The sequence below is a fragment of the Phalacrocorax carbo genome, chromosome 6 (assembly GCF_963921805.1).
Source record: "Phalacrocorax carbo chromosome 6, bPhaCar2.1, whole genome shotgun sequence".
NCBI classification, from domain to species: Eukaryota; Metazoa; Chordata; class Aves; order Suliformes; family Phalacrocoracidae; genus Phalacrocorax; species Phalacrocorax carbo.
Genome location: NC_087518.1, coordinates 25432349 through 25576527, shown reverse-complemented (window position 1 = coordinate 25576527; position 144179 = coordinate 25432349).

Genomic DNA, 144179 nt, shown 5'->3' with positions numbered 1-144179 from the left:
TTATAAGTTTCTGGTAAGAAATTATTTCAACTAGCTTCTAAAGAAAACCTACTCTGAAGAGCAAGGTATTTGTTTACTACAAGCCAACTATGAAGTACAGAGAACATTTCAAAAGTAAGGTCAAAATATCCACGTATTTTTCAGAGACTGATTTGTTTTACACCCTTTTTTTTTAAAATACTGCCACAGAAAAACCTGCTGAAATGTTTACCTAAATGCCACAAAACGTCCCCACAGAGTCTATATTTCACTACAGAGCACGCTACCCTTTCCCTTTAAAATTATTACATTTTTAAAAAAGGATACAGAAAACTTTAATACTTAGCTCATTATCATAACACATTTAAGGATATGTAAGGAATAATAATACTTCTGAGAATATATCCTCCCAGACCAAAGCTACTTACTGAATATATAAACAGAAATAGCTTAAGAAAGATATTTAACTTCCAGCATTGATACTTAAACACTAGGACTGCTACAGAAATATTCCTAAAAGGCTTTTCTGCCTTTTATAGCCTACAAAAACGTTTTTATACATATATTTTTACTCTGTCACTTACCCTTTAAAGGTCAGATTTGTGTTGCTTCCTTTTACTTTCAGTGTTAGGTTGCTATTTATGTACTTGTTTCTCAGACAGCTGAAAGCCACCATTATTTTCTTTGCCTCAACTATTTGTGCTTTATTGTATGATCTGTAAGACTCAAACATGTAAACTTGCCGAATTCTACCTAGAAAAGTATGATTATCTTTCTTCTTTATACAGGCAGATAGATGGGCAAATTCACACATGCTGTATTCCTGTATCAGCATAAGGAAAACATGGCCTTTAGTATTTTAAAGAAAATTCTGCTTTTTTGTTTCAGAAGTATAATGAAAATTGAAACATCTGTAAATTAATTAAATGGTTTAATTAATACGCATTTAAATCACTGTATGCTGAGATATTACAAGCTTTCCACTTAAGGGAGGTTACCTAGGCAGGACTCATTAAATTGGAAATTGAACTTTCATCTCCAAACTGCCACCAGGGAAACATCCCCTCTCTGATTTAGCTATATATTGGATAAAAACCTTCCTCTCAGAACACCAGGCAAGGCATTTTATTTGAAAATGTTTGCAGCTTCTGGTAAACTGAAGAGAAATCAGTCCCTGCTAAGCCTTTTCTGAGAACTAACAGTATTTCTTGCCATGAGAGAGATGGAGATGACCAGGATTACCAAAGACGTGGATGATGTAACAAAAATCAATCACTTGTTTTGTAAACAAAAACAAATAAGTTTGTCTCTATCAAAGAAGATCTGATCCTTCTGAACAGGGACAAGAGCTTTATTTGAAGTAGACTGTTTCAGACAAAATTTATCCAGCAATGCTCAAATTCTCCTTCATTCCCATCTTAACTTTTGCAAGTCAAAAATTGGAGAATAAGATGCTGGGCCGCAGTTTCAAAAGTCTAAATTGAGGTAACCATTTCAATTTACACTGCTTTTAAGATAAAACTGCAATGTATAGTATTAACTGTAGTATGTAGTATAACTCACACTCCTAATCATTACCTGAAGGAGGATACTTTCTGTCAATCTGGCATAGTTCTTGGAAAAAAACAAAAAAACTGCTATGATTTTGATATTAAACATGGTTTTAGAAAAGAAAACTAGTCAAGACGACTCATGGAGCAAGGAAGTTTACAGAAGAACACACCAAGCACATTTTTCCTAGATTGTAACTCAGGCTTCCTCAACAGACATCAATCTCTGCTTCGCTATATGCCATGCAAAGATCACGAAGGCAGTCCCCAAGAGATTTCTCTATCAAGATGGGGGCAAACTCACTCAGTTGATACCGGTAGCGTTTATAATGCCATGTACAATGCATATAAAGAGCTCCCGCTATTATCAAAGAACTTGACAGCAGAGTCATCATGACAGGCATGCCTGTATTATCTTAAAGAAAAGACTTTTATAAATATTCACTGTTCTCTGGATGGAAATTCTCAGACAACTTCAAGTCCAGTGGATCTGGGTCTTCACTGAACCTTCTCTAAGGCTTGGTTTATGCAGTAGAGCATGTGGCTAAGGAATATCTTATTCTAGTGTGCTAAAATCTGTCCTAGCCTTGAAAACAGCTGCAGCGTGTTCGATTGTGGAGTTCCCCTGGAGCAGCGTATTGCACCAGCAGCAGAACCACACAGCAGGCAGGAGGAAGCTACGATGAGGATCCCAGCTCCACAAGCTACTTGACCACACGCAGAAATTATGTGTTTGCATGAAATCTTCATGCACCTCATTTTGAAGAAAATATTAGTATTTTTTGCCAGCATTGCTGAAAAGTAAATACTGTGACCATATTGTAAGCAATACTAGAGGCTTTAGAGAATTCTTATTACAACTGTGAGTTGACCCATTTTTAGACCTTTAAAGCTAAAACTGCTTGGCAAAGAGGCAAAAATGTGTGCAGACACATCCTGCAGCAAAGAAAGAGTGACCCTATTAAAAAAACATCCAGAAGATAGGAGAGGGTGTAGGATCAAAGATACCACTGATGGCAGAGTAACGAGTGGCCATTAGTGCAATAGCAGAGTTAAAGCAGGTATTAGGAAGATGGACTTCAAAGGGCTCATCAAGCCCAATACTCCCATCACTGGCCACTGCAGAGGCCAGAATAACCCACAACATGGTTAACCTCTCAGCATACAGCTTTAAATTACTCAGTGTAACAGCAGAAAAGCTTCACGAGAAACCTTGGCAGTCACCACCAAACTGAACCCTGAGAAAAGCAAGCAATTTGTTAGATAAAAGCACACCATTATCTTAAGTTTACTCCCCCACCTTATTGTTTAGCTATTGTTTGGTTTTCATTTTTGAACTCTGACAAAGTGCCCACTGTTGCATAGTCACATAACCCAAGATAATCCCATGCCACGATATAGCATCGATACACTTCTCTTCCCATGTTGAGCAATGCTAGAAACTGAAAATCCAGGAGTTCAAAAATAATCATTTGTGCTTGATCACATCAAGGTTATTTGACCTGCAGAAATAGGAGGTTCCTAAGCCAAGGAGCTTAAACTGCAATGTGAAAAACACACTAAAGACAGACCCACAAAGGAATTCAGTTCAACTCCTTTGAAATAAAGAGAAAATTTGCAATTATTTGTATCAACTGTAGCTCTAGCCCTGTAGGCTGTAAATAACTTTCACTACAAATACATATAATACAAATAATGCCACACCTTTCCACACCTCACCCTCCCCCCCTTCCCCCCCCCATCTTTCTGTAGCCTCTTCTGTCTTACATGGATCACCTAGCTCACCTCAAAGAATGATTCTTTTACATTCAGTACTGTGTAAGTAGGAATGTGTTTTTAGGGGTACATACAAAATATAATACCTGGCTTCTACAATATCTATTAAAAATAAAGTGACAAATCAGACTCCTCCCAGGGTAATCAGAGACCATTAGTATTTGCTTACAAGAAGCTCTCCCAAAAACTGCAAGGGGAAGAACAGTTATAGATTAAAAAAAGAATATAGAGCTAAATAAGCTGCTAAGTAATGATCAGGATATGCATGACAGGGCTGAAATTAAATACATCTTCCAACATAAAATCTTCCACTTCAGCCCCCAGATTTTTAAATTTATTTATTTAAAACTGAATTCAGATAAACCATTACTATGCCATGCCTGATTAGCAGCAGGTACTGACACAGACACTGATACCACCAACAAAACAGAGGTAGAAATGGTTTGGGGCTATTTCTGAGCTATCAGTGTCTAGGTAGACTTCTATCATGTTAGCGAAGGAACATATTACGTATATGATGTCCAGTGAAGAATTTGAGCAAGTCTCATTAAAACATCCACTGTAGTTTGACATCAAGATTATACTAGGACTCAGCACTTTGGAAAGGCACAATCACTAGTAATAAGCTGCTACTCACTTAGACTGCCAACCAGCCCAGGATCCCAGTGCTGCTGACCCCTGGGACCAGGCAGAGGAATGAGCTGAACAGAGAAGTGAGAGACACTGCCAGGTCCCAAGCCCCACAGCGCTAGTTCTCATTTCCTTTTGGTATTCAGTTTGCTGAGCTCTCCTCTTTGTGTACACTTAATCCATTAAGGATCCCATGAATACGTGCTTAGAGTCTAATGACTTTTCTTGATCTTGTCTCTTTCATTAATAAAGCTGGAAATTAATGAACAGAAACCTCTGCCACCATTACAGCATACTTTGCATTAAGGAGCACAGCCCAAGCACACAAACCACCAGCAGCTTATTCAGAAAGCTGACAAACAGAAGACTTCCGTAACACACTTCAGTGCCTTCTGCAGCTGTGCTTTCCTGGCAGGTAGGAAGGAAGTAATAGTGCAATAGGAATGGTCCTCCCATGGGTGAGGAAAACCAGCCAGCACCAGCATGAAGAGCAGCAGTAATTTCTTAGGGACTAAAAAGCGCTCATTAACAGTTGAAAAAAGGCTAATTTCTTGACACCAAGTCTGGTGATGAATTTTAGTTGGCTTTCTCTCTTTGTACCTTTTCATTTAGGTCTTGGCAAAGAAATAAAGTCTATTTTATAAACTTGTATTTTACAGTTTTAATACTTTTATAAAAGGTATGTTAAAGCAAAGAATTTGGGGGCGGCCATTCTGGATTTTTCGGAGTATCTTATAACACTGTATGGAAGCATAAACATTCTGTAAGTTTGACTGACAGTCCGTAGGATACACACAAGATGGTCTTAATCATTCCTCCCTACATAAAGCACACATTTGTCAGTGCTTCAGTTAGACAAATAACACCTAGTACTTAGTATTACTTTTCAAAACACGTTAAAACATTAGTTAATTAAGTTTTGGTGCCAGTATTATTACCCTGGTTTATGGGTTGGGAAACAGATTAAAGGGTTTGTGAATCAGCTTCACCTCTTGGGTGCATGCTTCAGTATCTGACACAGGCACTCGCACAACATGTCAAAAGGTTGGGTTTTTTTACACTATGAAAGGAAACACTGATACAAAGTGGTAAATGCACACTATAAATTAAACGAGTTCACAAAAATCCCAGATCTAGGTTTTAGTCCAATCTGAAAAAAATAAAATGTTCATGAATTCAGGAAAGCTGTAAAATTGTACATGGCATTTTCTTCAGGTGTTTAAGACTTGAGTAAAACATACACTACAGGCGTTTGATCATGCTACATACCAGAGTTTGCATTTGTTTGTTTTTTTTTTTTTTTATAAAGGAAAATTATCATTTCAGTGACAATCTGAAGTATGTGCCAACACAGAATAAGGTGGCAAATAGTTAACATTATAAAAAAACTCCAATTTTTACTGAAATGCAAGATGAATGCCTGAAACGCCTCCTTCCTCTTCCCTTCCACATTAGAGTCCTCCTTTCTTCAGCAGGTCCAAGAATTCAACAAAGTAATCAAAACTTGGCCCATACTCTCATGAGGAAATGGCTATTTCACACCCCCATAAAAAGTCTAAGAGTAAATGTTATTTCCTGCAAAGCTGACTTTAATTTTGTTGTTTGAGAACAGACCAACTGCATTTTCTGGCTAGCGACTTTACTTCTATCAACGCAGACTTGATTCAAGAGCAGCTTGTGTAAAAGTTGTAGCTTGACAAGAGTTAACATAAACCACCTGAACAACCCTTGCTGAGTAATTTATTTTTAAAAAATGAAATTACTTGTACAGAAGCTACGGAGAAAGACGGTTAGAAGCATATCTGCACAGAAGCCTAACAAGCAACACAGTAACATTACACAGCAGGTTTTTCCTGCGTGGCTTCTCCCACAGCTTCCAGAAGTCCTCCACCTCCTCTGAACCTGCAGGGATTTAGTCAACATTCCACCATCACTCTCTGCAGTGACAGGCTTGGTTTGGTGGGGCATTGCTTTTTCCACCTTCTCCACTTATGAATTTAGCATGCTATTTTATCTTCAGTCATTTTAAAAGCCACTCCAAAAAGATGACAACAATTTTCAGAGAAGATGCAATGCATAACCAGGAAAAAATGACATTGCAGGGACCTCCTACTACAAATATCATGGAATAACATTCCCCTGAAACACCTGTCCATTATTTTAGGAACTCCTGTGGCCTGGAAGCTTTAAGCCCAGGTGATTTAATTGACCCTTTGCATAGAGTGCAACAAACATTTCCATAATCAGGAATTACACAAGGAGTTAGTACCACTATTTAATTTTCTTCAACTGTCTTTTTTTTTTTCCCTTAAACCAAACAAGGAGGGCAGGAGGAGGAAATCAATACACAGTAGTCTTGCTGTTGCAACTGGGTCACTCATTTTTAAGGAGCAGCAGTAGAAATAGTTGTAAAGCAGAAGGCCGTATTAAACTCCTACCAACTACATTCACAGCAGAAAGGGAGTGACTGTCTCCCTTTTCCATTCGGCAAGGACAAACTGATTACAAAGCCTGATCCTTGATCTCATCTCTAGTCTTTAAAAGCATGTACTTGTTTATAGTACTTAAAGTAGAGAAGACAAAGGCATTTGGCTTCAGTGAAGGAAACCCAATGCCTATTTGGGGGCTGTGCATCAGTAGAAGAAATGCTGCTCAGCTCGCTGCCCATTTAGCCTACTAGCTACATTTTCAAGTGGCCTCTTCGGATTTAAACACTCAGGAGTAAGAAAACAGTTTAAAATGCTCTGGTGTTTTTGAAGACTGAAATAAAGTTTTGCAGTTTGTACTCACCCTTCATTTTTAAACTAAGGCTTTAAAACCTCATATAGCAGGAATCTCTACACCAGTACTAATTCAGCCTGTAAGTACTGGAAGCTGTTCCATTAAGCGAATTCCAGGCACTAAATCAGACTTTTTCATTCATAAGACACCATGAACTCCTCTTTTAAAAGTAGCGAATATAGGTTACAGCAACTGTTGTGTCCCTTCTCCCCAAACCTTTCTCATCCTAGTAAGAGCATGCTTGCTTCTGTTGGCTGTTCCCGGAATGAATACCTACTAACACACAAAAACCTAACTCACTCGTTCTACTATTCCATGCAGTAAGCAGAATAGTGCAATCTACTACATTATTTCAAATTTTGTTTGCACATAGTGTTCAGTAAGAAAGTAACACAAACCCATTCCTGAAGTGTCACAGAGCAAGCCCACAGACAGATTCAAGAGGTTTAACATATCATGCTGCCTGGTTCTGCACATAAATCAATGCCAGGAATTGGCCAAATTTTTAACCGTTGAAATTTTTCACACTATGAAAAAAGTTTTGTAACACAAGCTTTTCCAAGATTTTAAACCCATAAAATAAAAGTGTGGTAAAACATTAAACCAAGTCATAATCCAGTTTCAAAAGCTCAACTTTGGGATAAAAATAGTAACATAATTTACCAAAGCCTCAGTGTTTGGTTATTTAAGATTAACTAACTTTACAACCATCTGATAAATTTACAAATGTGTACCTAAATTTAGTATTTCCCCTTCCTACCCCTAAAATGACTCTTGAGGAATTCTACGTACATATTTAAGGTACACATTAAGCTTCTAATCAAGTCTTGGCTGAATAACAGAAATGGTGCATGATGCACACCTAGCTTTTGACCAAAGAACAGGTAGAACTCAAGAAACGTCTTTTAGAAAAATGGAAAAAGTCTTATGTAGCATAGTACTTTGTTAGAAAAAATTATATCCAGCAACAGTAATAACAGAGAAAATCCACCCTGGATTTTTCAAAGCAAGAAGTGTTTAGTAGTGTATTAGCTGAAATCAAACTGTATCACAAAATAGGTTCTTTTCATTCCTTCTCTTCCTGCTCTTCACACCTTTGTCTCTGCCTCTGGTAGAAAGAGGGAAGAAAAAACTTCCTCCAGAGATTTCAATGAGCATTTCCTGTATATTCAAGTGGTTCCTTTTTGTAAAATCCTTTGAAAACAGCTTTACAAAAAATACTGATTTTTGACCCCTCAAAATATTTTGTCTGAAATATGAAAAATCTGATTCTGAAACTGTTTAATGAAGACTGCAATTTAGTGAACATTTGAAGATATTACCGCACAAGTCTGTGCTTTGAGAAAAAACATCCTTAATACTTAAATAAAGTGTAATAATACTAGAAAGAAAAACAGCTATATACATGATTTTTAATACTGAACTATTTTTCTAAACACTGAATCGGCTGTAATCACAGAATTTTGAATATTCTAAACTGGAGAATTTGGCAAGTGTTGCCAGCAGGATTCCCTTCCCTAAATTCCCATTCCTTAACTGGTTTAAGAGTGGTGCTTGGGAAAAAAATCTAATAGCCAGCTCAGCCAAACTGGACTAACCTTTTCAGACTCCGGGAGACTAAACATTCCTAATAGGTTTTATTTTAACAAGAAAGCAGCTGTCCTTCCTTCCACCAGAAGGCAAGTCATCCTGATTTTGATGAAACACTGGGAACAGAAAGCCAAGCTCCAAGGAAGACAACTCATTTAAAGGCTTGCAGCTTGTATTAGAAAGCATCAGCACCGAAGAGGTCTCAGAAAAAAGTTTTTAACAGGAAGTGGAAGAATACAGGCTTTAAAGATGTTCAGATAGTTCTCTGTCAATAAAGCAAAGGCAACTAAAACTCCAATGCATTTCTACTAGCTGTTTATTTCCAAACAGGAAGTGCTAATAAGACACACACACACAAAAAAAGGAGTTTGTGAAAGAGTGCAGTGTCTTCTATTTTTAATCCAGTCAAAATGTGAAAGAGGTGCATCTCTTCTTAAGGAAAAATGGACACGGAAAAGTATAAAGTCTCTTTGAACTGAGAAGGCAGCAGTTTTTGAGCTTCAGTCAGCTAGTTACAGCAACACTCACCCGAGTGGCCATGTCTAGCCTCATCTGATCTTGATACAGGAAATAAAACAGCTGCAAAACCCCTAAAAGCACCAGTTACATAGCAGTCTGCCAGTGCCATAGTATTTCTACCCTATCCCTGGCGACATTCAGTTCAACAGAGCACTACTGATTGAATTCCCTTTTCATCCTATAGCAACATTACATCTTTCATCACAATTTCACAGAGCGACACTCCCCTGTTAGGGAGTAGAACACTGGACTTTCTCTTCTGCACATCCCCTCGGCTTGGTAGAGGCAGGCTAGCAGCGTGGAAGCATTAATTTGAAATAGGATTGCCGTTATTCATTCTGTTTCCCACAACTGGCTCATTATATACCAGAGTTACACATTTTTTGTTCCAGAAACTTCATTAACGTTTTTCACAGTAGCCTTTCATAAACAGTTTAGACACATGCAGGGCTCACTTGTCCTTGAGCATAAGCCTTTATCATCATTTACAAAATAATTTTAAGTTGATACAAGGAGTCAAGGCTCACCACTGATTTTGTAATATCACGTTTTTTCCTTTCTGAGCATACTAGGAAAAGCATAATTTACTCAGAATTGCAGCTGTACTTCTGCTTCACACACAGGCAAGCTGACAAGTTCTGAGGCTCAGGCTTTATCTGGACCATGCCTAATGCTAGCTATTAATACTACGTAGGGCCAAAATATATCCAGGTGGATCCTCTAGATTCCAACAGTATCAAAACACTTGAACAAATCTCACTCAGTTGGCAACAATCTCAAATCATTTGGGCAAATGAGTATAAAACTGCTGTAATAAAACTGCACGGTTACTTTAGCAGAGTTGGCCATATTCTGTTCCTAGCTGCTCAGGAATTGTTTCAATTAGAGCAGAACTATAATTCAGCAATGTCATTCAAGCCCAACACATCCTTATTTAGATATATATGGCAGTGTGCATGTAAGTTCACAGAATCCATCCCCACCTAACGGAGCAGCAAAATTGCAAATTAACATAATCTAATTTAATGTAGTCACTCTGGGGTACCATGACTGAAGAAACAATCCCCTTTTTACAAAGGAAAGTATCTTGGCTTGTTACAGGACTGTTTCTTCATTAGAAGGCTTAAACTTCGCAGCACTTAGAACGCTGAATTGAGAGGAAGGAAATTTTTTAGTGTAGTGATAGTGATATCTACAAAAACAGTTTCACAGCGATCAGGTGACTGTGAGAAAAAATAGGAAGATATGACAGAGACATGAGAAACATGCAGTTTTCCCCAACACCACCTAGAACATTTCCCATGAGAAAAACTTCAATTTTCCCTTTTCTTATTTCAAGTGTGTGTGAATATGTAATAAAAACCATGCTTGGGAAACTGTCACTGATTTTTTTTTAATACACATATATATTATTTTGTAATCCCTATGTCACAACACCAAGAAACTAAGGATTAGCTTTTCTCTTTGTTTTGCCTTTGGGAAGGGATGAGGGGAAGGGGAAGTCCTTCCAGCAACATTTCAGTTTACTGCAAGCTAACCCCCATTTTAAAGAGGTAGATAAGCGTACATGTTGCTGGACGAGAGCTAGAGACATCTACAGTTACCCTGCAAAAGAATCCATACAGAAATGAAGCATCTCCAATATATTTACATCCAGCCAACAACTGAGTCAAAAATACTTCTATCTTGCAGGATTTTGATATCTAAATGTTTCTTCATCCTAAAATAACCCTATCCAATATTAAGGTTTCTTGTATAGTGAGATCTAAGAAGTTTAGACCACTAGGTTTTTTTCCTGTCTGCCCGGTTTTTCAGCTTCAAAACTAGTATTTCAGTGTATTAAATTCGGGCAGTAGCACGCAGAGGACTAAAGAAAGCTAGTAATACAAAAGGACTACATAGCTCCAAACCCCTGTAATCTTAAACCGATACACACCCAATGCCAGAGCTACTGAAAATACTTCAGAATCGCTGAGCTCAACTCTTAATGACATTAAGCACTGCAGCTCCTATCCTGTTAAACTGGAAGATTTATAACAGCAGGATTTATAATCCTTAGCTCCTCAATATCAAGGCCATTTATTCACCATAATAAGAAATCTAGGAGCTACTTAACACCTGACAGTAGCAGCACAGAACAATTTAAGAGAATTAAAGACAATTTCTGTATTTAATTGAAGAACTATCTAGGCAGTTGAGAAGGTACAACTGCAAAAGACCAATAGCAAATTTTGCATCTCACCTTCTGTGAGGAACAACATGGCATTTTCAAAGACTAGGAATAGTTACATTTAATGTAGGAGATGAAAAGATGTTTCTTCATAATTTCAACATACAATCCCAAGTGTTACCCATTTTATGTAGTTATAGGAATATTGTTTTTATGCATCAGCATTCAAGTACCCAGAAATAAAAACTACTTTTGCCCAGGAGCAAAAGAACTGTATAGCTGAAGTATAATTTCCACTTCTACAGAGGTCTTTATTAGGGTCCTGTCAGAAAGCATTCTTACCACAGCCATGGTAACTGACTGCCCAACCTTTAGTCTTGTGTAAACCTCAGATCAGTGCTGCACTTTACTCATATCAAACCTTAAAGTATGGAAGAAAGCATGCAGAGTCTAACAAAAGCAAGAGCTATTTGTACCTAGCTACGAACTGCAATAATAGTCTTTAAAACATTCCTTTTATCTTCACTAGGTGAAAAATCACTCGTACCACGGCAGTCAGCGGACTGCTTATGCATAACTTAAGAGCCTCATCTAGTTTCTAGTACGTCAATGAAAAATTTCCTACAAACCTTAATGTCAACTGAATTGTGCCACAGGGACTGAATTGCACAATTCCTAGCTCTTACATGACTGTTTTGTATAAGATGAACTTTGTAAAGTAAGCTGAACTACTTTTCCTCCATTTTTGCTCTTTGCTCAAATAAAATAAAATCAAATATTAATTTAAAGCAAAAGTAGGACAACAAAAGTAAATCCAAGCATTATATAGAGTAAACAACAGCAACAACAAAATCACTTCAAAGGACTATAGTGTTGTGTTTCAAGTCACTGAGGTGCTATGTATGACATACCACAACTTCTGGAGGGGATCTGGAAGTTTGGTAGGGCTGGGTAGAGGTGCTCCATGCAGGGACGCTGCTCAGCACAGGACTGACAGCTTCTCCAGGGAATCTGACAAATAGGCAAAGATGTTTATGCCACCCAGATCACATCAAATACAGGCTTAGTCGTCAGGGTTTTGGTTCCTTTTCCAAATTTAAAAAAAAAAAAAGGAAAACCCAAGTCGAAGCTTTTTTGCCACAGTTAAAGTATTACTTTCTAGGAGGAGGAGGAAGGGAGCAGAACTATTTTTCAGCACACATTTGAAGTGCCTGCTGTACTGTGCAGTCAAGGCCATACACCTTTTTTGTGAGATGCAAAAGCCTGAATAGTTAACAGTCTAAACAACTGAAAACATTAGAAAATTGGGAGCAAGGCATGAACTGTCTTTATGAAACTTTAAAAAAAGCACGCTATCTCGCATAGAGTAGTTTGTCACGGTCAGGGGCTTACTCCAGTTTGACACTCGTACAGACTTCCCTGTTACCAACAGCTAAACACATTGTTTCACACTAAAAGATACATTCCGATCTTATGTAAATCAATGTGAAGCTTCTATATCTGAAAGTTTCCAGTTTTCTGGCTATCAGCTACTAATAACACAGTCCATGGTATATGGTAAAAATAAGGAATTTTCCAAAACCCAGCAACTTAGGGCATGAAGCTTTCTAGTTCAGGTAGGGCTGAAAGTTTTTCTGTTTTCTGTTCCATGAATCTTAACCATAAATACCATCATGATTTTACCTCAGTGTGCTCTCTTGCCATTACAAACATATGTTACAAAATCAGATAATGCTTTCTGAACACTTTAGTCAGCAGTTATCTTTAAGTTTGCTCTCCCTTTTGTTTTAAGCTAGTGCAGGAAAACTTTGAAGTGGGTATTTTCTGCCATTAGGTGGTCTGAATCCCCGCTACACCGCCCAGGTACTTGGCACTAGTGCTTGACTTTCAGATTTACAGCTTGAATGCTAACATTTGCCAGGATTCAGCCAATTTTACAGACTAGACTTCCTGCAGAGCTGACAGCTTTGATAACATATTTTTAGTGGCTTAAAAGAGAGAAAAACTTAGGCCACTTTTCCTTATGCTTGACTGGGTACACCAGCCCTATTTCACTTGCAGAGACTCTTCAGATACTGGAAGAGCAACTGTCATGTTGGGACTTCTATAAAAAGGGCCATCTCAGATCTGTCTGTGGAGTAATCTCAGTGTGAATCCACAATTTTTTCAGCATATCAGTTCCAAGATCCCTCAAATATTTCAATATGTTCTTAGATTTGGGTTTCTCAGAAGTCTAAGGAAATCAAATCCTACACTAACACTTCAGCTCTGCCCTCCTTCAGCACACGTCTTGTTTAAGCAGGAGGAGATGCTTGGCCTAATTCCACTTTTTATATCCTTCTATCCCACAGCTCATTTGTGCAAGTTCTCAGCAGTGCTTTAAAAATTCCATCGAAAAACATATGCAGCATTTCACATATTAATTTGTGTATTAAAGTAGAAAACTAAACCCTTTTTGCCTCATGGCATTTACAGACCTTGACTGAAAGCATATGCGCTATCAATTAACTACATGCTTGTTTCCAAAACAAGCAACAAGTCTTTCCCACTATCTCTCAGAGTTTGCATTAAGTATTTCAGCCTCACAAATCCAACTACAGGAATAGATAACACATCTAGCTCACTGTTACGATGGCACAGGTTTCTTTAAAGATATATGCATTTGAAGCACATCAGTGTTGTGAGGCTCACACTGCATTAAAAAAAAATTGAACCATACATCAGCCTCAACTCTGCACTTAGAAATGATTCCTCAAGTGCCAGATTACAGCTTCCTTATTGTAGGAGATACCTTAGCACAGCCAGGACTGTTAGATGTCTAATATTTTAGACCAGTTGAAGTCAGCTCTTCCAAGCCATAGGAGCTTCTCTTTACTGAAAATAAATCAGTACAAATGGTCTCCTACCATCTCTCTGCAAGGACTTTGGGCAATAATCTGCAGCCCAATTTGCATGCAGCATGTCTACATGAAAAGTAAATGTGAAGTACTTAATTACTTGCTGTAAATTCATAACAAGTTCACTGCACACTTTCTAAACAGTTCTATAAAAGGCAGGAGGTAAAGTACTGCCTGTGCCAGAAATTCATACTCTTAAAAAGCCTGTGCTTTAGTAAAGAGGTTGTTCACTGGGATCAGATATATTGGCCTCTTAATTTACATACATTTTTATATATCATATCCCTTTCTCCTGCATTATTGTACACCAGGATGAACCACATTTAAGACCTGTGCTCAGCCAGGATTAACTGGATTAACCAGAATTTTCATTTCCTGCCTTGTTCCTCTCTTGTTTGAAGGTGGCAGCAAATTCCACCAGTTTCTTTGTAAGCACCAGGTAAGGTACCCAAACAACACTCCTTTTACTCCCTACCACCCTCCTCTTGGCTTGAATACAGCCAGTACAGCTGCTGCTGGTTCTTCCACCTTCATAGTGCCTCTTTTTATGAGGAAAATGAATACAGAAGTGGCCAGTAAGGCAACTGGGGACAGACTTAAACAGGCTTCCTGGCCATCCAGCTAAGACCTACTGCACTGCAGTTACTGACTGCTAATGATAGACATTTTAGGTGCAGCGTAAGAGACTGCAGTTCAGGTTCAGTGGTTTAATTCAAGGTTGCAGGCATTCTGCGTCAGAAGGATCCCTTCCTCATCTTAACACGCTGCATGCACCTTTTTTTGGATGATGATGTCAACTCAATACCTTTGTAAACACTCTACTAATTTGTTACTTGGCTAATTTAAGCCGTACCTAGCAAATCAGCATGTATAAGCATTTACCCCCAACACACACTCCCCCAGCATCAGAATCGCAGCTCAGAGCAATCCAGAACTAAACACTTTATGGCTTGCCTCAGAGAAACTCCACAGCTGACTCAACAGGACTCTTAGGCCTATTAACCCATAAAGTGTTGTCTGAGTGCCCTCTGTGTGGTTTGTTTGGTTTTGTTGGTTTTGCTGTTTGATTTTGTTAGTTGTTTTGTTTTTTTACTTTCAAGACTTATCAAAGAATGACTCTTGCAATGGAAACCAACACACATCCAAAAGCAGTATTTCTGGCCAATCCTTCAGAAAGACTGAACTTGAAACCCCAGATATAATCTGAACAATGTAAAATTGAGATAAAGAACCTGAAGAAAATAATTTCTCAGTATTTGTTGTTTTGGAGCTTTGAGGGACAAAGGCCATCTTAAGCTTGCATATAGTCACCTTCACACAGCTGAGTCTAAACAAAACCAAATGTGAATAATATTACTAAAGGTTATCTTCTCTTTCCTATTTCGTTTCTTACTCTTTCCACTACTTCTCCTGCCTCATCTCCATTGCATTTACCTTTTTCTTGATCCCCATATACCCTCCTGCTGAAAGCTCAGCTATCCAGGGTCCCCATGTCTACCTTTTTCACAGCTGACATTTTGGCCTCTGAATGGATTTTCTGTTCACAATAAACACGCTCCTTTTCCCAAAGGTCAGGTAGCTGCCATCTAAGGACAACCTGAACTCACCTAAATGGGGGGGGGGGGGGGGGGGGGGGGGGAGGGAAAGACCCCTTCACTAAAGGGCAAGACTGATTTTCTTGTATTTCCTGGAAGGAAAGGAAATGTCAACTGATGGCAACCTGTGACTGTAGCTCCATAGAGGACAACTGGAAATTGCATCCATGTTATGAAGAAAATGCTCATAAGGTTATTTCATATATATATTGAACATACAGGTGTTGTCCACATTTTGTACTCTTACACACTGTAGAATGATTCATGCAAACCATGTCAGAAGCGTTTACACAAGAGATCAGTTTCTGTTGCTTAAAAATATGATTTCAAAAAAGCTAAACAAAATTGAAAGGTAATTGAAGACATTTGACTGTTATATTAGTTTTCTTGCCTAATTTCTGGCACACTTGCATTTTCTTATTAAAACAACAGTAAATCCATTTCAGATAGCAGCTTTTCCTATGGAATTATAGCTCTTTGTTCACTTCAAAAATAGGATCTCCAGATATAATTTAAAACATCATTAATAGTATTTATTATTAAGAATAAAGTTGATAACTTTGATATTGAATTTTCATTTACTATTTACTAGCTGTTCCTCATTGCTATTAGCTTTCTATTGTATTTTCTACATAAATCCTGGTAACTTTTGTGCATTTCATGCAAGATACTCAGCTTCAGCATCATGAACAAGATTCCTCGGGAAGACAAAAAAACCCCCCAAACAACCCCAATATTCCCATCAGTTGAATCTTATACAAGAAAGAACTTGAAAAAGATTAGGTAACTTACATGAGTTGACAAAAAAACTCTTATTATACATCACAGTTCTATACGTAACATAGTACATTCAGCAGCTACCTAAAGCACCAAAACCACTTGACCCTCTGATTTGTGCAGGACAGAATACAAGGATCATTTCTAAACACTGTCACCTGTGTATCAGCTACTCACATCTTGTTACAGTGGCCATCAGGCTTAACCCACCTCTTGGCCACAGGAGCAATTCACTCTACTTTTCAGAAAACAGAATAAAGTAATTGGAACACCTAGTACAGCACTGGTACAAAAATGACACTAAAAATCCATTTAACATGTTTTAAACTTTGGTATTCATGCATTCCACCATCTATTCAGCATTTCAAAGTAGGAAACATTCTGTTTTGATATTTTCAGAATGCGTTTTTCAAAGCAATAGAACACTATTTTTACAAGCAGTAGCTTGCACACATGCTATGTTTAACTTGGTATTTTATCAAAGCAGGTATAAATATGCTTTCCCCTCTCAAAGCCAGTTATGCAACTGGACACCAACTAGCAGTGTTCTTGCCAGCTTAATACAGACATCTTCGGGATTCTGAGATGAGGACAAATTATTCACAAACAAGTCCTTGTTAATTAAAATAATTGCTACATACTTACACTAGAGAGCTGTGATTTAATAAGGAGCATAAGCAATACAAATGGAAATTTCCTCTGGGATACCTCAATTCCTAAAGTCCACTGCTTCTAGGACCAAACAGTCCCCTGGCTCCAGTTCCTGGCAGTATACATTTATGCAGGTTTCCAAAACAGGCCCTGCAGAGGTCTGCAAAAGCCCTTCCACAACAAGGATTTCTCAGTCAGTGAAAAATCAGAAGAGATGAGCTCTCTCTGGTAAAAATTATTTACAAATAGCTTAAATGCAGCTTTATGCTTCAGAAAATAGTTCATCAGCAAGCAATGTATATTTTATGATTTCTGAACATAAGTGGTTAATATTTGTTCTAAGTCTCCAATATCTTATGACTGCCAGCTTCATGATTTGTTATCATTAATTAGCAACTATTACATAAAGTATGCAGAAACAGGCACAGATTCAAGTGTTTGGATAAGCCCCCTCTTTCCATAATATGGGGAGCCAGCGTTGTTTCATAATTCCTCAGAAGGTGTTGACAGAACATGGTGCATATCATTTGATCAGGGTCTGCAAGCAGTAGGTTTTCTAAAAATATTTTCAGTTCTATTTATTGGGAACTTGTTTCTATTTTTTTCTTTGCCTAAACCAATTGCGTGACAAGCTGCAACACAAGCAATCAGCCAGTGTCATAAATATGCCAACAAATAATAAAAAGTGTAGAACAATAATTTAATTCACCTATATCCTACAACCTTAAGTAGGGAGAAAACCCCCTTGATTCAAACAACATACCCCTTAGAAAAAGAATAAAGTGACATTGCCTGCCCTTCCCACCAAAACACTTGGTAAAATTCTCCCTTGCTGTAGTTTATCATGCCCTGAAAGGCCCATCCACAGCAAAAGGAGATAACCAATATAGGACATCAGTTCAAAATCAGAATTAACTCTTAAACCCATGATTACCTCTCAAGTTAGAGCCAGTTTATAACCTAGCATGAACCTCTTCAAGTAGCATTTTGAAAATACGAGTTGGCACACTGAAGAGACTGCATTAATTTTTGCAGGTATAATTAGGAAAGTCAATCTGAGATGCCATTGCATGTATTGTGACAGCGCTCTGAAATGCCAATTATTCATCAGGCACTGAAGACGCACAAGATAAACTGCTCCCTTAACATAGGCAACACTGAAGGCATGGGAAAGAGAGAAGAGCAGCATCTCCAGTGTTAAGAACCAAGTAAATCAGGCTGTGGACAGGAAAGATCTTTTGTCTGTCAGTAGCACTCAACTTAGACCTCTGAGATAAGTTTTCAAAATCCTCAAAGCAATATTAACACATTAACTTAAGCCAAGTCACAGAAGAAAGTGGGCTTACATTGTACTCCAGCTTATTTCTCTAAATAAAAAAATGCTTATAATGTTCCTGATAAATCATTCTGTTATACCTCAAAAGCATTGCTATGTTTCATAACAAACAATCCAAGGTACTATGCTCATGTACATTCAAGAAAAATTTACAGTAAGCAGCCGAAAGTATTCTTAAAGTTAAGAGTCTTAAAGAGCAAAAAATAACAAAACCCAATTAACAAAGCTCTCTCCCAAGAACAAGCTGGACTTTTGACACAACTCGGGTGACGGGGTGTTGTTTTTTTTTTTAATAACAAACCATCATAAAAATCAGAGACCATTTCAAATGCAGAGAGAACCAGTCAAGAAAGTTTTTCAGCTTGTATACGCAGGTGATATCTTGCAACTAATCACAAGAACAGCAGCCTGCTCAAACTGAAAAGGGACAATAAGCTTCTGGCTAAGAAGGGGTTGGATGGAAAGTGTTATAAAAAGCTATTACAATTCTGTAAGACAACGATGTATGCATGTTAAGTATATTTAACCATTTTCCCCAGATAAAACTGTAGACTTCTAGGTATTTATATGCTGATCTTAGCATTTGGGTTCTTTAGAGTCCCTAAGAAAACCACCGCCATTCCCTCTGTTCTGCAGGCTAATGCCATGTCCCTTTTGGTTGTAATGCAAATGCAGACACCCAGCACTGCCTTGTGCTTGTATGTGTAATGGCCATCTGAGACTGCAGACTTTTGGAAGATGCTTAATTTTTACTTATGTTTACATCTAACCAGCAATCAGAAAAAGGAAGATTAGAAAGAAATAAGGCACTTCAAATAAATAAATTCTGGCTTGTTTTTTAAACCTCTAACTGGGTTAGACAATTTTGGAAGTTGTTTTTATGCCAATTTGAACTAAATGAAAAAGTCTCAATGAATGAATTTTTGTTGCATAGCAGCTTTTCAAGAGTGAAGAACATCCATTATGAAACTATAAAAAGCAGCAATAGCAAACTGTGCTGTATTTATCTTGTCAATTGACATATCAAAATACCCACTTAGTGTAAGCATAACAGACAAAGGTGTCTACAAAAGCAGAACTTTGCTCTGTTTGGAATATTTGCCCTTATTTCAATGACAAGTCTTACTAATAGAAAAGATTCCTAATTACATGGTATTTTTCAGTATTTATGACACTGCAGACCAACAGTCATGTAATAAGAACAGCTAGATATGCAAATGTGGCTGAAGATGCAGTTTAGCAAATATTTGGAGACAGACTGGTTTTATTAGGTAGTTAGATTACTAGATGCATTACACATAAGTTGACACCACACCTTCTCTGAGACTATTTGGTCAAGACTGTAGAGGGACACACTTTAGAAATTCCTAAATAGCAACCACATTTTCATCTTTCACATCATATCAGCTTTCATTAACTTAAAAAGGAGATGATTTGTTCATTATAGAGACATTAAAATGCACTAAGCCTTCTCTTACCACAAGGTATTTGTCATTATTTTGTACAGAAAATGGCACTTGGGAAGCTATTTGAAGTCACTGTAACTTCTTTTTAATTACTGTTTGCAATTGCTTGTCTCCTAGTCAAGTTCTGGGGGGGGGAAATCGAAGAAGAGTCTGTAGTTGAACTACTGCTTCATTAGGTCACAGATGTCCCCCAAAAGACCCAAGAAGTTTAGTCCCACTTTCTCTCTCCCCCTCCTCGAACTCTGTTAGCCTCCAACACCTACTCCCCTGATGCAGCATTAGGGCCATTTACATTCCTAGAACTGGGTCACAGGACCTTGCTGTTCCTCCACACAGTCTCTGCCCAGAGCCACAGCTTCTTAGAGGTGCCAAAAGCCATTTCTGCAGACAGACAGAAGAGCAGCAGTGAGAAACTGGAGAGAGAAAGCTGTGGCAAACGTGAGGAAACCACAAGAGAACAAGGATGCTTACAATAAGGACTAAGTCAAGGACTGTCAGGGGTTTAGTTCTTTCATTATGACAGGCAGGAGTGGTGAGGGTTAGTCTCTGCACAGAAATCTACCGCGCTGCAGTGGTGACATGCAACTGCAGGCTCTGTTCTGAGCTATGCCACTTCAAGGACAGTGTCTTCCTTACCTTATTTAAATAAGCAAGGAAGTTTACTCATTCCCAATTCACACTTTGGTGCATTTGGACTAGCAACTTTGTATGCACAGGGAAGTTTCAGGAATCCTAGTAAAGAATTCCTAGTTAAAATTTAGTAAGCTTAGTTAAAACTAGCTCACCAAAATTTATTCTGTGGTATTCAGTGTGACCGAGTTGATGTGGAAGTTACTTGATGTCATCTGGTTGGCCAAGATCTATCAATGCCAAGTTTAGAAAGAAATGTAAAATGTGTTCATCTGATTCGTGTCAATATGGAACAATGCTAGAGTCACACGGTGAAGTGTGACCCTCTAACATTTGACCGTTCTGTTTGTGCTTGTGTAACCGAGAGCCGTTCAATTGACTTGTTAACTGTCTTAATGGTTGGAATGTTGATTGTCGATTTGTTAAGTTAATTGTTAAGAAAGAATTTTAGTTAGGAGTAGAAACTAACACCTGAGAATTTTAACAAGATAATAAATAATGCTTAGGCCAGACAAGAGGGCGTTAGCAATGAATGCTGCATTGACAAGAAGCCTCCTGAAAAGATACAATTCAGTTGACCTTCAAGGACTAACAGTGGAAACATCCTGCTACAAAGGAGAGTGCCAAGATAAGGGAAGACCACAAATCAGCCAGTGGTGATAACAGGGAACTTCTTGGCTCAGAAGGCGCTGAAGCATGGAATTGGGGGAAAGGTAATTCCGGCAGGGGAGATTGCGACCACCGACCCAATTTAGGACCAAAAAGACTTGCCCCCCCACCCCGTAAAGAGCATGCGGGCTAATCTACATGGCAAGCGTGGCTAATTTAACTACGGCTGACCAACGGCAAGTGGGATGCTTATCACTGACCAATGAGTGTAAACTTAGGCGTGTTTTTACTAATTGTTATTAATTAAGTAACTGAATATAAACCCTGTAATTTTGTATGACGGTATGCACGTTAGGTGGAAGGATCCCCCGTGCATCCAGCGCTGCTTGCTTGCCTCTATTCAATAAATTGTACACTTTGACTGAAATTCCGTTTAAGGCTAAATTAATTATAACAGAAAGCAAACAGAAAATTATAAACACTCTTCTAACTTCTCACCATGGACACCTTATACTATTTCATGCTCTATTTATTCCTTATTTTAAGTATAGGTATCTCTCATTATTACAGATATCAAGGTAATAGAATGTTAATATCCTGTGTTATCTTCTTTCCACATGAGTATAGTAAAATACCTAACCTGGACACATAATTTTAAATTTGTATTCATTTAGTGTGTGCACGCACAAAAAACAGCGTTCACTTTTTCTTTGTAATTCACGGTACCTTCTGTTTCGTCCAATCAGCTTTTCTACTTACTATGGACTTCATTTAATCACTTGGTTACATTAAGCAATTAGTCAAATCTCAGCTGAATCATAGACATTTCACAGCAGAGGATATTAGAACAGGATAGTCCTAGTACCCCCATGGCAGAACAAATCTTCAAGTAATTTATTAATAGCTTTGGGTTTGGATTCACCTACAAATTCAGGGACAAAGAAATAAATTGGAAAGAATACTGGAATTCTTGCTCCTGTTCTTGTTCTAGTAAAGGTGTGGAACAGCTTGTATCCCTGTCCTTAACACTGCTTTGCCACCTCTTTTTTGTCCTATATTTGCAACACCACTCTGTCTTACCTACCAAACTCCAGAAGATATGGAAAACTTGCTTTGAAGTGAGTATACTTGGGGGGCAGGGGAGGGAGGGAGGACTACAAACACCTATTGTTTCAAAATCACTGTTCTAAAAATCACCTCCAACCTTCACACACAGTCAGTTCATTTCCAATTGTCAGAAGTTAAGCATCTTCAGGATACTTGGGTTTGGATAGCAGGAGATTATCCCAACTGCATGGTTAGAGCTTTTTCTTTATAACACACACACAAAAAAACCAAACCAAAAAACAACACAAAAAAAGCCACCCCAAGAAAAGCCCAGAACACACACCCCTACCCCCAAACAACAAACACAAAACATACCTGTGCCCTAATATATAGCCACACAGACAGCTCCAGGGAAAGAACGGGTTATTATCTGATATAGCGCTTTCAGCTCCAGGCAGTTGTAAGACCAAAGGCAATGTAACTGCTATCTCCAGTTTTGAAACCTATTAAGCACTCACTGGGTAATAGTGCTGCTTTTTTACCTTTGTCTGGAGACTTCCAGTACGTGCCTCACTCTATATTCCAAACTTTAGAAGTTTGGAACACACTTCCCTCATATGCAAAATAATACTTCTCCCCATTTTTTTTCCTTCTTATCTTACCTCAGTGTGGTGCAAGCCATTTTTAATCAGAGACCTAGCTACATGAATCACCTCTACAATCTCTGTTATACCAAGCTGATAATTCCAACTCCAATACCACTTCTTCCCTGAGCTTTTTGCAACAAATACAGGAAAAAGATATTAATCTGGGGGGTTGGGGTTTTTTTTGTTGGGTTTGGGTTGTTTGTTTGTTTGGGTTTTTTTTTGGGGGGGGGGGGGAGCGAGGCATTGGTGGTACAACTTTTACAACAAACATTTTCTCTCAAGGAAAACATAGCTGTTAAAAGCATCCTTAGTATTCAGCTATATCTGCATATAAGTTGTTTCACTGTAATAAAGTATTTTTGAATGTTTGGCTTACAGTTACCATCAGTTCTTTTTCCTCTGACTCACAACAAGCACATTTAGAAGGGTTTGCATGCACGACAAAGTGAACAAAGTCCAAGAGAAAAGCCACTATTTATAATAGACAGTAATTAACAAAGTGATACAACACCACTTTAAAGAAACCTTCATATATTTCCCCTACAAAAAACTTAACCAAACACTCTTGCTTTCATATATTGGTTTTCCAAAAAGCAAATCCACACTATACCGTCTTTCAAAATGCCAATTTTAATCTGGATTTTTACCAAGAGTTAATTTTAGAATCAGTTAAGCACACATTAACTCTTAATGTAGAAAGGCACTGTCACCTCCATCTGCTGCAAAGTAATTGAAATGTAATAGCTACAACTCGATTTTTTAATTTTAAAAACTGATATCTTAAACTCCCTCAAATGAGCATAAATGACAAGCTTGTGTTTTCTAATAAGAATTAGAAACATTACAGCTGCATGAGCTTTGACAGATGTTTGTCTGGATCCTCCATCATATAGGCAGGATGGTTCTTTTGCTACTTAATGATATAGCAAAACAGGACGATGCTCAAGCCAGTGATCTAATGTCACTTGGAGAATTTATAGAAGGAAGAATGAGCTTACTTATAAATAGCCCATGGAGATTCACTGCAGACTGTCCATTTGCTTAGTTCTTAAATTTAAGAGGAAATTCCCTGCTCATCATATGTTTCTTTTCACTACTGTTAGGGGTAAGTATGACAAAACAATAGCCTAGGTTTTAACTTGTGGAAGTCAGAATAGAAAGTATTGGTTAAGGGCACTTACTCTTTCCACTTGCATCATTTTATTAGCTAATACTGTTCCTGGTAACTGGAACTGAGAACATACAAGCTTTAAGCATCACATCATCCTTTCTGAATAAAGAACTAGTAATTTATTTGTTTGCATAGAAGTCGGATTATACCTTTCTGTCCTTCTTCTGTTATTAGTTATCCATTGCCTAATAGCTTCCTACATCCTTTCAGGGAGTAGATATCAGTGTTGCCACTAAGCACAAAAAACTTTTTTTTTTTTTTTAAATCAGCTTTTATGATTCTCTTCTAATCTTAAACCTTTAGTATTGCCCTGTTTTGGCTAAGAAACAGCAGAAGGATCTTCGTCCTCAAAGTGATAATTAAAACGCTGGTGGCTGAACCACATTAGAGGACCTGTTTTGGGGTTTGGGTTTTTTATTCTGGAGTTTCAAGAGCCTAATGTAGTTTAGAAGTGGGGACACTCTTACCGAGGCATAAAGAAATACAGAGCATGGTCTGAGAACAGTGTTCAACATTCATTAGCATTTAAATGTAAACACACATACAGAAAACACGCATTCAAGAACTGGCATTAAACATGTTGAAGATTAGGAGGATAGTACTGCACCTTTTGCATCAAGTCTGTAAGTCAGTCAAAAACCTACCAGATCTCCCTAAAATGTAGTTACAGTAGGTTGAAGTGAGGAGTTATCCTTGAGGTTTATCTCTGGCTTCTTCAGCTTTCCTTGCTTAGCATGTGTTCACATTGCTTTTACCACAAAATTAGTTCAAATCAAAAGGAAAGGAAAAGGTTAAGCCCCCAGTCTTTTTGCCTACACAGTTCCACTAACGTAAACACATACATATGTTAGCATCTACTATGGAGATGAAACAGGAGATTCTTCTCAATGTGATTAAGATACATGGAGTACAACATATTTAAATGCCTTAGGGACTCTCAATGGCTTCTTGGAGTCCTTTAAATACTTAAGTCATTACATATATTTAATGTTATAGAATAGGACTGTTTCTTACGGGCTATTTTGAGTCTTCATTCATATATACATACATATACAAATTCAAATTTTTTTTCTATTCCGTTTAAATCCTGAATATTTAACACTGACCAACATAGTATATTATGTTGTCTCAGAGCATGTACATTATTGGAACGTAGTTCCACGAGACCAAAGAAGCGTTTGGTCTTCAAGGGGTAGAAACCATATACTCTACAGAGGAAAACTTAATGCTATTCTGATTTACTTTAGGATTTTTAAGGAAAATTTGTAGCTGTTATCAAGTATATCCTAGAAGAGGACAAGAACATAAGCCATGATTATGCAAACCCCTTAAAATAATGAAGCAGCACTACAGGGACAGAGTGTAGATCCTGAGAACATGTAGCCTTTCTGGGTTTTTGCTATCAAAATAGCACTACTTTATTCTTATGAAAACCCAAACTTTCAAAAATCTGTCCATCATTTCTTCTCAACAAGACTGTAGTTAGAGAAACAGATTTAAATAGCACATGCATTAATAATGTTTAGGCATTGCAAGGATTATATCACAAGAAAGCAGGTACATTTGCTACCCTGAAGCACTGAGAAATTACTCATCTGCCGAAGCAAAGACTTGAAAGAACTATCTCCCACAACCTCAGTCTTTATAGAAAGCGAATGGATTGCCATAAAATAAGGGTCTTGCACAGCAAGGGCAAGAAGAGATAGAAGTGATTCTGATCACATTAAGGCTGGAGCTATATCTAAGGCAGAATCAGCTGTTTAAATAATGGACTGAGCAAATAGCAACTCCCTCCCTGTAGACCATTTTGTCATCACCACACAGCACACAAACAGTAAGCACTTCTAGGGACAGAGCTACTTCAGAGAATTAGTCTTGCTCTGATAATATCTTCTACTCAGAATTTGGGTATAGTGGCAGACACCAGAGGTTTTAGCAGAAACACAATGGTAAATCAGGAAGCAGGTTATTACCTTTGGTATTCCTTACATGATCTCTCTTTTTTCTTTTACAATATAATCCAGCAGAGGTTCTGTATTCTGAAATTATGGCATCAGCATAACCCCTTCAGATCTCCTCTATTTTAATCAGTTCATGAGCATGTCCAAGAAAAATTCCTCCAGCTCCATAGAACAGGGATTTTAAAGCAATTTAGCCAAGTAGCGAAGACAGAAATTACTGAAGTGTTCCAGCCTGCCTATCACTTAGCTTGAAATTTTAAAGCCACTTCTCTTTGGATTCAGCCAAAATATTTTGGAAAAACAAAGAGTGGTCTGCCTAACGGAACACAAGAACAATGAAAAAAGCTGGCAACCAGTTCACTGACAACTCAGTCATATTTACAAAGTCCATCAATTAACCATAAGCATCCTTGGTTTGTTCAGCTTCCTGAGTTCTTTTTTCTTAAAAAAGAGTCAGGTAGCTACACAAAAAGACCAAGTAGCTGCCAACTGTTGGTTCATTTAGTAGCTCTGCTCTTGGTCTGAATAAGTTTTCTTATGTGAACTGCCCAATACACTGAGCCTTAGAGGAGAGAGATACTACTTCTTCTTAAGAGGGTCCAGAAAAACTACCATAAGTCAACTATTTCTTAAGAATCCAGATTTGGAAAACTAACTTTTGCTTTGTGTTTCAAAGAAAGACGAATCTCAAGAAGTAGCTATATATTGGCTTAGAGTTTAAAGGCAGGCCTATTTATGCTATAATTTCTAAGCGAGTGGTGTTTGACTAAGTTTCTCTTCCACATCCCAAAGAAATACATGCTGTATTTCCTTTCCCTACAGCATGCATACTACTCAATGACGACACCTTTTCCCAGGTATTCTTGCGCATTTCTCCAAGGTAAGAAATGCCATTAAAAGATTAATATACCTAAATTGTGAAGGATGTTGTGGAAAGCATTCTCTAAGGAACCAGATTACATCTGCTGTATGCAGAGGAACACCACCAATTAATTCACAATTATTTCAGGAAGTGCACCACATTCTAGTGCCACAGAATTACAAAACAGTAGTAGTTCATAGTCATGTTAGACCAAGTTCTTGAAAATCAAGTACTCATTTACAATAGATAAAGTAGATAAAGTTCACAATCAAAGTAACACTCAAATATCTTGCTAATATTATCTTGGTAGCGTTTAGTCGGCTGTAGCTGCATTTCTGAGAAGTCTATTGTCATTTTTGCAAAGACATGCATTGGTCAGGGGTTACTTAGAGCAGTGCTTTTCAAAGCAGTTCATTTCAAAACCAAAGGCAGCAGAAAAACATTATGAAAAAAATAGAGCTGTGACATCTCAGGCAAGCCAAGCTTATCTTTGTATATTTCTAAGCACATATTAAATAACAACGTGCAAGCTGAAATCCTCATCTCCATTGCAGAGTGGAAATTCTCAATTTATGCGTCAGAGCTGAGGGGGTTATTAGAAAGCTAGTGATTTAAATTACTTCTTGCTGGATTTTTGATATTTGCTTGACTATAAAGGGACTTTTTTCTTCCCCAAACTGAATAATGGTAAGTCATCTTAATTTATGCATAAGATCGGTTTACAGTCTCTACAAAGGATGGATTTGATTGAGTTCAAGGTTCATTTTAACATGAGTGATATGCTCCAGTCTTTACCACTTCTAAAGTTTTGAAGATGAAATTAAGTTTGACTGTATAATAAACAAAAGCACATGAAGAAACTGAAGAACTGAAGATATCCAGAGAACATTCTCTAACTGTACTCTTATAGCACTTCAAAACATAGTTCTTGAGTATATGACTCATCACTTTTGCACCATACACAACACAGGTTAGAATAAAACTTGACTAAAATGAGGAGCAAGTCAGTTAATATTTATCTTCAAAAGACTTTTTCTATCTTTCTATCTTCTATTTTCTTATCTTCAGAAGACTTTGTCAGACAGTAAGTGTATCTAGTATTTAATGCAGCTATTGGTTCTGGCTCCAGTCTCAATTTTTGAATACAGATACTGTTTTTTGCACTAAAATTCAGAGGGGGACTCTTATTCCCCTGATAGAGTTAACTATTATACATAAATTACAGGGGTATCCCAAGTAATGTGCTTGATTATTAAATCAAGAAGTTAATGAGGCCAAACTGATGGCAGAAATTAGGCAAGACTAGCTGACAGGTATTTACAGATATATGCAGCAGGTAAGACTGTGGAATCAATATGGGATTTCAGGAAGTGAGGGTATCTGTTATGGAGACAAGTTCAAGTGCATTACTTTCTCCTCTTAACCTCAACAGAAGACAGCTAATGATAGGGCAAAGCAAACAGGCACAAAAGGTTAAAGCTTTCACTTAGTAGTTTTTACTGAAGAAGTCAAACCTTTATAGGCTTCACTATGCCCTAATTATATAAAGCATGCATGAAAGGCTTTCTTACTGTGCTTCGTTCATCTTTGAAATGAAGGCAAAATCTACAGCTTCATTTACAAGAGAAGTTAGAATAATGTAAGTATAATTTGGAATCATTTGATACAGCATTTGGTTGCTCCAATTATAAAATCTAATTATATACCTTGTCCTCATGCTCCTGCCTCTGTATTATATTGGTGGCCACAGCAACCTGAAGATAAAGTAATACATCCACAAAACTCAAAGAACTCCTTGGCCCCTACTTTCATATTGTAGACTACGAGGATGTCTACACTTACACTCCACCATTCATCCAAGCTCAGCATAGTTACACTTTTCTAAAGAAGTTTTTGTTCATCAGTTCACAAGCCTGCCTTCAAGTGCACACAGTGTGTGCAATAGATTACAAATGAGAGAGCTGGCACATAACCACTAAGGCCCTTTGTCCTTTTCTGCAGGAAACTCATTATTTGGAGCAAATTACAGGTAGGATATAATTTCACATGTAGTTCATAATTGCGATACGAAAGGAACTCTCCACTGATGCATAAGTTCACTACATTCTAAATTAAAAAAAAATAAATCCAGTTTTTTCTTTGCTATTCAGCAATGTAGAGGTTTGTGTCTGTTGTTTTATTACTTAGACCATAGAAACATTTGTCCTTTCTGCCCTTCACTACAAGATGCCTAAAAAATTTTTCTTCCCCACCCCAAAGTTTGTTCACAGGTCATTTAAATTAAAAACCATAAAAATATCCCAGCACTAATACTTGACCAATTGGAATCCCATTGACTACATAAAAATTTTCATTCTTTGTGATCTTGATTTCAAATATTACAAGAATATACTCCAGGGGCTATACAGATAGACTTGAAATTGAGCTGAAACATTAAAGACACAGTAATTAAGTCAACTGTCTTCTAAAACACCTTATACCCTGTTACGCTGGGCATAATAGGTTGATATCATCAATTATATATGTGTAAATGATTTTTTCTTTCTCTCCAAGGTAAAAATCTTACACTCCCCTCTATGAGCACATTAGTATAAGACATCTCTTCTTCACAGCTACTACAACTTGGACTGGCAAACCTATGGCCAGAGGCACAACTTGTTTATTCTGATGGATTCTCTTTCCTAATACTGGAAAATACATATCTGGTAACATCTCAGAAGTCTCTAATGCCAACCTAAAATTCCCCTATCCCACTGCAGAAGCCTCTCCCATCCGCCCCACCAAATAGGGAACGTTCATGCAACAACACAGCATCAAGAAATTTGAAGATTTATCAAAGTATGAAAAAAGGAAAATGAAAGTCATCAGAAAACCCCAAACCCAGCCCCAAAACACCCAAACATAGAAAAGGATGTCCTTGTCTCTTTACCCTACTGATTCCAAAAGATTCTAGTGCTGACCTTTCTTGGTCTCCCATTACAGTGTTGTGCAAGTAGCCATATTGTTCTGTTCATAGAGGAAAAAAACTTTATTAAATAAAAATCACTCCTGATCCTGCTCAGAGTTTCTTTTTTAAAGCCAAACAATTTGAAAAATTCTAAGCAGATTTTTGAAAAACTTTTCACATATATATTAACCAAATATTAATATTTATTCAATATCAGTAAGTTCTTCCTCTACAGGACATGCTGGAAATGACCACTTCCTGTAACTTGCTTCCTATAACAACATATAGCTGCCCAAAAGGTGGCGCTGTCAAATTCAGACACAGCTTTTGTTAGGACTGTATTGGCACACAACAAACTAGACACCTAATCCTTTCTCATTATTGTCCATGTCAGACAATGGACAATATCTCTTCCAATTCATCTTGTGGCCCCCATATATCAGCTCTGAAAGTCCTTTCCAAAGGTAGCCAATAGGCTGACATGGTAGATTTTAATATACACAATACACTGGTTACAACCATTGACACTCCTAAAACAAAGAAAATAGATTTCATAATGGTAAAAGGTGGTTACATCTCTGTAAAACACAAATTAAGTTACTGGTGATGTTAAGCAACCAGTCATTCAAATAGTCTGAATTGTAACAAATCTAAAGAGACCGCATACTTAGAGACCAAGTCTTCTGTCCAGCAGTTCTAAGCAGTCTATGTGAAACAGTAAGAAACTTTCCACCTTTCTGCCCTTCAGAAGCAAGCAGGAGTCCCTGTCTGGGGGGTTTAAGGACTCGAACATGGCTGTAAGCGCTAAGCACACAAGCAACACCTCCTGATTTCCACTGGCACCTGTTTCTCCTGTTCTCCTTCCACTCCTCCGTCCGCATAACACAAGCAAATACTTCACAGAAGCATGTCCCCTATTTCAGTTTCATAAGCAGTATTAGTGCAACAATATCCACATCAGATTTTCGCCAGGAAACTGTTAGTGGTATTTTTTCATGCCTCTAAAAGTGCCACCACAAGTTAGGAGCCTCTGAGAATTCTCTGAATAAGAAAGCTGTTGAGAGTCCCGTAAAATCATCACAAAAATTGACTTCTCTCTTTCTTCAGAAAGCAGACCAAGAATTGGAGGAAAAAAAACCTGACAATTACCACCTAGGCCATGAGCACACGTTATCAACCACTCCAACTTACTTATAATAGTTCCTAGGAAGCAGTTATACCACAAATGAAGCTTTAGTCTTGATGCCAATTATTTATAATGCATATTTTAGGATATTTGTTTTTCTTTTCTGTGATAACCTAAAACGTTCTTTTCGTCTTTATTTTTATTAAAATACTATTCTGCTCTGTTTCACCAATACATAGCTTGCTTACTCCATCTTCCATTTACTTAAAATTGTACTTACTGGAATACTTCCAAAAGCATTATTAAAAATACTCAGAGGGCCCGATATGCTGACCAGACCCATCCCATAGGGAAGTCTGCTGCCTCCCTGGGGCAAGGATAAGAGACATTACCAGGAAGCTCTCTAGGCCAGTAAAAGCATCCGATTCTTATCCGCTAGTGGTTGTTCAGGTCGGCAGTGATGAGGTAGCTGAGAGAGGTGCAAAGACAATCAAAAGGGACTTGAGAGAACTGGGGCGATTACTTGAAGGATCAGGAGTACAGGTAACGTTTTCCTCCATCCCATCAGTAGCCGGGAGACATACAGAAAGGAACAGGAAGTCCCATCTCATTAACACGTGGCTCAGAGGCTGGTGCCAGCGGTGGAGTTTTGGTTTTTTTAATCATGCGGCAGTTTACATGGCACCAGGCCTGCTGGAGACAGATGGGGTTCACCTGTCGCAAAGGAGGAAAAGGATTCTGGCTCAGGAGTCAGCAGGCATCATTGAGAGGGCTTTAGACTAGACACGAAGTGGGAAGATGATAAAACAGAATGAGCCTGGGGGTGGCATGCCTGTGTTGGAGAAGGGATCAATAGATCAACTGAAGTGCATTTATACCAATGCACACAGCATGTGCTATGCAAGGAAAAGATTAGGAAGGCAAAGGCCCAGCTGGAACTTAAACTGGCCGCCACCGTTAAAGATAACAAAAGATGTGTTTATAAATACATCAGTGACAAAAGGAGGGCCAAGGAGAATCTCCTTCCTTTGTTGGATGTGGAAGGTAACCTTGCCAGAAAAGATGAGGAGAAGGCTGGGGTACTTAATGCTTTCTTTGCTTAAGTCTTTAATAGTCTGACTGGTCATCCTCGGGATTGTCAGGCCCCTGTGCTGGGAGATGGAGCTAGTATGCAGAATGAAGTCCTAGCTGTTGAAGAGGTGGCAGTCTCTGACCTGCTCCTTCACCTGGATGTTCGCAAGTCCATGGGGCCAGATGGGATCCACCCAAGGATACTGAGGGAGCTGGCAGAGGAGCTCGCCAAGTCACTCTCCATCATTTATCAGCAGTCCTCGTCAACCGGGGAGGTCCCATATGACTGCAAACTAGCAAATGTGACACCCCTCTACAGGAAGGGTCAGAAGGAGGATCCAGGCCTGTCAGCCTGACCTTGGTGCCAGGAAAGTTCATGGAGCAGATCATCTTGAATGCTATTACAAAGCACATGCGGGACACCAAGGGGATCGGGCTCAGCCAGCATGGTTTTATGAAAGGGAGGTCATGCCTCACTAACCGGGTCTCCTTCTATGATAAGGTGACCTGCTTAGTGGATGATGGGAAAGCTGTGGACATTGTCGCCTTGGACTTCAGTAAGGCCTTTGACACTGTCTCCCACATCATTCCCCTGGAGAAGCTGGCTGCTCATGGCTTGGACGAGTGCACTCTGTGCTGGGTTAAAAACTGGCTGGATGCCTGAGCCCAGAGAGTGGTGGTAAATGGAGTCAAATCCAGTTGGTGGCCAGTCGCAAGTGGTGTTCCCCAGAGCTCAGTGTTGGGGCCGGTCCTGTTCAATATCTTCATCAATGATCTGGATGAGGGGATTGAGTGCACCCTCAGTAAGTTTGCAGGTGACACCAAGATGGGTGGAAGTATTGATGTACTTGAAGGTAGGAAGGCCCTACAGAGGGACCTGGACAGGCTGGATCGATGGGCCAGAGCCAATGGTATGAGATTCAACAAGGCCAAGTGCCGGGTCCTGCACTTTGGTCACAACAACCCCATGCAATGCTACAGGCTTGGGGAGGAGTGGCTGGAGAGCTGCCTGGCAGAGGAGGACCTGGAGCTGTTGGTTGACAGATGGCTGAACATGAGCCAGCAGTGTGCTCAGGTGGCCAAGAAGGCCAATGGCATCCTGGCTTGTATCAGGAATAGTGTGGCCAGCAGGACTATGGAGGTGATAGTGCCCCTGTACTTGGCACTGGTGAGGCTGCACCTCAAGTGCTTTGTGCAGTTTTGGGCCCCTCACTACAAGGACATTGAAGTGCTGGAGTGTGTCCAGATAAGGGCACTGATAGTTGGTGAAGGGTCTAGAGAACAAGTCTTACGAGGAACTGCTGAGGGAGCTGGGGTGGTTTAGCCTTGAGAAGAGGAGACTGAGAGGAGACCTTATGGCTCTCTACAACTCCCTGAAAGGAGGTTGTAGCGAGGTTGGGGTCAGACTCTTCTCCCTAGTAACAAGTGACAGGATGAGAGGAAACTGCTTCAAGCTGCGACAGGGGAAGTTTAGGTTGGATATTAGGAAAAACTTCTTCACTGAAAGGGTTGTCAAACATTGGAACAGGCTGCGCAGGGAGGTGGTTGAGTCTCCATCCCTGGAGGTATTTAAAAGAAGGGTAGATGTGGTGCTTGAGGATGTGGTTTAGTGGTGGACTTGGCAGTGATAGGTTAGTGATTGGACTTGATGATCTTAAGGGTCTTTTCCAACCTTGACGATTCTATGATTCTATAACCATGATTTAGATATCTGGTTCCTTAAGTCCTATTCCAAGGATCATTCTTGAATTACACTAAGGCATAAAACTACCTAGAATACAGATAAAAAAGTAAAAAGGAGAGAAGGGTCTTTGAAGTTATCAATAGATTCTTACACAGTTATTTTTTGCTGCATTTCTGTTGGATACAATTAGTCTAACCATGACTTCTTGTATAAAGCAATGAGACCAAAAAGAAAAACTATGGAAGTTCTCTCTTTTATTTCAAGTTCTCAGTGTGCAAACTGCTACATAGAAATTGCTGCACTGTATATGAACCAAAGGTATCTTTGGCTTAAAATCCTATCTGTTAAGTGTTTAATACATGAATTCTTTTTGAAGAAACAGATTACATGCAAGCAAACAGGGTTTTTTTCACCAGTGCAAATATTAACAGAACGCATTGTCTCCCACTCATGACCCTACCAGTTTGCACATACACATGGATTTCCAGTAGTTACTCTAGACTATTTTCAGTGTCCTGGACAGAAAGTCTGCAAGTTAATTCTGTTCCTGAAGTCAGATTTTATTCCTGTCCTCATGGGGATATCTGAATATAATCACATCTCCGGTAAAAAAAAAAACACCACAAAAACCAATGGAACAAACAGAACTACTTTAAATTCATAATGTAAGCCAACTTCAGATCATACCCTGTCCTCCACTGGAACTTCTGCAACAAACAGTTCTAGTAGAAATGAGGTTCTGTTGGCCTGACTGGGTCACATTTGTTTACTAAAAATGAAAACCCTCAGAGCTAGTTGTACATGCAACTGTATAAGTGCACATCTCAGCCTACAATGCAGACCAGGGAGAGCTTTGTGTCACAAGGGTACATCACATTCTACATTCTTCTGAACAACACATATGAAGAGAAGCCAGAAATCAACTTCATTTAGTATAAGCAGCTTATCAGGATCTTGCTAAAAGACCCGTTCACTCAGAGATGATTCTCATTGTCCCAAAGAACTAATAGATGTGCTAAATTCTGCTCAAATCACACACCAGTTCTGCTTGTCTTAACTAGAGTGAGAGCATAGAAACAAGAATTCAACAAGGTAATTACAAGCTGTTCAGCAGATGCTACAGAACCAACTTTAACCAAAGCCCTTGAAGGTCATTATGAGCACACAGGAAGTATAAGATATTCTGCTTTCTTCTTCTTTACACTCATATTCTATCCGCTAGATTTAGCCAGCTTTTCATGTGAATTCTAACAGAAAAGGACAACAGCAACTCAGAATTTACCATGGAAGGGCAAAATCATTAAGGAAATTTAAACTACTTTATCTACACAAAAAGAGAAATCCCATGGCACTACAGCACTCAACTTAATGAAGTTGTGTACACATGGTGCTCATTAAGCAAGCCTTATCTCACACAGTAACCAAAGGGACTACTTGTGAACAAGAACAGCTCCTTCAAGAATTGGGTATAAAAATTAGCTGCGTTGAATTAATGTGAAAGTGCTTACAAAGCTTTGTCTTTTTGAGATTGCAAATTCAACAACTGCCAGCCTGTCAAGAGAATTCTCTTGAGCACAATCAACACTTAGAAACTTACCTAATTACAGCTATTTCCAGTGGAAATAATTTTAGACAAAATGCTTGCATATGCTAGTTTATCCACCTGGATGGTATCTGATTTTTTGCAAGACTATTATATTTTTCAGTAGAAAAATCAGAATCTCAGTAATTCAGAAGTCAAAATATTAATATGATACATTACCTGAAGCAAAAATGTCATTAAATTGCAAACACTCCTACCTGTGTTTACACAACTAGTGCAAAGGAACCTCAGCCCCTCCCCCTTTAATTCACCTAAGACTAACAATGCTATTGTATTTCTTTACCAGTTGAGTCTACAGAAACATTATTAATGGAGGGAAAAAGTTAGCTTAGTCCATGCAAAACATTTTGTCTATAAAACACAGGTAGTGTCATGGCTGTGATGCTTAGAATCATTTGCAGTACCTGAAGGTTTTGAGTCATGGAGTATTATGATATGCTTAAAGATTCTTCAGCATGTTGAAAAGCAATCCAGAAGAATAAAAAGCTTATTTTGTGAAGCACAGAATCATGGACTTTTGAAGGCTGTCAGGTTAAAAGAGGTCCCCCTCAACCATCTTCCTCCTACTAGCTAGCACTATCACGCAGTTACACATACTTTGAGGCAATGATTTTGGCTGTATTGCCTGAGAACTAGTGATCAGTTAACTCGCTTTTGCAAGCTAACTGCCTCAAAAAACCACAATATTACTCTCTTGTTTTTCTTCTTCCAATAGAGGATGTGTAAGAACAATAGAAGGTTTATGAAATAAGGTGTATGCCTCTCACATTAACACTGTTAACTTTATGAAGTTTTACTAGTTAAAACATCTATTATCATAGCTGCTCGATGCTAAAATGTCACTCTGATTAACTATCAGTACTGGACTGGCAAGGGTTTTTTTTAAATGTATTCATAATTCTGATTGGCAAGTCAGATATGTAATTTGAAACACTTAGAACAATTGTTGGAGTACATACTCAATATTTTTTGAAAATTAGAATGTTTTAAAACACCTCAAGTTGGGTACTTCAGAATTAAGGCACTTTATCACCAGGAAATCTTTAAGGTCTAGTTGCTGTTTACAATCAATTTCCATAATCACTTTCCCAAAAATCAAGTGCCTAAAATGCCACTACTGACACTTCCAAGTTATTTTCCTATACTGAATGCAACTACACTTGAGGAAAAAGCTTTGCTACTGTGAATTCATTTCACTTAAGAGTAAAAAGAACATGGACTGCAAAATTGTGAAAACAACATTACAGAGCTCAAATAATAACTCCCTATCAACTAAAGCATATATACGTAACATTCTGCTCTCTGTAACCATTCAAAATCTCCAATGAAATCAGCTCACAGGATACCAAGAGGAGCAGGGTAGGGGGTGTAAGCCACATGGTGGTTTCAGATAAATTAGTGCACTAAAAACAGTGATGCAGAACTCCAGCTAACCTGGCTGCATGAAGCAGTATCAGCTTCTCCTCTTCCAACTTATCAAATGTCTTGCAAACACCATCCAAACCTCCATTTGTCCATTTCACTTGTCAAAGAAATTTGTGACTTTCCTTAGAAGGCTGATGGGGAAAGACTGCCATCAGCCTGCATCATTGACATTAAAAGGGATTGTGCAGAGAAAGAGCAACACCTAAGAAAATTATTCTGCTTGACACACAGGTTGTTGCCTTCTTACCATGTCTTACAGAGCGAAGCCTTAGTGAAGCAACAGAGAAGAGAGAAAAAATTCCCATTTAATCATGAACCCTTTCACCATTAACGTAATTTACATTCACTTTGTATCATAAAGGCATTCCTCTCCCATACGCATCACAGTGCTCCACAATACATATTTAATTTTACTATTTTCCTCTCAATTAATTTCAGTAGAACTTTCACCAATGATGAAATGGCAAATGGTGTTTAGTATGCACAATTCAGAGACTTTACCTATTTTTACTACCATCCAAACATCTGCCACAGCCTTTGACAGTGGACTACATTGGTTTTACCAGAGTTTTGTGGGTTTTTTTGAAAAATGTTTTAATTTACTTCCAGTTTCTCTCCCAATGACAAATTAAGTTCCAAGTAGTCAATCAGGTGACAGTCCAAGACAACACTGATTTGCTATGCATCTGAGAAAGATCTTTCAACTACTTGCCAGATTTATAAGTAGTCAAAAAGTTAAATGATTAAGCCGCCTGAGGAGCCTTGTACAGACAAGTTCTAAGCAACACTAGAGCTTAGCAGAAATAAGTTATGAGAAACCTGCTGAGCAATTAGGATTCTACAAATTATTGATTTTAGTAAGCCTTGCTAATCCTTCACATATCATTTAAAAAAAACAATTTCTAAGGTATAACCCTAATACAAAGTCTGGGGGAAAAGTAAATCCAGTTCAGTACTAATTCTTCTTGATAGGAGTGTATTCCTCTAGTAGTCAAAAGGGCAGAACAGACATTCTAATTGCATATAAAAAGAACTGCTGGCACAAGATTTCAGAAGCAGATAATACAAGGCTAATTTGTTTTCATTGGCTCCAAGAAAATTGGAAAAAACAATTACAGCTGTTTATCAATAGCAGCTTAATCTAACATGTTAGCAAGAGATGTGTGTTACTAAAGAGAAGATCTACTCCAAAAATATTACTCACCTTTGAAGAATGCTCATATATTAGTGCTTGCATCTGAACCCTGTGGTTTAGGTACCTCACCTCACTGTTACCCTCCTCTATCAGTTATAATTTTGGCATGAAGCTGTTCTGCCTGTACAGTACGCCTGGGATTTAAGCCCTAATCTCTGAAATGAGCTTGCAATGCTGTGCTACTCTATTCACAACCATCTTTTCTGAAGATTGCTGTGTCAGATTTCCTTCGTTAGTAGCCTTGGATTACACGGACAAAGTACCTGCTGTACTTAATCTAATAACTCACAGTCCAAAACTGAAGCAAAGTAATGAATTAAAGTAGTTATCCAAATGATGTCAGTCAATTCCAAAGTATTTATGTGTATATATACAGATAACATATGGTGTATGGTAAAAAGGATAAATTGCCCATCTTATTCAGACCAAGAACTGAAACCACAAATGGAGTCGTGATTTGAGCATTCTATACTAGCACTTGATATCAATATCACCTCCTACTCCTGGAAAACCCTGTGTGCTACAGCAAGTTTTCCACATGACTCTAAACTGCACAGGATGATAGATTTATTTTTTTTTAAAGAACTATGAGTATGTACTCCCAATCTTAAACCCCCCCCCTTGTTTTTTTAAGTTTTCACTCATTTATTCTGTAAAAATAAATGTTTTGTACTATTTTTAGGAAAAAAAATATTTTTTTTAACATCACAAGTGTAGAGTTAACTAGTAACGATGACACAGATACAGTTTGACAGCTTGATGAATGTATCGCTGCCCTTTCATTCTGAAATTCAGCCTAAAGTTATGTACCTTTAAAGCCATTGGCACTCCACAGCCATCTCAGCTACTAGACGCTGTCTCCATATATTTTATTTCTGTTAGTGGTAATAAAACTGGTTTCAATTTGCATCAGGAAACTCATCGTATTCCACTCTATTGCAGAGAGTCAGACTGATATTTATGTAAAAATCTATTGGGGGAATTTTTATATTCTTTACTTCAACTCCCACACACACACACAATTTTTTTTTTTTAAGTATCCACCAAGCTCTCCCCTCTTCCTTTGCATATATTTTAAATTATATGGGTATTCACAGAACACCACACTTTCGTGGCAATAACCTTGGCACTTTTCTGTTCAGGAGCCATGAGAACCCCCTGCTTTTATGCAGTATTGTTACTTATAGCTTACCCCATTTTTTACTTCATTTCTCCTTTAAAAAGCACACAACTGGAAAGGAACAAAACACCTTAAGAGGACTGGTCAGCTCCAGTGGTCTGACTGAAGATGTATTCTGCACAGAATGGCTGCTGAGACAAGGTCTGAGAGGTGCTCTATGATGCTGACAACTGACCAAAGAACCAGCTGCCATGAAAGCATTACACCAGGAATATCACAGAGCCTTTGTGACAAGATGCTCAACTCAAAGGTGTTTCATCTCAGCTATTTCACTGGCAGAAAAGCAGTAAAGTAATACCTAGGGAAATGTTTAATTAAATCTCAGGCCTTTAAGCCATTCATACTACTATTAACCTCTGACAAGAATAAAAAACAGGAAAAGAAAGAAATCCAGAATAGGGGTATTATTTCTAGACAGGTTTTAGAAGTTTGCTAGTCAGAGATGCTTACTGATCTTCTAAGTTCCTCTACACCTTATACACTGCTTGAATCCTCCATTCTGTTCATTAAAGACACAAGCTCCACAGTAGAGGTAAAATGAACATCTTCTAGTTACTAAACCTCAGGACATACTATTCTTGCAAACTTTGATATGATAGATTATACTACATATATACAATTCTTGCCTGTAACTGTCAGGTCACACTAAATACTAAAATTGCTTGTAAAAAAATTTGCATTTTCTACTGAAAACGTGAAGACAGCTAATTAAAAAGGACCATCACACTGAAAATTTCATAGCTCACTGTGTATGTGTTCATTAAGTCTAAAAATGCAAAATGTGCAAAGCAATTTATCAATTTTAATAGATTTAATAAATACCTAGGCCTGAAAATTACATTACATTCACCAAAAGCAAACAAATGCAAGTTTATTACAACACAACAATATTTTAAGCAGAAAAAATTAAGGGTTTGCACAAACAATGGGATAATTTATTATCTTCTGTCACAATGAGAAAGATTGATGTCAAGATTTTTGTTTCAGTGTGTTACCTAGAATCATATTGCTATTCTGCATCAACCTTGTCTCTGCATATTCAGATTCAGCATTTACTGCATTTCAGAGTACTTCAAATATCTTTTGGATAACATTTCATCGTTATGACAAGCTGTAGAGCTACTGAAAACAAATCCACCAAGGCAATAACTTTTGCAACTGAGCAATAGTATAAAAATCTAGGGCATTGCTTGTAGTGGGTATGCCATTTCAGTTTGAAAAAACCAGCTATTCCAAAACAAGTCCCTCAGTCAAGAGTCTGGTTACACTCACTCACCTGCAAGAGACTAAAGTGAACCCAGGGTTTTCTGATTCCACGCATGCAGGCATGTTTGGCACCAGATATCTGTGGCCTGCTCAACCCAGCTGCATGTCACAGCTCTGGGGTGGAGAAGGTGGAGGAAAAGACAGGGACAAAACAAGCAAAACACCCCCATAAGATACATGTATTTGCCTGCCTTTTTGCACCCCAATTCTTTGCTTTACTGCTCAGAGACAACAGCTAAAAAGACCCTCCTAGAAGAATTTAAAAGTTTAATGAGGATGAAAATGGTGCAGGCTTGACAGGACATAAGGAAAGAAAAGAGAAGTATGAGGCCAGTTCAGAGTAGACCTTTTCTACAAGCCACTGACCACATCACTCCAACGTATCAGCTCTGACCCACACTGAACTCAGTAGACTGATCTATTTCTCTCTCTGCATCTGCTAGAAACGCAAAGATAAAAGTTAATTACTGCACTGGTTCATCTCATACCCACTTAGCACTGAACATGAGAGAACGATGTTGCTTCTATTTAACAAGCCACTAAACTATCATAGGATACAGGTATCTAATGACTGAGAAATACATGACAGACTATCATCCATCTGATCTCAAAACAATCTTCTGGCAGAAAGGAGGTAAAAAATAAATGGTTGCATCTTAGAATTTATTTAGAGTAATTCTTTTATCTTAAGTGTTACTGCTAGTGAGACTCAAACACTACAATCCTGATACTTCTGTTCATTAACTGCAAACAAGCCCTTAACAAATTTCACTCAGTATGATACCTGTCCAGTTAATGCTAACACAGTACATTTTATTCCTTACTTCTCACCTGCTTGCAGCTCCTTGCTAGACTTGAATAAATGAATTCAACTGAACAATCTGGCAGAAGACACTGGCATAATATGGTCAGCATACTGATTGGCTGGTATTTTGCTGAAATTTTTATAAGCAGTAATGATGGTTTTTTGCTCTTCAGAGTTTAAGCACTATCCCCTAAACCGACCTTATAATTTGAGATTATTACATGAAATCTTTATTTGCCAGAAATAAAGGAAAACAGTATGAAGCAAATTAACCACAATGTAAAGAAGCTACTGAGACATAGATAAAGAGCTAAGTGAGCTTTTGCCCAAGACAAAAGTTAACAAGGATTTCAGGCAGGCAGAAACATAAAAGCACATCCTCAGTGGCACTTCTGCTCCAGAGAAACACAGTTTAAGTGGGAAGATGAAATGCTCTTTCAGTTGGACTGAAAGAGTGTTTCAGGAAGAGCATGGCTCTGCCTTCTACTTGAGCGGCCTGCTGCTGCATTCATCTGTTAGCCTAATTTTAGGCTATCATAAAAGTCTGGAACTGTCTTTGCATAATTCAAGTTCATTCTGAATAACAGAATTAATTCAGTGAACAGCCTCAAACCAGAATATTGCACCAGCGCTTCAGGACTCATGCTGATTGCTTGCAGGTTTCTGTACGAATACATGGTGTTGATTTTCACCATCACACCCCTGAAGCCTGTATACAGAAGAAATACGCCTCATGCAGTATTGCCAGTTTCGAGAGATGCACGAAGTCTGAGCAGATCCTTCCTTTAAGGTGTAGAATTTATCTGGCAAGATATACTAACATTATTCCATCAGTCTTGTAGACCAGTCCCTTAGCCTATCAGCCAAATAACACCACCACTACCCAGCAATGAAACAATTCTAGTTCATTAAGATGTGTGTTAGGTGCAAGGGCTAGAGTGCTATTAATATTTAGGTTTTAAGTAGCACCCAAACCAGATCTGAAGTAACTAGCTTTCAGTTGTGCCTATACACTACTCAAATACCTGCAGATATGGTCTCCCATAGATTAATTCCACACTTACCAGGGTGCAGCAGCAGCGATGCCACGCACACCATCTTGAGCAAGCAAATCCACACAGGAGATACAGCAGGTCAAAACAAGAATGACTATTATAGATTGAAATGTTACCTCAGTTATAGTTCTGTAAATTTACGTGCCAGTGCACTTTTTAGTTTGCAATAGCTGATCAGCACTAGTCCTTCCACAGTTTGCCACCACATTGGCAACCCTACTGGGAGTTAAAAGACTGCAAGCAATAAAGTACAGGCATCTTACTAGAATCTTAACCATAGCAGCTTGTGATTTTTGTTTCGTTCAGTTGCTGTATATTAAAATATGCTACCAACTTCCCCTGCACAGCCTTGAACCCAGGTCAATACCATACTGATTTTGATTTCTGTTTAAAAAAAAGCATTTAAGAGGATCTTTGATCACGTCCTACAGATTCCTTTTTTCTGGTATCAGATTGATTATTCTGCAATCCACCTGTTTTTGGGGATAGTGTGCATATCCGTGGATGTCTTTTTTTGACAATCCCCAAAACAACCTGCGAGGTGTCATGGTGAACTGACACCCAGTATTTTGGACCTTATCATTGATAACTGGTCACACTCCTTGAGAATCAAGGCACCAGCTTAATTGTAATGGTCTAATAATGTGGAATACATTCAGATTCAAGTAGCTAATTTTAAAGTTTCAGTCCTCTTTAGAGCACTTTTACAAGCTCTACAAGTTTGACTCACACAGCCACATTTTCAAAGAGGTAAGTTTAAAAAAACACCCTTGAACACGGATAAAATACTAAATGAATAAGTTAAAAGTATCTGATAATTACATTAAATTATCTGAATCTTCCACATGCATAATGAGTATTGAAATGATAAGACAATGAAGGGTCACACTGTCAAGTACAGAAGTGGAGACTACTAAGAGAGCCTCAACAAGTACACAGACTTCTCCCAAACACAGATGTTGTCCCCAAAGCCTGACAGGCAGCTGGCTTACAGCTTTGCTGATACAAATGACCATTTAGTATGCGTTTTGATTGGAAACACTGGAAACTATAAATAATTTTTTGCAATCCTCAAAACTAAGATATGAATCTCAAACCATACTGGAGAGAGAGTTCATGAAATGTCATGTTATCTATTACTGAACTTATCCAAGGTAGAAGATGCTTTATTTAAAATACAACTAGCATGCTAGGTAGAAGCAATAAAACCCACATTTTAAAAAAACATTTGTTTCTATTTAAGACTTTTAAATAAAGTTATGCTTTTTAAATAATGTATTTTCTTAGAATAAAGGCATCAAGACAGAAAGAATACAATGTACACATACCTGATGCTTCTTGAACTTTCACCTTCAGACCTGTAAAGTAATACACAAACAGTTAGGACATAGTTTCTGTTAGCATTTATAAGCCAGGTAGTCTAAAAATGGTAGACCTTGCCAGGCATTCTCTCCTTTTGTGGTTCATTTAAATTTCTTGAAGGCTTGTTGTACTTTCCCTACTAATGAGACTTTAAAAAGGAGCCAGTCTATTTAGGTTTAGAATAAATCTACTAGAAGTTAAAAAACAGTTAACAGCTGAAGTCAATAACTGCAATATTAAAATACATGCTGACACTCTCTGAACCCTGAATAAAGACCTGTAAACATGCAACAAAGACGACTTATATTGCATATTTGCAAGTGAAAAGCACTGGCCTCTGACATTATTCTAGACGGAGATTAGCTTGCACTTTTTTTTTAATCCTTTTTTCACTCTTTAGTTGAAAAGGTCATAGACAAATACATACAAGAATCTAATCCCCAGGCTTAATAGGCACTACTCAGGAAGGGCTAAGGCTTGCAAATAAAAGTAATTTGAAACACTTTAAAACCCACGTTTGTCTGAATTTCGTAATTGTGCAAGAATGAGGGATAAGGTATATTAAGTTACCAAAGCTCTTAAAGGGCATATTTTCCTCAAGGTGAGATCATTTTATCAAAACTGGAACATAGCCTCTCCCCTCCTCCCCAAAACATTTTTTAAGTAAACAAATTTAATTTAATGCCATTCATACTGACAAGGTTTCCTCCCTTCAAAGCAAAACAGAAACATAATACTATCCGCATTTAATGAACAAACAAATCCAGAAGAAAAACATACAACCATTTGCCCACTACTTTTCCTTCCTTACTCCAAAACAACCCAGCCTCAGTGCTACAGAAACCTTAAATACATCAGTAGGCTCTGCAAAACCAGGAACCAAACATACAAAAGCAAAGCAGGAGATTCCAGAACAAAACAAAGCCTCAAACCCACAATTTCCGTGTCATAATCTTACAAGGGACACAAATAAAAATGTCATCAATATGAACTTTCAAACTCTAGCCGATAAGTGACAATAAGATAGCATGAAAGTTGCCTTACCAAAAATCAAAGACAAGACTATTTCTTTATCCTCCCTAGTCGGGGGGGGGGGGGGAAGAGAAGAAAAAAAGACCAATTTCTTATTAGAATTACTTCCAATGACAACTTGCATATTATGCTAGAGGCAGTAGAAAAAGTTATGGCTAGTAAAAGTTTCATAAGCCTAATGCCAGAAAGCAAACAGTACTAAAATCTAATTTTCAGAATCTATTGTAGAAATAGGTTACCAAAACTGATGGGTTTTTTCTCCCTATCATTAAATGCTCTAACATTATCTTTATTTTCTTCAAGCTCAACGAAGTCTGGATTATTTTAAAAGCACAAGCTGAAAGGAAAGAAGGAAAAATTAACTCAGTCTCTTGTCCCATGAGATACTTGAGCAGCAGGAATAGTGCTGTAATTCAGCAGACTGAGTGTAGGTTACAGAAAGGTGACCATGTATACCTACAAGTAGGAATAAGTTGATGCTCCTGACAGCTAACATCATAAAATACTTTAAAACAGAAGACAAATTAGCATAGTGGAAAATTTTGTTGCCCAAAGCAAAGTGAATCAACTTCTGCCTGGAAAAAAAGAATGAAGTAACTAACTATACTGCATAATCTCTCAATCTGGAACGCTCAGCTGATGTGAGAACTCAAGGTTTGCTGTAGAGCTTAACCGTGTTTTAAAAACCACTTTTCTGAAATTGTTACAATTGTCTTTTTACTTGCATTGACGAAGAACCATCACTGCCCTTCATTTAAGGAAGAACGATGATTTTCATTTTACAGTATCTCTCACCACTATCAATACTGCAGCTTTTTGTGTAGCCAACACAGTACCTATCCATACAAAGAACACTCTTGACCTTTGTAAGAGCTCTGAGAATTTGGGTGTTACTGGCATCATTATCTGTTATCACATGATTTATTTTACAGCATATTAAAAAGATTTTATAAACCAGCGTAGAATGGAAAAACAATCCCAAAAATCCACACCCGGAAGAGCTCTTAAATAAATATTGAAGAGATAACACTTTGTCAGTTCTCATTGATGAAGACAGGATCTGATATCAAATGGCTTTACTTCCAGCTGTGTTGCTTTATTTGAAACATTTTAACATATTAACATGAGCAGGACTGCAGAAGTGCTCTGCATTTCCATCCTGGCACCCTGCGCTAATAACACAAGCAGTTTGACATCCATCTTCATACCTGCCTTTTAACACATACAAGACACACCAGAATAGAGTTGAGGAAAGGACTTGCACAAGGCTAAATTCTAGTGTCAGGATGGAGCATCATGAATTCAAAGCTGACATAGTGTTCATACATTAGTCTTTTGTGCTTCCCTTCTCATTTTTTTAAAGCCTGTCTGATCACTTTAAGTCGTTAGGTTTTTTGATACACTTATGTATTCTGACAGACAAAGGATAACTTAAAAGCAGTTTTTTCCACATGATTACCTTATCCCTGAAGGTTACGTGAGCACAGGGAAGGAAGACAAATGAACTCACCTATGCATCCCCGTGAGTAATGAAAAAAAATTAATGAATAAAGTCCTTAACCTTCCCACACTCAGTTTTCAGCAAATTACATCTTGCAGGGCATAAGCCTTACAGTTGAAAAAGATGTTATATGTAATTGCTTGTACTATCAATTTTTCAAATATAGCTGAGACAACTGGGTTTTTAATGCCACAATTTTCTGCCTTTCCTCTTGACTGGAATAACAAAACCATCTGAACCATCTAAACAGGGAAAATGTCTCTGAGTGCTCAAAGCATTCTGGGGTCACTAGAAGCAGCAAGCAGCCATCCTAGACCACCTTTCCATCAACTCACTATTCCTCTCACTGAAACTCAGTAAGTATTTTAAATAAGGCAAGGAAAAGTTGTAAGGTAAAGGCTGGGCCTCTGCAAGGTGCTCTTTGATGAGTTATGGCCAGCTGCACCAAGGCTGGAACCAACTGCTCTCCCATGCTGAACGCCCTCCAACTCAGCACAGCTATCAGTGGGGGAAGATGGACTGTCATTCCTTATTTTTAGGATCCCCAAAGGTAAAAGAGCTGCTATATTTTGCAGCTGCTGAATTTGTGTTTTCAAGGCTAAGATTTACTCAAGTAAATTTCAAAGAGTTATTCAGAGATGGTAAATTTTACTCATGGAATAAGTAATTAGTTTGCAGGGCTGAATGAACACACTGCTGAAAAAAAACCTACTACTTGTAGTTTGAAATAAAGCATTGGATTTTCTTTAAGCATTCTGTAAAAGCCAGGGTTCTGGATCAACAGGTAATGTTTCTGCTTACACTGTAACCACACGCTGGGCTCTGGTTTTCTTTTTTTCCTTTTGATCCAGGCAAAAGAAATAATGTAATTGCTGAAACAAGGAGAAAGGTAAAAAGATTGCTGGTAATATATTGTATTATTTCTTTTGAGGTAGATCTTAAAGAAAAAGTGGCTACAGTATATCTCAGATCTTCCACACTACAGTACTTTATTTTAAAACAGAACATATTCCATTTATCTATGTTATACCAGTGATGTGATAAGTGTCATGCAGCTTTCTCCAAGCTTTCTCCTCTTACCTCTGGCTGGTTTTTAATATTTCATTTTGAGTAGAACTAAATATTAACCCACACGCCCCACTGAAGTACAAGATTTTTCTTCTTCCTGAACCCAGGAACATCATTCTCAGTAGGAAATGAGACAAAACACATCCTCTTTAAGATTGTTATAGTCAACAGAAGCGGAAAGGACTTTACTATAATTCCATTGCAAGCAGAGGCCAGAAGGAAGAGGTACCACCATAACAAACCTTGAACCAAAAACCAAAGGCAAAGTAAAAGAAAACCCCGAGTACTTAAGACTTACAGAGGACAGCAAAACAAAGCAATTATTAAAATCCTGAATGATATTTGTTTAGGTTCAAATGAAGTGCTGCCATCACCCTCTATCTGTCAGGCCACATCCGTGAAAGCTGGAGATTTCAGAAAACATCTCCATTCATGTTACCGAAGTGACTAATTGTCTGTTGCTTTGCATACCCCAGAGACAGTCACCGCTATCCTCCTATAAATACACCATGCAGGAAAATGATGAAGTATCTTGGCTTCAAGTTGCTGAAATGGTTGGCAATTTTTTAACAAAACATTCTTGGTGGGATGCTGTCAGCTCAAAAATTGGAAGCCATTTACAGGAATATTACAATTTTCAAGAAATCTTTGAGAAAAGCATGAAACAGAAAAGCCACTCAAATTGGGAATGTGAGAGGTTCCCACTCCCAATCAGCAAGTCTATTCTTCATTTAGGTGAGAATAGGGTCTTAAATCCCAGAAGCACCGCAGCTTCAGAGGCAGAGCTCACCCAATGCCTTTTTCTCACTCAAAAGATTTTAGCAAGCCTTTGGCTCACCTCAGCAGAAAACGTTCAATTCTTTCCATTATTCCTCCCTCTTAAAGTCATAATAAACAAGCTGAAAGTCTTATGTCATCTGATTTGTTGTTTACACTTGAGCTCTACTTAGAAGAGAAACAGCACAATGTAAAGCTGCTTTTGGAAGCAGCTTCAGGACCAGCTTTCAGTCTGACTCACTACAGTAATAATTTTCAAAATGAAATGTTGTTCATAACCATTAAGGCACATTATATAGACTGATGTACACAACTACCCCTGCAACAATTTCAGGCTTAGCAGATTTGGGCAATGAGTAGAGTTATGGCAATGTACTATAAAAACAGATTATAAGGAAAGTAGAAATAACAGTTTTAAACACTTTGTCTAAGATTCATGTTCAGGATGCAAAATTTTGCATTACATGGCAGGGTAGAAAAATCGGCAAAAGCAGAACTGAAATCTAACTGTAAAACACCACAACTGAACAAGACTTTAATATAGTTTCACAGGCCCAAACCCACCCATGTGATAGTAAACCAAGTCATCTCATCTATTTAGAATTGACACTCCAATCAGAATAAACCAAACTGGGTAAAAGCCAAGTTTTATACAGCATGTCAAAATTCCATGCTAAATAATCATGCTCCATCTGAAATTAATCTTCTTGCAAACCACAGGAACTAATTTTCTAAAATTAGGATTATAAAATTAGGCCTAAAATTTAGGAGACCTACTACAGGTATGAGTATACAGTAACCACATATTAAAGAGCATTCAAATTTCTTTTTTTTACAAAAGGAAAAGATTGAAGCAAATATTTACAGAGCACTACTAGACTCAATGCATTTGATTAAACCTTGCTTTGAGCACAGAACTTGCTGCAAGAAAGAAAACTATACCTGTTGCAGGTTGTTCTTTCCTAGTTTACAAGTCTTTCAGCATTTGTAATGCAGATAAGTAGATTACCCTCAAGGAAAAAAGCTTCAGGGAGTATTCGTTAATGGCTGGATAAACAATAGTTCTTATATCATGAGTAGGCATTGGCACGCTTCAGTATAAATTTTCTGTGGGTATCTGTTCTGAGCAGCAATTCAAGACAAGGTAGATGTTGCCAGGAAGATTCTAGCCCCATCTAAAAGCTACTGGAGCTTTCTAGGATTTTTATTTTAATCATCTGTGTCTGAACAATGTTATGTGCCCCTATGGATGACAACAGATGTACAATAGTCTATCTAGTAAAGAAACACTCTTATTCCAAGAGTCTGCACAGAGGGGCCTGCCTTGCTGCATGTATAGTCATATCAGATACCTAAAATCTCACTGAGCTCAGAAGCAAGCATGCTTGCTGTCATGCCTTTGTCCTCCTGCTAAGTAAGTCTAGATAAACATCAGTACGTTGCCAGCAGTGTACAAAACAATATGTCCCATAACATGGACATACGGAACAGAGATTTTCCCTTCCAAAAAATGGATTAGTTTGCAAAACTTTGTATATTAGACAGGGTCATAAAAATTCTACTGGGCTGAAGTCTATCAAAAGAAGTGATAAAATGTTAAGTATAGTAAAACCTATCCAGTCAGTAGCATTTTAACAAGGTAAGTTTCAGGATGAGAAAAATTATTCATTTCACCATTAATTATAGCCTTTCAGCAGGATTCTATTATTATGCATAACAGAATGAAGGAATGAGCACTCAGTGCAAAAACATGCTCTTAGGCCTGCCCATCACAATAGTAATAGAAAGAATAAATCAATTACAAAAGTACAATTACCACATTGTATTTTGATTTAATACTGAGGAAAAAAACCCTATCTTGCACAGTAGGAAACCCACTATTTTTATGGATTATCTGAGAACAATAATATCCTAATAATATTATTTGGAAAAGAACAAAAAGACAAGAAAGTCTAATGGCCACCTTGAATATAGCACTTCCATTCAATTCAGGACCCTGCTGGACAGGCTCTCTAACAACTTGAACCAGAACAGTTTCTTTCAGAAGGTTACATCTGACAAGTCACACACGATGCACATTAGGGTTAGGAACAGATAAGATGCTGCTCGTAACAAGCAATCTTTGGAAGGAAATGCGTGAAGTCAGAATAAAAGCAAGCTCACAAACATCAAAAGAAAAATCAGTGTAAACCGAGCTTCTCTATTGCAATGCCAGCCAAGGTTTTTTCACTACTTCACTCTTCAGAGCTATGCTTATTAAATCAAGTCACCTGCATACTGAAAACAGGAAAAAGCATTAAAAACCTTTCCATGAAAAGAATGATAACAGAAAGAGACCCACATGTCAGTGATGTGGGTATTTTTTTTTTAATACTTAAACTGATGGAAGTGTTCCAATGTCATAAACCAGAACAAGTATTTACTTAACAGAATAGAAAGATGTGAAGTTTGATTTTAGTGAACATAAAGTGTTTGACCTAGTGATATTCAACAAACTTCAGGACTGGCATTTAACAAACAGCCTTCAAACCTGACACCACATCTTTATCTGCCATCATTACTTCACCTCCCAAATAATGACAAGACATATTGACGGGGGAATCTTTTAATATAAAAAGACAGAAGTTGTTACAGCATCTCCACATCCATCTCTTCTGCCCTAAAGCCTACAGGAACTGAACAGGAGATGGATAGCAGTAATTAGCACCATCCAAAAACGAGCCCTAAATATAGAACTGCGATACCACCATGAGTAGCAATGCTCTGAAACCACTGAACACACTAGCAGGACTCCAGTGGCTTCTGTTGAAGTCTTTCCTCTCCACTACTTTCTCACACCAATCTCACCTGATAAGAAAGCCAACACCTGGCTCAAAGGCTTCATCCCAGACAAGGTGTAGTTCAGCTCAAGGCCAGGAACTGCTTGCCTTACTGGTACCTCCCTCCCTCCATACACATATCCCAGATTTGCTTTGACCCAGCAGTTTACTTCAGAAGGAAACTATGGAGTGATCATCTTACGAAGCTCTCCTGCCTGCTGCTGAAATACCAACGTAACACTAACCCATGGACATATGTGCGAAAAGACAGCAAAATCTGGTAGTGCAAAGGCACATCAGCTAACTAATACCACAGCTGCTTCAATACTAGAGATGATGGGCCCAGTAATCCTTGTGATGTTTTTATTGCATACCTTTGGAAATACAACACTAACTCAACAGCAGTAGATTCCTTGTGTGCAGAATCCCTTATTTTGGACATCTCTGGCTAGTACAGTAACTCCCTGAAGCACATAGAGAGCTTACAGGTAGGGAAAGGGGAGAGTTGTACCTCTTACAAAATGGACCAAGTCTGTTGGAGAGTTCAGACAGGGAAATAGCTACAAGGTAATCCAGCAATTCTTGCACACTCCAACTTCCCCAAGCCCACAAACTCAAACTGGTCATGCCAAAGACCCAGCCAAAGCCACCAATTCAAGGCTGACTCAGACCTGTAATTACAAGAATTTGCCAAGCAAACGTGACAAGTATTTATTAATCTCTGCCATGCAGCCTGTGTGAAAGATGATACTATTTTGGATGCACAGCCTGTTCACAAAAGACTATCAACCCCCAGCCACGCCAGCTCCCGGACAGCTTGTGCTCTCTGGAAGTTCTAGGGAGACTGCGTACTAATCAGCCTAGATCACACCTCAATCAGTTTGGATGGGGTCTGTAATTAAAAGACTCCTGCAGTCCATCCTGCCACATCAGTTTGAAAGATAGCACATGGTCAACTTTGTTGTTGTTGTTTGTGGTTTTGTTTTTTTTTTCTTTTTTTTCCCCTCCTTTTTTTTCAATTTCAGGGGGACCAAGACCTGTAATGCTTCCCTTGAGCATTTTAGACAGTCTTTACAATTACTACCCAAAATCCTTCAGACTAATATACCATAGCAACAAAAGTAGGTAATTTTTACTTATGCTGCTGGAACAGTTCCTCTATGACCAGCCCAGGGTACTCACTTGTAAACAGAGAATTACTGGGTTATGGCAATTCTCCCTGAGTAAACTGATACAAAACAGTGCAATGAACTCTACTGTGCTTGGGAGGAAGGAGATATAATGAGAAAGAGTTCTGTATTAAAGCACAACATAGATCTGACTACTTAAAAAGGACTTATTTGATAAGCTTACCAAATTGACTGGATATTAGACCTACAGCTGCCAATTAACAATATTCACTGAAACAGCACACTATTTCAACAAGAACATAACTAACCACAATCTTTTTGTTTTATGTTTTCTCTAGCTCCTACTAAAGAAAGCAACTCAGTTTTTAGCTATCTTAAGTCAGAGTATAATATTGCAGGTGCCTCTTTTTTAAATCCAGATTTACTATGTGCAGTCTTCAAGCATCTACCTGCATGCACTCATACTTGCAGAGAAGACCTCCATCCCAAGAAGCATCCTTCCATTCCAGCTCTTGGAGTACATTGCTCATGTGGCAGAGACTACCAAAATCTCTTTAGTCCTTACAAAGGTGTTACACGCACACAGACACGCTTAGAGTAACCACACTCAGAAAATTGATTCTAAGTGCGAGCCTGCAGAGGAACACTGAAAACAGCCACTTCCTTAGACATTAGATGCCATTTTTGTCTTTTAAAGCTAAACTGTTAAACCCCAGCAGACATGTCTCTCAAACCTCAAAAGCAGCAAATATTTATCTCCCATAGATATCTTACTATATTCTATGACAAATACCATGGAAGTGCAGCTACTGGCATATGGTCTCCATGAAGAGCTTGTTGTATCTGTCTACAGCCACTACTGTCCAAGTAATGTCTAATCCAAACTCTCAGCAGTCTCTTGTGAGAGATTCATAAGATCAGCTTGATTTCATTGCCCAGCCATCAGTCTGTTGCATATGCTACTAAGCTTCAGGCTAGCTGGCAGTATGGCTGAATATATCCTCTCTGCACTCACCTTGTTTGTCTAGAATGCATTTTTTAGTAACCTAGGTTCTCTTTTCCCTCAATGTTTGAAAATAGTTTGAAGCCGTGGACAGGATACAAAGCCCCACATATTTTCACAAAAAGCAACCTACTCCTGTCTGTGCTGTGCACTTTACATCAAGGTTATAGATACCATCTGTCCACTCAGTGAGAGGCAGAGGAACATGCTTCCTCCAGCATGCAAATTAAGACCGACACAGGGCAGATGCTGCATCATACCACCACCTGAATGACCTGGAACAGCCTTCCATACCTGAATATTTAACAAAAACAGTTAAATACATATAAAACTCAGCATATAGATGCAACCACCTCAGGGCACTTCTAGCTAACAGGGGGAATATTGTTATCCTCCACACCCAGTTGTCCACATTACCTGGGGGAAGGAAGGGAGGTGCAATTTCTTCTTTTCAGGGAACACATTAATACAGTTGTGTGCAAACTGAAGTAGCAGTAGTCTAAACAAAGCAACGGAGAAATACTTCTACACTTCTGTCCAAAGTGCTGCCCATCTCTGGAAGGGGAAGCAATTAAGCTGGAGGGTAAGTTTAAAAGCACCCTCTCTCACATACCCCAGAGAAGCATGTCATATGTCACAAAAGCACCACCACTTCTAGCCAGTTACGCTCCTTGCCAACAGGGTCATTCAGAATGCAATCCCTTTATGTGTACTACAGAGTAGGACGGAAAATGATCCGTGGAATAGAAAATACAGCCAAGCAGAACAAAGAGGGGAAAAAAGCTTTGTTTACAGAAGTTTTCTATTATCCTTCCCTTCAGCAGGTAGCAGTAAGGGTTTCGTGAAATTAATGTTTCCAGAACAACACACCACTGTGCTAAGACGACTCTGCAGTTTCTACTTGCTTTACATGAAGTCCAGCACCAATACCTGTCTCATGAGATTAAGCAATTAGAATCTGCAGTGAAGTCAATTTATGATCTCAGTAAGAATATCACCAAAGAGGCATATGGGAGGGAAATAAATATTTTGCTTTGATAAGCAAGGGGGGGTGGGGGTGGGGGTGGGGTGGTGCTCTTAAAGTCAGCATCAGAATAAAGAGTTGAATCTGAAGAGATAAATGGTTAAAATACCTTGGGTTTATGGTCTCCCAAAACCATTTTACCTGTTTTCATTCCCTTCCCCCTTACTGTTCAAATATTTGTAATTGCTTATTAGAAAACAATACTACAAAAATTGAAAGGTGCATCTGCTTCTATTCTGTTTGAAAAACATCTCATTCTTATTACACTAAACATTTCACAAATAAGCCAATTCCTTTTGGTTTTTTTGTCCTGTAGCTGAAACTTTGCAAACCACTTGTTATTTCACCTCTGACCTGAAGACTTGTCTACCCCTACCACAGCTCAGGAACCAGTAACTTCACAATCAAAACTCATGTAGATGTTTCTCTACAGCTCAGTTAATGGAGTGAGGTTTGGTTGTTTTTTTATTTGGTTTGGGGTTTTTCTGTTTGTTTGGTTGGGTTTTTTTGTTTGTTGAGGTTTTTTGCTTTGGTTTAAACAGCTGAGGAATTGAGACTGCAACTTAACCCCAGAAATAATAAAGAACTGCATACTAAATTTTTAATATATAACTGCACATCAGAAATCTCTAAGTAAGTTTAATGATATTGTGACCACCTTTGCTTTCTGAGCAAGTGAAAGATAAACTTCTCTGCAGAAGTACAAAGAAGTATTAAGAAGCATTAACATAGAGTGTTCCTCTGTATTGACTCTATCCACAGAAGGCATTATTCTAGCTTAAATCCAGAGCACTAAGTAGCAAGCCACTACACAGGATTAATTCTGATTGCCTTTCCATTTACAGGTAAGGTCTTATGAAGAAAGAAGAGTCTCTCTAAAATTGGAGTTTAACTAAGGAGTGCATCCTTTTATCTTACATTTAAAATAACAGTTAAGATGCAAGTATGGCTTTTCAACAGTCATGGGTCCAATTAAAATACTCCCTTATAGAGGTCCTTGCCTCCAATGGCAGCTAAATGCTTTTCAGAATATGAAGATAGCTATAGCAGAACGCTTTATCAATTTAGCCTCTAAACATGCAATCATCAGCCATAAACATTTAGCAAATGATCAAGTCAAGCCTCACCTTTCACTTGTATCAAGTATTTGTATTTTCCTTATTAAAATTATCTGTCTGCAGAGGGTGGTTGTCAAAATGTATTTCAGATATAAATGTGGATTAGTTAGAGTTAGAACAAGCAGCCAAGAAGCCTTCAACAAGAAAGAGCAATTTTCTACACAAAGAGTTTACGTCTTTAATCCTTAGGCTTTGGAGGCCATTACATCTCTACACTTATCTTTCACATAGGACAAAATCTCACTATGTTTATTCTATAAGGAGAAAGAACAAACAATAAAACTTATAGGGACGTAGCTGGTGTCAAACTTCCACCCCAATAATTTATTTAGTCATTAATCCAACAAAAAGTACAAATTGAAATGCAGCATCTGAAATGACACTATGCAACTTAAACCAAAGTACTCTATGGATATAATTTTCAGTGTAAACTACACTTAAGTCTTATTTCAAAAGAGGCACCTGCACATTAAATTGCACACACAGATTATCAGACGTCTGAGCGATTTGTCGTTAAAATGGCAAAGTTATCTTTTAGAAAAATAAAATAGTGCTTTTAGTGTGAAATCTAGTTGATGCTCTAAGATGCAAGTATTAAACCCTTAATGTACTTAACCTCTGGCTTAATCTCATAGCACAGACTGGCAGTATTTGGAATGATGCCAAATATGAGGACAACCTGAAATATTTGGAGACATAAAGCTTGCTCTCAGTGGATTTGATATGGCTTCTACTGGGAAGAGACACATCACCACTCAAGACAGGAGCTGTTTGACTTTCGAGATAATTTTTGGTAGATGATTAAGACCCAGTCATTCTTTGCTAACTAATCATGTTAATCTGCCCTTGAAGTCAACCTGATTTCAGTGGCAGCATGGGTATACTAACTGCAACCATTATTGCCATTGATAGAAGCCTTTTCTGCAATTAAGACTAAATTAGAAAACCTGACAAGTTGAAGACAAAAACAGGTGTATATTCTAGTACTATGAATCATTAGCCAGAAGGCATGAAGAGTCCTATACTTGTTTGATCTCATATACTCAGTTAAATTTTTAACAGCCCTGTAATTTGTAACTATTGAGTCTTTGCATGCAGAAATTAAAAAAAAATGCCCTACTATGAGAGAAAATCCCATAGACAGGATTCTTGGCTTCTTTTTAGATGCCTGGAGGCCTCAGTTTCATTTATAACAGCTGTACTTACAGCTGATGGTTGTCTTGCTATTAATCAGACTCCATCTGTCCTAAAACCTGCAGTGGTTATTGACTGAGCCATCCCCAATATAAAATGCCCTTCCTTAAGTAATCCTGAGGTTACAATTTCTTGAAGTTATTTTGGCACTGGTTGGAGCAACATAGCATAGTTCTTATCTTCTGAAAAATGCCTTACAAGTTTTTCAGTGGGTTTTTTGGTTTGATTTTTTGGGTTTGTTGGGGTCTTTTTTGTTTTGTTTAGGGTTGTTTGTTTTTTTCTGTGGGGGCAGTATTTGGCATGGTTTGTGGGTCTGGGTTTTGTTGTTGTTTTTTCTTTCTTTCTTTAAATCAGTCCCCCAGATGCAGATGCAAGCTTCAGTATGATTACAACTTTCAGGGAGAGTTTTAACAACTAATCCATTCAGCTTTTAGAAGCATTACTTCAAATACCTTCTTTATCTTCCATAAGCGTTACTCAAGCACCCTGAGAGATCCCTGTACTATCAGCTTTACCTGGTTTCCCCCTCAGTTCACTGTTCAGCATTTTCCATTGCCTGTTGACATTGATACATTGTATTTTTTTTTCTTTAGACCAAAGTACAGCTCACACTGACCTAGACCCAACCAGTGAGCCTCTACAAGTTTGGATGGTTTGTTGTTGTTGTTGTGTGGGGTTTTTTTTGTTGTTGCTGTTCTTGTAATGCTGTGAGGATCTATAAACAAAGTTAAATCACATTTTGTGTCATTGTTCACAGTAATATATCTCAGTCCTGATTTTTCGTAGCGTATGACCTTAAGTGAAAGCAGATTGTGTGTGTATATATATACACATATCTCCATTTGCCTGTGGTAAGAGCACGTTCATGGTTCTGTTATCTTTGAGGTTAACTCTTCCTGCTAAAAAATGCTTTGTAACCTTTTACACACAGACACCCCCCCCAAAAAAAGGTCATGTAAAGAACAGGGGGACACCAGGACTTCATTAAGTATTATCTTATCAAGTTGATGCACCTGGATATGGGTCCATCTGCACCACTACTACAGCTACAACAATTTAGCTCAGAGAATCCAAGCCCTAGTTCCCACTAAAACTGTGACTGGCATTCTTGTTTGTTCCTTTCGTATAGCAAGCAGAGGGCAGGATTGCAGGATTGAGAAGTAAACAGAGTTGGCTGCTGGCTTGTGCAATAAATTTGCACCTTTTCTATATATTCCTTATACAGGGAGATACAGAAGCCCAGTTTATACAGCAAGTGAGACCATTCCCACAGTAACATTCTCAATATTATTTTTACTACCAATATATTTCATCTCAGCATTTTCACTTTTTAAAAGAAGCATTCATTCTAGAACTCTGCAGCTCCAGGACATTTACACTTTAGTATCACACAATTTAAGATACCACAGACATCATTTGTCCTCCTTGCTATCTTTCTTCACCTCCTTTTGCCCTTGCTTGCTGCGCTGAAATTATGTAAAGATTCTCACTGCTACCCTACTGCTGGAAAGTCCAAGTGACCTCTGGACCATTACTTAACTTTTCTAAGTTTGCTGCAATGAAGCCTGACTGTGCCTGCATTCCACCATTTATGGACATGCATTCAAGGCCTCTGCCCTGTATTTCCTGTATTGTCTTTAACAGTTCCTTTGCTGACACTTCTAAGGCTTTTTGCTCTGTAATCTGCACCATTAATGCAGAACAGGACCTGCTGTTTACTCCGCAAACTAACACACTCTATCTAGATAAGAGCACACTGGTATGAAAAATTTTCCAAAGGAAACAAAGTGAGGATGGGAGGGGAAAAAGAACTGGTGTATAACCAATCTCAGCTATAAACCAGCAAGTTTTAGCCAAGTTCAAAGACAACACTTGTTCGGCTTTGTGCTTTCTGTTCAAAATATGATAATGTGGTTTTATTTGGCTGTTGTCAAAGTAGCCTATGAACAAATACATTATTTTTAGCAGTGCTTAAGCTGCTAGCAAAATTTAAATAACACCCAATAAATGGTACTGACACAAGCAAACAAAAATAATATTTGTCTGGCACTCAATACCTTATATTGCTTAACCAGGCTTTGCCTTCTAAGGGGTCAACACTCCAAACATGCAAGAAATTCCGCTTCTTCAACTTTGTAAACCAACACAAGTTTAATACTCAATAGGTGTAGAACTGGGGGAAGAACATCCTTTCAGATGCTCATTCATCAACAGGCCATTTTTATAGTACTCTGACATTACAAAAGCAATAACAATTCACTCATGGAAATAGCTACACTCAAAGATCAAACACTGATGATATTTCAGAAGCTTCTTTACATACATATTGAAATTTAAGATTCCTTTTCTTTTACAATAAATGAACTGTCCCCATTTGAATAGTCACCTTAGTTTATTAAACGATTTTGATGGATGACCGCTGCCTGGCACAATGAGTTCCCAAACCAGTCTCACCTCATAAAAGGTGGCTTTCTGGATAATGACTCCAGAGTTCCAGCCTAGTCTCCATTTATGGTTACTGCAGATGTAGTATTCAATCACTGCTGAACAGAGGCCAAAGACAGCAGAGATACAATAGGGTAAGCACATTTTGCTTGAAAAACACATCTGTACATTTGCAAGCTATACAAAGTTTCTGTCCCACAGATGGTTGTTTAGAGAAACCTTTACAATTCCAGATCAACTCAAGTGTCATGAAACTAAAATATTTTCAGTATAATTCCTTTTTTAGATAATCACCAGCTTTTCAGGTTTTAGCAATGATTAGGCATCCATGCATTTGTATAGCAATAAATTTGTCCACAGAAGCAGAGAGATGGGGAGATGGCAGGAGATAGGATATTTTTGTGTACGGCAAGTCTGTCCTGCTCATTTTACAGATATCTAAGTTAGGCCACTGTGAAGAGGTTAATTCCTACAAAACTACAGAATATTAACTTTAACCTAACTAGTATAAGAGAATACCAGCAAGGACATGGTGATTCCCATGGCAACATCAGCACAAGATGTACCAGTTCTACTAAAAACACTTGGTCTTCCCTTGGGCAACTGAAGCCTTTTCTGCTGTATCTTCGTTGTTACAATTATTTGAGCTATAACGAGAAGAATAGGAGGTATGCCCACCAGTGGGGGATTTTTTTTTTTTTTTTAACCTGAAACACAAGTATGTAAGTTTCTTCAAAAGAATTACAAATACCCAAATAGAGTTAAACTTAATAGTGTAATAAATCTCCTAATATAGGATTTAGAGGACATTTGGTCCTTGTTACTTCTGTACAGCAAGGTGTACACTGTACAGATTTACACCTTATTAGGACCATCCTTCATCTTGTTAACACTGTTTACCTCTAGCAAGAAGGCTGAAGATAGGAATACAATTTCCCTAACTCCATGGTTCAAAAGAAGCAGTTTGTTGAACTTCACACAGAGTTGGCTGTGTATGCTGCATCAAGCCTACAAGCCAGTATCTTTTGTGAACGTGCCTTGAACTGCAAAGATAGTTTTCCATTCCTGCAAACCTCCCTTTAGCATTTGTCATAACACACTCCCTGGGAAGGCAAAAGGGATAGAGATATCTTCACTGCAATGTTTATTCTGCTGCACAGCAATTCCTCTGTAGAAGTAGCTGGGCTGCAGCTGTGAGCCAGTAGTCAAGTCACCCTGCCTGAGAAAAGCAAAGCAATCCATACAATTTGTCACTGGTCTATTTTTGTTTCAGCTATTTCCGCCAAACTTCACAGGGCTGAATGTCTGTGATCATTTGACTATTAAGTTACATTGATTCCCCACCACCCCCTGTTAGCCATATGGTACTTTTATCCAGCCTACAATTTTGGTTTCAATGTCCTCAGGGTGAACTGCATAGTTAATGTAACAATGCACTTGCAAATTTAGCATTAAGCTTATCCAAAGACAATGTTAATGCAATATGACCACAAACCATCCTATTCCACACTGTTATCACCAAAACTTCATATTCTTCAAATTCTCCAAGAAACACCACCCTAAAAAATGAGCCATTATTACTGAAGGAACAGAATCTTCTGAATTCTACTACTATGAACATCAGTAAAACATTAATGTTTAGGAGTCCTTCTCTTAAGTAAACTTCATTATTAAAGCTTGACTACTACAGGAGCTTTGTTACTAGATTATATAAACCAAACAATTAGTCTGGTTCATAAGACAAGTTTAGATCAGCCACTACACTAAAACAAGAAATACTAACTTCTCTACCTATTTAAAATACTACTCAAATTTTCAGAATGCAAAAATCAGTATAGCCCAGGTCCCAAAACACTGTCCTACTTATGTTAACCACATCATTCAAAGACACCCCTGGAAGAAGTATAATCAATCCTAAAATTTTAAGTGAGAAAGTTAAATCTTTGGCAGTAACACCAAAGTTACCTCGGAAAGTAAATTCCTATGAAAAGCCTTATTTTAGTACCTCAAAATGCATGCTACCAATCAGTCCCAATTTTCCATAACTCTTAACTGCAACACAATATGTTTGACTTCTTTCTTCTTGATCCTGAGAGGCCACAACAAATTCAGGTCTTTTTCCAGCAAGATGGAAGTCTTCCTACTTATATTAGTGTTCTAGTTTATTTTAGCAGGGTCAAAAGCTTTAGACAACAAATAAGGTTCCTGTCATTACTTAATATTTCACTGTACACAGAAAGCCCTGAAAAGAGCAGAGCAGGGCTTATGTTGTAAACTTCAAGCATACAGACTTCAAATATGATGAATTTTAGAAAATGTAATTAAGCTTTGACAAAATCTAATCAGATGATAGATAACAAATTTAAAATGGACTGATAGAGCCTCAAGAAAGTGGTTACCGCGTCTGGGTTATGTTTACTGAAGCTAACTTCATATTTAGATTAAGAGATAAGAGCATTTAAATAGATGCTTACAAAAAGATACTAATTTTCAAATATGTCTCAATGACTTCAGTATATATATTCCATTCTCTAATTCCCACCCCCCACCCCCACCCCGTTTAGGAAGTTTTAGTACATAGCACTTAAAAAGCACTTCCAAGTCATTCCAACTCAAATTCAGGTCCAAGAATCTACAGCATTATTTTTTCACCTGCTTCTACACTTGTTACAATTATTTACAGCAAGTAGAAAGGAAAGGATGTGGTAAGATTCCTATAGGCAGATGAAAAAACATGATGTGTACTTTCTGTCACTTCCACAGAATATTAATATAATAGTTTGAGTGCTTGTTTTCTGTACTCTTCATAAAAGATAGGTTTGTGATACACACCTACAATATTATTAAGTTTGATGAATTTATTCCTGACATTTAAACTGCCTGCTTATCAAAAACTGGAATTGCTTTTGTTTGTTTCTAGTAAACTAATTCAGAGTTGCATGCAATGGCTAAGAATATATGAGAAGATAACTGCATGGTACTGTTTTCAGACCATATGAGTAAAATTATTCACAAGCAAATGATTCAATGAAATTAACACATACCACTAGTGACAAGGCATAAGGTCGTTAGTCAACCATGTCAAGGTTAGTACAGGTCATTACATTGATGTTTGCTGATCATTTCTGCTTTCAATTAAACATGCATAAACAAATCACAACACTTAACCAATGTCTTGTTAAATTCTAACATTTATCATAGTGCTTAATTGCTTTTATCCTACAGCAAAAGCAGTAAGAGGATTGCACTAATCACAATTTGTCACGTGGTCATAATACTATAGTATGCATTTTAAAAGAGACGAGTGACTATTATTTGAAGAGTTTATCTTGAATTCACAGTATTTAAAGGTTCATTTTTGCCTTCATGCAAGCAGTAATATGAACCAATTAATACCTAGCTAGTGGATTACATCCCTCTTACACACCTTCTTGTATTTACCTTCTTTTTACTGTTTAACTGCCATATTTAAAAAGCTACAGACAGCTCAGAGAAAAAGAAGGCCACAAAAAGAACATCCTAGAGACAGAGGAGCCTGCAGATTTCATTGTGACTGCAAGTCCAAAATTAGGCTAGGACAGCAAGGAGTGTGTGGAAGGGGTTAAGTCATACTTCTGCCTTTCTGATCTCCAACTTCTAAATAAAAAGCCACAAATTCTATTTTTATTCTAAAAACATCTGACTGAGCCTGAATGTATTTTCTCTGTGAAAATTAGTGTAAGGTGCATGTTGTCAAGACAGAGCCAATACAAGATGGCTGGATCCCAACTCAGGTTTCCATCAGTTTGCACAGACAACACAAAGATTCAATCATTTTTTCAGCTAAGCTACTTCAAGAGATATCAAGAATAAGATTGCTGTTTGAGATGTTTCCATAGATAATTCAGTTAACAGTGTTTTTATACAGTGAGAAGCTTGAAGAAGATACGTTAATACCTGGAGGATAACCCAAATTATGGCATTAGGTAAGACAGCATTAATGAAGACACTTGCATAAAAATCCATCACTTTGTAAGGGTAATACTTTCAATATCTAACTCAAATTTCTGAATTTTTCACCTAATTGTTACTGCAGCATATTCTAATGGAAAGATGTAAACAGTTTCTCTAAACATGGTAGATTCATAATGCTAGGAACAAGAACAAAAAGCACTACTTGGTTCAGTGAAAAACATCTCAAACATGTGGCCATTCCAGCTGTTGCTAAAATCTGCAAGTCACTTGAGATCCCATTTGCCTGCCTCTAAAGCAAAATTCCAGTTCCAGTTATACTTAGCTAATCCTTAATTATTGTTTTGAAGACTAAATGAAAGACATGAAGGGCTTCAGAATTATAGCATATGCCTTTTGAGGTCAGTGCATTCAAGATTTCATACAGGAGTAAAATGAACTTGGTCACAGCTGTTCTTTTGGTGAGTATGGCTTTACTTTTTGGAGGGGAAGTTAAAATCCTGAAGCTATTCCCTCTCTCATACATCTTTTGACCTGGCCAGCCAGTCTTTATTCCAAGCATTGTGTTCTGGATGGCTCAATGGGTTTCAGAAAAAGGTATTTTCTGACGAGCGTTAGAAATTTCAAGACATTCCCTTTGACTGCAATACCATCATCAGAAGTGCAAATGCTAAGATCAGAAGGACCCATACAAGTCTCAGTCCTAAAATACCTTCTGTGTACAGAGATATCCCAGGCCTGAGCATGTTACCGTTTTCAAAAAAATTAGAAAGTGAATATAGTCACAATGGAAAATTATCATTTATAACTCTGAAAAAAAGAAACCTAAAGCTCAGTCTGGACACTTTTTTACCCAAACAAGTCTCAGTAGCTTTGGATAAAATTTTGTCAATCCTGTGGCCCAAAAAGATGTACAAGAGCAAAAAATTACTGATTTTACTTCTGTAGCAGCCTGATTTATTTTATCACTTGTGATATATTAATCCATGGATGATTTGTAATACTACATAAATACCAATTAATAATAGTTACAAGACTGCTTAAAATAAGCTGAATGTTTAAGTCCATAATTATGGGTAGCGCTTTCATATTACCTCATTATGGAAATACTCTAGACAACCACAAACTCTAGCACACATCTGCTCAGAAATATATTTTCATGCTCTCAGAATTATACTGCATGATAGCAGCACTGATTACTGGGAGGATAAGAGTAGTGCCTTTAAAACATGAAAACAGAAGTTTATACACCCAGTTGCCTTTTGAAAAAGGGAACTAGAAGGAAACTAATATTCTTCAGTTCTTCAGGTTGACATTTACTCCAGAGATTTAGGTCAGTAAAATATTAAGGCAGCAAAATAATTTTAGATTTTAATCAAGTACTATTCTACAGAGCAAAACACATCCAACTGAAATAAAACAGAAATTAGTGAACTTCTGTGTAACAGGACTATCACTTCTACTAGCGTAGGGTTAATGAAAGCCTTTTCCTTCATGAGGAAAGGAAACCTATTCTTCTGGGCACTTCTAGCTAAAATCACCACTTCAAAAAGAACTCAGCATATATTTGAATATATTACCATTACCCTCTTCATGGAAGTTTATTTTATAATCTCAGATTATAAACTTCTTTTTAATAGCTTCAGACAAGTTTCCAATACTCTTCACCATAATTACACTGAAAGAAATCAGTACTTATATTTGACTATCATGTATATAAGCCAAAAGCACACCAAAGTCAAGCATTCAAACTCAGATTTTCAAGTTCAGGAAAGGTCAGAGCCTGGGTTTGTTCCAAGCTCACCTATAGCTTGAATCTTAAAAGGATTAGAACAACCCTCAAAAATGCCACTTATGTCACACTGGGACAGCTTTCACTGAAGTACCATATACAACTCTTCTGCAGTAATGCCAAAGAAAGATTAAGGGTAAGGTTTTCAGAAACACCATTGAATGCCTGCATTTTCAAAAGTGTAACCAAGTCTGATTTCACATATGCAAAACAACCTAAATTATAAAGGGGTCAGCAGCTGCCTGGGGCTCAGTATCTCTGACAAAGTTGACTCAGAACAGTACCAAGTATACAAAATGCTTCTCGCTCCAATTTTGTACTCACTTAGAATATATTGCTGTAAGCAAGCAGTACCAGGTTCAAAATAACAGAGGTCTTTTCTAGCATACCTTCCTACTACAGTTCACTGTGTGCTCGCAAGCTTGTAGAACGCTCACAGAGCTTCACTCCAGCAAGGACAGCATGCTACTATAGCTACCTGGTTATGGGCAGTAACATTAGCTATCCATCAATCACTTCCAACCATCAGCATCATAGTCGTGTTAACTTCAAATCCCTGAATTGGAAATTATCTGTTGTCAGTCCCCAAATTCCAGAGGAGTCCTTTTTCTTGAGTAGACATTAGTTTTCCTCTTTCAATTCACCAGCATATGGAGAGTTTATATAAAGGTTTTATATTTCAGTGTGATACCCTCGCCACTTTGTGACAAGAAGCGCTCTCTGTTCTGCAGCTTATTTCCTAAGCAAGTGCCAAGAGAAGCAGAGACAGATAAAGCATCAGAAGCAGTACAATGAGAAAGCAGTCCAAGTCCTTGTTCGTTTTATCAGCTCTTGCTATTCAAATATACTTATTTTAATATATTTAATTTTAAATTGAAGGGAGTCAGAAATAAAGGACAAAAGTGATCTTAATAACAGAAGTGAATACCTAGAAACACCATTAAAGGTCAAATGCACTATACTGATGCCAAATTAAGGAAAACATTAATATCTTGTTTCCCAAACGTTAATGGCATTTTACTTAACACCTAAGCCCACTGAATCCACATGCTCCCTGGGCAAAATTGGCCAAATACAACTGAAATTAAGAGGTTAAGACAATGCCATAAGCCTGAGTACCCACAGAGTGGTGGTACTAGCAGGCAGGAAGAAAAATTGTCATTTGCCTAAATATATATTTATTAAGGTTACATTTATACCTGTACAACATACAGTGTTAAGGACAGCCAACAGGAAAGTTGCTAATAAAATTATCATTACCAAAACAGTGAATTATGAACAGAGGGAGCAAGCGTGAGATTTCTTGTCTTCTTTGCATTCATATTTCAACAAATATTAATCCATGATTAAGAGCCATTCATTCACTAGTGTTAACTGTAACACAGCTTCCTAAGATACAAAGAGCTTTTTCAGATTACACCTCCTAACACTTGTTGCAAAATAATATTTACTAGTGAACTGAACTAAAGATAAGTAGAAACTTCCCTGATCATTCAGATTAACAAAGGTTTAAACAAAGTTTGCTTTGAGAACATTTTTGGAACCTAACAAACAAATAAGTTGATCTTCACATGCAAACTGGCTTTTGTACAGCTGAGATACTTGGCCATGGGCAGCCATGGTTCCTATGCAGCCCAGCTAAAGGCAGGTGCACCAGCTGCCAGGCGCAGGCTTGGCATCACATTTTGTTGTGGACTAGCCTCCTTTGCAGCTGCCACTGCCTTAAACATTTAAGTTGCTGATTTTAACAGTCACACATTGCCTGAAGAATGCACAACTACAGCTAATCACGATAAACAACATATGGAGATATTCTAGACTGGTGTGCCTAATTAGCAGAAACTGAGTTTACAGTTAAAGGATTGTCCTAATGAAAAATCTGATCCGGACAGTCAAAATCCTTAGTTAGTGTAAGTTAAGTTATCTTTACTGAAATTAAATTGAGAAATATTATGTTTGCACCAGCCAGGGGCTGGTACTACTGACATGAAGAATACAGACCTACAGCAGATGCATCAGCATGTGAAAGTGCGTGCTCGGAGAATCCTGAAGCTGAACACCAAACACATTAATGTAATTGAAGAGGCAAAAAAAAAAGCTTCTAAGCAAGTGCCACTGCGCAGTATAGCAGGTTTGTAATGCAGCTAGCTGAAGTAGCTCAGTACTTACAGGTTTTCTGAAAGAGCTAGAAATTTTCATATGATTAGTTCTGCACACCAATTAGTGCCATGTTTAAAACAAGTTTTGCTGGACTCCAACCTAAGCCTAGAGTGAACAGACTGGCTGCTTAGATTGCCCATCTACTGGGCTTGTATCCTACCACCACAGCTTTGCTTTATGGCCAAGAAAGTATATTCCCTGTCAGGAATACAACTCAATAAAAGTTGTTAGAAGTATTTCAGAGAATCCAGAAGAATTTTTAACAGTGAGCTTTGTGACCAGTCACAAGATATCTTTGAATGTATTATTTTTTAAAGCAATCCATTGTTTTCCCCCTTAATTGTCAACTACTTCTTAAATTAAACAGAAATCAAGAGGAAACCATTCCATTTCTTGTGCTCAGTAACTCCTTCTTTTTACAAACTCCCAAGAGCCTTCTGAGAGCTAGCACCTGTGAGGTATGGAAAAAATTTTTCTATATTTTGTGACAATGTTCAGTAGATTGTATAGACCCCTGCATTTCCACAAAGAAAATCAACTCTCGGGACATCTCAGTTATGTCAGAAATAGAATGTGTAGGTTTATTAGATTTTTTCATAGAACACTTTAAAATGTTTAAGAGTCAGGTGATGCATAGATAGTCCTTCATAACCTGGAGCTGCACAATGCAGGTATTAGCCAAAATACAGCCTATATTCAGAAGTTAGTTGCTTTAAGATAATTGACTTGCAGAAAGTTAGGTATGTAAAGATTACCCTATCTAGAACAAATTTTTATGTAGCAAATCTTCAGGCAATTTGAACTGCAAGAAAATTTTTTCTTTAGTCCACTTTTCCTAAAGAATTCCCAGTGTACTAGAAAAAAGCATTTCCAACACATTAAGTTTTTAATATCTATCCAAACCTATATATCTTTGAACAAGCATGCTGGGATATATAATCTTAAATGTTGCCTGTGGCAAGAGAGCTTTTGTATACTTTGATCCAGTCTAGCAGTTTCATATATCAAATGTTCCCAGCATAAGATATTCTATAGTCCCTAACATCTGGAAAGAGTCTATGCTACAGCTAGAGCAGTAATTGTTGTCACCATTGGGATGCAAAAGGCAGAATTTATTGTGTTTTTCAGGAGAATTCATATCAAATTCATATGTAAAGCCTCATCTTCTGTTATCTACTGATGTCAAATAATGACTAGTTCTAGTATCAGAAAAACTGAGCCATATAGTTTACAAAATGACTGCTGCAGCAGTTAATACCTGATACACATAATGCTCCCTACCTGGTCAGTCCCTAATTAGTGGAAGAGATTTAACAGAGCAGATCAGAATAAGAAACTGATGAGGAAACAGAAGTGTCTTTAAGTCTCCTATGTCAAGCACAGGAAAGGGTGAATTAGAAAAAGCTTGCCACGACTTTAATAGGCATCCATTTCACAAGGGCCTCTCATTGGCCTATTTACTCTTCATAGTGAAGGAAGAAGACTGGATCTATAGAAGTTGAGAAGTACCAGAGACTTGTAGTCACCAAGAAGAAACTGTCTTATATAACACATTAATTTCATTGCATCTATTAACTCATAGCTTGATTACACAGGATTAAAAAAGAGCATTAATACTCAATGCTTCTGCAGACATAAAAAAGGTACTATTTTTTTTTTCTGTGCCAATTAGTGAGAACATTGAACTGAAGCCTTGAGAGTATGAAGCCTTTAAAGATTAGCAAAATTATAACATTGGCTGACTAATGCGTCTTACATACATTTCATATTGACATAGTTGCCAATTTGAATACTATAGAACTGTTACAGGCAAAACAATCTGAATAGGCTGCAAGTTAGAGAAGTAAAATTTAGTATTTGTGTTTAGAATATTCTATGTCTTTCAGACAATTAAGTTCAGGACTGGAGTAAGAGGTAGGATACACACACACACTCTCTTCCAAAATCAGGGGTGGTAATTTTATATTTTATTTGAATAGGTTAAACACACACTATACACTACTGAAATAGGTTTCTAAGAAGGGAGTAACACTGCTCCAGGGCTTAAACACTGCACTCCAAAAGGTCAATCTTCAATTTCTTTAGTCTTTTCTAGTGGCTCTTCCCCCCCCCCATATCTTAGTTTGTGCTCCTCTGTAGCTTAAAAAATTGCAATACTCATCAACTTGCACAGACTGAGGAACGGGGGGGGGGGGGGGAGAGGCGCTGCAGAACAACATCAACCAAACAACCACCAACACTAGCCCTCTTCTGCATACAGGTTTGTGGTCTGAAAAAGCAGTCTTTCTCCAAAGATTATATTAACTTTTTTCCAGAACTTGTTTCTAAAACCCCAAATTGAGTATTAAAGGCAATGAAATAATGATCAGCAGCATAGACCTCATAGGTTGTTTCTGACTTACAGTCAATTTCATAACATTCAAGATTATGTAAGGATAAATACCTCTCTCAAACTGGAAGGTGGACAGCTCAATCAAGCTGGTAAACCCTAAAATATGCTAAAAAAAAAAAATGCTAAAAAATATCCCAAAATACTAAAACAAAAAAGCAAACACAGCACAGGAAGCTTCAACAGTGCTGCCAAACAACAGATCTTTCAAAGAAAAAGGCTACTTCTCCCAGGAAAGGGAACCCTCCAGGCCTCTAACTTAATAGCTACTGTCCAAAAATAATAAGGCATTTAAGAATACCTTCTTGTACTTTGACCTTCAGCTAACACAAATGGAAAACACACCAAGTAGTACAGCATGTTTTGGTTTTCCACATTAAAAAGTTTAAGGTAGTCAATTGAGCCCACTAATACACAAGCCTGACAGGAATGTTCCACATGAACAGGCTTCCTAAAGCAGCCAGCCAGTCTTGCCAGAAAGTTATTAAAAATTCCCCGCTGAAAGAGAAATTAAGAACACTACAGAAGTTTCCCATCATGCAGTTTTATCTTTTCCTTCTTTGTGCTCCTGTCATTATGTTTCCCCCAAAAAGTGCAAACATCAGCCCTTGACAGCTTTCCTCCTCAGATTCCTTCCAATTCAAGCTGCCAAAAATGTTTTTGTCTCTGTGGGAATTGAATCAATTTATGACAGTTGCTAGCACAGGGTGCCTGTATCTTCTGTGATAAGTTTTTGCTCATCAATAATGCAAAGCTGGCAAAATATATTACAAGGCCAGATGCTTAGCCAAGGTATCATTTTCATCACAAGCCCTTATCTTGGCACCTCATCTACAGTATTCACTGCTTTGAAAACCATGGAGACAAGCACACTGCACATGCTCAGCTTTTGTTTTATGGTTTGTCTTTTTTTTAACCCATTGAAACATGTTCAAATGTGTTTCCTTAACTACAGTCATATTAAGCAGAGGACCTATGTCAAAGTAACATGTTGTGGAGAAAGATAACCACGAAAACCAAAAACATTTATATGAGAGTAATGGTGAGCGCAGGATACAGCACTGCTTCAGCTGGTTACTAACACCAAGTACCAGATTGTAGATTTTCTGTACAGTAATTGGTGGTCGAGTTGAAAATGCATGGTTCAGGTGACTAACTATTGCTGTAACCAGCCAACAGCAAAGAAGAACAGGAAAGTAAGAAGCAATTATCTCTGGATATTTTGAAGAGTGATGATAGGTACCACTGCTACAGACTACATTAGATATTGGAGCCACTATAGTAAGGCCAATGCTGCTGCTGAATACAGGGATTTTAAATGCAATCAAGATCACCTAGAATCACAACTCATTTCCTGTCAAGTATTTGTATAAATACTTGTCATGCTTCAGTTCTTCGACTTCATCTCCCTTCTTTCCCTATCACAATAGTAAAACTGAATAGCTAGTGAGCTGTGCTGTACTAGCCTTTGGTATGAATTGTTCTCTTACTGGAAATGAAGTTTGTTACACATGGTCTCCCCTACAAAAAGGGGTTCTGAACATCAGAAACTGCTCTCCCCCCCCAACTTGCATGGCTTACTGAGACCTTTGTTTAGGCTTATGGGATGACAAATGGTACACAGAAGTTTAAGCAATAATTTAAGCGGCAGCATTGCTAGAACTTCATCAGTTTGTGTCAAATATACAAGTATTTCTCTATTTCAAAATGAGCTTTCACTTAAGTGAAAGAATTGAGGCATGATTTTGCAAACTTGCAGAGAAGAAAACCAAAACTCACTGCCTTCAGTAACTCTATTTTAATCATGAATTTGATATTCAAGTACAGCAAAGCATTCTCCCCTACAGCCCTTCTTGTTTGAAGCGTGATTTACCCTCTGGGCCACTGCATGGAGCTGAGATTCACTGCTGCACAGATTTAACTAGAGTGGCATTCCTTCCAGCTGGATGTTGTACATGATTGAAGTTGAAGACAGATGCTTAAGTGCCTCACTGAATCAGATCCTACACATTTTTTCCCCCCCCCATCAGCAAAGGAAATTTACCTACTAGCAAAGACTAAGGAAACTCTGACACAGAGAAAGCTAATGAGAACAATTTATTGTAGTAGGATTTATTACAGGTCTTAATATTTCCCAAGATGAGTCACAGACAAACACAATAGCCAAATTTCCATTTGCATTGTGTAAGTTATACATCACAAAAATTGCCTTATTTTTGGACATTTATGGTAGGTTTCACACAAAATGCCATTTCATTGGTGTTTTCAGAACTAAGTAGGCTTCATGATGGGCTAAAACCTTGTGATATTTGAAAACAAAGTGTATGTACTTGTATTTGAAAAATAGCTCTCCAGCAGGTGTAGCACCTGTTCCAGCAGCACCATGCCCACAACTGCCTCCTATACTAAATGAAAACTGCATTACAGCTGCTCAACAGCAGAAAGGTACTCTCTTGAAATAAGTAACTGATATAGGAGAACAGAAAAACTGAAGGGAGAAGAGACTTTCAGCCTTGTGATAAAGGTTCAGGGAAGAGCGCAAGGGCTGCATGTTATATGCTGCCCAGCAACTCCAGTACTGCAGCTTTGGTGGACAGCCTGTTTCTGAGTTCTGCACTCGAATACCAAACAGAATGAGAAGTTTCAGTAAAGAGTAGTGAACCAGGCAGTAAACAGGGACCTTATACAAGGAATGGACCTTTGGAGGCTTCAGCTCCTAGAACAATGTTATGTAACACTTTGGGTGAGTTATTGCAATTGGTCTATCTAATTGATTCTGCAACACTAACCAGTGCTTTACAAGTGTGATAACAAAATTACATGCAACATATCCTTCCCCAATAGCTTATGATTAGTGATTTTTGTGACAAAAATAATGAAATTTAAAATAGAGTTGAGAGGGACAACTAAGAAAGATTAATAAGAGCTAAATTGAGCAGCTCGTAGTAATAGACATTAAGCATTCAGTATGTTTGTTAATAATTTCACAATCAATGGAAAAACCTAGGGTTCATAGCCCACATATAGGCCAATGGCATTAAATGAGAAATCACGTGCATCTTACATTTCAGTGCTGACTGTACTGTATTGTGCAGCATAAAATCCTCCTTCACCTCACATTAATACTTAAACCAGTCAGTAGTGATATTATTGATGGAGATCATTATCTGTTATGTGATCAAGAATTCATCATCTATAAATCAAAGTGCTTATGACCCCCTACAGCAAGTAAAGGTGTTGTCCCTTTTGCAGCTGGGTTTCTTGGGGAAAAAAGGTGTAGGAAGTTGTCCAGAGGCAGTAGACAGACTGTATGGCAGCACCAAGAAAATAACCATGCCTTTCATCACATCCCTTCAGCCAAGATGTCAACTGAAGTGATAGGAAGATATCAAGCCTGAAAAAGTTTCATGAATCTTTTCTATTCTTATTCTGTGCACAAAAAAGGTTTGGGCTTTGTTTTTTACTACTGTTTTTAAAATATTTTCATATAAAACACATCAAGGATACTTGCTTAGATGGACACAAAACAAAGACAAGTCAACCCACACAGTTAATCTTGATGTCTTAAAGTTGAATCAAGCCAGATGTTCCCTTTAGTCTCATTCTCCAAAACTGTTGTATAACATTTTCTGGTGGGAGCTTTACATATGAAGTGTTTCTCTCCAAAACAGTGTGAAAGAACATGCACAACGTTCTGGGTAGCACAAAATTCAAGAAGTTATCTTTGAATGTAAAATATTCCAGGCCTGTTCCATTTCACAGACCTAGAAGGTAAAGTGGTAGGAACATGGCACTACCATTCCCCCATCCAGCTCACCAGCCAAAAGTAACTGATAAAATGTTAAGTTACGATAGCTTTCTTCACACCTACAAAAAAGGTCAGTTCCAATGAAAGTAGTCATAGTCTGATTGGCAAAACACAGGAGAAAACATTCTAATTAGGTCCCAGGAACCAAACTAACATAGTTAAAAGAAACTTTCCAAACAACCACGTACATCTGCCAGTATAAGACTCTTGTATTTTCAAAGCATGACCAAGAACAGCTATTTCTACTGACACCAGAGTTCAGTCAAGACACTAAATGCAGACAAGAAGCATTCCTATTTCATGTAGTTAAAAACCAGAAGCATTGTTCCCCCCCCAAATAGGAAGCAAGTGTAGAGTTTCACATATGAAGGAGCAAAATTTTTGTAGCATGATCTCTTTCATTAGAAATGATTGACATTAATGTTCCAAAGATCTTATGAGCTCCTAGCATCTATCAGACCCACCAATAGGCCTCAGGTACACAAACAGAAAAGTTTTTCACTCTGCAGTTTAGCACAGCCTTTTGGTGTATGATAGTTGAATTGGCATAGACTGAAGCGTATCAGGCCATTTTGGTTTTAATCTCAAGTTAATGGCATCAACTGACATAAGCCAGAGATACTGTTACAGAAGTATTGGTTTGTTTCATTGGCGCCCCCGACCCCCCCCCGCCCGGTTCTGGTCATGTAGCTGATGACAGACCAGAAGCAGTTCTAGAAAGGAAATATGGAAGAAATGCTCATTCTGTACAGGAGCTGAACAAAAATAACTTTCCATTTTCTCAAGGTTGGGCTGTATCAGTCAACTGAAAGATGACTTGAACTGGTACAAAGGCTAAATCACCCCTTTCAAATAAAGTTATTGATAATAAAAGGTGAAATTCTCACAGGTTAACTTCTCACCTGATCAACAAACAGCAAGAAGTTGTCAGAACACTCAGCTTGAAAGTCAGATTTAGCTTCAGCTACAGAAACTCACATCTCAAGTGGAAACTCCTAGATTTACTTGCTGGTGTCATCTGACACAACCTTCAAGCATATTTGACTCATTGAAAAAATACCAGATGCACTGGATGGCACTGAAGTTTATACTACGAGTTCAATTTAAGTTTAGACTAGTGTGTCGACAACTAGGGAGTTGCACTGATAAGGTAAAACTTCTTGCTAACTTCTCTCCATTTCTATTTTACATTCTATTTCTTTCTATTCTACATTTCAAAAGTGCATTTCACAGAGCAAGGCTGTTATCAAATCTTTAGGGAAATAATTCTGTTCATAGCAGGGTCTTATCAGCTATCAATTTCCGTTAACCTGTAACAGGGATACTCCCTTGTTCCCATTCAAAGGACTAAATGCTTCTGTATCCATTTAGAATGAGATACAGATAAATTTAATCACAAATCTGACCACTCACACCCAAAACTTTTAATAGGTGGCTGTACCTTAAAACATACAACCTGACAATGCTTGTGTGCTATTACTCCACATAAAGATAAATTATGTAATACCATATATTGTGTGTATATGCATATACACCCAGAGAACAATTTCTCATATCTAGACATAAAATCATACCAAAAAGTCAAACAGCGAACTTCTGTTAGAAGTTGCAAGTGAAATGTTTCCATATCCAACTGCTCAAACCTCTAATTTAACCACCCACCTACATTAACTGTGAAAAAGGTCTTAGAATAAAGTCACTATATAGCATAGCAAGTAAACCAAATCCATCTGCTGGGGAGAAGGGTCAGGGGAAGTCTTTCACTGGCCATTTTGCCTTTTAATCCCCTATCATTTGGTGTGATTAAGAAATGAAATACAGCACCTTCAGGCTGATTAATTTCTTACTGAAACAGACTGTGCACAGAGTCATTATTTCCAAGGCATTAGCATCTTTGCATATGACTTTTTACCTGTAATCTTTGTGTCCTGTCTACATAATTCACTCATTTCTAGTACTCTAGATCCAGAACAATTCAAGGTTGGTGGTTACTTCAGGTAAGTACTTAGGAGAGTTTTGCTACAACTATAAGTAATGTTCTTGCATCTTCTACAGCAGACCAATTTTCTGTTTTGTTTTAACTCAATATCATAACTAAATACAGCAATAAAGAAGTAGTACAGAAATTATTTATCACAGCATAGAACACTTCAAATAAAACACCAGTTTAGATTTATGCTCAAAGTTTAAACAATTTTGATCCGAAATGCCAAAAGGGACTTTTTTTGAGAGAGAGAGAGATAATTAAGTTTTATTATTTTCTCATGTTTCTCCAGCAGCAGAGAACTGTAAAACAAATTTTGTCACCGGAGTATACCAGAGAAAGGCAGAATCTGTAGATGAGTAACGGAGGATATTGATCAATAGCCAAAACATGCTGCACATTCTGCTCCCCTGACAGAGGATCTGTACAGGATCACAGTATCAAAAGCAAGTTGCAAGAGCATTTCATTATCTTTTGCCAAGGTATTTCTCAGCACCACATCCTCAGCATCTTACTACCTTTTTGCATTTGGTCTTCCCCGTGTTCTTTCAAACATTTGATGGCAAGACAGTATTTCTGTGCCTGTAGTGAAAGGGGAAGTGGGTAAGTGCAATGTGTACACAAACACCACTTGTCAGTATTGAAATGGACATATTTTAAAATGAGTATGTAAAACGTTGTTTTTAAAAATACCTACACAGTTCCAAGCATAAACTGAATGTATAAAATTAAAGTCTGATTTATCCAGTAATACTACCACAGTCAGCACATCTACTCAATTAAAAATTCAGCTCAGACATACATCACTGTCAATGAACTGTTTATGGAGGATGTTCATATTAATTACTATCACAGAAAGTGATTGTTATGTATAAGGCTCAGGCTTATGGTAATCATCAACCCCATCAAGACTTTCATTTTGGCTTTCAAACACTTCAGATTACAAAAGCACCACTTGTCCTACGATCAAGTTTCAATCATTCTGATCTGTTAAAAGGAGATTAGCTTTCTATCAAGCAGATTTAACACAACATGGGCAGTAAATAGACCTTGTATTGCTTATCTACATAATTAGTACTTATTACTATAAAGGTATATTCTGATTTGCCTCCCAGTTATGCAGTCTGATTGGGTTCCAACTAAGACATTGTTTCTATTGAATGTTTCCTATGAAACACTAAAAGTTATACCTCATATCTTTATATAGCAAAAGTAAAGTCATCCAAGTTCTCATACTCTTGTTACCCATCTTTCTAATACATTCCTAGGGCAAAAAGGAAAGACCAAGCCTTTCTTCAAGAGATGCACTGGGTATGTCATACCTTCAAATTAATAGTAACTTACACAAAGAACAAGCAGATAACCACAGGGCATTTAGACTAGCATGCTGACTGCATAATAGATTATAATATTTATTTATTCATCCTGAAAATCTTCCCGTTTAGCATGCAAGTTACTTCTCAGCTAAACACAGGTCTGAACCGGATACAAGAGCATCAGAGTCTAACCAGCATCCAAAGGCCAATGATCCTGGCCCTGTGGGAACACCATCTATTCAAAGGGACCACCTTGCTCTGCCTGGTTCTTCAAATGAAGGCTTCTGCAGCAGCTCTCTCTGCCTATCAGCATTATGAATTCATTTAATGCAAGGAAGCAACTGAGAATCCTAATTTTTTTCTTCTTCAGCCAGGCCACTGTCTGGTATACTGTCAATGAGATGCAAAAAAGGCACCCCACAAGTGCTTATCTCAATCATTTGCTAAAGAGATTCTGTTCATAAGTCTCATAAGAGTTCATATGGTTTATTATACTTTATTGGTCTACAGGAAAATCCATTAGCTCTGATGCAGTATCTCAAACAAAATAAACAATTGCAAAAATATAAGCAAAAAGTCAGCAGTTTTCTTCTGCAAATTGTCAAACTGAATCAACATTTTTTTCCTAAGCAGTTTTTGAATGCTTGAAGCTGAGTATTTCAGTTAATATTACAAAGACACTAAGTTGCTAAGCCTTTAGGTAGTAGCACTAGAAGGAAAAAGATGAACAGGTGCCCGATCCAGATGGATATCCACAGCTGGCAGCCACTCTCAAGAAGCAAGAGAATGAAATGGCAAAGTTAATGAGGAGCAATATCCATCACAACACAAGCAGAAAACCTGGAGTCACTATCCTGTGGGCTGTGAAAACACTGGATTAAACAAGAACAGCTATAAATAGTAAGCAACTTCCCACACCTTAGTCACCGCAGCAATGATTTATCAGTGGGAAGGCAACAACAACTGCTATGACAGAGAGATGGAAGCTAAACTGAAGCTTTTAGAATTATGCAGAACAGGGCCTGATCCAGCTTCTAGTCCTTCAGTTTAACAGTCTCAGGAGCCCTTAGCTGCTCAATAATACTAAACTGCTTGGCACATCATTAAGGGAACAAAACTATTTCAAAGGTGAAAGAGCTGCAGTACCATTTTAGGTTTTGAGTTTCTGTACATAATGGGTTTTGCTTTCCCAGCAAACAAAAAAATTATTTTTAATTCCCATATTTTTTCAAATAATATTTTAATTATTCCAGGTCTCTATTGTCCAGTTTAAAACAGGACCAAGTGAAAAAGCCAAATATTCCTCTACAGGCCAAAGCTGTTTCAAAGAGTTATTCTGTTATTTCATCAGGAACCTGTTTGGCTTGGAAAACTGTTGGAAGAAAGCTGCCTTTCTTGCTACTCAAGACAGGTGGAAAAAACATTCCCTTAATTCCCCATCAATATAGTGAATTAACCTGATAAAGAGATATTGTTTTAAATGAGCAGTAAATTAATTTCTAGCAGACAATGAATATTGTGATAGTTATTTCAAAGTCCATTATCCATGCTTTCATGTACTTTTTAAAACCTAGGAATAAAGTACACCTGTGAGAAGATACATCAGGACACAAGAGCTAAATCTGTATTTCTAGACAGAACAGTCTCTGATCTGGTGAAGAAGAGTGATCACCATATCCCCTAGTCCTTTGCCAAGGACACAGTCCTATGAATGACAGTAATTTGTAGAGGCAATGAGGTAACTTAACATCAAGAATAAGAACTAAAACCGTTATCCTGTCACATCAGAAGTGCCACTGAATGGCCATCCAGTATGTGTGCGCATGAACTGTTCCATCCAAGACAGAAATGCAACCACTAGTCATGAGATATAAAAAAAGGAATATGGAATTAACATCTATCTATTCCAAATGGGCCATCTCCTCCTAGCAAAAACTCAAGAGAAATGTATTTCAGGAATGATTTAACAGAAATCTGTTCCAGTTATGAAATTATTGTTGGAGAATATGGCACATGGATCAAAAGCACCTATTGCTAAAAAGTTATAGAACAGATTAAGTTTTCCACCCAATACTGAGTGTGACAGATTTCAGCCATTGGACCATGAAGCCTGTTTTTCTCCCAGATACCTTCATGTCACACCAATTATTAACAGGCTGACTGAGCTTAATTCAAGCTACAGAAGACTATCAGCGTTGAGATTCCTCAGACCCTACATAGGCAGCATACAGGATGCTGCATTGAAAGAAAGAGATTAGTCTCTACCCAGCAGTGATAGACCAATGCCACAGGCACTGAATATCTGAAAAAAGGTTTATCAGAAAAAACTTTCCAGTGTTGTTGTCTCTTACACTGCTAAGACCATTTTCTCTCCCCTTTTCACCTTTATTGTCATAGCTACATATATTAATACATTAAAGTATCAGAAGTTCTGTAACACCCAGTACATGTTTTTAGCTAGAATTTTCAACAACAAAATCCTGACCACAACCAGCACAATCACTGTCAACATTCAGGCATCTGTCCTATGGGAGAAATCGTAGCAGATCTAGCCATAAGGCACCAGTGAAGTCCATCAGAAGGCCCAAATAGTCTACTTTAAGTACTAAAATACTCTAAAACCCCCAAGCCACATCCTTTACTTCCAGTAACAGTATTAGGTAAATTCCCAAGGACCACAAGCTAGCTACAAAAACCCATAACAGTTCAATTTTCATTTTATAAAAAACTAAAGTTTGGGTCTTTAAAGCATATTCTAGACATGGTTTGGCAGAATTTTGAGTGGCTGACACCACTAAATGCTCAACTGCTTGGTTTCAAAACTTGGGACATACTTAGATTACAGTCTGCAAAGAGAGATTTTGCTGTTACCTGTAAAACTCTGTGCTCCCCAGAAGTCTAAAAAGTAACACATTTCTCAAGTCAGACTTTTTAGTATCTCATCTACTTAACATATAGAAAGTATGACAGAAATCCTGATATATAGTAAGAAACTGGTCAACTCAGCATTGAATCAAAGGAAACACTTCAAAAACCATTTCAGTGCTCTCACTTGCCAAGGGAACTCAGCCCTGTACCAGTATGGCACTGTCCCACTAAAAGCCATGAACCCTTGAAAGCATCAGGTAGAAGGCCTAACCGCAAACTGGCACAGAACAGAACAAAACATATTCTCTGATCTACCACAGCAACAGATATCTACCATCCTGATGTCTTGGACAAGCTGCTGCAGTTTGCTACACCAGAATTCACTATTGTGATCAAAGCTTACAGCAGCTGACTGAGGCTCCAGGGAGTTGTTAGGAACATTCTTTGAGAGTCTCTGAAGGAAAGATTTTTTTTTTTTTTAATTACATATTTTTAATTACTGGCAATTGAGAAGGCTACTTTGCTAGCTGGAACACTCTTCTGTAGGACTTCATTACATTGGGGTAGTGGAGAATCCTAAGATTCCTACAGAAGCAATCCTGCATTTAAAAGGGATAATGCTATTCTAAAATGTAGTTCTGCTAATCAATATCATAATGAATAGTTTTTAAAGACATAATTCCCCAGCCCATTTGTTTGACCCTTTCCCTCTCAATTTATTCAGGATTCATAAAACATCATAGTCTTCTTGCTGGCAAGAACTTACTTCAGCCTGTTTTACTGAAGTATCTTGAAAAGATAATGAACAAATCCAGAATTTGTTTTTAATTAATTTTTACTGTGCCAATTAAGAGTTACATATAGCATACAACTAAGTCTTATTTCTAAAACCTCTCTCAAAATACTTTGGGAAGACTGTTACATTACTTCTTTCAGTTTGTCTAATGATAACTTGAATTACCATTAAATTGTTTTTTGCATTGAGTCTGCCTATCTGTGAATCTGAACTGCAATTATGTCAAAGACCACTTCATTCAGTTCTCAACTGTTACAGAGCAGTTTAATATTGATTCTAGGTGTCATTTTTCAATTCAATTTTCAAAAATTCTTCAGAGTATTATTGAAGCATCAAACTCAGATTAAATGATTCTATTATTTCTAAATAGTACATACAGTATTAAGTTTGGAGCTGCAATCATACATCTATAACTTTTGCTGAGTTTGAGACATTTTATAGATACTTGATAAATTACTACAGAGATCCTGTTATTGCTTAGTAAGGGATATGCATCCATTAATTTAATAGTCCTCCAAAGTGTGGGACTTTGTTTGATTGGTTTTTAATTTGACACATCTTTATTCATCACAACTAAAACAAGAACAAATGATTCATTCAAGAGAGTTCAAATACAAATACCTCAAACTGTTGACATTTAGGTAGGTAAACAAGTGAGGCTAAAGGAACAAGAATTCCCAAAAAGGTGGAAATCCCAAGTTTTCACATGTCTGTGGTGTGTTTACATAGTCAGACTTCGGACAACATCTACCAAAGCCTATAGGATAATTCAGTAAAATTGTATTTACAGTGTTTATTATTGGTGTGTTAAGCAACTAATTTTTACCCTCTGAATTTCAGATTAACATTCATATTAATTACACAAATTGTTACTAATTAAACAAATTATTGTATAAATTATAAAATATCATTTACTACTACAGTATAAATTAGTCCCAATTATATAAGTAGTACTTATCTCCATACGTCACTGACATCAGGTTGCTGTCCTCAGAAGGATGATCCAGGAACTAATTGTTTGGGACTTGCTCTTTCAGTTTTACCAATAGTTAAATTAAGTCTTACCAGTTAGTGACTATGATTAAAACACAGACCTATTTTCCTCCTACCTGTGGCAATTTTTACATGCTCTTTAACAGTCCCATTAATAGCTCTGCAGTTACGTTCCCTTTCTATTCCACTTCCTCCAAAGTTACTCCTTAAATAACTCCTTAAAATAACCTCCAAAGTTATCAATAAAGATCAATAAGAAAGCAACTTTTGCTCATTAACTGAATACATACACACATGAAGAATACACACCACCAGCAGCAAAGATGCCTCACAGAAGGGTACTCCAGGAGCATTTGCCAGCAGCTCAGCAGACACTTCAAAAATACAAAATGCAAGCTGATCCAGTCAAACTAAGATGGCAAGTCTTCAATTATACACTCTACTTCACATGTAACATCTATCCTCCTCAAGAAGACAGAGCCGCTCCAAGTGTGCCAAACATGGAAGTGTCTGCAGTTGCTCTATTTCAACTGACTGATGAACCATGCAGACACCTTAAGGATGTCTCCTATAAGACCTCTCCTAGTTTATCAAGGAAAAAGTAGGTTAATAACCAGGAACAACCACTCAGTTGAGAATCCAAAGGTTGAAAAAGCATGTAGGATCCAGATAAACTGCAGAATTTGTTTACTTTTCCCTAGCCTTATACGTTCAAACTGGCTAAAACTGATATTTGCAATATATAGGACCTCAGCCTCAAGTGATCAAGTTTTTTTGTGTTCTCTGCTTAAGATACAGTACAGTTGCCATAAAGGTGTAATTCAATAAAGCATTTCAAAGGCTACAAGTTTTCATTGTAACTTGTATACAACAGCATGTACACTGAGAACTTAAAATAGGCCAGGAGCTAACAGTTAGTTCAATATTAACAACGAATTGATGTTATATTGCTTCTCACATGACAGTGTCACTGAGTTTCAGTTACCGATGTCACTTCTGTTGACATATTTCTCAAAGATGGACAAGGTCGGTTAAAGGGTTAGGGAAGGACAGTCAATGGATAAATGGGATGAGAATAGCTGTAAGGGAGTAAGCAGAAACTAACTGCTCTTACACTGACAAGTAGCAGCATTTGCCAAAAATTAGCTATTTGGAAAATAAAGCTTGGAATAGAAAGAGTGAACATCTGCTGCGTTTTAGCAAAAGACTAGTACATAAAACACAGCATCTGAGAACCAATTGCTTCATGGCATTTAAGAAAATGGAGTTTTCAGTTAAGTGCTAAAAAGTTGAAATTTTGAAAGTCAAAGGGGAGATATCTATTTTTAAATAGCCAACACTCAAGCTTTGAAAGCTTACAGGAGGAAGACTGAAAAAAATAGCAAGTTGATCGACATCCTCCAAAAGGAGAAAAAGCACTAAGAGGTCCTTATAAAGCTTCCCAGTGGAAGGTTTAAAAGCCACATGTGCACCAATGTTCTATATTTAGTTTTACAATTGTTTGTGTTTTACTCAAGACCAATGGTCCATGTCTCCACATGCTATATAGACAATACTTCCCTGCACACCTTTATTCATACAACCCCCTATTGTGCCTAAACACTTGCTACAAGTTAAATACCCTCTTCAAAAGAATGGAAAGAAAAGTTTATTTCCTCACATAATGTCAATGGATGGCATTCTTTTATTGAAAACAGTTCCAATTAATTTCAACCACCAAGTAGGGTTGAAAAATTTAAGTATCCTTTAACCTTGCTTTGTTTTAAGTCATGAAGCTTTCCAACTTCAGACAGGTAGAAAACGTAGTAGCAACCACTTCTGTTTGTGATGTCTCTCAAGTAAGAGCATGAAAACTTCATGGAAGCAGAAAACAATGCATAAGGAAGACTGAAATACAAACCCTTAGAAAAACTAATCAGAAAGCTCCATGACTATAACAGAAGATTTTATTGGATTAAATTCAACATGAAAATAAGATTGCTGGCTTAACATATCTATCCTTGACAGCACAGAGGAGAGGTTCAATTCACTTGGTGCTGACAACCAAGTTAAGACATGCAAGTACTTTAAGTGTGTTAAGCTAAATTTTAAGTGGTACTGCACACAGTAGTTCTGGCTAATGCTTAAAGAAGTTCTTTGCCTGAAGTTGTAGTAATAATTCTTAGAAATTCATTCTTTAGTTAGAATTTTTGCTCCCTCAGATATAAAATTGAAAATATGCATGGCAAAACACTGCCCATGTGTAAAAGATGTTTCAGAATAGAGACTTTCTGTAATAGAAGCCTTTTTCCATAGTCACTCCATCCACCAAATATGTAATTGAACAAGCACCTCAAGATTGCAGAGACTTACAGCAACCATTTCTTCCAGCAGACATCAGGGTGTTTTAATAGCACCTGTCTCAACAAGTCACTAGCTACTGCAAGCCCCATTAACTGAAAATACCTGTTTAGTTTCTTCTTCATTATGGTATTCATATTTGCCCACTGCTAGCAGCTGTAAACGGATCTGCTCTAGAGTAATTAGGTTCTTAACCAGCAAAGAAACAAGGACTTTCCAACCCACTTTCACACTATCACTGAGAAGGATAGCAGCTGAACTGTTACAAACTGCATTTCTACATATCAGAATGTAAGTTACATATAGGTGGGAATATCCAGTTAAATCTACCCATAAGATTAACTACACTTCCTGTAAATACTAAGTGTGCTTTACATGCTCTTAAACACTTATGCTGTTTGTCATGTTCTCTAAGATTGCTTTTAGGAACAGTTCCACCACTTCTAGTCTGACTAGTAAGAATTGGTCCTTCAAGCTAGCAAAGCAGCTGTGTTCAGACTACAGTTGCACATTTGTATTTTTGATAGCACAGTTAACTCAAATTTGTTTCTCCAGGTTATTTCTCTATAGCTTTTGTAAGTAAAAGCCAGAACTCTAAAGTATAAATTGCTAGTTAATCACATTCACAGATTATAGTATAACCCAATAAGAAACTGTAAACAACATTGGATGGGAAAAAAGTGACTACCTATGCAAACTACTCATATGCCGTTACTACTCTTCTGGCAAAAGCACTGTAAGAGTGTTTAAAAAGAGCTCAAGTTTGTATTTCCAGATAATCATCAACAGGAGAAATACTGCTGAAAAGCTGTCATAGCATCAAAAAAGCCAAGTTAGCCTTGATTTATCACTTCGGAATAGAAGCGGAGTCAACAAGCTGCATTTGAGAAAGTTAATAGCCATTCCTACTACATGCCAGTAAGACCAGACCTGGAACAGCCTGCTCAGCTCCAGAAGCTGTTGAACTCCACCTAATCAATACCAGGTATCACTAATGACCAGCTATACAAAAGGTGTTATTACAAATGCTTAAATGTAATAGAAGGGTTGCAGAAAAAAAGATTATGCATAGCTTGAATTAATCACCCAAATGATGAAATATTAAGACATAACCATCTCAAATGCAACCTTAGAAGCCGGGGGGGGGGTGGGGGTGGGAGGGAAGTATTTAGAAGCAGAGAATTTCTTGTAACATTTCATTTTCATATAATCAGATTTAAAACCTCATTTGTCATGTATTATGCTGTAATACTGCTGCAGAAATTCCACCTATTGAAAGTGTACAGTAGCATTGTGCTCTTTTGTTTAGTCAGTTCTCTGCAAGACTCCACAGAGAAGGCAGTACAGATTAATTTTCATATGCCATCCCTTCAGAATACACGATTCAGTAGAGGAAAAAGCATTTTTGCTTTTGATGGCTCACAAGCTATTTTTAGAGGTTTGAAGTTAATCCAGATCTCAGCTGCTTTAGCAGCAATACATCGTCTCAGCCTCAGCACAGGCATTCTGGCCAATATTCTGTAGCAAAAATTCTATCTAGGTATTAAGAAAATCAAACTAACATTTTTAACAAGTGAGACTGCTTAATTGCTTATGTTCCTACCCAGGTAGTAATGTGGACAAGTGTCCACTCACTGGGAGTATACTCCTCTCCAGGAAAGAGTTTTCCATTCAAGGTGTACATCTTATGTATTACAAGTCTTGCAATTTTTCTCACCCAAATGCCACTCTCAGTAAAGAGCACCGTTTTAGAGCCACATATCCTTCAGTTTGACACTGATATTTACAAACAAAACTATCTGGACTAGTATAAGAGGTTAAAGGCACAAAGACAGTGTGTACTGCTAAAGATACAGGCAAGCCTTTCAAAAAAGAATATGATAAAGGAAATTGATTGTTTCATGCCCCATCTACAGAGAATTTGCAAAATGACCTGAGATAGCAGTAAGCTGGCATCAGCTGGCAAATGAAGACTCCTCTGGTTTTAAGGAGAATAAGGATACAAAGTACACACTTCAAGAGATAGCCTCAAGTACCATGTAAAAAGGCAGGATTTTTAGAATTGAATTTTTAAGTAAAAGACTATTCTGAGACAGTTAGTTCACTGGCAAGTGATGTTCTGCTCATCCCATGAGCACAAAAGGAAAGGCATGAGGGAAAGGAAAGGTAAACCCTAAGGCAATGTCTAAATTTAAAGTTAAATAGGATGCTTACATACTCTTTTTTTGCACCAATCACGTATACACATATCCCAATATCCATAATAACCATAATCCTATGATGCATTTCACTTCCAACTCCATAATAAAACATAGAACTTTTGGAAGTACTACTGATGGAAAATGGAACTAACTTTGCACATCATTCAAGACACATACCACCTCATGATTAGACACAGTTGTCCTTACCCATCTAGGACATCAAAACTGAAAACTCTCAGGCATGCAAAACTTATCCATGGTCAGAGCCCTTGCTTAAAATCCAACAGATTAGTCAAAATTGACATGAAGCTGCAGTTTTAGATCTATATGCTGAAGAGGTAGCAATGCTGCCCATTCTTCCTCCTGCTCAGTTAGAGGCAGCACCTGAATGAAGAACTAGTAGGAATTGGTCCAAACAGCTTGTATTCTTAGAAGTACTGTGCAAGCACTAAATTCATTTTGCAGACTGGGGTTTCCTCAGCCACCAGCAAATGGGGGAGAGGGGGCACACCTGCTTTTATTGATAAAAGTGAACAAAATACTTATTTTCACCCAAAACAGGCTGATTTGTGTAGGTATGCTCATTCCTCTCAGATAAAAGTTCAGGAGTTTTGCAGTGTAACTTCTGTTCTCCTACAGCAAACTAAAGTCAGAACTAGGGAAGGATCCTAACAACACGGCAGGCACATTAAATCCCACCCTATTCTGCAGGAAACACGCTCACAGATGGTAGCTGCACTGCAGCCATTGAGCTGTCATCCAAAGAGCTGCGCCCGGTGAACACAGACTGTTTTCAAACTACCTGAACCGAGACACAAAATCCACTTAAGAATAAGAATGAGCCACAGAACCAGCAGCTTTTAGAAATTAACACAAAACTCATCTTTAGCTGTCTTCTGAATTATTTTCTCCACGCCCCCTGCCACACAGGCATTTATTCACATACAATGACACGCAAACAAGTCAGGGTGTTTCTCCCACATACTAAGGCAGAAAAGATTGCTGTAAAATGCCTCTTCCCTTCAGAAAAATATTCCGAAAGCACTGTTCCTATGGTGATGGGGTCCTACCTAGATGAGGAAAACCACTCCTTAAGAGAATAACACACAGGATCAAGACTGAAAGGGATATAACCACATTCTGGATCCAGAGTTTTTCCATTTGCTCATATATAATGCCTCAGTGAGGACATTTTTTCCTACTATGAAGGTCTGAAATAGTTACAGCACCTACTGTTATTTCAAGTGCCATTTTGTCTGGACTAGCCATTTAAACTATACCTCTATTAATATAATTGGATTACACTAAGAAAACAAATTGCTTCCAAATGCATCCAGTTTTAAGTTTAAAAATCAAATCCTAGTTTATACAGTAAGTTAGGCTATAATTATATGAGCAACAGAAATTATAACAGTAAAATAACAGTAATTTAAAGCACAAAAGTAATTTCTTCTTCCCTCCCCACATCAGCTTAAGAATCCATATTGTGAAGTTAATTTTGCTTGGTTTAACAAGAAGCTTGCATCTGTTGGAAATACTGGTATTTACTACAAAACAGTTGAATAAAACTGTGTAAGACAACAGCACTGCTAATTTGGTATAAACAAAGACTATTTACAAATAAAAACAATTTAGATATGGGTTTAAAGTTTAAACAGAACTTTACATTAAGAATGTTCTAGGTTACATTTGGGGTTTTTGTTTGGGTTTTTTGTTGTTTTGTGGGTGGGGTTGGGGTTTTTCTGTTTTGGATTTTTTTGGGTGGTGTGTGGTTTTGGGGTTGGTTTTTTTTTTTTTAATTTAGTAAGCAGTGGCAGGGGGAGAGAAGAGAATGTAGCACACAACTGAAACACAACTCCACTCCAGAGGCAAACCAAGTATCCCACAGTACTGCAAAAGTCCCAGGGCCATGGTTCACATAATCTTTAACTCAGAAACCTCTTCTTAATATTTCCTTGACTTAGGGCGGGTTAAAATTACAAATGCACCCAAACCCACTGTTTTCATGAGGACAATTCAAAAGCTGACACAGCTCATCTGCAAGCTTAGAAATGAGACTCAGGTTTAACACAGGAAAACAATTGCTTCTGAAAGTTTGCCAATATTGCTTTTAGTTTTCCTTTTCAGTTTCTCTGTTCTCCCACTCCTGCAAAAACAAAAAAATTCCCTTACATTCTCGGAAAAAGAGGGTAAATACAGCACCCTGGGAGAGCTGCTAACTGCCCCATGCTTTCAAGGCTCCATTAGTATCCATCTACCAAAAACTTAATCATGTATGCAGTGCTTTACTGGCTTAACTCTCACATTGCACCCACGTGAGTGTACAAATGCAGGTGAGCTGTTTGTTGAAGCAGAGTAAGCAGCCTTCAGACATGGAGCCTGATCTTGAACAAATGAAACCAGACACACTTAATATAGGCATAACTCTGTGACAAAGTAATATGTATGTATGTACACACAAACACTTTAAAGTGTAATTACAATATAAATGCCCAAAACATCACATTAAGTTCACTATTAAAAAAAGTCATGTCAATTTAAATTGCCCTGGTTTTACTTGAATCAATGTTGCATCAGTTTAATTATTCACCTGATAAAAAGCATTTAGTCAGTTTTGCACAAGTTTAAATAAAATCATTTTAAATTGGTGCCCCGAGTCTTGCTGGTAAGCTAAATAGGGAACTTTAGAAACAGGTCACACTGGTGACATAACAGAAGTAGCTCATTGCTACATTGCATCTGGGAGTGCTGAGAAACATTGATGTAACCTGGATAATGCTTAGTTTATAAACTGCTTGGAGATCCTTGAACACCAGGGCACTCCAGGTCTGCTCCAAAGCTCACTAAGTTTTAACATGTGCTTTATATCCTGGGGCAGGGAAGGAAGGGGTGTTGAGCAAAGACAGGAAGAGAAGACTAAACATTTTCATCTGATAAAGAACGGTAGTTGATTATTCAATAAAGTTCCATCACAGCAAATAAAAATGAAAATTTAGTGCTGTAACATTAAGGACTTATATTTCAGTTGTAAATCCTGTTGTTGCTTGTGCTGTTAGTAAAGATCTACCAATTTTTAAAAACTGCACTAACCACAAGGCGCCTGCAGAACATATCTATTTGTGCCTAAACTTAAAAAGCACTGTCTGTTTAAACCTGAAGTTTGCAGTGAGGAAGTCAGCAGCTTCTCTACAAATCAATTATACTAAGCCTCCTTCTCACACTCCTGCCCTTAAAGTGTCAGGTTTTTTGCAAATACTTCAGCAAAATATTCTCCTTTGCAAATAAAAATGTGGCCTAGTCTGTCACTTCTGGCACTTTACTGCAAGCCAAACATTTTCCCCATAGAGCATTAAAAGCTAGTATGTGCTATAGAGAAATATATCAAAAAGACAGCTTAAAAATATCATCAATCTCTAAATAAAAACTGAAATTCCAAAACATGACTGTAGCAAGTGGGAGTTCAAATACTAAGTATTGTGAGATCTGACAAAGATTACCTCCTTTACATAATAGCACTTCAACTTCTTTTTACACCATACTCAGCCTCAGTCCTTAACCTGCACTTTGGAAGGTGACTGAATTCCCCAGCTTCCTATATGACTATATTGCAGATTTTTTAAATTATTTTTTTCTTTCTTTTCTCTAAATCAATGATGCACTGAAATGACAAGTACAGCTAGGAAAATCTGTGAAAGCTTTTACTGAATGCTCCCCATACAGTTAATTTAAAGCACTTCACTCGGGTGGCAGCTTCTGCTCTTGACAGCTGGCTTTGGCTTCCCTCCTGGCCACAGACAAGGCTTCTCCACAGCTACAAAGTTTCAGCCAGAGGCTGGAAAGAGGTTCATTTGGAACAGAATGGCGGTATTTGAAGATCTCTACAACTGTTTTATTCCCCGTCCCACCCACGCCCTCTTCAGTCCTAGAGTGCACACTTTTGGGTGACACCAGCGTGCTTCTTGTATGCTGAATGCTCTACATAGGAAGGAAAATAATGCTGCAGAGGAGTCTACATAGAAACCTTCAGGCACACAGATGAACACTGACAGTACTAGCATTTCTTGGTTATCCCCCGAAAATACACATGCTAACTCAGCAGAATCCATAAATGCATTGCTGCCAGTAGGCCCACTGACTTCATTAACTACTTGTGTGCTTCAAGTTAACACATTTTTGAAGGATTACCAAAGCTTCCACTGAATTTGATAAGAGAAACTGAACACCATTAAGAATCAAACTGTTAAAATAATTGCACAGAAGCGTTTATTACTAACAACCTGCACTTGCACTTACAGACTGTCTCAGCTCCTTTAAAGCCAAAAGAAGTTTTACTCACAGACTTAAAATAATACGGAAGAGTTGTAAGGTCATCCCCACTTCTTGAGCCTCTTACTCCATGTGAAATCATCTCTATTAGAGTAGAACAGCCCACAGTTATCCATGTCAGTGTGTACTAAAGTATTCAAACACCACCCTAATTTCAAAGACAAAGTGTGTTCCTAAATACATTTAATATGCATGTGTTGATGCTGGATTATTCGTAAACATTTATTGTGAGATTCTAGCACAGCTACATGTACTTTTACATCAAAGAAAAATGCCTGCTGTATTATTAACACAGCTCTCCCATTCCTCATCTGCAGTTCTTGCTATATGTGACAAAGTAAATCATGAGACTACTCCTAAAATTCCCCTGCTAGCAAAAATATGCATTGCTGGCTTGTATTAAGAACATGTTACTGCCAAGCTCCAAGGTGTCCTTATCATGCCTCTGAACCCCTAAATAACTACTTTTACACTGCTAACGTTCAGCCTGTGGATATATACAGGCATTTCAAATAATGCACTACCCTATAGAATGCATTAATTACCTCAAACATCAATTACAAGTCTCACAAAACCATTTGCAAGGCATGAGAGTTAGAAGCTTGACAGGACTTTGCCATTTAGTATTATTAAATTTGAAATGTATTACCATTCTGTGTTGTGCAAGCTAGAGTACAGTTAAGCTGATTTACCAAGACAGGTTACACTGCATTGCTCTGAAACACATGATCTGGAAACAGGAAGCTTATCTATAAAAAGGCACATAAAAGCATGAGTTCATAATCTACTGGAATATACAGACGATGACAAAAGAATCATTACTTCAATATCCAAACCATATTTCAAGTTTACTGGGGTAAACTAACTGCAATCTCTTCCAAATAAAACTCAGTCAATATCTACACAAGTGTAAGCTACTACATTTATTGTATAATTACTGATAAAAGTATTAGAGATGTATTGGTTTTTATTAGTAATTTTATAAATCCAGCAAAATTATACTAATGCATGCATCAAAATGACTGCAAAATATCAGATTAAGTCACCCATATAATTAAAGGCATGAGTAGAAACATTAACAAGGATACTACAGCTATTCTGCTATATCCAATTTCTACACAGTGATAATCTACTATCCCTGGATTTTATAATATGCTACACTTTTAAGAGCACAACCAAACCTGACAGAATGCATCAATGTATGATTATCTCAAAAAGATTAAGAAATAGTTATACAAAGTATGTGACAGTAACCTTTTTAAAACCAAGTCATCAGTTCACATCCAATATTGACAAGAAGAAATTAAACACTGGGCCGAAATGTCCTCACTATTAGGTTTGACAAGCAGATGTTGTTTGACCCAGTACTTGCATTAGAGTGAGAGTCTATAAAACAAGCCTAGAATTTCAACAGAAAGATAATTACTTCGTAACAGCTAGAAATAATGATACCTGCTTGCATGCCCTAAGGTTTTGAGTGAAGGCATATCAAAGAAAACAAAAGTGGAAGAACATCAGTCAATTACATTTAAAGCCATCAGTTAGCTGAAGACAGACTAGCCCGATATCTTTACAGCTTCATCCCTTGTTATATCAAAAGCATTTAGATGGGTAGCTTATTTTATTTGCTCTTAATGCAAAATAGAACCAAATACAAGAGGGCTTTATACTGAGAATGATAAGGGGCAGGAAGATGGAACTTGCGCTTGCTCTATCCACTTAGGCAAAGAGTTTTAAAGTTCACATTTGCCAGCATGTTAATAACCATTTAATTCTTCTATACATGTGCATATGTACCTAATTTCTTTTTTGCCTAAAATCATGCTTGGCTAAATTCTGTTAATTTGCTTGCAATCAGTAGAAGTAACAAATGAGCAGAGATAGTTCAGAGACAGGTAAACCAGAAGTGTTGGGAGATGGATTACACCCTAGAGAAGAACAACAATGAACATGTGATAAACACACCAAATAATGTGCCTGGGAGGCAGATACTTACACATGACCTATCCTCAGAAAACAGAGCTCTGGAAGTTGTAAAGCCTGGATTAATATACCCGACAACTGCTCTAGTACTCCCTTGTTTTAAAGTATGTTCAGATTGCCAGCCTTCATATGACCAGGAAGAAAAAAAAAAAAAAGACATAAACAAAAAAAAAATTAAACTTAGGAATTCTGAAAAGCTTCAGATAACTACCACCTAGCTCCAAACTCAGCATGAAATTATCAAAATAATGTAACTGCATTAGGAAAGCCATTAAAGCTGGCTAAAACGCAAGTTATTCCTTTACCTTTCAGGTAGAATGTCACCTTATACTTCCACCAAGAAAAGGTCATGCTACATGAAAAGGTGATTTCAGCCTACTATTAAAAAAACTTTTAGTTGAGAAGCTACATAATCTGCAGCATGTTTAAATTATTTCACTCACTTCTTTGGGAGACTGGAGTTTCAGGCATCATACAGAACAAACCGAACACCCAACGTGACATCGCAACCTAGGCAAAGGGATGTCGATAAGGGACAAGACCTACACATCAAGGTTTTGAGACACAATGTTTATGTTTGGTCAGTTTCTACTGTACCTATTTTCCATCACAGAAGGTTTCCAGGATAATCGAAATCTAACACATTATGCAGGCTGCTCCTTGCTCTTCATGGCTTATTGTCTCTTGTTATTTTATCATGATCTCTGGTCTGAACTTCCCTCCCAATATATAAGTATGCGATCTTTTAATCCATTTCATAGAACTATTAAGGTTGGAAAAGACCTCTAGGATCATCAAGTCCAACCATCAACCCAACACCACCCGGTCTCTTAAACCATCCCCCGAAGTGCCATGTCCACACATCTTTTAAATACCTCCAGGGATAGAGACTCAACCACCTCCCTGCGCAGCCTGTTCCAATGCCTGACCACTCTTTCAGTGAAGACATTTTTCCTAATATCCAATCTGAACCTCCCCTGATGCAGCTTGAAGCCGTTTCCTCTCATCCTATCGCTAATGACCTGGAAGAAGAAACCAACACCCACCTCCCTACAACCTCCTTTCACGGAGTTGTAGAGAACAATAAGGTCTCCCCTCAGCCTCCTCTTCTCAAGGCTAAACCACCCCAGGTCCCTCAGCCACTCCTCATAAGACTTGTTCTCAAGACCCTTCACCAACTTCATTGCCCTTCCTTGGGCACACTCCAGCAACTTGATGTCCTTGTAGTGAGGGGCCCAAAACTGAACACAATATTCAAGGTGCAGCCTCACCAGTGCCGAGTACAGGGGCACGATCACCTCCCCTAGTCCTGCTCACGATGCTATTCCTGATACAAGCCAGGATGCTGTTGGCCTTCTTGGCCACCTGAGCACACTGCTGGCTCATGTTCAGCCATCTGTCAACTAACACCTCCAGGTCCTTCTCTGCCAGGCAGCTCTCCAGCCACTCCTCCCCAAGCCTGTAGCAATTGCATGGGGTTGTTGTGACCAAAGTGCAGGACCCAGCACTTGGCCTTGTTAAACCTCACACAATTGGCCTTGGGACATCAATCCAGCCTGTCCAGGTCACTCTGCAGAGCCTTCCTACCATCGAGCAGATCGACACTCCCACATTTGGGAAAGAAGTCTTAAATTCTCTTACTTAAACCAAGCCTATCCTTTCCATTTACAAGTATTAAACTCTTTTTTTTAATTGTAAGTATTCATCTCAAGATTCTTCAGTTGTGTAACTGACATAAGATTACCACTAAGAATAAGCTTGCTATACCAGCTGGCCAGAAATTAAAAGCATTTTTAGACAACCTGACCCCATCCCTCCTGAAAATCAGGAACTTTGTCACTGCCGTCAGCATTTACTGAGGTGGATACAAAGCCAGAAAGATCTGCAACCCTCAGATTCTGTAAAGGTTGAGAGTCTGATCCTTAAATAACTACAGACATACCATCTGATCTTCAGATCCTCTTCCTGAAATACACTTTTCAGTATTGACAACAGGATCACAGTAGTAGTTTCTGACTTTGGATTAAAAATATCAGTGAATCTTTTTTAAGCAATGAGACATTTAGTCACAGGCACCTTTTAATTGCATTTCATGCAGTAGGTCCTCTGAATTCCCTTTCTGGAGGAAGAGAGGATAGGAAAGAGGGAGAAGTGTTATGTTTTCTAGGCTGATTGTTCTGGAAGGATTTTCTTTCTTTTCTTACATAAAGAACAAGTTTTTCATTAATACCAGAGACCCAGCACCAGATGGTTTCAGTAAAAAGCACTAGCACTATAACTACGTTTTCTACACCTACTTTCATGAAACTTGGATTTTGCCACCACTCTTGACATATGAATGGCAACTCTCCATCTGAAACTGTGTCAAAGACCCTACTAGCTTTATTTACATGCATTCCTGAATTTAATCCCTTATCACCTGATGCTTGGATCGCCATCACACACACTTAAAAATGGTGTTAAAGAGCACACACCATAGAAAGCACGAAGTCAAATATGCCTGTGGTCAGATGCCATTCTTGGCTGCTTAGTAATCCATTTCTATTAGCAGCTCAAACAATAAACAAAATATAACTCAACAATTCTAATAAATATACTGTTGCTTTATCAGCAGTGCAAGCTACTCCGACTTAGGGTATAACTGCCAGACTTGTTAGCACTTCTGGTTGATCCACTTTATAAACAGAAGATCAGACAGCAATTCATTCTGCTTGGGAAGTAGGGGGTTTTTTAAGGTTTTGGGGGTGGTGGGGGGGTGGTGTGTTTGTGGGTGTGTGTGTGTGATGCCTTTTCAATGATTAAGTCCAAGTGACAGCATACGTCTTACTATACCCTTTTCTACTGCAATGCCATGATTTCTTCTGCCCTTTTCTACTGCAGTGCTAGGATTTCTTCTTCAGCATAATCTAGTTGTGAATTTTCATTAAGTTCATAATGTGCTTAAAGTGTTGTATAGTAGCAAAACACTTCTGAGCTAGGACTTCTTTTCATGGTTACCCACAACTGCAAGTAGCTTCAACTCAAGAAAATCTGCCTACTTGTTATTTCTTACCAGATTTACAAGAAAAAACTGGAAAAAAACCCTAGAAAGCACAATTCTAAGAACACGTACTAGAATGCCAATGTACCCAAAACCATTACAAATACCAAGTAGTAGAAAAGCATTCTCCAAGAAAGCAGTGAAAAAAGCTTCCTTCAACTTTACTTCAAAGTCCAAACCAGAAGAAAATCCAATATATAAAGATCTGGCTACTACACAAGAGGACCATTTAAGGGCTTTGAGGTAAAACTGTATTTGGATGTTTCATGAGTTACCGAGATAACCACTGGAAGAAACAAGGGTACTATGGATTTCTCAGTCAAATACACTGTAGATGTTACATGAAAAGATTTTTTTTTTAAATAAAAAAACAGATGTCAGCATAAAAATCTCACTGTGCCTCATTTTTGCTGCCTCCAATTTTAAGTTATGCCATATCATTCTTATTTGTAAAGCTCTAAAAATAGTTTTTGAGGAGGTCAAATTCCTGTCTGCCATCTGAAATGGCAGTAAAGTCAGTCTCTCCATCTCCCATGGTTGCTACACTTAGCAACAGCGACACAATCACTGCTTATGAGGCCAGGCTACATTTCGTAGTACATGAAGGCAGGACAGAAATGACATCTTTTACCTCTGCATAGTGAGAAAAATCAAGAATTAGAATAATAGTGCATTCTAAGCTCATTCTAAGATGCAGAAAAAAAAGACTAAAACTCATTTCTCAACATCTTAGCCACCCAACAGTTTCCTTGAATGAGCTTCTTCCTGAGCAAGCAGATAGGCTATATTAGCCTATCTATATTAATGCAGACTGGTAAGACAGGAAAAAGTAATGCTATCTGAAAATAGAGAGGAGGGAGGGGTGTTTAACAGACATACCTTATTTTTACCTTCAGTACTATTGTTGCTATATTTGTACTTGCTCCAGCTGTGCAACAACCACAGAATATTTTGTTGGATGAAAAAGGACAAAAGGATATCAGTGGCTGTTTTACTATGTTTGCCTTAAGGTAAAATAAAACACATGCTATGAAATCCACTGGAATCAAAGACTTTTGGTTTGGGTTTTGGTTGGGGTTTTTTTTGTTTTGTTTTTTTTTTTTAAGAAAACTAGCACATAAATGGAAAGGAAGCTTTCTAAAGTATAAGTTATTGTTCACATTACTTTAATGGGGGGAAACATGGGGGTTTTTTCTTGCTATCAAAGCAAGCTAGTGAGCAGGGCTGGGTTTCTCAGTCTGCCTTCTTACTGCAGTGATGTATTAATTCAGCTTGAAGTGTCCATTATGAAGGATCACATTGTCAGAAGTGCAGAAGATAACCAAGCCACCCCAGTAACACAGGCCTCTCTCCAGAGCTACTAAAAGGAGCAAATCCAAAAGCAACCACTGTACACAGAAATAACACAATTAATAGTTAATAAGTTTGTGCTGTGGAGCTACCTTTTGATGTTTATAATCCTGTTTTATCAACAGGAAGTCTTCAACACTGACTTTGATGCTTAACAGTGGATTACTGGACCCATCCAAATAAAAATACCTGCAGCTCTGTGGGTAGTACAACATCAAGGAATTAGATATTGGTGTCAAGTTTGAAAATAAATCCAAAAAACTTGCACCCGCATGAAAGAAGTGAGAAGAAACAAGCCCATGTAAAATTGTCATGAGAGGCCAAGATAACAGGTGGACCCCAAATATAAACTCCTGGGCATTTAAGAAAGCTAAGCAAATACAGAAAGTTAAATTTGCGAGGGTATATGTGTATTGATTTTAGAAGAGCTCAGCAGAGTAAGCACAGAAGCAGCTTCTTAGAAGCACTGCTTTCCAGCTGCAAGAGAACATGAAAAATGAGCTCTCTTCTTGAATGAGGAAATATGCCTCAGAAAAGCACCAGGATTTACAGAAAGAGCATTCACCTTTCCAACAGAGAAAGAGATTGGCTAGTAGAAAGAAAACTGCAAAATTAGTAAAGTCACTTGCTGTTTAATACAGTAGTCACAGGAGAGATTGTAAATTAAGCTGATAAATATTTTAGTGTTCTACCTGCAGTGTTTGAGGATATGGTATTTTGTTTGTTTGTGTTTGGTTCTGGTTGCGGTATTTTTTTAGTTTATTTACACACTGGAATATCAGAACAACATGCTATGTATACACATGCCAAGGGTGTTCAATTGTTATATAAGTACCTAAACCCTCCTTCTTGTCAAAATACAGATAGACATGTGGCAAGGGATCTGCACAACAATCCAGCTTGCTTGACCACTCCATCCCATGCCTATAAGAATATTACAAACAAAATTACAGCACTTGATTAGCAGTCAATATTTACTAGAATTGTGTCAAACATACAGAATATCCTCCCCACTAACATACTAAAGAACAGCCTCAGTAGGAGGCCTAGGAAAGATCAAGCAGCAAACTACAAAACTGAGCACACGCTGACCTGGAAAGGGGGACATTTTTCTTCCTTCTTACAGTCACCAAGACAAGAAGCTAGCACCCACTAAGTCCTCAAGTATAAGACACCTTACCAGGTGTGCAAGGGTATTCACATGCTTCATGTGGATTAAATCCATCCCTGGGATGTCAGGTAAAGACAGTGCTAGATAATATGATAAAACATATCTCCAGCAGAAGCCCTGAACTCTAGCTTCCCTTCACTAGCATGCAAGTGGAATAAGAACAAAACAGAGATGCATTTGGAGTGACCTTGGAGTTGCTATCCCTTAGTTTGCATGCTCAAATAAGTCAACAAGAGCTATTTATTTTACCAGAGTCAGTGAAACTCTTCAGTACTGCATCTACTTTGACACTCCTGCACTGGGATCAGAATTTCTATCAAAGGTACATCACAGTTATTCTGATTTTAATCCTCTTATTTCACTTCCTTCTCTTTTGTTGGTTTCAAACCCATTCTGTGAAGCCTCCCTGCCTGCTGTACGCTGACCAGGATCTCAGCCCACACTGGCAAGAGGTCATCCTGTTGCCATTGTTTCCCAGTTTGAGAAAAGGTTGCTGTTTTTCAGATATACTGAGTCTGGACTAGGAGCCAGGAGCTCTGACATTAAACATGTCCTTGCAAAAATACTTAAGCTCAATTCACTCATCTGCGTCTAGAAAATAACAATGGAATTTATCAACTTTAAAAGAAGATTTTTCAAGTCAAAGAACAATTATCATATAGGAGGTCTCAAACTGCAAAGCTGCAGCTAAAGTGTTCAACAATTCTTCATTCACTATATTTTCTCAAGTGTATTGGGGAGAGCAATAGTACCTCTAAACATTAAAGAAAATTAGCCAAGAGAACAACTTACCTGTTTTGACAGCATCAAACTTCAAAATCCTCAAGGCACTGCAGTTTATTTTGGCTATTATCACCACATCCCAGGCATTAGTACTTATTACAGCTTAGCCTTCTATTTCAACTAAGTCAGACTTTCAATTAGAGATTTAGATTTTCCCATTTCCCAGGAATCTACCCAATATGTAGAGATCAAGCTACCCTACATTGTCATTATTCTTTGGAAACAGAAGCAACCCGCTCAAGTAAAAAAACAAAAACCAAACCAACCACTCAAAAAACCCACTTTTGTTGCTGACAAAGAAGGACACTCAACTAAAATCACTATCTGATAAGTTGGCAGAAAGCCACAGGCAGCAGTGTCTTTTGTTACTTTCTTCCCTTTCCTAAAAGAAAGGATTTTAACGGGTGAAGATAACATAATATACTGGACAACAATTATTAAGACAGACTTATTGGAAGATCCCATTATTTGGAAAAGGAACAGATCTTTAGTAGTTAAGAGATCACTACTAGCAATCGTTTCTGCCTGAATGAGAATTTTGCCCGGTTAACTCTCCACCAATAGAAACATCTATTCAGCTGAGCACAAGGAGTAAAGTGAAAATCCTGTGCTTAGTTGAGCAGGTGACATAGATTGGAGATATTTTGTTGGCATTTCAGCTACCAAGGAGCAAGATGACTTACAAATTGGCTATTTGTCTCTAAATGGTCTTTTTAGTTCCTTTCATAAAACACTTTTAAAAGGAAAGCGACTGACTTTCGCACTTTGCACTCAGCATGGCAACCAGATCTGTCACAACAGGAGCGGACATTTCATAAACTTTTCTGGATTCTAAATTAAATTATAAACCCAACAATCCAGAAGGATATTTCTAGGGTTTGGTTCAAAATGTATTTAGTATTAAGCTGGTTACAGTTCATAACTGATCCTCAGAGGAAACAGCCAAAAAGAAGCTGCCCTTCAGTTGTGATTACTGGCCAGGCTCCTACACATCCTGGATTCACCCCCAAAATTACAAAGCATATCAGACCAGAGTTTAAGATTTATTATTACAATAGCAGGCAGCTAAACAGTCACTTCTACACAATGTATTAGCTTAGCCTGAATACAAGAACATACATGAACATGATGACTGACAAAATTACAAGCCCAGGCAAGCTATAATATTAAAAAAGCCCTGGTGCCCTTTGTCAAAGTCAGTTACCTTTGTAAAGTTAGTCAACTGTGTTGGTAATATCAAGGTTCACTGCATAGTTTATCATAAGCAAAGTATACTCTCAATTAAATAACATTATCTAAAAGGGACTCTTCATCCAGTTTAAAGAGGTTTAATTATTTCTTTCACTCACAGCAAGATGACTCATGAAACAGCTTAAGAGGGTCATGCCAAGCCACATTTACAAAAAAATAACTTCTGATCATTCCTTAAAAACCTGGAAAGTATCCCCTTTTTAAAGATGTTCACATAGCAAAGAGTTGCTTAAACAATAACAGTCTCAGGAGTAAAGAGGCTCAGACTATGCACTACTTGCTCAGTAGACAAACCAGACTGGTACCTCATTTACTAGCAGGTTTCCTTACTCCAGAGTAAAAATCTCAAACAAGTTTCCAACACTGCATATAGCCCTTTGAGGTAAGGTCAAAGAAAAAAATACATGTTCCATGAGCAACTAGATGTGAAGATAGTGGCCTATATCAGCAAGTTCTGGGGATATATCACATTACATAAGTAAAGCTCAGTACTAGAAAGCACTTTCCTGAAAAAAGTTACCAACTCTCCAACATGTTTAAAAAATTTGTACTTCCTTGCTTTCACAGGGTGCAGGAAAGAGGACAGACAACCCTCAGACTCCTGGTTAGGAGCTACTCTTATTGGATACATTTCAATAAAGGTAAGATTGCTGTAGGAAGTCATAAAAGCATTGGCAAAAAATGCAGGTGGGGAAAGTCACTGCCCAGCACGTAAAATCCTATGAGATGAAAGCCTGATACCTATTTTTGAGCACCAGTATCAGCACCAGTTTCTCACTGATAAGCTCGGAGGGGGGAAGTAATTTTTTTTATCTGCTGAAGCCCTGAGATACTCACCTGTCATTTAGCCTCTTGACAGTCTAGTGCCTAGATCAGATTTCAACACAACAAATCCAATTCAGAGAATCATGTGTTCATGCACATTTGGACTGCTATCTAATTTCATATATACTGTCTAAGTCTCAACTCTCAGAGGACAGTATTTCTGCCCTAGGCATGTGTATAAGTCGAAGGGGAAATGCAGAGTACTGCGGGACTTCATTGTAGAGTACTGCTTATCATTATGAACTGTTTCATGTTAGCATGCTATGTCATCTATTACCCAAGTTAATACTAGACAGAAAACTGTACTGCTTGAACACTTGCGCACAACTAAAACCCCCTTTCATCACACAGCTATGAAGAGATTTCAGCATGGAAATCATCATTTTAGGATTCAAAGCAGCCTGTGCTGCTTAACTATAATCTATATTTAAGTCCACTATTCCTTTTTTTTAAGCAGTGAAGACCAGGAAATTTATAGGATATAACATCACTAATTGGGGAAAGCAGGAGCAACAATTATTTCCCTACCTCCCCTTCTTCAGGTATCAGTTTACAGTTGCCTGCACATAACCCTCTGATTAAACATTGCGCAAGTACAGAGGTATACTCCCTCTAAAGCTACAGTAGATGAGATTTCCACAGAAGCCTAGCACTGGCCCATGAAGTTTCACATCATTAGAATTAAATCAAAAGGTCACTAGTTATTGCTCATATTTAAGAAGTCTCGCATACCTAACTGAGGTAGTTTTTACTACCCTTTTAGAGTATTCTTTGAAATACAAGCCAGGAGTAGCTATTGAATTACCCCTGCAATCTCAGAAGAGTCTCAGATCACTGCCTGGGAAGTTTTCTTCCCAAGCCATTTGGGGAAAAAGTTCACAGATAACAAGTTCTTGCATTTGGATTATCATTCTATGGTACTAATTCTCCTCCCTTCCACCATTGGTACTTACATTTCCAAATACTTGATTAGCACAGCCACTAATCTTACAATACAAGTGCACAAGGCAGCGCAAGCGTTCTGTGTCAGTGTTACCGCTGTACTAGCACTACTGCTACAACCTCAAACTAGAAAAAAAACACCTTAGTTTTCTCCTCTTCTGCAAGACAAAGTCATTCTCTCAACACATAAAAACCTCAAGCACTCAACTGAAAGCTTAAAATATAATCAAGCCTGAAAGTCGAATATAGATTTTACCTTATTCAAATCTAGCTAGTTCATTTGCATTAGATCACAGCCCTGCCCCCTGCATATAAATACCTCACTCTTCAGGTCTCTAAATAGGGGAGATCAACACAAGAAAAGACTGTACTATATTAAAAGGTAATTCCTCCCAACTATTTACTACATAAAGGTAAATACAACAGCAACAGGAAGGGTCAGACATAACCATTTTACTTCTCTAACTAGAACCTGATAATTTCTACAGCATTACACAAGTTATCTGCATGAATTGAGACACAAGACACTTATATAGGCCATTTTTGTCTTTTTAAACGTCAAGGCAAGCTGGTTTTGGCTAAGAAAGAGTTAATTCTCTTCACTGTAGAGCCTGTAGTAGTCAGGGACCTTTCCAGCTTCCCATGCTCTGTCACATGGGCAAGATGCCAGGAGAGGCTGGGCCACAGCCAAGATGGCTGGTCCCAACTGGCCAATGGGATGTTCATTCCATACCATGTGATGACATGACCAGTACATTAACTAGGGCAGTTGGCGTGCTGGGGCGGTTGCAGCATCGGGTCAGCAGCCAGTGAGCAGCTGTGACACATGCAGGTTGTTTTGGTTGTTTGTTCCCCTTTCACCCTGCCCCCAGGTTTTGCGCCTCTCTCATTGTTTTCCTTTCCATTGCATTAGTGTTGTTGTTGTTTTATTTTGATTATTAAACTGTTCTTATCTCAACCCACAAGCGTTAGCCTTCTAACTCTCCCTCCCCCCCCGCATCCCACCCATGGGGAGTGAGCATGCAGCTGTGTGGGGCTGAGTTGCTAGCTAAACCACAACAGTTTGTTAGTAAAACTTACTTCTAAAACTGAAGTTACACTTACAGTTTAAGAATCATCATCTACAGTCCTACATAGATCAAGCAGAAAGCTAAGCAGAAAGCTAAGTAGAAAGGACAACAGATTAAAGCAGATGTTCTTTGAAGTGTACATACTTCACCCAACTTGAAAACAAGATTTATCAAATGCTTGTGATATGGATCTATATATAAGATGGAAAAAAGGAAAAATGCCAAAGTACACCTATTCTCCACAACAAGGAGCCATTAATCATAACCCCTAGTAGCGAGTAAAAACTCAAAGGGATATTCCTACTACTGTGAATTCTTGCTTTACCGTCACCATGAGGCCCTTTAACACAAATAGCCCTATCTACTCATGAACAAAGGACACCACTGCATAATCTAAAGAAAGTCAATCTAAAATGCAGTACACACATACAGCACCCCACACACATGCACCTTGGGGTCCATGATGACAGTAGATCCTGACACTCAGGCCAAAAATCTAATATGACAATATATCAAGATGTTTTGGATTTGAATAACAATGCTTAAACTTTATTTCTAGAAGAATGTCTCCCTCGCTAGGGAAACTATTAACAAAAGACTATCAAGCAGAATGTAGTCTGAACCAGTTTCTACTTTGAAATCATTGGTGAAAGGATGACGAAGTGAATGTAGCATGGTAAGCAGCAAGAATGAAGAAGAATGATAGCTCAACTCTCTGCAATCCCTCCACTGCAACCAGAATTGCTAAGAAGTCCCTCTGAATTTAGCATAATTACAACATCCCAGCTGCATTGCAGGGTGGGAAATTAATACCCATTTGCAACCTCCTCTGGACATACACGATGCATGACAACTGTGCATGACCTGGAACAGTCACAAGCATCAAAGACTCAGACCTTTTTTTTCAAGATATATACACAGAGCACAAGTGGCACCTGCACAGTTTAGCTGTTATCACTATATCAAAGACTGGTCCACAGAATAGACATAATAGTTACCTCCAACAGGCTCGAGTGCACATGAAATTCCTAGAAGCCTGTGAAGTTCAATGCTGTATGTGTCTATCCTAGAGAAACCATGTTAAAATAATACAGTTATATATCACAATACATTAGCAGTGATTTTACTTGCTTTTGGTTTGTCAAAATTCTTCATTCTTGTGAAATACAAGTTTCTAAAATCAGAAAAGCCATACTAAGACCCAAATTGCAGAATGATGTCACATGCTTGAACCTAAACTGGAAGACAATAATTTATTTAGCATGTCTCACCCACATCCTTGACATCTGCTGTATTTCCAGGATCATTAACAGTCTGCAGAAGACAACCAAACAGAAGATTTCATATTCCCCAAGCATGAGCAGAGACCTATACATCTATAGAAGGACAATGAAAACCAAAATGGCAACTTAGACTAGTCAAGTGACAGAGGTCATGTTCATCTCATCTTATTAAAATATCCCATTTCTTATCTGCAACCAGCCCCAACAAGATATTGAGGTCTACTAATCCAAGAGCATGCAGTCCACTGCTAAAAACTGTCACACTCCAGCATTTTGCCCAAGGAGGAGGGTCACACCTAGCAGTGAGCAAGTATTCTCCTTCAGCTTCTCCCTGTAACTGCTAGGAACCACTGTGATGGAAGAACTGCAGACATTCAGGCTGATACTCTCCCTTTACAGCTTCGTAAAGAAGTCACCATTTCAGTATGCCTTTGATTATTATTGAAATAATAATCACCGCTCTCCTAATTTAAATGCAGTCAGAACTTCAAAGAGATTCTTATTTGGTTACAATAGTGTTTCCTAGGCACAACAGATAATGATCTCTGAATAACTCTAACCTGGAGACAGTCCATTTTCACTGTAGCAGATCCTAAGCTCCAAAACAACTCACTATTGTTATACAGGGATCCTTATAGTATTCACTGAAGGCTGATGAAATTTGCTTGCTGTCAGTTTTAAACACTATTTCAACAGTAAGTTGACTGAGGCAGGAGTCTTAAGGACTAGAAAAATCTTCCATATTATGTAGGAGACCCAGGCAGTATTCCTCCTATGGCTTTCCCAACTTAGAGAAAACACAAAAGCCATCAAAGCCTTTTGAGGAAAGGCAGCACATCAGGCCCCTGAAGTCACCAGCTGGTCAGGCAAAAGCAGTAGACACCGTTCAATTTTCCAATGCAACTCTGAACAAATCAAGCAACTGCAAAACCAAGTGTCATCGGTAATCAACTTCATGAAAGGGCTTCACACACCCTGGACCCTACAGTGACCTCCACGACACTCTAACACACCCAACTGTACACAGAGTACTTCAGATCATGCCCCTTAGGCTCCTCTTTCAGTGGGCATTCCCTTCAGAGCCATACTGCAGAATGGTACAGGCAAAATACTCTTTCACTCTTCAGCTCTATCTGTTCACCACTCCACAATGGAAAAATACAGGAGCAAAACTAAAGTCCTCCCAAGAGCTAGAATTTGATCATAAGGTAGCAGAGGTCTGAATGCAGCAAAATGAAAGATCTATTTCACAGAATTCAAACTGCTTGAAAATTAGAGGTAGAAGGAACTAACAGAGGGTGGCACAAATAGTAGTTTTAGTATAATTCTCAATAAACAGAAAGGATATTAAAACCAACTCTGTTAGTTTGCCAGTAATTCAAACTTCTTCAGGTATACAGGTTGGTGCATACCGGTTCAACACTGGCAGCCTGGAAATTTAGTAGGGATTTGTTTACTGTGGCAGAATTACTAATAGGAGAACTGGTTGATGATCGTTTGAAGTGCTACACAACTCCATCCACTCAGCAAAAAGAGTACAGCAAATTCCAAACAGAAGCTGCCAACATCAAAATATGGTATTTTAGATACTCCAAAGATGATCCTGAAAGAATTAAGTGTTAGTGGAAATGCACATTAGTACAAAGCTTAAGAAATGGGTTGTTATCTCACCTTGATCAACAGTCATTTCAACACACAGACTTTATGCTACTCAAGTTTACACCTAAATTTTAGATATACCCAATAAATAGAATGCAGAGACACACACAGTTGTAGGAACTAAATTGTAGAACTAATAAGCCATCTTTACAGTAGAGAAACCTGTTGCTCAACTGGACAGAAAACTAGTAGAGGTGGCTAGGAAAAAACAAAACAAAACATTAAATGGTCAAGTTCTCTTCCTTGAAAACACACTTGTGAAAACACATCCACAAGAGGGTGGTTCATGTTTCTGTAGGGAAGGGGAGCAGCTTCTTTAGCCTAAAGCTTTTAATAGGTCTTCCAGGCCAAGACCCTCCACAACTCAGAGCCTGTCCTTTCTAGCATGATTATCAAGTACCATTTGACAGTCCAAATTGTCAGTTTAAAAACTCTTAGGGCAGACAGCAGTTTGCACCACCAGTTCCCATAGGCTGGGAAAAGCACTTACTGTTTGGCAAGCTTGGCTTGTTAACAAAGCTTCAGTCTATTCACCCTACAGTTACATGTTCCAATGCCCAAAAAGAGTAATTAAAAGCTCCTAACTAAGTAGTCCACACCACCTGCAGTTATTTTCAGCTAGCAGAAATCCAGCAAAAATCGAGAAACCCAAATATCAACTCCCAACTGCATCTTAAATTTTTATAAAGGACAGATGGATTGTTTCCCCACCTTCCTCACCCTGCTTTAATTGTCCAATTATTCAAACTAAAGGGCTATTTACATTTAGTAAATCTGAATTACTGTGGTACAGTAAAAGATGTATTACATGTATGCCTTCATCTCTACTTATGTTTGTCAGGAAGTCTGACTACAAATCTTATTAACAGGCAAATAATGTATATTATGTTTCAATCAATTGCTACTCAGTAGCAGTGTTTTTCTGATCAAGCACAGCAGTAAGACTCATTCACTCTACACAGATAGCTTACAGCAGAGTAATTTCTGGTATATTTTAAAGTGGTACAATTTGAAAGGAAAGTTTGCCTCTGCACTTTAAGACACTAAAAAAACTCATGAGAAATCTTCAGCCACATTCATAGTAGTCTTTCTAATGCTTTGAAAAGATGCAAAAGTAGTACTGATGCTACCGTTCAAGACCTCTACACTGTATATATATTTATTAATATATACACACTCTCATAGGTAAGCAGTTTAAAAACAAGCCAGCAGAGGGAGCAAAAGTAACTGAGACTGAACTGCTACTGTTGTGGGATCAGGAGTGAGACTCCATCCAATTTGTAGAGTTTGATAAACAGATACATCTATATACCTAGCTGCTTGAAGAATGTAAGACTCAGGTTTTCAGATTCCATTATGAAAGCTGTTCTGTTTTACAGCATTCACCCTGTTGAAATATTTTAGTTACTTTGCAGCAATATTATTCGTTTTTCCTTACACTAACCATACGAATAATGTCATTAACAAGTTGGTATACAGCCATGAAGGAACACAGAATTTTAAAAAAGCTTGTTTGTATCAAGTGTGATATTTAATGCAATACTTTTTCACCTAAATCTCTGAACAACCTATTAAGACATGATTGTTAACTTTAACCTTGACTTGTCCATCTGTAAAACAGCAATCATTATCAATGCTTAGTTTTGCCAAGGACAAACAGGTCACCAGATGGGACTAAAGAAACACCTCTTACTCCTACTTCTGCCCTTAATCACAATACCATGGGTAATGGTCATAAAAGGGCAACAATTCTTAGCCAGATTTCTAGCTAGTGCAAACCAGTATGTCTTCCACTGGAGCACAATAAACTACAGCAACCAAGAATTCTAGTATTTCAAAGAAATACCATAAAGACTCTGGAGAGGAGGCCCCTAGCAAAAGGGGTGGGGAAAAAAAGCAGCTCACATCAGGGACAGCTACCAAAGATTGAAAATCCAGCAGAATGCACAATCATATACTGTCTCTTCAAATCACACTGCTTTACTGTACCAAAGCCTGCTCAGGTTGTCCACATTTCTAATTCAACAATTGTGCTGAGAAAAAATAGTACAATTAGGCAGGGATACAGGCAGAATGAAACTGACAACCTCATTCACAGGCCTACTGAGCTAAGATGAAAGATACAAGCACTGGCAAGCATAGCCTAAAAGTGTCTGCAGGCTGCAAAGCACAAAAAAAAGGTGGAATTAACATAGAGAGGGTATGAGTAGGAATGACAGGATCAAATTAGAATAATGCAAGTGCAGGCTGCATATCAGGAGGTACTTCTGGCCTACAAAATCTACTTACCCAAGAAGCTTCCCACACACCCCCTTGGTGAACAGCATGAGATGACCTCCTTGCCACCTGCATGCAGAAGGCAGGAGCCCTCAGAAAGAAAAAGGTTCTAAATAACAAACACTTAATTCATCTGGGTATAGGCTGCCTACTTTACAGGCAACTCTTCCCATATTAGGAATTGTAACTCCAAACAAGCCATGAACTCAGGGAAAATTCAGTGTACCAGGGGCCCAAAATTAAACAGCATCAAAACTGGAAGTGCAGATGAAGGAACTGTGGCTGTTCCTAACCAGCCTCATACCCTTCAGAACATCCTGGAGGAGCTCATGTACTTCTACAACTGCTCTATCCAGAAACTCAGCATCTAAAGGCCATGGTCTGGCACACAGCACTGAATCCAGCACAGTAGTTGCAGTTTAGTGTCACTGATGTGCACAAGAGTAAAAGCCACCTAACTTTACTAGGTGTAAAAAAACCACCAAGCTTCTTGAGATGCTGCTTGGAAGAAGCATTTAACAGTTTACTCCCCCTATCAGTCTGCTGTAAGAAAACACCTTGAAATACCTTGTTCTTTCTTTCTCATAACTTCTCTGACCTGCCATTGAATAAGCTCTTCCTGCAGATACTTCTTTGGGTGTGATGCATTTTATTTCAGGTTTTCAAAAGAGCAGCACCTTATTTTTTGCCAGAAGATACCTTCCCTAAGACTGATGGAGATTTGTCTTCCTATACAAATCACCAGGCCAACAAAACTGCAAATCAGATTCAGAAATGTATGTCTATACTTCACATTCTCCCAAGTTTGTACTTTAAGTGGATAAGGACAAAGTTTGGCATCCCTGAGTCAACACGAAGCTAAGATCTTCAAAAGCACTTTGCTTGGCACATTTGTGAAGAACAGATCTGCTCCTGCTCCCCATGCTTCAGTGTAAGTGTACTTTGTTGACACATGGGAATTACTACATTGGAGATCACACTAACTTTTAGGATTGACCCAAGAGCCACTGCCTTATTATGATAATAGTACACTGTTCCAAATTTACCACCTTTTCAAGAGAAGTTAAGGACACAGTTCCTTGAGTTTGAGTGCCTCTACTTTACACAGGCCATCATACTGAACTCACAACTGTGTTTTTCTGGTTACTAGCACACTAAGACTCTTCCATTACATGCCTCACATGTGAAATCGAGAGCAATCAGTATGTTGGTGATGAACTAGATGCATATAAAGCATCATATACGGGCTCATTTTGGAGTGAGTTTTTTTGAGGAGAGGGAAGGGGATCATCAAGCATGCACTTGACTTGCAGTAATTACAGCAGCTCTCATTTGCTCACTGAGGACCTAGAATCCATGAACATTGTCAAATATTTTCCACAAGCAGACCTTTGGAAGTGCACTTCTATTTCCTTGACAGTGAATTCATAAGGAAGAAAAATCAAAGCACTAACTAGCCTGAAACCGTACTTTGTTCTTAAAATTCAGAACACAAGAACTCCGAAGTTAGGAAGCTCAAAAGTTGTATTCTGTGTCAGCAGAATAAAAGGCTTCATTAGAGAAGGATTTCAGATCCATTGAGTACTTATAATTCTTTACTCTTGTCTGCTTTAAATGGGACAGGTTTACTTCATTTCAAGTTTTGAAATAATCTTTAAACTCATTGTATTATAGGATGTGTTACTTTCTGCTACATTTGTTTTCTTCTCCCAAAAGAACACGTATTTTTGCTGCTTTCTTTACGGACCATATTTTTCTCTCCCTCCTCCCATTTTCAGGAACTTTGTTGATACCAGCCTACTATTCTGTCATCACTGTGTTTTTGCACTCACCCTCACTCTGCTTTTTTAATACTTGTTTTATTATTTATACTCATCAGTTTTCAAATTAATTTGTCTTTACATGTTATCACTTAGCAGATGTTAAATACAAGAATTTGTCAATATTTCAACAGAGACCCAAAACAATTTAGTTAAGTTTAGTTAGCAAGTTCAGGTCTTATTATACATCTTCCCACTATTATTTCCTACAGTCTGCCAGAACAACAAATGCTTGTTTTAAGATACGCTCACTCATCTGCTGATGTACAAATCACACTAACGATGCTGAAAGGAGTGCTTCAAAAGCAAAAGCACTCCCTTCAGTATCAAATCCTTATTCTCGTAGCTCAGGAGTCATCCTGTTCCAGTTATGTATTGAAACTAAAATTAGCAGAATTGTTTTAAGTTATTTAAAGATGCAAGTTTACATTCTGCCCAACCTCAGAATTACATAGTACTCCATATGCTATAGGACTGACAGAATACAGAGTGTACCGTGGTAGTAAAGTGTTCATTTTGGACACAAACTATGTTTTCCACAGATATATTCTTCATGAGAAAATGAGCTAAATAGGTAGGAATGCATCTTGTAGTAGTAACTGCACTTCTACTGCAGGCTTCTTCCAGCAAGACTACCAGTCACAATTCATGCTTTCCTATACAGCTGACTGAGGAAAAGGACACAACAAAAACACTTCCTCTATGTCCTTGGACAAGAAAGCAGATAAAGCAAAATCATGCCCAAACATGAGCATATTTTAACAGGTGCTGGATAACTCTGCCTCACCACAGCAAACGAGTAGTGTCCTGTACAAGTGCAGCACAGGCAATGAAATAGGATTTATGTCATATAAACAGTTTGTCTCAGTAATGGACATCTCTGGAGGGGAAAAAAGTCAGGCTGGTCTCTACACTGATGCAATTTTTGCCTTCCTGCTGAGACTGTGTGCAAGGGTAGCATTCACTGCCACAGCAACATGCAAAGCCGCAAGCTCATTTTATGTAGGCCATAAAACAGACTTGGCATGTGACTATCACCAGAGCAACAACTTCCACTTACTAGATTGCACTAAGTATACCTCAGCTGAGACCAAGAGTATCTTCTAAATACAGTGAGGACTTAAAGCTCTGAATTGTGACTATTTTTCCCCAGAGAATAAAGCCAGTCCTAGATTCATTTAAGAATAAATCCGTCAGGCCAGATGCAGAATTTATACTGAGTTGCAAAAAACAGCCCTCTAAGATGGTTCTTAGCAGACAATTATTCTCTACCTCCTGTTCAAACTCTTACCAGGCACTTCCTCAGTGGAAAAACAGCACAGCTTTTAACTTGATTAGTTGAGTACAAATAGCACCCCCTAAGCTGGTAACACCAGAGTTGAATTTTCAGAGGTGGGAAAACTGTACAGATTTGAGAAGATCCAGTCTGTTTGGTTTTACTTATTTACACTAAAAAGCACATGACCAAAAGGGATATATCTTCCTTATACCAAGGATCTGAGTTTTAGAAGTTCTTGCTGTTTTCTCATGAAAATGGATTAACTGAATATTAGTCTTGTGCAACTTAATGAGTTAAATACCTATTGTTAACTTTAACATGCTGATTCATTACATCTAACAAAGCCTTGTAATCAACTAATTATCCTCAGTTCCACTTGCAGATTTTAAGGCTGCTTTGCACTCAGCAAATTACTACAAAATTACATGAAACAGCACCCAAACCTTTTTTGGTGTATCCTCCCTGCAAGATGAGTACATCTGCACCGGCTAATCCATCCCTCTGCTCTTCCCTCCCTCAGCCAGCAACCTACACATAAGAAACTTGCTTTCTACTCTGGTCCTTTTTTCGAAGGACACAAACCAGAGCATTTTTACCATATGGGACCAGGGTTTTTTTCCTTCCAGAAGTCTATTACAGGGGTCACTAACAGTACCCCACCCTACAAGAGATCAAGGTGAAGAATTTCTACAAATATGACAGCTTTTCCCAATTATTTAGGCAGTCTTCAGCTGTATATTCTTCCCATTGTAAGAACTGAAAAGTTTCAGGACTTGTGAGGTTTTTGTTTGGGTTTTTTTAATATCCTTTTATTAAATATAAGAACTAACCATAAGCATATTATCTTGTGTAACATTTCCATGCTTCTTTTGAAGTACTGAAGGGTAAGGCAGAGCAATGATCACCGCTGGTACTCAGTACAAAGTGGTTCTGCTGCCTCTGGAAGGAGGAAGAGACAGGTCTGTGCGCTGGGGCAGGAGAGGACAGGCTGGACATGCCACCTCACTTGCTGCCTCTTTCCTAACACCAGAGACCCCCAAAGCAAGCATCACTGGCAACTCATACTGAATTTCAGCAAACAAGGGATCCTTATTCCCCACCCAAACAAATGTCACACACATCTTGCATGTAGTTCTGGGGAAACCAAGACTGAGCTTCTGAATGGGAAGCTACTCACACCCAGAATCTTCAGGACAGGTTCTCAGAAAGCCAAGATAACTGCAGGACTGGGAAGATACTTTAAAACAATAATAATTTTCTATTTGAAGACTTCTTCTATCTTTTGAATGTAGCCAGAGAGTAAACAGATCCAGCGGCTGGCTTGTCCCAGCTCCCAGAGAGCTGGAGCGGCAGCAGCCACTGCCACAGCCCCCCCTCCATGCAAGCTGGGGAGCCCCCCAGCGAGATCCACATATGCAGTGAGGCAGTATGGCCTGGAGAAGAGATCAGGCTTGCTCTGTACAAAGGAATGGGGATGACACAGATGGATACAGGATGATTCAGAGCAGGGGCAGTATTCCTCAGAAGATGGTGGCCTTGAAGATCTGACTCCCCACAGGCATGCACATGGGCAAAGGGCCCAGCCCAGACTCACAGGGAGGACTGTCTCCCAGCTTCCCCACTAAGTCCTGCAGACTATGCCTCAAAGCAATACAACTCTGCCATAAATATCTCAGATTAATTCTGATCCCAGCATCAAATCCACTTAAGAGACTTAAAAGCCTCCGAGTCCTTAGAGCTGCCTGCCCAAAAAGGGCTCTGCAAATCAGTCTTGGGCTGGAGAAGAGAAATATTATCAAACAAGGCAATCCATTTGTACGATTTTTAGTAATGTCATTTGCAAGAGACAAATGGAACAAGACAGCTGAGTTGATGTCTTGTACTAGGAGCACAACCACAAAAGAGTCCCCTGGTACTAGCCATGGATGCATGGGGTAGGATTTGTGTAAATATTCCACACTTTCTGGAAATAGCTCTTTCTCCTCATGGGATTGATTGGTTAGTGACAGCATATGCTCTTCAGTCTATTTAAGGAGCTACTTTTGTTTTTAAAAAAAGCCTAAAATAACTACCTCAGCATCACCACAAAAAAAACCCTAACCATTAACACTAACAACAAGAAGGGAGCCAGGGAGGAAGAGTTGCTTCCCTTCCCACTCTGCTACACCAGACAGATACAAAGCACATGGAAACAGGAACAGGCAAAGGGGGCACTGAGTGACCAACGACCCTTTCCTTCCACATCTTCAATCCCCACAACAGCACACTAAAGAAACAATATTTCAGAGCACCAGTTTCAGGACTCGGTGCGCAGCAGGACCAGAGCAATGACTGTAGAACCGGGGGGTATATCCCACAGCAGATGGGGCCCTGCGCCTCAAGGCAGGAGTCCCAGCAGCCGGGAGCACCTGCTGTCCTCGCCTCAGGTGGGCAAGGAGCCCTCACTCCGTGCTTGCCCAGAGCAGTGAGAGGCTTTTCTCCCAGCAGGGCAACCCAGCTCTGGGGAGGACTGCGTGGGTTGGCAGCAGAAGAAAACTGCTGTCTAAAGCCAGGTGCTTACTTAGAAATATAAGTAATTCGAGTGTGCCGAGTTACAAGTAGTCTGTTGCATTCTATCAGATGATAGAAGATCTGACTGATCTTAAGAGCGAAGCTCTCAATACGATGCATGCTTTTCCCAGTCCACTCAAGTAAAAACTAAGTCTTAAATACTTTTCCATAAGTAGAAACACATCAGGTAATGGCCACAACTGCAGTTACTGCTATTCTTGAATTCCTGTTACTTAAGAATCGCGCTCAATTAAGCAGCTTTCCGAACGCTGTAAAGAAGCCCATGATTAATTACAGATTATAGAGGCTGGAAATAGATGCAAAGGCTGGGAGCGACCGCGTCTCCCAAACGGGAGAGTCCACCTGCGGGGTGGCAAGCTGCCAATGTTTACCGACCCCTCTCCGGGTCACTTTCGTTACCGGCTGCCGAGGCTCCCGGAGCGCGCCGCGGCTCTCCCGGCACGGACGGCGGGGAGCGTGGGGCATCACCCCTCCCCGCTCCCCCGGTACCCAAACCGGCAGAAAACAGGCCACAGGGGGAAGGGAAGGACTCGCCCCGCTTCCCCCGGCGCCCCGTTATTGTTGCTCTGCTAGGAGGGCGGCGCGGCCGGAGCATCCCCCGAGCAGCGAGAGCTGCTAGAGGCCCGGTGGCGGAGGGCGGCGGTGGCTGCGAAGGGAGCCGTGGGCACGGAGGGCGGAGAAACCTGCCCAGGGAGCCCCCGGCCCCGCGGCCACGGCTCGGACTCCTCAGTCCCGCTCTCTGAGGGATCCCGGCTGGAGAACTGGGGAGGCACCGGTGGCCGGACGGGCTCCGGGTGCTGAGGCTAGGGCCCCCCCCTTGGCGGTGAGCTGCCCACCAAGCCGAGCGCCCACCACGCGCTGCAGGGAGTTCCGCTGCTTTTCAGGGCTCGGACGCAGGGCGGCTTTAGGAAACCGAAGGCAGGAGACGAAAGGGAAGGAAAGCCCCACTGCAAAAACACCCTCCTCGAAAAGGGGCAAACAAACCCGGGCAGCGCTTACTTTTCATGCTTTGCGTTTTCCTGGCTAGCACTCAGCACCCCCGGGTACGCGGGGGGGACGCCCTGCTGGAGCCTGCATGTGGCCAGATGCCGGTGATGCTCGTCCTGGAGACAGGCATTTTCATGGTACAACTTCGCCACTTGCTGCTCCAGCTCGTCTATTCGCCGCTTTTGCTTCTCTAGCAGCTCCTGCTGCGTTTCAATTATCTTGTTGAGCTCCTTCAGGTATTCCGCCGCCTTACTGGGGTTCTCTGCTGGGCTCTCCATGGCCTCCCCACACCTTTAACCTTCCAAGGAGCAGGTGGGGGGCGCAGGTACCAGCCAGCCCGCTCCGCTGGGAACTTAAGCGAGAGGGAAGAAATAAATAACCCGCCGGAAACCAGCCCCCTCCCTGTGAGCTCTGCTCTTCCCCTCCTAGAGCCACGGTTGCCTGGGCGAGCGCGGGAGCGGTGCGCAGCTGCTGCTACTCCGAGCCGCCATTGCTGGTGCTCGGCTTCCCGCTGCCGGAGGAGGCAAAGGGAGGGCAGGGCTGGCGGGGGCTGCGGGAACGGGTCCGCCGCAGGAGCTGCCACCGGTGTCGCCCGGAGCCCCAGTGGTGCCGCTGCTGCCGCTGCTCGGGCTCTGTCCCGCCCTGCTGAGGCTGGAGCCTGGTCAGCCCCCCGCCTGGCAGCGCCCGCGCCCCCGCCGAGCTCGCAGCCGGGCATGGGAGCCCGCAGCCGCCCGCCGCTGCGGTCCCCCGCTGGCTTCGGCCGCTCCGCAGCCGGCTGCCCGCCGCTCTCCCGTCTCGGCCAGGCTCGGGTTTAAGTAGCTGGGGCCGGCTCCTGCGGGGGGCCGGCGGCTGAGTGGGCTCGGCGGAGCGGCGGCCGCCGTGGCGGTGCGCTGTGGACGCTTTCCGTCTGTGGGCGCCCTCCGCTCAGCCGGGCCCCGCGGGGAGAGCTGCGGGGTGGGGGGGTGCGGAGCGGTCCTGGGGAACGGGGAGGGTCGGGGCCCGGGCTGCTCCTGCTCGGCGGTATGGGGCGGCCGCGGCCTCCCGGGTGTGTCGGGGTGGGGCAGCCGTGCGGGGAACCCGGGCTGCGAGAGCTGACAGAAGAGCAAAGCTTTTCCCTGGCACATCTGGGGAACGGTTATTTATTGTTTAAACAGCACCGGGGTGGTGGCTCCCTCGGAGGTGGGACCTCTAGCTGCGCGCCCGAAGTCAGACCGGCCGCAGGGACCTCTGCCTTCCGCATCAGGAGCCTCGACATTTAAAACCTCTGTTGGTGAAGCACTGCTTTCCATTAAGGTTGCATCGAGCCAAGAAAGGTTGCTGAGATTTGAGTCCTGTATCATCCTAAATGAATGCACGTTGGGAATGCTTGTGAAAACCGGGAATAGGAAAGGGAAACGGAGATACTGCAGGGAGAAGATAGGAAAGTGAAGGCATGCTTTTCTCCTTCCTTCTTCTTAATGCCTTCTTATTTTTCCCCTCATTTTTTTACCTCTTCTCTCCACCTTTAAACTTCACAAGTTTTCAAGTAGTAGAAGTGTCTTATAGCAATTGTTTCTGCTGTCACTCCAGCACAAAGACCCATTTCTTGTGGAGTCAGCTCTCACTGGCTTTGCTTCTGGAGTATGGCTGATTCAGCAGGGTGAGGAAGGGGGGGCTGCTAACAGCAGCCATGGCTACTGGAGAGGTTGGAGACTCTGGGCTCTCCCCATCTCCCTTGATGTGAGGGGCTGAAGCTTTTGGAATGGAGCTCAAAGGGGAGGGTGGATGTACCAACATCTACACCTCTTCCTCTTACTGCTTGCTTGTCAATATGGAGAAAAGGGGCATGAGAGGAAGATAAAACCTAGAAATGCAGAGATTCATCTGGCAGTTTTCATATTGGATCTCAATAGCAAAAATCAATCCATCTGATTTTGGGTAGAAATAAGTTATTGGTAGAACTGTTACTTTTGCTCTAGATATATGTACAACAAAGGGCTGTTGGGACTATCAAAGTGACTGAAACATGAAAGATTAATTTCCAGTCATAGCGGGGACCATGAATTCACAGAAGAGTCTTTGTCAGGGGTTAAATCAATAAATAAAGCAAGTGAACTTGCTTCCTATATGCAAAATTAAATGCAAAGTAAGGCACTCAAAACTCATTAATGTATCTGCAGACAATAAAAGCTTGTTAAGCATTTCACAGAAAGGACAGCTGAAGTGGAGCAGCAGGAGTTAGTACAACCAGTATCTGTTTGAAAGACATATTTTTAGGTAGAAATTACTGAGTTCATGGGACCTATACAAAACTGCTAAGGAGGCATGAGCTGTTTTAAGTGTCATTACTTTCCTTTCTTTTACGTATTACAGGATAATGCCTCAATTCCCAAAGGGTGAAGTTGTATCTTGTTCAGTGGCTTACAGTCTTGTTAGATAAGCTAACTGAGGAATAACAGCTTGTGAAGGGGCTGGCTTCTCTTTCTTTTTTGTCTAGTTGATTTTGGAGGGGTTTTTTTTGAGAGTATACCAGTATCAACATAATGAACGTGACCTGCTAGTCAGGAGCTTGGCTGGTCATGCTTTCCCATAGATGACATGGAGAAAATCAAACCTACTGGAAATGCTCTTCCCAGGAAACCATAAATTAGACTGAAAAATACAATAAAGCCTCAGAAATGGCGTGGGTTGGCACCTGGCTTCCTGGACCATGTTACCGGTGTGGTTTTTATGTTGTTGGCACTCAGCACTTAGAAATGGGAAGGAGTATTCTGTTTCTGAGGGGATTGCTTCTGTGAGCCTCAAGAGGCCTGTATGCTCCATCATGCTCTGTAAATTAACAAGAAGAGGTAAATGTAGAAGATAAGCATATTAATGAAATCAATAATATATTTGATCTCTATCTGTGTGTAAGGCACAGATGGTAAAAGCAGATCCAGCTTGTTCAGATTTGCTCAGTTAGAAAATTAAGTGACATCAAGTCTAACCTTTTAAAATATGAAAATTACCAAAATAGCATTCTTATTACTTGCTAACATCTTACCTCAGACTGTCCGTTTTTATAAGCTAAGCAGCACATGGTTAATTCTTGCCTGGGAAAGTGCCAAGGAAGATTTAAATATGAAAGGACATGTTGTTCATTCAGTAAGTAGGAAACTTTTACTAATTTATTTTTAGCAATATATAAATATCCCAACACACTTTGGAAAAACCTTAGGATGGCCTTAATTTTAGACTGTCTGTAGTCTTGGTATCTTCTGGCAAACCGATACCCTGTGGAGTACAGTTTGTGAGTGTAGGGGTATTAGTTCCTATGCCTGGTCCAAATTCTGATCTGGGTTCAAAGAGATGTCACTTGCAGGACTCTGTACACTGCTTGATGCCCAGTAGGGATCAGTCATGTTTGCCTGTCCAGTTCTGAAAATGTGGCTCTTGGACTCGCTGCGTGCCTGTAGCAAACTTGGATGTTTTGTCAGTTTTGTTTATTGTACTGCATAAAACCTAAGCATAACTAGTATTTCAAAAGTGGTTTGGTGTGGCTAATAATGCCATGAATGGGCAAACAGCTGAAGTAATTTTTTCAAAGTAAGGTAAGTCCAGGGAAGAACCTCTGATACATATTTTCCATGTAAAATTAATTAGGTCAGTGTAATATAAAAAAACAAGGACCTAGGAGTCATGCAGTGATTTGTGCTCAATCTTAACTCTGCCCTTCATCTCTCAAAAAATTATATGGGAAATCGTTTCTTTCTTGCTTGCACACTCTTACTCTTTCCCCCGCCATGTTATTCTCTCCCTCTCTCCTTGGTTTTGTTGCATTGTGTTCAGACTTTAAGTGATTTTATCCTGGTATTAGAGTTTATCTTGTTATATGTAGGTACCAACCTCTCACACAATGTGCCTGACATATATGTACCCTCTTTCATGTGTCCTAGTATACGACACACATTCCTTATCACATGAGTGTACTCACCATACACCCAAAAATGCTTGCTCATCTCCAGTGGGCTGATGGTGTGGAATCAGCTGAGTAATACCAGCAAAATCAATATTCTTTGTAGCCATTTACTGTACATTTTTGAGATTCCCTGGAGAAAGAAGGCAATAGAAATCACACTGTTGATCTGGACTGTTGCCCTAGCAGTCCCATAAGACTGATGCCTGACTCTGAGGTATTAAAAAAAAAAAAAAAGGCAGCACAATCTTAAAGACTTCAAGTCTTTCAGAAACTGGTGTTTCTGGCTTGTTCTTTCCCCTCTCCTGGTTACATGTAACCCACTTTTAAAGCCTGACATCTTACGTCTCTTACCAGTATGTCCAATTTCTTCTTAAAAGCACAAAACTTCCTTATGCCTTTTTCCTACCACTAACCTTTTGACAATAATCTCTCCTAAAATATGATCATAATACCTTTAACTTTTTCTTAGATAAATGGAATGTGTTGAGGCTTGCTTTATGCACCTCAACCTCTCTTCTAAAAAGGGAGAATGCTTGACCAGCTGTAAGGTCAGCCCTGGAATTTTCTGCACTTTGTTCTAGAGTACTGTTTGCATCACCACATGGTATGTGTGCAGCTTTTATGGCACTTGAACAATTAGGCTGTGCTTTTACTCTGACCAGCTTATAAACTATTTGAAATATCACAAGCTAAGCGTGACAAAATTACAGACCATATTTTAAGGCATATACAAAGGCAGTAGAAAGTTCAATTTTAATTTTAGGAGTTCTGAGTCTGAACATACCATTCATTAGTATTTGTATAAATTGCCTTTAGAATTATGAAATAAATTATAAATTGGCTCTTCCAGGATGTGCAGCTTAATCTGGAAGTTTGCCTGCAGAGTTTAGGCCAGAGCTCATCTGACTATCTAACTTTAACCAAGTCTTTAAGTCTACTGAGTCTTTCCAAAAGTATTTATTTCCTATGTATTTTTGTTAGTTTCTGTGAATTCTCTCTATATATCATGTTTTGGTAAGCAATATCAGGGAATGCTAGTAGGGGAAAAAAGAATTGTCCTTTTGTGCAAGTTCCTTGGGAAAGGACTATGTCTGTCCTTGTGTCCTGTAAAATAAAAAGTACTGTTAACGTAAGGTATCAAGCAACCCTAATCTAAAAGTGTAGGGTAGATTAGCAAGAAGTGTTTTGCTGCTTTGGGGAAGGAGGAAGAGTCAGTGATGGGCTTATAAAGGAAAGAGTGTGCTGTTTAAAGAAATGGTTCAGTTTTTCTTGGGCAATATGATGTGGCAGTGGCACTGACTGCATGGTTTACTGTGTGCTGGGGGGCATGTGTGCTGATACTCTGGGTTGTGGGACAGATGCTGCGTTCTAGCACAGGGAAGAAGGGGAATAAAATGTGGAGCACTTGCAAATGCAGCACCCGGTGTGATCTGTGGAGGAGCTGCAAACCACTTCGTAAGCCTTTGGATGTCAGCAGTGCAAGGGCCTTGGGAAGTACAGTAGCAGAGGATCACCACAAGAAAAAAGCATGCATGCTTCTGCTAAATATCTATTAAAGTGTATGTCGTTTTCTTCTGCACTGATGTGGCACTAGATGAGTGCTTGTGAGTTAAGCTGGGGAGAGAGAGGAATTTACACACATAGATTTACTTCTGATGTATGGTCAGACAAATATGATTTCTAATAGTGTTAAAATTTCCTGAGTATATCGAGCTTCCTGGGTATAGTGATCACAGGGATTTTTGTGGCCAGTTATAAGAACAATCAATCTCAAAAGGAGACTGTTTAAAATTCAATTTATGATAGTTGAGATAGATTGAGAATGGGGCTTAAGAACAACTTTGGAATTGTTGTGCAACTTTTTTTTTTTCTACTCAAACTTTCAGAATGAAACCAAACAAGACAATTTCAACCCAAAAAGAATTTTGCTGTGGAAGTGGTAATTAATTTTAAAAAGGGGTCTAAACTGAACTTATAACTCTAGCAATAAATATAATGACATTTTTAGTACAGCTTTCATTGTTCCTCTGTTAATTAAACAAGTTATCTTATAAATGATGCAGAAAATAATTTCTTGGTATTTAAGCTGACATTCAAGCTAAATCAGAGTTGGAATGAAGGACGCCTTTCATTAAAACATAATATTTTAACTTGTAGAATAAACTCTGAAGGAGAAAAATATATGCTACAGTATAAAATACCTAGTGTCAAGAGGAGATAAGCACTGGGAGAAAATACTTTACATTAGATAAAGATGAACAGCACAGGCTTTTTGGCAGGGACAAAAACCCTTAGACATTAGATTAGGAAGCTGAATACAAAAGAGGAAAGTAAACAAAACCCTCCCAAAATTACAACTTCATGAATTCACTGAAAACAAGGAGAAATATCAAATGCTAAAATGTTCATTTCAATGTTTCATCACCATTTCTTGTGATTACAGGATTTCATTGTAACATGCTTCTTTTTCAAGCTTATAAAGCAATAAAATATTATATACAATATCAAAGACCAGCATTGTGATATTAAAAAAAAAAAAACAAACCACACAAACCAGGGTTTTCTTGAAGTCTGTTCTGGATAAAAATGTAATAAGCAAACTTGCTTACATAAAAGCACCGGAGGTTTTTCAGTGGGTCTTTTTGTAAAAAAAAAACCAAACCAACATTGCTTATAAGAATAATTACCTATGCTGCCAGAGGTGTATTACCATACTATCTTCCATTTTAAGATGTTGTATTCCATTCTGATTCCATACATTTCCATTCTAATTTTTTTCTATAATTGGTTGGAGTCAGTTTTTCTGTGCTTACTGTATTCTTCAGACTGAATTATTTTGGTAAATTTTGGCAAACAGTGCTTTTAAAAATAAGATTATGAGAAAACATGAAAATCAGATCATATGTTCTTTTTTTAAACATCCGTGGAAACAGAAATTAGGGAAAAGTCAGAAGAGGCAACTGTGATAAAATATGAAGTCCTCAGAAACAGATATTTCTTTTGCCACAGGTGTTTTAATTTGGACACCAAAATTGATGAAAACTAATTATTTTTATCATTAATTTCTTGTTTTCATTTCATATCTGTAATTGACATGTTGCTTACTAGGAACAGAAACTCAGATGGCATAGTAATATTTTTTACATTATGATAATTCTGCCTTCAAAGAGAGGTTGTAATTGTAAAAAACCAAAAATCTAAAAATGGGGAACCATCCTGAAAAATCAGTATCAAATGGTATTTCCAATACATATTCTGTCCACTCCGTCTGAATCCAGTGGATAAAATCACCAATAATTTGAAAGCAGGGCTTTCAAATGTATAGGTATATGATCAATGAGAAGAATTTTTTGTATGGGTAATCCTAATTACAGCATTTAATAACTTCTGAATGCTCAAAAGTTCAGCCTTGCCTATCCTTTTATGTAGTGTAAATCTCCATACCTCCTAGCCATTATATGTTCAAACTCATTTGAAATCTTGTATCCCTATAAATGGTTTAAAACAGGCAGTATTCAAAGAAAGATCTTCAGACTACTCAGGAAGCACTTTTGTGACTGAAAATGAAGATGACAGGTTTAATCAGTTATTGCCATCTATAATGTTTTTTGTTTGTGTGTTTGGATGGTTTAGTGAATCCTTGTCATCAACAAAACTTGGAGGAAAAGAACCTATTTACTCTTTTTATATGAATTGCAACAACATATAAATCATGAAGGCTTGGGTTCCCCATCCTTTCATACAGTCCAGACCACCTTTTAATTGAGTGTTCTGTTATGTACATCTGACCAGTTATAATAGTTATGTGGACCATTTCACATCCTTTTTCTAATTGTACAGCATCCCTCGGACAGCTACACTATCTGCTGTCAAGATTAACATACATAAATATAACATTTTGCTCTTTAATGTATGTTAGCAGCTAGAAATGGGCAATGTTAGTTCAGGCAGTCATTAACTAAAACAGATCACTAGCAAATAGGTTGCTACTGAGAACGACTAATCTCAAGTCCATCTCCAAACTCTGTTATAACAGACAACAACTTTCCATCTTTGTACCTGCAAAATGAATGCTGTAATGCATGTCTCTGAAGCCTATCTTGAGGTTTACAAGTGTTTTTCTACTAACAAAATGGCACAAGGCAAAGATCCCAAAGAACACCATCATGTTTACACAGTGAAAAGTTCTGTGGAGAACTGGCTCCTGTCCCAGCAGTGAGGTATCAGCATCAGTGTACTTTGCTCAGGCTAGATCACAGTGGTCGGTGCTGCTGACTAGCTTGGGTACAGCACTGTGCCGGCAACTGCAGTGCTTGCAACTCTGGAGCAACCTAAGGCACCACTAGTTCTCATATCTCCATGTTGTCCTGTATAGTAAGATTTAACGTGAGCTTCCAGGAGGAAGATTAGCTGTGTACATGCTAGGGGAAAATCTGGACCTATAGGAAACATAGGACAGCTTCTCATCTTTAAATATTAATGGGGGCAAGAGAAACAGCAATTTTACCTGAAGGGTAGAGGCATACTATTTACCTTGACTACAGTATGTTTGTTTACAATGTATATTACTCTTTGTCCCCACTCTGAATGAAAAGGTGACTTAGAGATGGGTGAAGAAACATGTAAAAAGGTGAAAATGAGAAACTCTGTCTGCCTGTCAGTTGTTTTTATGCCATGAGAAAATTAGTAAATTTTTGATTCTGTGGTCATTAAGATAGATTTATACTTATGCAATTAGAAGAGTCTATGTTTGCTCTGACGCACCATATTTTCACCCTTATCGGTCTGCAGTTGTTCAGATTTTTGTACCATTTACTTTTTGCCAGGGAGAAACTAGTAATATATCGCTGTCCAAGTTGGTGTGTGTGTATATATGTGAAGAGAAGGAGAAATAACCTTTCATTTGTAAACAAGGAGTAAAAATCATACCCCAGCTTTATCACTGACAACAAAGACTCACAATTAAAATGCTTCACATGAACATAGTGCATCCCCAGTCTTTTAGGAGATGGTGATACAAACAGGGCTCTTTATATGCTGGTGAGTATGAACAATCAGAGTAAAGGCTCCATTTGCATCAGTACTCCTAAAAAGCATTGATCTTTCTATCTTTTTAGAGATCTGAGGAAAATGCAGTAATTTCTGGAAGCTTTTTCCAGCCAGGTTTTTTCCAGTTGAAATAAAAAAAAAGTAAGTATTTGCTTTTGGAAGGGTTTTTGGTTTTGTTTTGTTTCATAACTGAACCATCTCTCAAGAGGAGGCTCCATCACAGACTGAAAATCTGTCATATAGAATGACACAAATTTGTGGCAGCAAAATGTTCAGTGAGCACTTATGTAGGGGCTTACAGACTGGCAGAGGGAATAGTTTTTCTAAGACAAAGGAACTTCCAGAAGTGACCCTGTCAATGACTATCTGAAGGCAAAAGTAACTTGATTTACTCTGAAGATGAACTGGAATTCTACTCCAAAGATAAAATAGAAAAGGAATGTGCTGCTTCTGCAAAGAAGAGAGGGAGATGTCAATTCTGAAAATGCAATACAAAAAGAACTATTTACGCTTCTGTCATAAGTCTGCTTTGTGCATCTTTCTTTGTCAAAATTAAACTGGCTCATTTATCCAGAGGAGATTAATGATCCAAATCACCTTTGAGATATCCAGCAAAGTGTGAATCAGATGTTTAGAGGTTTCCCCTTGGCTGGGCTCTTAGAACGCAAGGAGAAACACCATATCAAAAGGAGTTCTTAGTACAAATGGCAAATTTAGTTTATTCCCAGGCCCTCAACAGGAATTGAGATCTTAGACTTTTAAAAATATGAATGGACTAATTTGGAGCTTGTGACGAATGCTGTGAGTTCTTCTGAACTAGGGAGCTCTCTGAAGTAACTTGCTTCATGGGATATTTCCTAAAGAATAGCAATCACACAAAGATAAACTGCTGTGCTCAGGCTCCTCAGCTACCAGGTTCTGTGAGCCTTGTGTGGACAGTGCACGTGCCCTCTTTTTACTCTTTGGCAGCCTTGGAGAGAGTTACTGGTTTGCCACACACAGTGAGAAGAATACATAGAAATACAGTGCCTGGGTTAGCGAGTCTCCTTGAAATTGTCCTTCATTCAAGTCAGGCAAAAGCTATGAGCAAATGAAAATGTTTGTTTACATAAATCCAAGACAGCTAATGGTTGCAAAGGTTTATAAAGACCCACATAACAGGAAAGAAGAAAATGGTATCTAATCTATGTATGCAGCCAGGTCCAAACCACAGCAAAATCCAAAGGATCTGACACATGGTAGATTCTTCCCTTCATCTTTGGGCGTCTCAGTGTTTGTACACACTTCAGGGTTCAATCACAAAGGAAGAACTCGGACTGAAGAAGTGTGTTAGCTTTTTAAGCCTCTTCCCCCGCTCTTCTGGAATGGGCATAGGAATTAATTCCATTTTCTTCCTAAGTGTTTCGATTCTTAATCTGTTCAGAAGACTTTTTCTCTGTATTGAGAGCTAAGTGACTTTCTACCTTTGGAAATGCTGCTACCTTCATAGTAGAGAAGGTGCAGTTTAAATTATGTGATAAAACTGATGGAAAAGCTAATCCTGATCTTCATGTAAAGCTTTTTATTCTACTGAGCTTTATATTTCATAGCACCATGTAATCAAGAACTAATCCCTGTATCTTTAATTCATGTGAGTAGCTCTTTACTGAAGTGCAGAAGTGGCACTAATCAAATATTTTGGGGTGAGTGATCTTTAAACCTGTCTTTGAGGAGTACTATGACAGGACTGTTAACTGCGAGCTTTGTTTTGCCTGTCAGTGATCCAGGCATTTAAAAGTCCCTTACTGCATTTAGTTGCTGAATTACTGCAGGAAAAAGATGCATTATTAATGTTTGTGTCCACCTTTCACCTGAAAAAGGTATTTTCCAAAAAGCAATGTAAAAAAAAATCTCATAGCTGTATTTGTATTATGCAGATCTGTTGAGGAACATAGTTCTTCCATTACTTTAATGTATGGCCTGGGAAGATCTGTCTTTCTTTTTCACATTGCAAAAAATTCACTTTCCAGCTAAGGTTTTTAAAAATCTGGTTGTCAAAAAGACATTGTTGTGTCATTTCTTTGTTTGATGCTAGCTATAAATTGATATTTAAGATAGATCTCCAGGAGTTTCTGAGAAAGAATGAAATAAATACAGTCCATGGGAACAAAAAGGGCTTTCAAAAAGGCATAGCTACAACTGCGTGAAGGCTTCAACCCATTCCTTTTTGGCTTCTGGTGTTATTGTCTGTTCATTTTTTCCCCCTTTAAATTCCCAGAATCTCTGCTACTACATCTGCCATGTGTGGTAGGAGGGGAAGCATGGAGCATTTACCTAATGTAAACATTATCCTTGAAGCTAGGTCCCATCAAAAGCATGGCTTATGAAATCATGCAGGCCTTTGCTTGTTATTCGTTATCGTTTCAGAGAATGCCTGACAAAAGGGATTTCTCTCTATAATATTCGAACTTTAAAAATGAAGGAGACAAAGCCCTTGTTCTGCTGGCTGTAACCACAACTGTAATCTGTCAAGGGACATTTTTCTTCCTTTTTCTTTTTTTCTTTTTCCTTCCTTTTTTCCCTCTTCCCCCCTTTCTACTTCCCCTTCACCCTCCCCTTCCCTTTCCACTTTCCCTTTGCCTTCCTCTTCCCCTTCCTCTTTTTCATATGTCATTTTCCTTTTTATTTTTCATCAGAAAGGTGCAGATGACATTATTCATCAACCAGATTCCACTTCAGTGCAGTTACAGCATCATATTGTGAACTCAAGGTCAGCAAAACTGTAATTCAGACACTCTTCATCTTACACTCTTTCAGTGCAAAACTGAAGAATTCTTGACAAGGTCTGCACATACATATCGTTCATTCCAAAAAAAGAGAAAGTAAATATTCTGCTTGATGAAACACTGTGTATCAGTTCTTACAGAATCCAACTGGTGAAGAAAGCAGTCCCTTGTTATGCAAAATCCTTGTTTGTAAACAGTGTTTTGCCTTTAAATTGATTTTAATGCTTTGCCTTGGAGAGCTTATATTTTCTCAACATAAACCCACTACAAGTGCCATCTGGTGGCAGAATTAAATTAAATCTGCACAAAATGTTTTATGGAATTATTAAAGGATAAATTTCCAGCAGAATACAAAGGGATTTAACCATGCAATTCGTATGAGGATATACGCGCTACTGAGTCTGTGTTATAACACATGGGTCACTCTAGGTTTGAAAAGTTCCCACAAAGACAGGACAACTTGGAGTGAAAATATAACTTGATCCATGACTGATTGTCATACTGACATAAATGTCATCTTAGTACAGCTATTAGAGTGTAATAATATTTCATCTAAAAAAAAAAGAAAAATATTAAACATATTTCACTTCCTGTCCATGTACCTAAGCTGCCCCCCATTAGGCATTTTCACTAATGGACTACTCAATGCCTTCTTTTAGGGAGAAATACTTTTTCCCTACTAAAGGGAAAATACTCACTACTGCATTGCAACTGTTCACTTCTGTTTATTGTCTATTTTGGTATACATAACTTACTACAGGTACCCCAAACCTTTAGGTTTTGTAGCCAAGACTTTAAGATTTCATGCTTGAACTATTATTACTATGACATTTGGCTTCACTTAAGGCAGACTGGCTTCACTAAAGGCAGATTGTGCTTGACAAACCTGGTGGCCTTCTATGACAAAGTGACTTGCCTGGTTGACATGGGGTGGGCAGTAGACATTGTCTACCTGGACTTCTCCAAGGCCTTTGATACGGTCACCCACAGTGTCCTCCTGGAGAAATTAATGCGTTATGGCCTAGACAAGTGGTCTGTGCAGTGGGTGGGGAACTGGCTGACAGGCCGCACCCAAAGGGTGGTGATAAATAGCTCCTTTTCCAAGTGGCAACCTGTCACTAGTGGAGTCCCCCAGGGATCAATATTGGGCCCAATGTTATTCAATATCTTTATAAGTAATCTGGATAATGGCATCAAGTGTAGCCTGATGAAGTTTGCTGATGACACCAAGTTGAATGGGGAAGTAGACACTTCAGAAGGGAGAGCTGCTCTGCAGAAAGATCTGGATAGGCTGGAAGAGTGGACCAGCAAGAACCTTATGAAGTTCAACAAGGAGAAGTGTAAGGTCATGCACCTGGGAAAACATAATTTAGGAGTGCAGCACAGACTGGGATCCACCTGGCTGGAGAGCAGCTCTGTGGAAAGGGACCTGGGGGTCCTGGTGGACAGAAAGCTCAACATGAGCAAACAGTGTGCTGCTGCAGCCAAGAAGGCCAACAGGATGCTGGGTTGCATCAAAAAGGGCATTGCCAGCAGAGATAAAGAAGTCATTATCCCACTTTACTCAGCACTTGTCAGGCCACACCTGGAGTACTGTGTACAGTTCTGGTCCCCGCTGTACAAAAGGATGTAGACAGGCTGGAAGGGGTCCAGAGAAGGACCACCAAGATGATCAGAGGACTGGGAAGCCTGCCATATGAGGACAGGCTGGGAGAACGGGGTTTGTTCAGCCTTGAGAAAAGGAGGCTTCGAGGAGATCTCATCCCCATGTACCAGTACTTAAGGGGTAGCTACAAAGAAGATGGAGACTCCCTTTTTACACGGAGTCACATGGAGAGGACAAGGGGGAATGGACACAAATTGCTCTTGGGGAGATTCCGATTGGACACGAGAGGAAAATTTTTCACAGTGAGGACAGTCAACCATTGGAATAATCTCCCCAGGGAAGTGGTTGACTCAGCCACATTGGACACCTTCAAGAGTCATCTGGACAGGGTGCTGGGCCATCTTTAGACTGTGCTCTTCCCAGAAAGGTTGGACTAGATGATCCCTGAGGTCCCTTCCAACCTGTGATTCTGTGATTTATGGAGAGGTGAAAATTCCTTTAGGAGAACTATTTGAGATTCATCCTCTCAAGGTAAATTTAGGGACTACTTTTTGTGGGAAGGTTTTCTTGTGGTATTTTGGCCTCTGTCATAAGTGTATGCATATCTGGAAATACAGTTTTCTACAGCAATATATGTTGGTCAGTATTGCCCATATGGATCTTAAACACAGGTTCCATGTTCTTTTCTTAGTATGCAAGGAGATGTTCAGACTTGAGAAGACATATGCTGTGTGGCAGTGTCACATCTGTTATGAAATCCTTTTGAGAAGAGAGAACTGAATAATAAGGTGGATTTGCTTTCTATCCTTGTCTCTAGATGTCGGTTCTGGAAGCAGAGTTGCTGACTAAGAAACAGTGTTTGGTGTTGGGTTACAGTTCTCAAAAGGAGCTGCTTGAATTCCTATGAAAAACTCAGTTGATATATAAACATGCAAACTGCATCCTGGGGTGCATTAAACATAGTATAACCATCTGGTCAAAAGAGGTGATTATCCCAATGTATTCAGCATTGGTGTGGCCTCACCTTGAGTATTGTATGTAGTTCTGGGCCCCACAATTTAAGAAGGATGTGAAAGTCTTTGAATGTATCCAGAGGAGGGCAACAAAGCTGGTGAAGGGACTGGAAGGAATGTCCTATGAGAAGTGGCTGAGGACTTCGAGTTCGTCTAGTTGGGAGAAAAGGAGGCTGAGAGGCGACCTCATTGCTCCCTACAGCTTCCTGAGGAGGGGATGTGGAGAGGGAGGTGCTGAGCTTCCTGGTACCCAGTGACAGCACACTTGCGGATGGCTGAAAGCAGCACCAGGGGAGGTTTAGACTGGACAAGAGGAAGCATTTTTTTACCAAGAGGATAGTCAAAAACACAGGAACAGGCTTCCTAGAGAGGCAGTTGATGCCTCAAGCTTGTCAGTGGTTAAGAAGGATTTGGACAATGCCCTTAATATCATGCCTTAGCTTTTGGTCAGCCCTGAAGTGGTCAGCCTGTTGGACTAGATGATCACTGTAGGTCCCTTCCAGCTGAAATAGTCTAGTCTGCTCTGTTCTATTCCATGCTAGGCTATGCTATGCTATGCATTTCTAAACACCCACCCAAATAATCCCTGCAAAGTATGTACCTTCAGGTCACTAATTAATGCCACACTAAGAAGATACCCTGATTTTGAATTTTAAACTACTATTCTAGCTGGAAAACATTTCAGTCTTAAGAAGCACCATTAATCATAATTCATCAAGCAGATTTTTTCAGGAAAAGTGGCTGCTGATGGGCACACCTGGCTGTATCTACCATGTTTCTATCCCTGCACTGCATATGGGTGAAACCAAGTGGTTGGTCCTCTTAAACCACCTGTGTTTCCAGTGCTGACTAAATATGCAACTTTTTCTGCTGTTGTTCCACAACAGAGAGAATCATCCCACCCCATCGATTTGTCAGTGCCGTTCACCTCTCCCTGGTTGATGATGACTTAAGAGAATGTGCAGCTTATATACGCTGTCTTTCAGCTGTATGGCTGACCCCATTCCTAGGTGATATTATCGCCTGACTTTTCACAGTGTGCAGACATCTGTGATACAAAGTTGTCTCCAAAAATGGCTCAGTACACTGATGTCTGGTCCAAGGACATCAAAGGAAATACGAGAAAAGTGACCTCCAGCATTTGGTGCAAAACAGAGTGCAAACTATTTCTTATTCTCATGCTTTTAGGGATTCAAAACAACCAAAAAAGGATTGATTGTGCACAAGTATGAAGTAAAAGATAAAAAGAAAAATCTATGTGAAGGGTCAGAAATCCATCCTAGTTAACGCTTCTTTCTGTTGCTGAAAAAACAGCAAGGGATGAAGTCATCACTAGATGCCAGCCACAATTGCCTGTTATGCTGTTCTGTGAATCACCCTTTTGAACAATTTCAATGCAGTGATAAGTGAGAGGGAGGAGAGCACATTTAGTTGAATCATTCACATGCGTAAGTGTCAACAGGTACTGTCAAGAAAAAAGAAAACATGAGTCAACCATATAGCAGCACTGTTTTTGAGGAGGGTGTTCTTGTAGAATACCCAATGCAGAAAACATCCAGCAGCCTTCTCAGCTCAACTCTCCATCACTGGGCACCACTAACTTAGTCAAACAGGGCAAACGATTAGAGGGCAGTCAGATTGGCAAACAATCTGCTCAGAGGCTATCATTTAACTGCTAAAACTGCAGTCTGAGTCAGGGAGGGTGTGGAGAGGTGACATGTGGCACTGTAATCCATCACACTAGCTGCCACACCTGTGAAGCTTTAACAGTCTTCGTGCCTGGCCACAGCTTCACTGACTAAAATCCTAATGTGATAATTTCTATAGCCATGGAATTTTATGATGTGTAATCTCTTGTGTGGGGTTTGAGGCTAAGGAGAATGGCATGGAAGCTGTTTTGGGGATAGTAAAATTGGCTGCATCCAACCATGGTTCTGAAAATGTGATTCAGAAGCCACCAGTGGCACACGGAGCCTATTAATAGAATCATAGAAACATAGAATATCTTGAGTTGGAAGGGACCCATAAGGATCATGGAGTCCAACTCCCTGCTCCTCACAGGACTACCTAAAACTAAACCATATGACTAAGAGCATCGTTCAGATGCTTCTTGAACTCTAACAGGCTTGATGCCATGACCACCTCCCTAGGGAGTCTGTTCCAGTGAGCAACACCCTCTCAGTGAAGAACCTTTTCCTAATGTCCAACCTGAACTTCCTCTGACACAGCTTCACTCCATTTCCTCGTGTCCTATTGCTGGTCACCAGAGAGAGCACATCCGCCTCCACTGCCCACCTTGAGGAAGGTGTAGACTGTGATGAGGGCACCCCTCAGCCTTCTCTTCTCCAAGTTGAACAAGCCAAATGACTTCAGCTGCTCCTTGTCAGTCTTGCTTTCAAGAGCCTTCACCATCTTGGTTGCCCTCCTCTGGACACACTCTAATAGTTTTATGTCCTTCTTACATGGAGACGCCCCAAACTGTACACAGTACTTGAGGTGGGGCTGCACCAGTGCAGTGCAGAGTGGGGCAACCACCTCCCTCGACCAGCTAGCTATGCTAGATTTTCTGCTTGACCACTGAAGAAAACTATTCAGGAGAGGAGTGGCAAGGATTTGAAAGGGAAGCATTAAAAAGGTGGGAAAGCACAGTTGTACTAATTACTTTGGTAGGATGAGGAAACATCCGCGACAACTCCCATCACTGTCTGTATTTCTATATGGGCCTTAGAAAAGTCTGATGTGCTGTGAGCAGAAAAGAATATCATGGAACAGGAAGCTGACAGAAAGCTTTTAGTGGCACAACTGCAAAAATTGGCAAAAAGTGGCAGTCAAAGTAACAAACATGTTTTCCATGCAGGACACCCATAAAATAAAACTACAGCATTTAGCAAAATACTTTACAAAATGAACCCACATTTAGATTAAAAAAATAAACAAAAAATAAAAAAAAAAAAGGAAAAATACCTGAAGGGAACAATTAATTAATCTAGATCTCCTGTTTCTCCAACATTTTGTTTTTCTACTGTAGTAATAATGAGGTAAAGCAATAGTTTATTTGCAATATTGCACTTATTTTCTAAGCATTACAGCTAATAAAGTAAAAAAGCTGCAGTGCAAACAGGAAATATAGTATTTGCACTGTATTAATGAGAACACCTAAAAACAACAAGCAACAGGGATAGAGAGCAGCAAGGGATGAGAACCCCATGCCAGAGAAAAGAATAAGATACAAGTATTAGGACAACACAAGGAGATTCCAGCACAGTCCACTGAGATTTTCTCCAGAAACTTGTAAGTTTTGAAAGCTTTCCCCAGGTAAGAATTGGGAGCTTCAGATCTGAAATCCTACCAAGTCACTGAGGCATGAACCTATCCTTCTGGAAAGAATTCACTGACTGTACCATCTTTGTTCATTTCCCATTCAAACACAAGCACAAAATTGGGATTCTTGTGTCTATACACTGTGCTCTGGAGCTTATAGACAAATAATTGCCACTGCGTTTCTTTAGCAGTAACCACTGAAGCACTTGGGAAGGTTTTTGGTGAGCACTCCAAGAGCCCAAGGCTACATGTGCCACAGAGTCTGGGTTAGAACTTGAGCAAACCTGGCGTGGAGACATGGGCAGCCTAAACATATTCCTGAAGTCTGAAAGCAGGGAACTAAGGAGCTGTCTCCTTTCAGCACCTGAGTAAAGAACTCACATTTGCTTTTGTTCTATTCTTTTCCAGCTCTCATCTACTATTAGGAGGGACACCACATCAATTAACTATGAAGTAGTTCCCTGAGAGTATTTTAACTGCTAAGCAGAACTGTTGATACAGAGAGCTTAACAACCACATCTGTTTAGATACCTCTGGAGCACATTTAAGACTGATTGAAGTCTGAGGATCTAAGGTGTTTTCCCTTCTGCTGCCTCCGTTTATCTTCAGTATCTTAAAATCTTCAAACCCTCACAAAACAATGCTGATCTTTACTGTAATGAAACAGAACTTGTTTTTAATACAACATTGTGGTTTTGTAACTTCAGACCCTGAAGCTGTTGATCCCAAAAGAGTCAGTGAGCTTGTCATGAAGCAGTTGCTTCAAGCCATGTATATACTTATATCAGTATTAAATTAATATACTATCAGTCTTTTCGCTTGACTTCGGGCTGCAGTTGTTGGTCCATAAGCAGCAACTGCCTTTATAAACTGCCTTTCAACTAATAGGCTAAAGTACTGTTTCTCAGTTCTGCTATAAATAGTTTAAAAGCTGACCTTACCCTCCACCCTCACTATGCACTCTATGGATGAATTGCTATGCCCATAGCAATTGCAAGTATATTTTAAATTAGCCTTTAATTCTTGTTTTGAAACATATATATCAAGAGCTCTTACACCTTTTTAAAAGCATGAAACCTTGACTTTCTGCAGCATAGTTCCTCTACCTGCTGTAAGCAGTTAATGTCTTAGGGTGGGAATATGTACTCTTCATGTGCAGTAGTAGGGAAAAAACTGCAAGATTCTGAAAGTAATTAAATTTTGTATGTATGATATGTATGAGTAATTGGATCTGTCTCACTGCTGGCATATAAAATCACAGCAAAAGAATTTGTTGCATTGTACCGTTTGATACAGTAAGATAAAAGATGTTTTCACCTAAACAGTCTTTCTTAGAATTTCAACAAAGCAGTAAATCTCAAACAATCTATGTTTTTTCAGTTGATGTTTTCAGCGGCTCCACTGTGACAGGAAATGCTAATTTTATGAATCGATACACACTAACATTACTCATGTAATATGCTTTTTAAAATGTAATTTAACATAATGGAAATTTACTAGGAAGTAGATATTAATTTTAAAAAAATTCTGATAATTCATTTAAATTAAATGCACACAAGTTCATTCATCAACGTATAATGCAAACTTCTATTTACAGGACAGATGCCATAATTTATACATCACAAAGATACTCAGCTAATGTACCTCTATTTCAGCCAGCAGTAATACTGTCCTAGTAAAAAGAAATGCCAACAGATTAAAATGTTCTCATGGTTCATAAAGTAGTTTAGCAGGTGGTTTGACAGCATTATTACAAATGTTGTGAAGCCCAGTGCATTTGAAGCTCATGCATTTAAATTATTTGTTTATTATGCTCTGCATTTATATTAAAAAAATGATGCTATCAACCATGGAAAGAGATGGCAATGTCATATTCATCTGTTGATGTAAGTAGTTATAGTGATTATATAGTACTGATATAGTGGTTTCCTATATGGCCATATTTCAGTGTAATCATTGAAGTTTTTACTATGCTTATGTAACAAGGGTGATGAAGTTAACCAATCATGGATGCTGCTATCCTATCCAACTGAACATTAAGTCTGGGGACAATCAGTGTATTCTTTGATCTGTATTTTAGTCATGAGTTAATCATTAATGTGAATGAAACAACAGACAATGTGTTTCTGTCAGAACCCCTCTTTTAAGGCTCAAAGCCTAATTTTTAGATCCCAAACCCTCGCTTTTAGGGTCCAAACCTCTGTTTTAAGGATTAAAGCCTCATTTTTTAGGTAGCAATGATTCAGGGAATAAATGATTGGGCGTTACTAATGCAGTCTAGTGTAGCTCAACAAATGCTGGTGCCCTGAGCCAAAACTTAGCCAGGATAATGAGGTAACCTTAACAGGAACAGCCTGCACGATGACTAAAACTTGTTGCTTTGGGGGAGTCAGAAAGGCCTCAAGATAAGAAGCACCTAAACAAAGTTACGATGACCTTAAGAAGAGCAGATGTACAGAACCATAAAGATAAGGAACTGCAGAGCAAACACTAAACCAGAACAGACCATCCCTCAAGAATAGTAATCTCAGAACTGAGTTTGCGCAAAAGCAAGGGTTAACTAGTGGACACAGTGAGGAAGAGTATGTTCTTCATCCAGAGACCCCCTGACGACCAGCCGGGGACACCAACAGGCGTGCGCAAATAACATTTGCGTATGATGAATATGTATACATTTTATTGGAAAACTAATGAATATGTACATAGAGCATGTACTTAACCGGCCCAATTAGATCTGACCAGATGCATGTTAGGAGGAGCGATCCCCTGTGCATCCGGTGCCGTAAATAAAGAATGCCTGCCTTTTAACACTACATTGGTGTTACGAGGTTTATTCCCGATTTCAGTGACACTTATACTATCTACATGGATGGTACAAGTCCTATCCATTAAAAGAGTACCAGCAAGAATTTATCTACAGGTAAGCATGACAAGATACTTCAAAGGAGCTGAGAGAGGGTTGTGTGGAAGAAAGGAAAACTTACCCTCTCTTTTAGTTCAGACGTGAAAATAGTGCAAAGGTTATTAATGGTTTACAGAAGGTGAGTGCACAGTTGTGCTGGTTTTGGCTGGGATAGAGTTAATTTTCTTCACTGTAGCTGGTATAGTGTGTTTTGGGTTTGGTATGAGAATAGTGCTGATGGCACACTGATATTTCAGTTGTTGTTAAGTAGCAGCTAAGTGTCCCTAAGCAGTGCCTATACTAGTCAAGGACTTTTCCAGCTTCCCATGCTCTGCCACATAACTGTGGACTGTTCAAAACAGCACTTAAGTTTTGATCCAGTAAATCAATTAATTATAGATGGATTTTACCATGCATGTTTGCTCAAATGTTGCATGACTGTGAATTTGGCCCCCAAGTTCTAAAGTACCTGTTGAATATTTACATCTGAGCTCATTTGGCTTGAAGCATGGGCAGAGAAGTTAACATCTGTTTGCAAAAGGCCATGCAATCGTATTGTACCCTGCAAAGTACAATTGGTTACAGAGTGGCCTAAGGGAGAAAAGATGCCTTGCCTGGTTGCAGTTAGACAAGAATCATAATAAATGCATGTATTAATTTCGTAGAACAAAATTAAGAGAAGGGAAGTATGTGTCTTTTTGTAAATGAATACTGTGTTTTGCTGACGAAAGCAGAAAAGTTTTCTTTCTTTTTTCTGATTTTTACAGGAAAATCTGTATGTATACTTACCCATACATAAACTCATACACAGAGAGAGGAGTATGAATATAAGCCTGTAAGAAACAGAGTCCCCCTTTTACACTGAATATGTCATGTCTCATTGATTTTACCAGTTATTAAGGAAGTACAGCTCCTTGCTAGGCATAGAATAATTTCTGTAAAGGTCTGTATAAACCATGTGATTTGAATGTGAGTGTGGAGTTGCTGAAGCTAAGGGAAGTGAATAAAAATATTAAATTAGCGGGAACATATTTTGGAAGTGATGATCAAATGGGAATAGGGAGTGTAAAACTGATGTGATGTTTTAAAATGAGATTTTCTAGTCAGTATTCAAATATCTATTACATGGAGCTTTAATAAAGTTTATGCCCTTATAGTGCTGTATAAATCTAGAGCAGAAGACAGATTTAATCCCATTAAGTATTTGTCAGGGATTTAATGTCATAGATAATATAACAAGTGCTACTGGACCTGGCATTACAATTATCCATTTTTACCAGACACCAATGCCCATAGCTTCAAAAAGAATTTTGCTTGAGACAGGACTCAGTGATTGGAGTTCATATTTCTTTTCATTTATCACAGTCAGATGTTAGAGCTGCTATTGTTTTCTTAGCTCTTTTAATCTATTAACTGTAAAGCTAGCTTTGTTTCCTCATTACAGAGGTGTCCAGTGGAAATGCTGTAACAGGAATATTTCTATAACCTTTATTTTAACAGAAGTGTGGCAATTTGACCTACTGATTCTGTATGTTTTTTCCTATTCAAGAGCAGAATATCATCACCAGCCTCCACATAGTTAAAAGGCTGCTGCCAAAACCAACTTCCTTTGCTAAGATAGTGACATATACTGGTTCTGCAGTCCATTTCAGTCAAAATGTCAAAACTGTTAGAGTAGAGAGTGCCTGGCTTCCAGGTTGCTTGTACACTTTATTTTCGTGTGTCATCCCAAATTTATGCTTGGCTGAAAAAAAGTAAGATAACTAAAAAAAGTTTTGAGCACTGCAAATGTAGGAAGTTTTCTGTTACACCCAAGAACTCAGGATGGATGAGACATTACATAATTTCTTTTCATTAGAAAGCCATTTATACATATTCATTTATACTCTTTTTTTGTTTGGTTGGTTTTTTTCTGACAAAATTTTCTGCAGTTCTGAAGCAACTACTCCACACAGCAAATGGGAAATGTTTTTAAAGAATACCCTACTGCTCTATCCTCAGAAGTTTAAAGCGTCTGGGTCATCATAATCATCTCTGTGGCAATTAAAATGCTGAGAATTCAGATATTTGGTTTTGGGTTTTTTTTTTTTAATATAGTAGTGTTCTCTTAATTAATTACAATTGAATTAATTAATTATTCAATGTTTATTATTCGTTTGTTTAAAACTCTTCAGCTATCAAAGCAAGAAACTGAAAGAACACTTGGTGATTTCTGATCCTAAACACCACTAGTAAAAGTACACTTCATGGCTAAAGGGAACAATGCATATTTTGCAGTTTCACTGCAATTTATATGATGAATATGAACGTATGTAAAATTAGTATTTCCAACATATGGCAACTCATAAAGCTTTTTTTTTCCACTTGTGCATAGTAAAAATTCTATTTTAGAAATTTAATGGTGTTTTGTAGCCACTAATCAGGTGACATTTTCTATGTAACAATGGAAGGAAGTAAAATAAAATATGTGTTATCATAAACTAAAAGTGTTTTGGAAATTCATCCCAGGTTTCGTAGGAAGATAAATGACATTCAGACTGTCAAAGCATACATTTTCCACTGAAAGGCTATCAGCATCCCATGAAACAGTGAAACTACTCATATCTGTTAAAAGTAAAACCATGTGTTTATTAGTTCTTTCTCTCTAGATTTAGGTCAGCCTTTCCAGGACTTCCAGTTGTAATATGAAGAGGTAAAGTAAAACAACACAGAAAAACTAATTCACTCTCCAGCAAGACAAGAAACACACAGTATGACATAGAGAAGCTCACTTTTCCTGTTTTGTTTTTTTTTTTAAAGAAGAAGATGGAATTTTGCTTTCTTCCCTATCTTTGGCACCACATTTGAGCTACAGGATCTGGAGAGGAAGGATGTTCTGAGATCAGAGCGCCTGGGTTCAAGTCCCCACAGCTTCCTGAATGATGAGTAAATGAATAAAATTATTATTTCCTTTCTGGAGTGGGGCATTTGGAGACATAGAAGTTATAGCTAACTAGAGATCATCTGGTAGGGTCACTTCTTCATGATGTCTCCACAGCTGCTTTAATGCCAAACTGTGCCATGCTCCCTGATGCAGAATAATGAAGTTCCTGGGTAACTTAATCTACTTCATTCATCTCGGGGGGGCTCCACATAAAAGTTTTTCATAAAAGCTGTTTGGACAAAGACATGATTAGAAATTCTGAAAACATACCAGATCTATGGTACTATACTTGCTGCCCTGTTCACAGATTGCTGGTCTTGGCTTTCCCCAAAGGTCACGTAAACTTTTTATTTATGCAGTTCCTACCTGAATTTCACATAGAGTTGATGGCAAATGTCCCCCCTACCCTGGCTCCAAATCCATGACTTTTCCCCTGATCCTAAACATTTTCCTTTTTCACAACAGGATGAAGCTGGGTGACTGGTGAATGGAGTGGGAAGGAAAGGGGGCATTCCTAAGGAATGTCATGGAATTTGGGTCATTCTTTTCAAAGAAAAAAGATTCAACTTTAATTTACACTGAGTTGAATCAGGATCTTGCACATAGCCATAAGTATAGCATATTTATGTCTAAATGTAGTCCCTCTGTTCCAGTGAAAACTGTGGATATTTCATTATACAATAAACATTTATCTAAATTCTCATAGTGAAAGACAGATAATCACTTGAGAACTGCATGTATGATGTTAAGAGTGCTTATATGGGATGTGAGCACACTGTATTTAAGTCTCTGGTGTGAAACAGATATGGGGTGGGTCTTCTCTATCACAAATCATTGCAGATGAAAGTCTCCATATTCTGATTCTTAATGACTTCTCAATTTCTTTCTGTTCACCTTGGCCAGAAATTTAGCTGATGAGTTCTCAAAAGGTACCAATTTTTTCTAAACACCTGCTTGACCCAAGAAGTATAAACGAAGGTGCTAGTGCTCAGCCCTTCTGAATTCAGGACAGAGTATTTTCAAAGCCTATAAGAACCAATATTTGAAATGCATCAAACAGCATCTACCACAATTTTTCAGCTATAGCTCAAAGAGAAAGTAGGCAGTGAGAGATATCAGAATTGAAGAAGGATGGGGAACACAAAGGGTGAAAAAAGGAATAATTAACAGTAATGCTATTTTAAGTCTGACTTCTCTTTAGCTGTGAATATAAATACACACTGCATAACATTGCAGATTAATATTAGTGCTACCGGTAGTATTCTTTCCTGCTGTGAGGAATTTCTGAGATATTGAATTTAAAGTTCTAACTGGTTCTTCACAATTCAGCAGATTTCATTTGACATATTTAGTTTTGGAACAAACAAATCCAAAACTTCCTGCTGGCGATATTTTCACTCCTGTGCTATCATTTATTTTCAATAAAAATTAGATTTGCTACTTTCTCATGTAGAACAACCACATAACAGCCGGATCTTTGGAATCATACTACTAGTGTGAAAAAATAATAATAAAATACCATAAGAGGTATAAAACACTGTTCTCAGATCAACATTGGTACATGCCACAAGATTTATGATTTGGTCTTTTAGGTCCATTCAAAAGCACAGAAAAGATGTCAAGCAGGCATACTGCCTTAAAAAATATATTTCTTTCATAGAGCAGTATGAAAAGTTGTGTTTGTCCATAACAGCTTTTTAATTATAAGTATTTTTGCTCATTTTCATGGATCTAAAACTAGCAAAATATTGAGGGTAGGAAGTATTATATACTCATATGTTCCCACCATATAAAATGTTATTTGTTGCCAGATGCATAAATTTATGTTTACCAGAAGTGGGATAGGAAACTCAAATATTCACAAGATCAACATTTGCAACAAAAGCAGCAGCCTAAATATATTGCTTAAGTCAAGGTGCCTTATTATGTGTACAATATGCATGAAATAAAGAAATGTGCATATCACCAAAGCCTACTTCATTGTTCAACATTTAGATATTTAATTCTAAAATTGTTTAATTCAGAATCAGACACCTCAATAAGATCTTGGATTCTTCCCCTTCCCTATTGTTTTCAGTGATCCATATTTGATATTTCATTTTCCCTGATTTTTGTTTTTACTTCTTTCCTGGGTGATACTTGAGAAGATCCCTGCTCTACTGAAGACTGAGTTAGATAACTGTATTCTGTAAAATCCTGATCTAGCTCTTTGGTCTTTCAGAAGCATAACCGTGATTCCTTAATCTTTGGTCCTGTAGCACCATCTAAGTGTAGTAGACTTAAGGGAGTCACTCATGGCCCTTGAGACAATCTTCTACTGAGATCTCTGAAAAGGACTACTTGAATCTGAATGAACAGTCTTATTTACTAGCGCAACTCTTCACAGAAATGAAAGCCCAGAAAGCAAGAGAATTTCACTGTTGAGACCAAAATGTTTGTGCCTCCTTTCAGTTGAAAAACATGAGATTTACTGGAAGAAACAATTTCTACTTAGAATAAATACAGTCGGTTTGTAGAACAATGCTGAATATACTCAAACCACAGTCTGCGAGAATAAAATGTTACATGTGTGATTGTAGAAGTTGAACCTGGAAAGTATTTGCTCAGCTGTAACACACTTTTCTAAAAGTAATATACAAATAATAATCAAGACAGGGAACATGCTGGCTGCCATGGAAATGGAGCTATATCATAGCATTTTGACTACATAGCTTTACTATATAAAGAAACAGGCTGGAATAAGGGGAATTTTTAATGGATGTGAGCATTGTTTATAGTAATCAACTTAAAAGAAAGGGCATTGGGATCACAGTGTGACAGTGACTCCTGGTACCCAAAGGGTAGACAGCCCCTATGGGAGAACAGGCAAATGAGGGGCATGATCTGTAATTCCCATGAGACATGGTGATAACATTTCAGAACAGAAATGCATAGACATAACTTTTTCAATCAAAATGTAATGGTTTTAATGGCTTCAATAAAAATTAAATTCCTATGAAGAAAGAAACTTCTATCTCAACAAACTGTATGGTATAAACAAACTTTTTGAAATACCTATTTCCCCAATCTATGAAATGCCTAATTACTGAAAAGATTATTAAGAAACCTAATTAATACTTACAGGGGCTAAAAAAGGCATTGAGGTAATTTGAATTTCAATCTCACATTTCAGCACTCTCAAAAATCTTGGATAGCTACAAAGGAAAAACTCTTGGACAAAAGGGGACAAGTTCATAAGTGTCATCATCAAACTCAAACATGTCACAAGTTGGCAAGACAAGAAATCCATGAAAACTCAAGTGAAAGCAAAATAGATTTGTGTAGCTAGTTTAACAGTATAATAGTAGTTTAATAACAAGCTGCCTATTGTAACAGTTCCTTTATTTAAAAAAAATCTCAAAAATATGAAGATTCCAAGAAAGCTTGGAACAGATTATAGGAAAACCACAGCTTGCTTATATGCCTAAAGTGGACGATTGGGAGCACTGTGTAATGCACTGTGATATTTAACAGCTAGAATGGCCTCACTCTTGCTAGCGGAGAGCAGTGGAAAGTTCAGAACTGTACAGACTTGCATTGTTGGTTAGAATTATAACTTGCCATTGTTGTTAAAAAACTGTGAAACAATTTAAGCCTGACGATAAAAATGGCATTTTGCCTACCAAGAAACACATTACGTCTAAGGAGTCAGGAAGACTCCAAGGAAAGACAAAACCATATATATGATCATAAAAAGCCCTGAAAGCACAAATTATATCAGATGCATATAAATTAATAATATTAGTTATATGAGACATTCTTTAATGATGGAGATAACAATATTAGTGTAATTACTGACCACCTGGTCAGGGACTGGGAAAGAATGAAACACATTACACTTCCAGATAAAGCCAAAGTAAGTATTAATTTCAAGTTCTTTCCAACTTAAAGAACTGTCTAGCGATTCATGATAAATGGCTCTAATGCAGCATCTACATTCTGATATCAATGCTATGTTTTAAACACCAATAATCAGACAACTCTTCTATTGGGTGCAAAGCAGAGTCAAGAAATTAGCAGTGGTACCCGTGCTAAACCTTACTGACCAAAGCACCAAAAAGTAATGCTGCTGCAGCTTTTCTTTCCAGTATACACATTATTTTCCTTCCTCTGTATCAGAGGCTCCTTCTTCCACAGCAAGAAATTAGGTGCACCTCTTACTGAAATTTTATTAAAATGCAGCATAATCATATTCAGTAGCAACAACAGATAAGTAGAACAACATGTGCAAATACATGTTTACTGAAACCACAGTTATAGGCTTCAAGCTGGTTGGATAGATGGCAACGGGTAAAGGCAAATTAGTCTCCTACCACTTGTAGGGAGGATCAGCAAGGACAAATGGAAATAGGGAACAATGTTCCCAACATGTTCTTCTAAAATTCTTTAACTGTGACACCTTTATTACTTTACTCCCACTCCCTTTAAGTTTGGGTACTCTCTTTCATGTTTGATGACATATCCCTTATGGTCACGGCCTATATTTCCCAGGACTCTCTGTTCCAGTCATAACCATTATGGAACGGTTACAACTAAAAAGTAATTTGCACCTGAGAACAACAAATAGCATTCAGTGCGTGTTCTCCGTGAAGCACAACTCATGGTCAACGTATTTAAAAATTTGCATTTTTGTTATTGATGCTACGGGTCAAGATTTTGGATGCTCTACCTTAATCCTGGTGCAAGTTTCCTAGCACTCTCACAGAAACTGTACTTCACTTTCATAAGAAAAGTGTTTTGTGAAATAAAGGGTTTTGTCTAAACAGCACACTAGCAACAGAGCTGTTTCTCTGCATTTAGCCATTCCCATTCCCTGAGTTTAACTATGCTCTTGAGGAATGGAATTCTTAATGAAAAATATCTTTTGCTCTTCTCATTTCATAAGCTTCCTTTCCACAAACATGTTATCTGGTATCCATTACTCTTCATTATACACAAAGAAAACATAGCTCGAATGACATAAAACTATGTATTGACAAGCACTGTGAAATATTTATACAGAATACAGAAGCGATATCCCTGAGTTGTTCACACCTGGTCCATTCTGGTTCATTCTCTCGTGCCCTGAAGTAGAATAAGGCCTGGAATGAATAATTTTTTATTGTTACTGTTTTTAATACATCACTTTCAATCTTTATTAATTAGGTGGGTTTTAGATATCTATCAAGTTTTGAGTTCATATGTGGTGGGTCACAGTAGTTGTGTTTAATTCTTTCCATAACTTGTCACTGACAAACTGCCCATGTTAGTAATAACTTACAGTCTCTGCCATGGTTGGCATATTTTCTGTTGCTCTAAGTATTATTTGTTATCAAAAAAACCTGCCAATTTTTTCCAGGTGACAAAACTTGTAGAACAAATCTGTTTTTTCCATTCTGGAGCAAAGGTACTTCTCTCTCCTGACTTGCCCTGACTTAGATGCAGTAATATGTTGCATGAAAGAACAGAGCAGTATGAAGAAGGTGAAGTTATACAGAGGTATGGTGGGAAATTATTTATGCCAGTGGAGCTTTCTTACACATGTTCAGTGCTGCCCCAGTTTGTACTTGAGTAAAGCATCTGTTACACCTGTTATCCCAGTATACTTCTTCCTACTCTGAAAGCCTTGAAATAACCTTTCAAAGATCTGTTTGCATTTATGAGCAGCATTTCATAGATGTCTTCCTAGTTGTATGTGCTGCTGACTTCATGCCTTTGTGGACTAATGCTTGCTCACCTGTTTGCTAAGCATGAGTCCTTAGGTCTTATCCCAGGATAGTGGCAAAGATACCGGCAACTGGGCAGTGGCAGCTATCTTTATTCAGTTCAGACACCATTACTCCCAGTTATTTTTCCTTATTATATTACCATGTGCCTAGGAATCCTCCTGCAGACCAGATCTCACTGTGCAATGTGCTGTACGAACAGCACAAAATGAAGACTTTCTGTCAAAGAGAACTGCAATAAGCTCAGATAAAACTAAAAAGACAAAGTGATGCCCTCTAGAAAGAAATATGGCAGAGAACATTATTGCAACATCAAAAAAACACAGTTAAAGAGTATGGAAACCTTGGAGGGGAGGGTGGGTAGGAAAGTAATGTAAAATCCTTTCGTTTGGGTCAAGTAGCTGCAAACACTGAGGATGCTTTGATGCAATAAGAAAAGCAATCTTCTTTCTATTTCTGTCACTGTCATTTTGTGGAAACAATATGCTGTGTTTTGTACCTGTCTTTATATGGTTCACATACAGGATCATGAAAAACTGACAACTGATTTTTTTAATGCAGAAAAATACTGAGAATATCATTCATCACTGCATCAGAAACTAATTTGGAAAGGCTTTCAAAAGTACAAAAACAGAACCCTTTTTCTGAGCTGTCTCTCAATATATGTGGCCCTCTAGCACATGAACACTAGCCAGCATTCAGATCTTCTCTCAGGCAGATGAAAGGATTACCAATAGCAGCGATAGGCACTTCAGAAATCCAAGGATACTTTAAAGAACTGGGATACTTTGAAGAGGTAGTAAAGAAGGATCCATTTCATTCCTGGTTTATAAAGGATTAATAAAATATGCTTGAACAGTCAAGTATAATAGTTAAAAGATCATTTTAACACATTATCAGTGTATGTATAATCATCTGCAGTCCTACTCTCATCTATTACATGCTAACGGATGCTTTGAATTTGTCATTCATTGACTGAGAATTCTGACATGCTTCATTTCCCTGGCTAATTTTTTTTCTGAGAAATTGTAAATTCTTTGACAGAAAGTGCTCTACAAAAGCTAATTATTACTTCATAAAAGTACCCTTAGTTTCTACCACTGTCTGAACAGAGTTTGGAAACTTCATTCTTAGAACATAAAGCAGATGCCTTCTGTCATGGTTTTAGCTGGGATAGAGTTAATTTTCTTCACTGCAGCTGGCATAGTGCTGTGCTTTGAACTTAGCATG